Source organism: Sinohyriopsis cumingii, chromosome 19 (assembly GCF_028554795.1).
Source record: "Sinohyriopsis cumingii isolate HCF-2022 chromosome 19, ASM2855479v2, whole genome shotgun sequence".
In the NCBI taxonomy this organism is placed as follows: Eukaryota; Metazoa; Mollusca; class Bivalvia; order Unionida; family Unionidae; genus Sinohyriopsis; species Sinohyriopsis cumingii.
The window spans coordinates 68,764,199-68,908,377 of record NC_142979.1 but is presented as its reverse complement, the minus strand read 5'-3'; the positions used below and the strand labels follow the sequence as shown (position 1 = coordinate 68,908,377).

Sequence of the window (144,179 nt, the reverse complement as noted above, 5' to 3'; positions counted from 1 at the left end):
CACCTTGAAACCTATTGGCAACATCATAGTTTCTACCAGCATCTCTTTTGACCATCTGAATGTTTAAAGAAGAATTGTAAATTTTAAAAATATGTTGCTTCACATACATGCATCTCAAGGATAAATGAACGTTGGTTCATAGCATAGAGTATATGACGGTTCTTCCGAGTTCCAGTGATTTGCTCTTTCATCCATCCGTGCTGATTAGCACAAGAAAATATATTCCAGTGTATCAAAATATATGAAACTTTCAAGACATGTTGTTTCATGTGAAAGAAGATTATCATGTTCATTTAAGCGTAATTCCAATAATTGTTTATGCAAGTTTTGTTGTAGTTTAAAGCTGGGACATGTGGCTTACGGCTAGGACTAACGTATTAAATCATCATCTTTGGGTGACAAATATAGAAGTATGGAAAGTGTATCTAGTTTGAAACAATGTCATAATGGCATGCTGGCATGTGTAGGTCACGTGTATTATTATTATTATTATTATTATTATTAGAGTGGTTTCAACCCGTGAATTAAACATTTCGCGAGATGCCGCATCAATGAGTTGCCTTTCGTAAACCCAAATATCGATATATAATCTTCGCGACATTTCAAATGAGTGTGTGAAGTGAGCGAAGGGAGAGGTGGTAGCAAAAATAAAAATAGCGAGGAATATAATAAGTGTATCTTTTCATTTTGTGCACGCCCATATGCGTATGAAGAGTGAAAGAGGTAGAGAGAATATAACAGTAAGATTGAATTTAAGATAAAAGTAAGTGGATATTTTATGCTTGTGGTCAAGTGTGTGTGTGTGTGTGTGTGTGGTTTGGCTTTTTAACTTAGCTGCAACAATTTTGCAGCATATTGCTACGATGTCTGCGGTGTGGCACCACAGACATGCAGCATGATGTCCTACCCAGTCACAGTATCCTAATACCAGACCTACCATTACTAAAACTTACATTTTAATGCAAGGCAGCTGATAGTACCATTTTATAAACTTTTGCTATGACTCAGCCGAGGGTAGAACCCGCTACCTCCCTCAACCGAGGCGGACGCTCTAATCTCCAGGCTACCGGAGCAGTCATGAAAAAGTGTGTGTGCGTGTGTGGGGTGTGTATCTAGCACTAGGTCGTCATGCGGCAGACATATATCATGATGTCCTACCCATTCACATTTTCCTGACACCAGGCCGACCAGTCCTAACACTAAGCTCTTAATGCTGAGCGCCTAGCGAGGCAGCTGTTGGTACCATTTTTAAAAGTCTTTGGTATGACTCGGCCGGGGTTCGAACCCTCGACCTCACGCATCCGAGGCGGACGCTCTAACCACTAGGCCACCGGACCGGTGTCCTAAAGCAGATTAGGTAATAACGTAGTTTGACTTGTTCAGTTTACAACAGTTATAAAATGGTGGTATGTTTAGGTCAAACCTGCATCATTTGTATCTTGTTTACGGTAAATGAAAATAACTATAAAGACCAAGTGCGTGTCATCAGTATTTTATTTTAAACCAGAACATTAAACTTTGAAATATTTACCATCTAACTTGTTCTTTTCTATACATTTCTTTGGTATAAAAATCAGTTTAAAGGACTCTATTTATAGATGACTGCAGGTGTGCATTAATCCACTATATCACTTCACATTTTAAACATATATATGGTACGTGATCTTGTATGATATGTGTATAGTATCTTGCAATTTCGGGAGAACTTGATCATAGTTTTACTCTATGTCCTATTTTCAGTGTCGTTGTTTTCCACATTAAAATTCTGACAGCTGAGGTATCTGCCAGTTTGCTGCATTGTGCTGATACTTCATCTTTGTATATTTGTAAAGAATATTAAAGATATCCTTCAGTCTTCTTCCCTGTTTCTGACAACATGCTAATAGGCTAAATACAGTTATCTCAGTACACATATATACTGATGTAAGATCGGGGAAATACTGGTATCCGTAAAAATTAGTCATATCACAAAGAAAGAAAAGGGGTCATTGACTTTCGTCTTTAGATATCTTGTTCAGGGTCACCAACTTTTGTGCCACTGTTCCCGGTAGGCTGAAACACGGGTATTGAAGGAATCAAAGGCATAATGTCATCTTAACATCAGCTATGAGAGTGCTATCAACACCTTGGTTTAATCAACGGGACTTTTAAAAACTCAGTACTTTCAGTATCTTATGAATATCTGATGGATCATAGCAAACTATGAGTTTATAAGAATCCTGCAAACGTTTGTTGTTCAGAGCTCATGTAGAATCTTTGACAATGTGCTCTCGCCTTTCAACATTCAGATTTGTTCATAAACAGCACGTGTAATATGATCACCCATTTTATTAAACTATTGGGTGTCAATTATCCTCAGTCAATTAAAATACAGGCAGCTTCCATTTTCCATATGGTACATTATTAGAGGATTTCAAGAAAAGAAGCTAGTGAGCCATGTTAAGTTTTTCCCGATTAGGTATTTCCTCTTCAAGGTTCAGTGACGCTACTCGGTTTGGAAGACTAGAACAGAACAGAACAAAGCACTATATTGCCAGCAACTTGCCTTTCTCCATGTGATGACTTAAAGCAATTGACTTTCAATGTAATATGATTAGCACTTGGAATACACCAGCATTTTAACAGGCGTCCTATATAAATCAAGTGTTAGTTCTCAGACGTTCGTTTTCATTCTGAGTGTCAATTTTCATGCGAAGTAACTGACAAGTTCTTTGCGAATGTTTTTATAAGGATTCTCGTGATTACCTCCCTTTATACTTCACGAGATCATCAAAAATAACAACAGAACCGCAACGACCCAGTTCTACCACAAAGCATGGTCCTATCTGGTATGAAATAGGTGACACACTTCGAGCCCTTAATCCAAGAGAGTTGTTGCAGTAGTTAACGCATGCCTCAGGGAGACTGCTGAGTTCAATATCAAGTATAACAAACAAGGTTCACAATGATATTTTGTCAATACATGATCCGCAACAGGTGAATGTATAGTGTTATTTTCACTGTCCCTTGTCTGACTTTAGAAATTCTGATAAGCGAGTTAATAAAAAAAATAGCTTTCTGCCACTTTGTTGCATTGTGGCAATTCTTCATCTTCATAGATCTGCACAGAACATTAAAGACCTCCGTTAATATTTTGCCCTGTTTCAGACAGTATGCCAGCAGGTTACGAGCTGTAGTCGCTCTTGCCGAATACATTAAACTTGAAGAATGGAAATCAGACGACCAAGGAACATCAGCCATACGAGCTAGAAAGTTATCCAATGACTGAAGTGTACTGTTACATATCTGAATCATGTTGATCAGAGCTATCAATGTGTGTGCCGCTCGCACCTCTATGTGAAAAGACTGAAGCTGAAGAAAATAAAGATATAACCTTGGCAAAATGTGAGCTATAGGAATCCAATGTGATAGAAGTCAGTCAACACCCCGTTCTGATCCCGTGGAACGGAACAGTTGAAAATCAGCACTTTCGGTATGCTATGAATATCTGATGGACCTTGAAACACTTCGAGAGCAAAATAATACTGAACAAGTTTTGCTACTGAGACGTCGCCATGCACAGTCCTTGAAAATGTGCTCTCGTTTCCATCAGCAAAATGTTAGTAAGATTGGCATCCATGTGATTAAGCACCTATTCCATCTTGTCTAAATTATTCTGAGCCAAGTAAAATGTAACCAGCTTCAAATTTCCACATGCTACATCAGAAGACGATCCAAAGAGAAGAAGCTCGTTAGCCAGAACAAGTTTTTCATGATTGGGTATTTCCTGTGCTAGGCACTGTGACGCTATTTTGTTTCCAAGACTAGAAAAGTACAATGACCGTACTATGTTGGAAGCCTCTTGCCTTGTTCCGTGTGATAACTTTTTAAAAAAAAATCGAAGTTAGTTATATTATGATTAGAAACCCCAATACAAACAAATTCTACCACGCGTGCGAAATGCTCAAATGTTATTATCAAGGTCTTCCGATTTGGATCGTCAAGTCACATAGGAAGTGACTGACACACCCTAAGAACGTTTTCACCAATGTTTTCATTCGGAATCCTTCTGATATATCTCACTTTCTTCCTCAGTAGATCATGCAATATACCAGCAAAATGTCGTTGAACAGGACCCAGGTTTCTACCAAGGAACATATTTTCTTCGGGTATGAAATAATTGTGACAATTATTTGCATTCAACCCAAGAAAGTAGCTGTCTTAGGTACAAGTTAATGCAAAGCATCAAATTATATGGATGCCAGAGAGAAGCCGGTGTGTTCTTTATCAAGTAAAAGATACACATTTTACAATGATAACTAGTTAGTAAATGTTCCTTAACATCCACATTTATAAAAACATTCTTTATAAATGTTAGCATGATATAGCATCTGTACTGAGTAGAATTGAATTTCATCATCAGGAGTTTTCCCCCAGAAGAGAAAGAGTCCCCATTATAGATGCTCTTCAGAACTTAACTTACTATCCACTGGAACCAACAAAAACCTTGTTTGCTCAATTACGTCGATCATTCATCTTGTTGGCCAATTGTGCCTTCTGCTTCTAGAAGAAAACCACTGAGAAGCCTGCTCAGGCCAACAATGACAGTGCGGGGCGAATACAGCGTCCACAGATACTCCCATGTTGTTTACCGTAATGGCGGGACCATGATACTCATCTTCCGCAAGGAAGTTTCTACCTGGGGTACTATTACAAAGCACAGAACGGCGTTTACTATCCAGGCGAAATAATTTATCCTGATGATTTACAAGAATTGGCGCATCTCTCTGTACACGTTGTTGTACCTTCATATACCCTCCAGGGGTGTCTTCGTCAGCCACCATAAGAACAGCCTCCTCAGTTTCAGGACCGGCTCCCGGAAATGGAGGTCCCGTAAAATTATATATGGTGTTTAGAATATATACTTCATCAATATCTGACAGTAACTCATTATTTGTGGTAGCTTTGGGCTGACTTCCCAAAAGAAACACATTTTAAAACGTGTGCTACCCACGATTATCACAAACAGTCTTTCCAATTCGTCTATCTGTAACCAAATGTTGATTCTCCACCATCTCAGATCATCTCCAAGTCCTGATTGATTAAGAACTTCCGTCAACCGGATGGACACATCGACATGATATTCAGGGATGGTCATCTTTACACAGATCTGTATCAGTGTAAAAAATTTTCGCACCATTATGTAAGTATGCTGCTAATTAGTGGATATAGTAAGGGTAGATAGAAATTTCGACTAATAATAATAATAATAGCAGTAAATAAGGAACTAATTTGGACCGTCCCATATACAGCGAAACCTACTTCAGATGACCTCTCCTTTGTGGAAATGACATTGTTTTCGTTTTGTTGCAAAAATACAATTTTCTGCGTTACTAAGAGTGTTAAATTTTGAAATGTAATAAACCCTAAAGTTGAATGCATTAAGCATTAAAATTTTATCACATTTAAGCCAGAAAAATCTTTGTGAAGGGTCACTTCGACCTTTCTTTCCCCACCCCCGTGTCAGTGTTAAAACTTGAAAGGCTAGCATTTATGACTCAGTGAGATTTGACCAGGGCATTGCAAAGCTGTCCTGAGAAAGTAAACATTTGGGCTACTGCCATAACCGCTTGATAGAAACCATGTCAAATTATCATTTTCAAAGGGAAATTGATATGCACCGGAGAACAAAGATTCTAGGATATCTAAATCTGACGAAAGAAATGATGATAATGGGATAATTTAGGAACCGCTGCTTACGATTGGGCAGAGTAAATTGTTATAGAGACTTATTACATGATGCATATTCCATCTATAACAGTGTTTGTGTAATCATGAAACATGTCCGACCATAAAGGCGAGAAACAAAAACTTCGCATTTCTTGAACCACGGAACCACGTCAGAAAATGTCAACGTTCAAATTTGTACAGGCTCGAACTTTTGCATCACTGATGATGAAGCCTTGGTATTTGTTTCAGTCTGAATGTACTAATATGAAGTAGCAGTGAGCAGTGTCTGTCGTGCTGCTACTGCTAGCAGATATCGCATACACAAGTCTATAAAAAAAAGTCTAAAACAGTGACTACTATAAGGCCCTTGGTTGGCAATAGGGCTCAAACAAGCTCACACTGAACAAGCCCACGAAAAAATTCATGTTTTCAAGAAAAGGGACCAGAGTTAAAATTTACGTTTATATATACATGCATTCTATAGAAGAAGAATATACCTTCCATAAAAGAATAAAACACTGACAACCACCAGATGGATTATGGAGGTGAGAAGAGCCCGCACTTGTGTTCACTGCATATACCCATTTAAAAAAAAAACAGGCTTTTGAGAAAAAGATATGAATGTCAAGAGTCTGAAAGTTTATGTATAATATAACAGACCCGTTAGAACGGCTTATATTACTTCTTTCAATGTCTAACCCATTGAGAAATAATGTGTGGGTTAAGGAGGAGTCACGGTAAATAACACGGTGATTATAGCTTTTCTTAAAGGCCTAAGGCACTAACAACAGCCAAATGCATTTTGGACGAGTCAGGGGATCTAATCAGCTGACCCTGTGCATGGAAACATAAATCCGGAAACACAAAATACTGATCATAACACACGAGTGATAGAAAGTACATGGGTCTACATCAATTCCCCCTGTGCGTTTCCATGGAAGAAATCAGGCTTGCAAGAAAAGGACATAAATAAAAAAAGTCGGGATTTCTGTGCACAATATAGTGAATTCCGTATGCAGACTATATGAAATTCTTAAAAACCTAAAACACCCCCATCACCATATGAGCCAAGCAGGAGATACTGGTCAATATCAACCCATACTGCTCATCCCCACTGGATAAATCAGGCTTTTCGCGAAAGAGAGATTAGTTACAAATCTGACTTCGTCGTTTAATAAACCCTGTAAAACGGAATAAACAACGCCCTTGATGGAAAACAAATTTCTAACAACCATCATATCTGTTATGAATGGGTTAGGGGCCCAAACAAACTCATACTGCGGATGAGTATGCAAAAATTTGTTGTTATTTTCTCAAGGACCAAATTATGTTCATTCTTGTAACTCGGACTATTGAAAAATAGCATAATCGACTCCAAAATACTACCATTTAAAAAGTGCTCAAAAGCCTAAAACACTGACAACCACCATAATGGTCATGAAAAATTAAAGGACCAAAACAATTCACACTGCACATTCTAATGGGAACAATCAGATTTTATATTAAAAAGAGATTGATACCAAGCGTGGGGTGTTAAATACGTAGATTCAATAGTACAGAAAACTTATTGTCATTCAAAGTCTAAACAATAATTCCTACAGTATACGGAATTTAGAGGACAGGAACAAACACAAACTTATACTGCGTGCCCATGGATAAATGAGGATTTCGAGAAGAAAAAGGTCGATATAAAAATATGGGTTTATACCGTAACGCAACATACAATCTAATAGAACAGACAATGTCAGATCTTTACAATAATAAACACCGAGTTACTGACATAAGTAACATAGGTCACAAACGGAATAAGAGCGTACAAAAGCTAATTATACGCATGCCTATACCCAAAATCAGGCATTCCAGAAAGATATGAATATTAAATCACTCACCTAATGCATACAGTGTATATAAAGATTTTCAAAGGCAAAAAATATGACCGTCACTATGGTTCTGCTATGCAGCTATTAAGTGCTTATGCATGCGGGACAAGTGTATGATGAAGATGTGTGCATTTGCATTACTCATACTTCTGTGCAAATTGCATGTACCTAGAAATTAATTTCTTTTCATGCGTGGTACTGAGGAAACGACACGTCTAAAGCATACAGCTGGTCGAAATGATAACTGAGTATTTACTAGTCCAGTACATTAACCTAATAATAGAACTTACTTTTCCATAGTGGGAAACGCTAGTCTCGGAAAGTGTAAAACATCAATTATGAAAAATCTTTCCAATTTACTTCCGAAATTAAAAAAGTAAAAGTTATCAACTTGAGCTAGCAATATTTTGAGAGATGGACAAGCAAGGTACGGCCAGGCTGAACATTCTCTAACTGTAATCATACCTATCAATCATACACTGAAAGGAATGGAATAAAAAGTAACAGCAGAGAGGGTGAACCCACCTCAATAAATCCGAGAAAAGAAGTTTATACAGCTTACCTTAACGGAGGAAGGTTCCATTTTGAAAAATAAAGCTTGGGCCACCTCAATGCTGGGCAAAAAAATCCATACAGCCTACCTTAGCGGAGGAGAGGTCGCACCCCTCATTGCTGCTATCCAAATAATTTATCAAGATATATACGATATCGTGATCGGGGGTCATGTAAGTTTATTGTTATAAATCCTTGCGGGGTTGACTGAGCCTGACTAAATAAATTTCTAAACTTAATTATATCCATATCACCGCTACACCAAGTCTGATGAATATTTAGCAGAGTATGTGTATCAACTCCGTTAAATACAACTAAAATATTACAGTTGTCTCTGACCACTTTAGGTATTTGTGTATACCGTTGGGTAACATAAATCACGTCCGTGTTTTTCTACCTGCCTCGAGAAAATATCCGAGCTGGATTTGTCTGTTTGTCTAGCATTACATCGTCATATACAACTAAATTATTAATAAATTCATCGAAGTCATCTACGGATGCAGCTTCATTAATATCAGTAATAAATTCAAAAACGTCTTCGTCTAACAACTTTGCATTTTCATTAAAGCCTTTAAGTACATCGTAACATCTCTGATCATCAACTGACAGAGCAACTAAATACAATTTATCCCATTTGATCCACCTCATTATTAAATTAAGTAACAGTTGTGTTTTGCCAGACCCGAATGGGCCAATTATAATCACTCGGATAGAATTTGGTAGCGCTGGATGATGCTTGACCGGCTCTTGCTTTCGTGTCACTGAAAAATCAATTACATCCATGATGTAGAAATATAATAAATAATATAGATTTATTTTGTGCGAAACGCAGGGCGCGTACCCCCACAAGTGGACTAACAACTATAACAACAAAAAACAAAAGACAAATAGTTACAGGTAAGTGTGAACGATGTGGTACAAAAAAATTTAAATTTATTCCTAATCCAAACAGTATTTTAAAAAAGGAGTTGATATTTCCGCGCAGTTCGCAAAGTTACCAGGAACACTATGGGCTAAGTACCCAGGAGAAAAACACCTTCTAGGATATAATTACTGTGGTACTGGTACCAGACTTGATATCAGACTCGATAACCAAGATCAGCCAAGGTCTGGTGAGTATCCAGTAAACGCTATTGATAAAGCGTGTCACGCTTATGATGTAGCTTATAAAGGTAAAGATCTTCAGCAGCGACATATCGCAGATGTAAAATTAATTTATCCGCTAAATTCCATAAAAATAAATCTTTCAAAGAATCATTAGCTAATTGGTTAGTAAGATCTGCAATGAAGGGTAAGCTAGCAGTAGGAGCCGGTAATTAATCAACCGATTATTATTATAATGGAGTCCATTTATTATAGTCAAAGAGGATATTGGAAGGGTAGAGCAACCATTAGTAACCTCGCTGACGCAGCAAATGTTACACCTGTTGCTGCTGAAAAATGGTTAGCACGACAGGCAATATGGAAAATTATCTACCAACACCTAAAATTAGTCAGCATGCACATGTTGATGTCAGCGTTCCAATTAAGTTCTTCAGGAGGATATTTTGTTTTTACCACATGATACTATTAAAACTGGAAGACGTCGATTAACATACAAATACGCATTGACTGTCGTTGACGTTGCAAGTAGATACAAGGAAGCGGAACCATTATCAACAGCAACTGAAGTAGCTTCTGCGTTTGAACTAATTTATCGACGTGGTGGTCTACGATGGCCACACTGCTACAAGTTGATCCTGGCAAAGAATTTCAGGGGGCAGTATCATCGTTGATGAAGCAACATAACGTCAAAATCAGACGAGGACATACTGCAATTCATCGTGATCAGGCAATTGTTGAACAATTTAATCGAACACTTGCTGAGCGATTATTTGGATATCAATACGCAAAGGAAATAATTCAAGACAAAAGATCTCGTGAGTGGGTTGCAAGATTACCAAGTATGATAGCTGCATTAAATAATTAAATTACTCGAACAACTGACATGAAACCCATCAGTGCAACTACAAAATAACATATACCAAAAACAACGACATGACTTTTCAAAACAACCAGTGCTGGGTAATGTGACTGTCAGGTATTTATATGAGTCCGGTAAACTTGAAGGTGGTAAAAAAGAGCAACTGATCCTGTCTGGAGTATTACGACACATACAATTTCCAGCGTGGTAAGATCTACGGGTAGACACGCAATCTACAGATTAGATTCAACTGCTCCTCGACATGGATTTACACGTGAACAATTACAAATAATTCCTGAAGACACACAATTACCACCGCGATCACTTAACTAGCACATCTACGTCGATTACACTCAAGACAGGTCAGCATCATATTTTCGCGTGTATGACCAAGACTACTATCTTTTCTATCCAAGGTAAATTGTCTTGGATCACTATTTGAATATCGCCACAACATTACTGTATTACGACTTGCACAATGATTATTCCGCTGCTGTTTTAGCGCTATGACAAATTCAACATCGAGATCAAAGTCTCGTTTGACAATCGACAATCCAAACACGCGTATCAGAGATGGTTAACCCTTGAGATGAATGAATTGTCATTGCGTATCCCAGTGTCCACGGGGATTTATCCCCGTTCAGTGTATCCTCAACAACACTGACATCAACTGCGACAACATCATTTAATACGAGATTCTGTTTCTCAGTCTGTCCTGGTATATCAACGTCGATATTCTGTCGTCGTGTATCAGCTGGTCTATAACATAATGGTACACGTAGATCTGAAAACTTTTCTTTATGAAACTGAAATGACCGCTGTTGAAGTGTATCACGAACTATGTTTCTACTTACCTCTATTAAATCGTTTGGTCTCCACACTTGCAGAAAGCCGTTCAAAGAAGTTTCTAAAATCATTTTACGCATTATTTCACACTGAATTTTATTCGGTTGTAGTCTGATTAATTTTTTAAACTCCCTTAATTCTACATCAAGAGATCTATGATCATCAGTTATCTCCTCGTAATAATACAAAAATTCTTTAGCCACCCGTGCGGAGATAACCCGACAAACGGCGGTGGTTGACCATGATCGCTGTACATTATCACAGCTGTATTTTTTAATAATAGCCAATCGAGAAACATTTTTAATTTATCTAAAGACATTGTACATATCTCATCCCACATGGTGATCTTTGGAATATATTTCTCTCCCATTCGATCAGGAGTTCATGCGTCTCCCTTCCATCGAAAAAAAGCTATGATATGATCGTACTTCTCATTCTCTCATTTCTCTTGCGAGTCTGTGTGTAGGTGTTAAAACAACCATAATTCGATCACTCGAGATGTTTTCCCAGAACCACCCGGTCCATTTAGATAAACAGTCTTGTGTCGGGATGCTGGATCAAACACGGATGCCGCAGACGGTAATTCTGATCTCTGATTATGTTTGCAATAAATATCTTTGATTTCGACATCTGCAGATTCAGAATAATTATATAACATTTCTTGTTTTATTTTCCATTTACCCCACGATGCATCATAAGCAGTAAATTGAGTCAGTAATTCTGCGCATTTTTTTCGATACAGAATGAATCCGTTGCAACTCTGACTGCAGTGGTAGGGAATCTATTTATCATCGATAATAAATTTATAGAAACATAAGAAAGCGTTGAGGATCTTAAATGAGTAAACTAAGGTGACTCACCATCGATATAACCAACAATTATACCTAACCGTGTTCCGTTAGACAAGTAAGCGTTTTCTCGACTTACAAATATATATATATCTCTTTGTTGCATCGGCGATTATAAAATCATATTCAACATCGTCCATAATTAATTGTGTATAATGTCGTTTATGATCATATGCCCCGCCTTGAGTAAATTTACCGATTATTCTTCTACCAAGATCTTTTGCAATTTTATTTTCATCACGAGGTGGTAACCAAACTACTTTCTGAGGACGGTATGATATAATTGCCTCACTTACACTCAAACATATTAATATTTTACAATCAAGCATATATCGTAATAAAACTATTGATGCCCAACGTTTTTCTCAAAAGTGTCTACCAAACCAAACATACCAGATTGAATGAAGACCGCAGGCAAACTCGAAGGACTCGATACGGGCGAATCCAGTTAAAAAAAATCGGGTAGTGGTACATTTATTGATACTCTTGTCATCTCGTGTGTGGGGTGTCCAAATCTTTTAAAATATCCAAAACACTCTCCGTAACCAAGAAAATGTCCCGGATAACACGCGACCATATCCACGGAAATAACATCGTTGTGGTTATACTTGGTATTCCACAATCCACCGTGTCCGTATTCACAGCAACTTAATTTCACGTCTTCGAGAAATTCAACTCTTGTTGGTTTCCACGAAGTTTTCTCTCTTGCAAAGTGAGCAACAACTGACGGAACGGTGAAATAATTAATTAGTAATTGTTCAGTATTCTCTGTTGAAAATTTCTGCGCAAGATGTTTCGTTTCTTCATGAAGAGATTCTTTACGATATATTTCGCCCTTAGATCGTACAAATTGATCATATTTTTCATCATCTGAACTCTTAAATATCCATACTGATACAGGATCGTTTTTACTTATTTCGTGAACAAAATCAAACATATTTCCCCTCCCAGAGTTCTCTGGGAGTAAAATCTTGCAGTCCGATCTCGTGAAAATATTGTTACTGCGCTAGTCCACGAGTGTGCATTATGATCAACGATATTTATCGGAGCTCCTCCTTCTTTTATAATGTTTCGAATCGTATAAAATCTCTTCTGTTATCGTTGCTATTTTTATTGGGAATTTAATGTTTTCTCTAACTTACCGACATCATTTATTGTAGCTCCGGTCTCCTTGACCCAGCCCGTTTGTTTATTTTTTCACATCGCTGATCCGTTAACCCATTTCCACGTATCGCGTTTGTAAAATGTTCGATTACTCGTTCGGCTACACAATTTAGTCTTGACAATCTCACTGGCGCAAGATCATTAATGTTGGGGTCATCATGTCTTAGCAGTATCCTTGATGGCACCGGCGGAAAGATCAAGTCGTATTCCAGTTTTGGATTGTTTGTTTTTATTAAGATGTTTAACCTGACGCTCTGTCAACGACAACTTGTTTTCACCGCCTGTAATCTGACTGTGCTTTAGCGTTATTGTGGTTCCTGTTTTTTTATTGATGCGGATTGTAGCTTTTTAATCTGACCAGGAGTCAGACTGATATTAACGTGATGGTATGATGGCATTTATAAAATACTCGTATTTTTAAATCACCGCGCGGTTACATGTTTTCCACTGGTACATCAATGACTCTCATTTGACCACCAACACCTTCAAGCAACATTGCCTTGTCGCTAAGTATAACCGCAATTGCTCTGTAATCTGTAAAGTGGATATCAACAACAGATTGTCTGAATAAATCAAGATGCTCCAGCGAAAAGTAATAGATCGGATGTAGAGTTCTAAAATTAAACTGCGATATTTGCAAACCAGTGTATATGTTTTGATCACGTCCCAAAAATGACATTAATCGTTGATACACACGGGTTATATGATTTTGTTCATAGTTTAGTAGTATATTTTCCGCCGGTTGTCCGTTTACCCGCAAAGAAACCTCGGTAATAGGGTTTCTGGTAACTGTTTAACAGTAACAGTAAAACAGCTGTTTTTCGTCCAAAATCAAAAAACAGTAAACAGCTGTTTTTTTTCTAACTGTTTTACTGTTTCTAACGAAAATTTTTAAACAAAAATATACTACAACTGAAACTCCAACGTTCTGTGGTCGTGGCCGGCTTCACCGGCATTTGAGCGTTTTTGGAATAACAATGGAGAGGGATTTGGTGGGATCTACTCAGGACGGCGCTGCAGTAAATAAGAAATACATTAGCCACATCGATGTCATCGGACAGTTCTGCTTAAACCATGGTCTGCACCTTGGAGTATGTGACACATTGTACAAAGAGAGTACTGAGATGGACGATTTAAACCTGGATAGAGACGATATCGATGAAATGGACAATTTTGAAGACGGTACGGACTTGGAAGTGATCAGCGATGATACATTAGAAGGAGACGTCAATTACCACGATCTGCTCAAGAAATCACGCAAGCTTGTGAAATTCATCAAAAAATCAACTGTTCGAAATAGTGTCTTTCAATCCAAAGTAAAAGCTGAGTTCGGACGCGAGATTGAACTGCATCTTGACGTGAAGACGCGCTGAAACTCCATCCCAACAATGTTAGAGCCGCTAGTAAAGACAGAAGTCGCCATCCGCGAGACACTAACCTAATTCAAGGCGCTGGAAATAATTGAGACATTGGATTTTGACTCTCTCAAAACTCTTCTGAAGACAATGGAACCTGTGAAACTTGCTGTTGAGAATCTAAGTCGAGAAGACGCGACGTTGATGAGTGCTGACACAATTTTAGAATTCATGTTCAACAAGTTCTCTAACCTGAATAATGACATTAGTACCAAGCTCATGGAAAATTTGAAGTGTCGCGTTGAAGAGCTATTGAACAATGATGTCATGAACCTCCTGCGCAGTCTCAAAGTTCCATCTGTCGCCCCGTCAAAAACTACGCTAAATTTCGCAGGAAATCTAGCGTCTCGTCTATTTGAAGTCAACGATGTAGAAGATGTCGTCGAACAGTCGTCAAATGATGCTGAAAGTGTGCACTTGTCTCTTCAAGATGAATTGAATTTGTTGCTTCAAAAAGATGGAACTTATCACGAAAGATATATAATAAAACGACGTTCATCACAAAAATAAGCTATTGACTGTAAAATTAGTGAAAATATGGAAAAAAACAGTAAAAACAGCTGTTAACAGCTGTTTTCTGAAAATTGAAAACAGTAAACAGCTGTTTTTCAAAAATGACTGTTTTTCAGAAACCCTACTCGGTAACACCAAGTCTGTCAAATATCACATGGCTATGAGTTTGAGAGTTCAATCGTGCAGTCTCTTGAAGCGCAAAAAAGATATGTCGCGGTGCAGAAACGCCTTGTTGTGATGCTATATGCCACGTAAATTGTCCGTTAACGTTAGTTTGCTTGCTATCCGTGGTTGTTGTATTCCATGACAGCAGTGATTTACCGCCTTGATTCATAAAAGTCAGTAGCTGTTCTTCTGCGGTGATCGTTGGAGTTATTACCGGCATCCACGATGTGAGTTTTGTCAGTACTACTACTTTACCAGCATCACCAATAGGTCCCCAGATACAGTCGTCATCGGTAGCTTTTCTCACGAGAGTAACGGTGTGTTTAGCTCCAAAGATAACTTTTTTGACACTTCTGCAAAATCCAAAGATACGTGATAGTAGAAACCGCATGAAAAAGCTCTACGGGCTCCCTCCAACATTGTTCGACGCGTTAAAAGTCTTAACTTGTATTCTAGATTAGCACCATGAACCAACGGCGTCACATCAGCGACAGCGTTCCCGGCAAAATTTCTTGGTCGTCTTATGTTATACTGTATGTCTCTTGGGTGATAAGTAGTGTCCTTGGCGAACATCATCGAAGGACCGCTGATTTTGTAAAGTCATCAGAGTATCTTGCCAAACCTATTATTGTTGTGGCAACGTAGACATCTTTCTGAATTGTCTCGATGCTTTTTCCATCAATCGACTATGTAGCGCTGTCGAACAATGCCATGATGACGGTGTTAACGAAACCAACTCTAACACCATCCGCGTATGCAGTATTATCTGTTTCTATAATCTCACCTTCAATCTCAATAAAAGCCTCAGGGGGTAAAAAAAAATACACACTTGTATCATGGACGTGCAAATCAATCTTTCCAGGCTGATCTGGCAGTCGTGCGTGATAATAACTAAATTGATAATAGCGTGTTGACACATCCATGAGAAATGGTGCGCTCATGTCAAATATGGTGCTGGATATGCGTTTATTATAACTATGTTGATCTAAATCATGATCATGTAAACCTGCCACACGTACGGGAAACTCCGCTTTCTGCTATCAAACTTGAAGCAATATTTTTTTTCTGCTTCACTTGTCTGCTGATCTATTAGCGGTGCTAGTTTCTGATTTACGGCTCGATGTTACGTATTAGTCGTGCTATTCTGTCTTTGATCGTCGAGAACGCTTTACCAGCAACGTCGCAGATTGCACCAGAAGCTTTTTCACGAATAACGTCGATGACTCTCATTGACAATTGTTTTGCAATTGGCACCGCTTTTGGAGCCATTCTTGTAAATAATCCCTGAACAACATCACCGAATCAATCTCCGTAATACTCGCTGTAAACGGGTAATCTTGAACCTACTACTCTGACCATTACTGGTCTATATTGTTGATAATCGTGTACGATCATCTTATTTGTTATTCATTTTTCTAATCACTATGACAACTAGTCACTGTGGTAACTATCAACGCGTTCGTCAATAAGTTCCCGGTAAATAGAAATATCCATGATACCGCCTTGAAATAATCGCCGACAAATATCATCTGCTTCACTGATTAGTTCCGGAGAATTATTGCCGGCTCGTTTTCCTCCTATGAGGACTTCTAGTCTTTCTACGTCGGAGATAATATTGTTAGGACAAGTAACAAGACCACTTCCTGTAGTAAAGCCGCTACCAGTAGCACCGGTGCCAGGTGCATCGTAAAATTCTTCCTCCTCAATACGAGGTGGAGCGAATGAATTTTTTTTTTTTTTTGGATGATAAAAGATCTCCTGGTAACGGACGTTTTTTGATCTCTTCAACTTCTTTCTCAAATTGTGTGAATTTAGCCTTGTGTTTACTAGTGATTATTTGTATATTTTCAAATGCTCGAAATACAAAAGGAAACCATTTTTCTTCTGAAACATCAGCGCTGTTTGGATCTAATAAGTTATCACGAACTTTATATCCGTAAGCGGCAATCCCCGTAGAATTCTCCTGAAGTTGTCTATAACCCTCTTGGATAAACTGAGCTGGTGGTTTTGAAGGTGGTTTTGATTTTGGTGTAACAAGTTTCTTTACATCATTGACTTCCTTGCTGACTTTATCAATACTATCAAATATGTGTTTATTTCTTCACCGACGGGCGGAGGTTGAGCTGCACTATTTCATCCAGAAGTTCTCGTAAAATCTTTTTTGGTTTTTTAGTCCTCGCCGCTATTTTTTCAGTCTGCGCAGCAGTTTGTTTTACTGATGGAAGAAGACCTTCAGTAGCCGTTGCGACTCTTTCAGTAAATATTGTGATAGGCTTAAATAATTGTTCTGTACCTTCTGCGAATTCAACTTGGGATTCTTGACGCGCTTGCAGTTTTTGCTTAACAGCATCTCTTAGTGGAATATATTTCTTAATTGCTTCTAGTCGTTCTCGAGCTAATCTAGCTGTGTAAGATTCCTGCGCTGGTGGCATTACTTGTTATAATTTTATATAATTTAAGCAACAACGAGAACGAGAGGTGCGACCTCTCCGTTCAGGTAGGCCGTATAGACTTTTTTGCCCAGCATTGAGATGGCCCAAGCTTTATTTTTCAAATTGGAACCTTCCTCCGTTATAGACTTATTTTCTCGGATTTATTGAGGTGGGTTCACCCTCTCTGCTGCTAAAGTTCTTTGTACAATATCTAAGATACACAAGGTCATTTTGAACAAAAAGGACCAGCCGTGCGGAAATTGTAAGATATTCATTTTCTTTAAAAATTAGACCCTGTGCATACTAGATAGGAACCATAATACAAATTTGCATGCTTATGCAGCTGCTTTTGTCTTATTCATAGCATCCAGTATTGTTTTCTTAGAAGAATGGTGCATTAACATCGATACTGTAGGCAAGTATACTAATTATGTTCAGTCATCTCTTCTTTTACAATGTGCTTCGTGCAAGTATTGTGTGTGAAATGTGTTTAATTGTGTGAGAATTGAATATATTTTAGAACATTAAAGTCAAAGGAACTTAATTTAAAAACTTATAGCAAACTTGTTAACTTTTGACCATTCAACTATGCAAACCGGATATATTCCACCGTCTCACCTCTCCCACCAGCCAGCCCCGTTTAAACTGCAACATTTATCAACGACAGCTTAGAAATCATTATGAGATGTTTCCTGCACCTGTTTTTCATCATATCACTGGTTGCCAGGAAAAGGTTGCTCGGGAAGACCTTGGTAATATATGAATTTTGTTCTGATGCATAAATGCATGCTAATTATTCCTCAAAACTGCTTACTTGCTTGCGACTTAACATTTTCAGCCAAACAAATAAATTTAAATCGTACAATATAATATATAGTTCATCCCTGTGGTTCTGCTTCATAGTTATTAAATAAAGAGTGGCAGGTATAGAGTAAAATGTGTCCATTTGAAACGAGCGTACTGAAAATAATGTTGGCATACATCTACGCTACTTTCATATTCTGTAATTAAAATCGTGTATATGTTGTATTAAGGAAACATTGCACTGTCTACAGTTGACAGCTAATCAAAATGACTGATGCTATGTGTAAGAGAAATAAACTTGGGCTTATCCAAAAATACATTAACTTTTTACCAGTTATTAAAAAGTACAAAATATAGGAAGAATTATTTTTAAAATGGTAGCGAGTATGTTTTTTCCTTACAATTTACATATGTATTCTAGAAAGAAAAATACACCAAGCTTAACAACTTGTTTGAAATGCCCTTATTAAATAAAGCAACGCTGTGTACTCTCCGATCCAAACTACGCTGATCGATCATACTCTCAACTAAAATGGAATTTAACGTTCTTTACACAATGTATAAGATATACAATGTCATTTTTAATATCCTGGAGTACCAATTAGGAAAATCTGACAAATTCCTTTTCCTTAAAAAAAACAAAAACAAATCCACGTACAAAGCACACAACTGTAGAGTGGAGCTTGTATGGGTCATAAACGGTATAAAGTCCACAGCAGCTCACTCTGTGCATGCCCAGTTCAACATCTCCAAAATGGCGTTCATATACCGACAATTGCATGTGCCATGTAGAGCAATGTTAAAAATGGGAATTTTCATCGGTGTAAATAAGTTACTATTGGATGTTTGATGCTACATATCGATCACACAGTAGCTAGATACTTTTTAATGCTATTAACTATTAATCAATGGGGAATTTTCGGACAACATCAGCGTGGACGTAATGCTAATTTATATATATATATATATATATATATATATATATATATATATATATATATATATATATATATATATATATAATCAATTCTCCTTGATGTTTGCCGAAACAGCATTTGCTGCTTCTAAAGAAGATTCCATATATATTTTTATAAAGTAAAGAAAAAAGATCTATGATATAAAACTGCATGAATAAAAAAGCATCAAAATAAACACTTTCGTTAGCTGGCATATTGCTAAATAAATCAAGAATCCTTCAAGACGTTCCTACCGTTTTCCTTCATTCTTTACCTAAAGAAGGAAAACTAACGTGGTTCTGATAGTATAATATGGCCTCATAGCAGGCAAGAAACAGAGAATATTCCAATGAAGTTTTTTTAAATCCACCAACCTCATAGAAAAGAAAATATAATCTGACGCGTGATAAGCTTGGGGATATCGCCAACTCTTCTTAATGAAATACAGAAAACAATGGACGCTGAATATATTAAAGCAGAAATTGTTTTACTTTTATTTGCTCACATAAAAAAATCTTTGTCTTTGATCATGTGCAGTCGTTGACATGTAATAGTTTGGAGGTGAAATGTTTGGAACAAAAGCACGCGGTCTGCAAACTATTATCTTCATAGGCCATGTAAAATATCGACTTATATCTTCCATTATTTTTACTGTCGTAAGTACAATTTTAACTTATTCAATATCTTAACTTCTTGTTTAATGTATAATTTTGTAACGTTTTTAATATGATGCATTGTGTGTTATTATTAGATATTTATGTATTGGTGTAGTTCTTAGATTTTGGATTCCTACCATTTAAAGGCGTATTGCGACATCTTAGTGTATTGTCTTGTATTTAGCTTCGAATAACACTTGTCATTTTTTTCCTTTACGAGCTTTTAAAATGTGCTTGCTGGTGAAAATGGTGCTTTCTGTGTATATGCGTATGCGAATGAACATTTGTAATGTAGGTCTCTTGGTTGCAATGTGATCAAAGGCGCACGCCCTTACAGATTACATATAAATCCTCGGTCTCCGTGAGTTCGAGTCTCGTTTCATCCAACGTGGATATATGGGAAAGCTGACCACTAGCTTGTCGTGGGTCGATGGTTCTTCCCTGGTTCTTCTTTACCCAAAATATACCGGCCGCCATGAAATGATCAGAAATCATATGCAAATTAATGGCTTCAAACTCCACAAAATCAAAGCAATCATTTATAACATATAATGTACATGTGTTGTGTTGGTGATTTTGCGAGTATGACTGTGTTGATGACTTACCATTGCAGTGCTGGGTTAATCATTGTTTCAAGATAAGGCGAATGTAGTCAAACGGTCATTCGATAATATCTCTCAATGTGATCACTTGGGTTGATCGTCGTATGCATGCTGTATGTAAGCTAGACATGTACCTGGATATTTATACTCACACACAGGAATCTCTCTCTCTCTCTCTCTCCAATATACATATTAGCACCACATTATTAATTCACTGCATTAATACTTCTTTTGATGAATGAAAATTATTCAAGATTTACTATGTTTGAATTCTGCTGCAGTAAGGTTTACAACTTGTTGCTTGCAACATGTTAAATGTAAAATCTGCAAGGAGAACACTTGCTTGATTTTACATGTCGGTATCATCATACTTATTTGAATAGGGGGCCTCGGCCGGTTGTCTTCCCCTTCGATAATTTTAGATGGCGCTACAGACAAGTCGGTCCCTCATCTGGAACGTTTTTGATTTTATCCAGCTCGCGGGTCTATTGTGCAGCGTACGTGACATTTGAATAACAAAAATTATTACTCCATACCTGAAACGACATGCCTAGTGCCACACTTTTCATAGTAGGGTAGGCATATCCTAAAAATAGAGAACGTCAGAATGCGTGGATACGCCCCATAAGGTATGACAGATCAGGATTTAAAAAGTTGTCACCACGAAGGAAATCTAGCTACGTTTGCAAGCAACATTTTACAGAAGACGATCATGAAACTGTAACCTATCGTGGTAGTGTTATTTATTTGTTTAAATGATCAAAGATTTTATCGCGGTATTTGAATTCTAACAACAGTTACAATCATGTACATGATGTAGTGACCATAAATAATAATAATAATAAGAAGAAGAAGAAGAAGAAGATGATGATGATGATGATGATGATGAAAAAGAAGAAGAAGAAAAAGAAGTCAAAAACAAACATCAACACGTGCAATTTTGACAAAAATACCGGGATTTTTTTGCAATAATAATAATAATAATAAATTGTACTTGGTGTAAACTTCAATATCAACGTGATGGTGGGTGTTTTGGTACAAGTGTTACAAAACAATACAAGAATGCAATTGAAATCATCCACGTCAGTATCTATAATTTAAAGCTATTTCTGGTTTTTACGATGCATGTATACGTAAAACATACCTCAGACTGGAAGATAAATCGACAGTCATGTTATTTACAATACTTTGCACACAAAAGAGCGTTGACATTCCAAGATATAAAATACACGATACACGAAATTTTATTTAATGATTGTAGAAAATAAATCATACAAACACTCTATTCTACCGACATATATAGTCATTTGAACAAATTTAAACACCACATTCATACTGATCAATTTGACCATCCTTTTTAATTGAAATGTTTATACTATAGGTAACTCGCTTTTTCATTTCCGCACGACAAGCACTTTTCAGAAAGTCATGAGTATCGGTTTAACATAGATGAAGTAAACCGAAAATGAAAGGGACCTACTTGACGAAAGCGCCAACTTTAATATCAAGGGGAAGTAACCAACCGATGTCCCCCATTAAATTGATACATTGAATTGATAAAAATGGCATTAAATTTGGTTTCAAGTCGGTGAGGACAACACTCGCGACATCTTAGAGAATTAGTAAATTATGAAACAAGAAAATCAATAAATTGTGTTTTAGTAGATTTCTAGATTAATCAGGGATTGCTGAACTGAATTTAGAATGTCAAGTCGGTGAGTACAACACTCAATGACTAATTTGCCGGCTTGTATGAATAGTGTTTATAACTCGCGTGTATTAATATAAAGAATCATACTTCAACTTAATCCAATATCAATGTCACGTAAAAGAATATCGTCAACTAGAATTTTCTTTATCAGCTAAACGTGAAATGGAATGTTTCAATTCATCGATAGAGAGGGTGGAGAGAATTTTAACACTGTGCTCAAGACTGCTCACAACGTGTAAATCTGTAAACATACTTTAAAGATACGTACAGTTTCCCCTACCAAGAATAAAGAAAACAAGAAAAACAAAAATCTGTATAAACAATACTATATATTGGGTTACAAAGTTTCATCTGCAAAAGCTATGTTTTAAAATATTTAAAAAAGATCAGTGATTAAATTCTCTTAGGAAAACTTGGTTCTCATCATTAGCACGCCTTTGGTAAAACGTCGTTCTTTTCGCAAGCATTTTTGACTGAAGCAAACGCATCGACCTTAAATTTATACTAATGGCGAACAGGTTCTTAGATGTTCTTTCTATAGATACTAGAAACGATAAGACAAACAGTAGGTTTAAGTCACAACAAGGAGAAAGAGGTCGCTGACAAATGCACTGAAAGATGCCGTGATTGGAAAATTGTGCAAAATTAAACCGCGAGAATATAAAAGATAAGGAGGGAACAAATAGCAATAGAGAATGATTCAAGTTAAGGGCTAAACGAACGAGTGCGCGGTCACTACAACGCAAAAGTATAATATCACAAGCTATAGATTTTATTATCAGATAAAAGCCACATATTTTGTGGAGAGAGAGAGAAAGAGAGAGAGAGAGACTAATACAGCAACACAAGAATACATACAAATCAGTATTGGACAAGCAGTTTTTCTATTTTCCCACATTATTATTCATTTCAGCAATTAAGTTAACTTCGTATTTAGGCCACGGTTGGGACTTGTATCGATACGACGGTCTACGATTCAAATGACTTTGTGTAATATGAATGATATCTTTGCCTAACAGAATCTGAATTTATTACATGTGAATGTCCTATTATCAAACTTCCTCTTTTGAAAAGATTCCTTTTTTTTCTTTTTAATAGATTAATGATGATTGATTCTTTATTTTTCATTTGACTCATAAAGTCAGAACTTTTTTTCCAGTATGTACCTTAGGGTGGTTGTCGGTGTGTTAAGCTATGCATGCATTTATTTATAATGAGCCTGCCTTGATATTGACCTATTTTTACTCAGGGAACCTGAATTTTCACATGGGCGTGCGCAGTGTGATATGGTGTTGAACCCTGTCCCCTCCATGACCTATATGGTGGTTTGCAGTATTTCTACTCTTTTATCAAAGTTATGCTGTGCGTTATGTGGGAAATGTTATATTAGTTTCCGAAACCCAGCCTTTTTTGCATTTATGCACTTTTTGCAAAATCTTATTTTTCCCATTGACGTTTGTTGTCGCGTACGTTAGTGAGGACCTCAGTCAAAATATTGTAGTTTTTTTTAGTGTTTTCGGTTTTTAAGGACTCTATACAGTGTTCCATTTGGTCGATCATGTTGTGTTTATAAAGAGCGCGTCTTTTCACAATTATCTCATTTTTCTCGATAAGAATGCTATAGCCATTGGCTTGAACAGTTACCAGCTGCGTTGGACACCAATGCGTCGTCCATCCATATGGTGTTTATCGGTGCTTCAGGCTCGAAAGACTTTATGAAGCCTGTTCCATCAGTCTTTTGCATTACGTTTATTAAGCATGATTTTTGACATTCATCTGCTCTTCTCCAAAGCGTGATATATAACACCCAGATTTTCAAATTCTCTTTACCTCAAATACACAAATTTTCCCTTGCTGAGTAAGTGTTGTTGTAAGACTGATACATTGGTGGTAGTCAGTGCTTTAGGCTTTTAAAGAATTATTGTAATATTTTGGCATTCATGTCTTTTTCACATAACCTGGTGAGGGATAAACAGCTATACCTAAGTGGAATCAGATCACAATTACTTCCGGTTCAGTACCCACGGATGTAGTTCCAGTCTATTTTAAAGCATATTTTCCTCTCTCCAACAAAAAGATAATATCTGGAGAAAAAAACTACGTGCGCATAAATTATGAGAGGACTGGGTAATCACGTGCATGTCTCTGAATGGTTATAAAAACAGTTTTTCACAGACTTAATTCTTGTTTGTGGGCAACTCTTAGTCCGCCCCAGCATATAAAGCTGGTTAGAACTTAAGAGATGCCCCATCCAAACATTCTGAATGCCCTAAGGCGTTATTGCATGATGTTAACGAGTTAGTAATATCGTGGAGGTTCTTTACAGGTTTCCGACTTGGTCAAGCTTGTGGTCATGGGGTCAAAGTTCGGTACCCGCATCCCTTCAGATAGCTATTTGTTGATAGGGTTTCCTTCCCTTATTCCATCCAGTTAGATTTGAAGAGTGCCCTCTACACTGAGGTCAATTGAGTTGGTTGTTTGGTATTTCTTTTTTGAAGATTTAAATCTATTTGTAATAAATTTAAGTTGGGGTTTTATGGCTGCCCTTACCACTATTATTCATGTGTGCATGAGTGTTGTCTCTATCCTCTCTCCTTCTCTTTTTATGAGTGTCCTTTACTGATCTTTCTTTTCTTGTTGTTTTTTAATAGTTTCATATTGGCGCCATCTTCATGGATATATTCCTACATTCATAGTTGGTGTCCTCTAACTCCTCATCGAAATTTAGCTTCTTGAAGTTCTTTCTATGGATGTCTGTTACTTCTGCGTTTTCCTTCTTCCGTCTTTTCTTCTCTAGTCCATCTCCGTTCGTTCAACTTTCCTCCTTTTTGCTTCTTTCTTTTTCAATATAATCGTAAATTTCCGTCTTGCTTTTATTATTTGTCTTCTAGATTTGTCTTCTAGATTTATTCTATTTGCCCGCTGTCATCGCCCATTCCTTAATAAGTTGTTTGCTTTTGTTGATGCTGTTGTTGCTGTTGCTGTTTATTCTGTTGTCGTTGCGTCCTTGGGTTGAACTGCGTTCTTTTGTTTCTCTGCTTTCTTCTCCTTGCCCGCTATCATAGCCACCTCCTTAACTGGTTTTTGTTTTTTGTTGTCCGTTTCTTGTTGTTGTTGTTGTTGCTGATGCTTTTGATTCCCTGTCATCGTTGCGTCACTGGGTTGAACTGCGTCCTTTTGGTTTTATGATTCCTTCTCCTTGCCCGTTGTTATCACCACCTCTTCCACTGGTTGTTGTTTGCTGTTGTTTCATGTTGCTGTTGTTGCTATTGCCTTTGTTGCTTTTGCTGTTGATACCCTGATCTCGTTGCGTCCTTGGTTGAAATGCGTCCTTTCGTTTCTCTGCCTCCTTCTCTGGGCCGGCTGTCACGCCATCTCCTTAGATGGTTGTTGTTTGTTGTTTGTTGTTTGTTGCTTGTTGTAGATATTGATTCCCTGTCGTCGTTGCGTCATTGGGTTGAAATGCGTACTTTTGTTTCTCTCTCTGTTCCGGCTCCTTTACATTCTGTTTGAGAGAGATCATTAACTCGCTGATGTGGGTGTATCCTCTGCTCTCTTCCGTTTTTCTCTTTTCTTTTGGTATTTGGTATTTGGCATTTATTCGGCGTATGTCCTGTTTTCCCAAAGTGTTTGCATTTTCTGTAATGTGTGAGTTTTGGATTTTTAACGTAGCTTTAAAAGAAATTCAGTCATATCGCTACGATGTCTGCAGTGTGGCAGTTTAGTGTGATGTCTAGCACTAGGGCATCATGCCGCAGACATATATCATGATGTCACACCTAGTCACATTATCATGACACCAGGCCGATCAGTCCTAACACTGACCGCTTAATGTGTGTGTGTGTGTGTGTGATTAGATTTTTAACGTACCTTTAACAATTGTTCAGTCATATCGCTACGATGTCTACAGTGTGACAGTTTATAGTGATGTCTAGCACTGGGGCATGGGGCATCATGCCGCAGACATGAAGCATGATGTCCCACCCAGTCACATTATCTTGACTGAGCGCCAAGCAAGGCAGCTGTTAGTACCATTTTGAAGTCTTTGGTATGACTAGGTCGGGGTTCGAACCCGCGACCCCCCGCATCCGAGGCGGACGCTCTACCACTAGGCCACCTGAGCGGTCAACCGCTTAATGCTGAGCGCCAAGCGAGGCAGCATTTTCTATAATGAATACATCCACTGTACCATGTCTCGACTATCTTGACTACAAAGCCATGAATAAAGAAGACTTATAATTTTCCGTATCTCTTCATTTTCAATTTCCTACATCCTTACACCGTTCTTTCTTTGACTTAGGGGGTGGATACTCACTCTCGCATTCGTGACATTGGCCTTGAACTTATTTTCAAAGTTTTCCACTGTAGCTTTTATGGTTAACGTGTAAGGAAAGGCTGATATGTGTATTTTTTTTTTTTTTTTTTTTTTGTCTTTGTCTTAATTTTCCTCAAAATGGGTGATGGTACCTTGATGTTGACAACTTCTGTCTCAATTTTTGTAAATCAAAAAATGTTTTGTCCTTGTTAACTTCATATATATATATATATATATATATATATATATATATATATATATATATATATATATATATATATATAGTCTTTGTCAGAATTGTGTATTAACCATATATAAATATATGGCCGTGATCTCTTACTGCTTCAAATAGGCCATAATGCAGCACGAACGTTGGATCTAGTCTTGAAATTCTTTGCATTACACAATAGATGTAGTCCTGTTGACATTTCAGATTTGAGCCCACATGTGAAGAAAGCCATTTCTTCCCTTAGTGACAGACTACACCGTCCGCATTTCACCCTAGATTTACTTTTACTGCCATCTTACATCAGGTTCTAGAAACCTTTAGGGATGTAAAAGCACATAAAACTTATTCAATTCATTCGTTGATTTATAATTTTTAGCCTGATTGGCACCAATGGGTCCCTAACACTATCAAATCACTAGCGTTTTAATGCAAACAGAAGCTCCCGATGCAGACATCCCAACAGACTGCTCGCTGTTCATTTCTGGTTTCTAGAGTAGTCAATTCGAGTAAAAACTGTGTCGTCTGCGTCCAATATTTACAAGGTCTAGTTTTAATATTTTTAAAACAAATTAAACAAAGAAATTGAAGGAACTCTTGCGTACACGTGTTCAAAGAGGCGTAGATCCAAAATTTACGGAATTGTTGAGATTTTCACAAACAGTGAACTATATCACATTTGTTGCTTAAAATCAGACTGGCACAAGCAAATATGGCAACCCTGTTGCTAAAGTAACCCCCGCTTGGTTAGAAACGCCAGTAAGTTGACAGGGGACTCCCTAACAACAATCAGGTTAGAATTTATAAATCGATAAATGAAATGACTTAGTCTTGTGCATTTTATATCCTTAATGCCTTCTATTTTTAAAATCAGTAGTGGATGTACAAACAAACGGGATGGACTGAGAATACTAAAGTAGTGAATTTTTCAATGGGCGTGTTCATTTAGAACAAATCACATTTTACAGAACTTCTATCTACAGTAGACAGGACACGAACAGTAACAATAGGAATTAATGTTGTGTTTTTTTCAAGTTGACTTTCACAAATATAATTAAATTTGACATTTATTTTGTGCTGCACGTATCTATTTTATAACAGTGAAAAAAGAGTACTGGGCTTTATAACACTTTATTTGTTTAAGCTTTACGCCGAGTCTAAAATTAAATAAACCTAAACATTTAGTCTTTGCATTTTACAGTGTCTTCTATTACTGACCATCCAAAATAATCTTTTAATAATTAAATAAACCAAAATGTAACTTATGCTATCGTAAGATAAATAAACTAAAATGTAGTGTACGGTAAGGTAAGAAAGTTGCAACTATCTTGTATTTTAATGAAAATCGACATTGCTTAGAAAAATAAATATATACATACGAAAGTTAATATTCACATCCTGTGCGGACGAGCATGGATCGGCTGTCGTGGTACGTCTCCCATTTCCTCGATATTAAGTATTCTTTCATGTGTTGATATGAAGGAAGTCAGAATGAATCAAATACTCAAATAACGAACGCACACATGCACAGACTGTACCATCCACACCGCAACCGCCTGAGCTGTATACCTGACACTTTATCCAGACCGTATTTTCGTCTTTACATTGGTTATTTAACGGCAGGTATTTCTCTTTGCAGGTTATGCCTGTATGGTACTATTTATCGATGCTCATAACTGTCGTGTGTGAGCGACCAGACGTCAGCCATCAACATTGGAGAGCCTGCCACAGGAAGGGGGGGGGGTGTAACCTCGTGCGCCACGTGCAGTCCATGTCAAACCCACTACGTTAATGAGCAGGGGGCATGGCTGATCCCACATGGCAATGTGATTTAAGCGAAACAAACCCTTTCTCCACCATAACCACCAACACCACCAAAGTCGAGGAATTCAAACGAGAGTCTATATCATCAGGAAAAATACCGATGCAGCGGGCGACAGTTCAAGAGAGTGGCAGGCCAGAGAAAAGCATCACTTACCCTCGTGGAAATCTCTCTGACCACCAAGGGAGGCAGCCATTTTGCGAACTTTTGGCTGCTTCGGTGGGGCGCCACCCTTGGATTAAAGAGAGGGAAACCAGCTGGCATACCAGATTTCCTGGACGTGCGAACTGAGACCGATGGCGTGCAACAACCTGGGAAAGAATACCGTTCCAGTGTATCTTGCCATTTTCCTGGGACTGCAGCACATGGACCTTTGGAGTAGAACAACCTGCTTGATATATCAGCCTGGAAAAGAAGCTTAGTTTAACGTTCCAGCTGCGGACTGATCAAAATTGCCTGACTGTATGGGGTCATTTTTCGGTTTATTCGAAAAACCCTTTTGATAAAACTCTTTAAAATCCTAATTTGATAAATTCGATGCCACCACCATTAAATATGCAACTATACTTTGAGAAATATTGCGTGATACCAAGTTAAAATGAGTTAAATACACTCATGGATTGGCATAATTGGTTGGAAATTTATGTACACTTTTTACTCAAAATTCAAACTTGAATGTGAATAGTAAAAGAGATTTGGCAACTTTATGGACTGACGTAATTAAATATGTGGCTAACACATTATCGATTGTTAGGGATTGCCCACTTGTTACAACTGGGAACAATCTGATGTTTTTAATATTTTTCTTCTGTTGCTTCAGTGCCGTTCAGTATATCATTGATATATCCAAGAAACAAAAGCGGTATATATAACACGGCCTAATATTACGCCACGCTGGATAGAGGGTGTTTCAAAACAAAACCTATGCACTGAGCTTATGGTATAAGTGTAAATCTTCCTAATCCATAGCTGTATTGTTCCTGATACTCCTAAGCCACCGAGCTATACAGGAAAGAGCGCTTTCATTGCAACAACAAAGGGTACAAATTCCTACTTTTTGAGCCCTAAATTTGTATAAATCATTTTATAAGATTAAGTGAAGATGTCTAAGAACACAACCCTTTCAGAAACCCCATATTTGCTGAACTAAGTTCTACAAATAGTTGACAGTCTAATGAAACATGTCCTGGATTTGTTCATGGACTTTGTGTCAATTTTTGAACGATTGTTTGTCACGTAGAATTGTTTACAATAAAAGTATGTTTAGTCATTTCCATTACACGAGGAACTTTTAGTTTTAAGCTTAACTAACTTCTAAATATGTATAGATGCCTTTTTCGTAGACTTTATTGCCGTATTTTTCAAAATATTAATTCTTCTACTCTTTGTTTCATTTCATAGAGTAGATTCAAGTGTATCAAGATGAAAATACATTTTAAACGCAGAAATTGTTTACTGTTTGTTTTGCCTTGTAAGGATCAATTGTCATCTCATGAAGAGTATACCGAGCTCGAAATGTTGGAGTAAAATTAGTACCCAAGCCGTTAAAATGTCTTGTCTTAAAGCTTACTATATTTCTAGTAAGAAATGCAAGATGTATTCATCAAATTATAATTAAATAGTGTCACGTATACTCCAACCAAATAGAGACAAGAGCTATTCGCTGGTTCTCTCCTTGCATAATTGGTTACTTACTTCTCCATAGGATGACTCTGATGAAATGTAGCAGGAATATAACCCGTACAACGAGTCAGAGCATATATTGTTTAGTATGGTCAGCACATAGAAATATCAACCAATATGATCAACGTATGGAAGTATCAGCATATGTGATAAATTTATTATTCGCCAACAAGTATGATGGTACATTAGATTGTCACACATATAATGACGTTGATTTTAGGATCAAAACCATCGTATGGTCCTCTCATAACAGCCTGCCGAAAGATCTTTAAAGCAGTAACTAAACCCATCAACATCAGTCACTATACCTTGGGACCCTCTAATTGCCTCAGTTTGGGAAATAAACGGCTATGGTCAGTTTCAATGCATGTTTCCATCTGAAGAAATCTAAGAAATAATCTAACTTGTTTCTTTGTGTCTGGTCTAGAAGAGTCTCTGATTGTTTCAGTGTTGTCAGGGTGGAGTTTTATCTGCCATCCCCACTTACTAGAAGTCCCAAGCATTCAAGTTAGAATATACAATACTTCACTTGGTGGATCTCGCAGTGTGATTGGCCTATCACAGTTTGTCGAACGAGTTGATTAATACAGTAGTCTGATATTCCCAGGTATGCATACACACCATAATATCATCAGCAAACCTATCTACATTTTCCGTGCATTTTAACAATTCGCTGATATAAACCTGCCGTTGACTCTAGGGCAATCAGCATTGTACAGTACCCTTTGGTTCGATCTAGTTTCAAAATATGGTGATGCCCTGCGAGTTTCGAAACAAATCCTTGGAATCTGTTCGGCATCGAAAACAAGATTTACTGAACTGACAAACGTCTATTTAAAACGCACAAAAACGGTTCGTTTCATTTTCTTTCGGACTTGTGCAATGCAAGACAAAAACGACGTGAGTTTGAAGGTTCAGTCCCCACCTGGTCCAGCATTTTACACACATCCTGGATGAGTGTCTCTCGTGCATGAAAGTGTATAAGGTAATATTTAATTCTAATTGGCTCTAATATGCTAAAATTTATTTTATGCTTTATTAACCCTGTTTGACCTGGTCTGTCTGTAAATACTTGTGAACACCAATTAAAATATCTGCACGTGTTCGGCTGACCTTCAGATAGCTCTGAATACATGTTGAACGTATCCTGGTGGGACACCGTAAAACAAATTTCTGTACTGGAGTCTTCTGTTAGTTCACCGCCATAGTTCTCTTTATTGTCTGCAGTACATGTTATGGTCAACACCTTTTACGGTATCGTTTCGTCAGAGCTCTCTACGTATTGTTTTAACATATTTGCTTGAAATAGTCTCAACCTTCCTTCCATTTCAATTCAGTTATCCCTTGACCTGTTTGACTTAACAGAGCCATTGCATTTGGACGAATTGTTATACCGTATAACATTTCGAACGATAAAAATCGCAGGCTTTCGTGCGAGCTTCTTATTACTCGGGTAAGATTTATATAAATATCGGTCCCAATCTCGCAGTCTCTACGTGCATACTCGAAATAGCATTTATATTTAACGTCACGTTATGTTTCGATCACGCCGTTACATATAAGATCACACGGTATTGTGCTCCACTGTTAGACTAATTACCTGTTTATTGTCTTCCTAGACCTCATTTTGAGTACCTCCCCAAGCTTCGGCAAAATAGAACAGATTTTTCCCTTGGACGTTTGTTCATGAAACATTTGAACTTCCAGCTATAATTTGTGGACAAATGGTCTCTGAGCAAGTAGTATATCAAATTCTCAAACTTTTTAGAACTATCATTGAAAACAATTCCCAATTCAAATGACGAACTGGTTGAATGTTCTTCTTTCGTGTTTACTGTATCTACATTTCTTCCTTAACCCCTGCTCACTTAACTTAAATAATCTCTTAATGGGCCATTATATAATGCGTCATTGGCGGGAGACGCGAACGCACATCCAGCGTCTTGCTCTTTAGTATCGCACTGAGATGAAACGACCAGTCTTCCTTTCTCCACGTCTGGATAGTAGCATATCGTTAAGATCTATGCAAATAACGGTCTATATTATTTTTATCGTCTTCAGATGGGGTAATTTGGGGCTCCGGGCACCTGCCCGAGTTAAATCCTGTTTTTTCAACCTAAACAAATCGTTAGCAGAACAGACGGTTTGATATGTCAGAACTGTTTGACACCCAGAGTGCAATTACTGATTAATATACCTTGTATGTACGAAGCTTTCCGTAGTCAACAGCTGCCATGCAGAAAATAAGTTAATGCCAAACTTATCGTAACAGAAAATGTTGTCCATTTTGACAGGGCATAACATTTTTTAAAACAACAAAGAATATTCTTTTCTGTAATATCAAATCAGAGGAATCATAATGAGTTGATAAAAATCAATTTATATTTTCCTAGCCTTTTTTCTTTTGAAATAATTGTGAATAATCAGCTCCAGAAATTATTTTTGTTGTCCCGTACAAGCCAGAATTTACCTCAGACAGTCAGTACTTCCTGAATGAAAGCCAGTAGGATCCCCTTTCAAGCATGGTTCATAATCCTCTTGATAACCATTACAATTGAAATTTTCTAATATTTATATTCCTACGGATAATAATCGATTGCAATATAAATATCCAGTCAATAATACGAAATGTTTACCATTGAATAAACGTATTTACGCATACCTCTTGCTGTACTGTAATAAAGGTACTTATGTGAAGGCTAGTATGTATACAGCATGCAGAAAGCTATGTTGTCATGAGCTAAGCACAAATAATTAGATATGTTAGTTATGACATTTGGTTGTAAGGTGTGGCACCAACAGAGATGCATCCATTTATCAAGCTTTATAACTATAAAGTTAACAAATACTACACATGAAATCAGCTTTAAAGACACAATCTGAACAAAGTTACAGAAGCGTAAAATACAGGCCAAAGAGAGTTATTATTTAAGCAAGGTAAATAATTTATCAAGATGCTTCCCTCCATCAAGTTTCATAAGTCTAGGTAGGAAAAGACAAGCCCAAACCCAAGTGCACATAAGATAAGCACAGCAATTTAACCAAAGCCAATAAAAAGATAAAATATAGGTCACAGTGATCTTAAGGGTAAGGTATTAACAGAATCTATGTCGGGGTTTGCACCGAGACAAGGAAATCCCAGTCAAGGGATTACATTATTTGTCTCCCCTCGAGGCTTGCCGATGGGGAGACATATAATGTAACCCGCGAGTCGGTGCAAACCCCAACGTAGATTCTCACTCAGTAATTTCCTTTAAAGTATAAAAGAACTTCTCACTTTTGCAATATAGTTCGCGCAAAAATGTACACCGTTTTTATGCGTGAGCCAAAAAATAACAACATAAAACATTGCATAGTATTGAGGTATTATCACATTTAATATATTGATGTTATATGAAATTAACAATAAATACTTAATATTTATTACACGAAAATGTTTCAGTTTCATCGGTTCCAGTTTTGAAAATTATATTGTAAAGAATTAAACTATACTGGACCCATACCTATATTGTAATGTATAGGCTATTATTATAACGAAAAGTTATATGTCTCATTAGTGTCTGTGCTTGGGTTAGTCACGGGTAATTATAGATCCGAGTCACTGTCGTATATAACTCTCCTTCTCTTTGGAGGTGGTGAAACTGTTTGTGACATACTTGTATTGTAGTTAATATTGATTGTAAAATTACCACCTTGTATGAAAGACCCTCGAAATAGCCGAGTTAAGCTTTTGGGCACCAAGTGGTGCACGAAAAAACCATTGCTCATTTGGCCCAGGTGCATGCATGTAAGATGCAGGGGCAAGGTAAAATGGATGGTCAAGGATATAAAAATCACTTGAACGTTTGTTCATAAAACATTTGTGGATTATTACCGGATATCTATCTGGAAATAGAGGGATAGCGTACATCCTTGGCTTTTCATTTCTCGTGTTTTTATGTCCTCCCCTGTCCTCGTCTTCGTCGGCCTCTCGTTAAACTCTAAATATTATAGTTTAAGTTCTCAATCTTGCTTTAATGATATGTCTCCCCACTTTGTGTTTGTGTGTTCTTCTCCCCTTCCCCGTACCCCAAAGTGCAAAGTATTATTAAACCATAAAGTGTTCAGTAAACTTGACGGTTTGCTGGGGCCCAAAAGCGAGTATTCACACAGATTTTTTAATGTCATCATCAGTTACGGCATCAGCAATTTTGGGTTTGTTTCCTTTTCCTTTCTTCTTCAAATCATTCTGTTTACTCTTTAGGGCCTCTCTTGCTTGATAAAATTCAGGGCCATAAACCAAGCTGCAAGTGTATCTGTTTCATCTCAGATATCGTTCAGAACTTCCCATCATACCTATAATAAATAATAATTAATTATAAAAAGCCATGTACCTAGGGTAAAATCTATCTCTCTTTCTCTCTTTTATCATTTGTCATCCATGTTGGGGAAGGCCTAAATTGCTTTATCAGTCAAGTTCTTTAATTTATAAGGTAATTTACCTATTAAAACTATGAATAAAATTATTGTTCATTGCATAATATTTTTGGGTAATTCGTATTCATTCTTGCACTCATTCAAAACTTCATTTATGTTTCAAACAAATTGATAGTACAGCAGTTGCGATATGTATCATTTTATTTGCTTATACATTATTCTTTAAATTTAATTGTGTGTTATCAGTCAATATGTAATCCCATTTTTACCTCTCAATGTTGTCGGCTCGTATTCATTTCCATCATTCTGACAAATTGAAAGGAAAAATCTTGAAAGAATGCTGTTCAGGGCAGGTGCCGGCACCTCATGTATAGGGCGTGTCTCATTGTTTTTCTCAAGATATTCTTCTAGTAGTTTTATGTGTCCAATGTCTTGCGTTTGGTATTTTTATTTTCATGCTCTGAAACAAAATTTGTGTCGTATTGTTCGCCCACTTCTATAAATCTTCTCTCTTTGACCGTTTCAGTGGGGTTTTTTTATTTTCACTCCTGATTTTGTTATTTTCTCCGACAAAGTTGGTTCGGTTCAGAGACACATTTATTTCATTTGTTTCCCAGTCATCAAAAAGAAAGGAAAGATCATCTGACTCATGCTGTGGTGAATTTTCTGAAATTACTAGTTCATGTTTACATAATTTGTGAAACTTCCATCGTCCAAAAGGCGTACTGTGTACATAGAATAGGTACCCAGTGGGTGGTAAACGGGAGGCCTCCCGCGTCTACCCAGAGTCCCAGTGTGGATTTCGAGCCGGCAGGTCAACTGTAGACATGATCTTCTCACTACGTCAGCTGCAGGAGAAGTGTCGCGAGCAGCAGATGCCCCTCGACATTGCCTTCATAGACCTGACGAAGGCGTTTGACCTGGTTAGTCGGAGTGGACTCTTCAGACTCCTGCAGAAGATCGGCTGCCCCCCACGTCTGCTTGCTGTCATCATGTCGTTCCACGAGAACATGCACAGCACAGTGTGCTTCAATGGCGCAACATCTGAAGCATTCCCAGTCATCAGCGGAGTCAAACAAGGCTGTGTCCTTGCACCGACGCTCTTTGCCATCTTCTTCTCCATGCTACTCCAGTACGCATTCAAGGACTGCAGCGAAGGAGTGTACATCCATACCAGGGCTGACGGCAAGCTGTTCAACATCTCCCGTCTCCGTGCTAAGACTAAAGTCACAGAGGTACTCATCCGTGAATTGCTCTTCGCCGACGATGCAGCCTTGACATCACACACGGAAGATGGACTTCAGCAGCTGGTATGCCGCCTCTCCCATGCATGTAAGGAATTTTGACTGACCATCAGTTTGAAGACGCAGACTCCCCTCCCTCTGTCACCATTGATGGGTACAACTTGGAAGTTGTCGAGAACTTCACATACCTCGGGTCTAACATCTCCAGCTCACTCTCCATTGATTCTGAGGTGAACGGCAGGATTGCCAAGGCAGCAGCAGTGATGGCCAGACTTAACCAGAGGGTCTGGAACAACCCCAACCTCACAGAGAAGACCAAACTGCGTGTCTACCAAGCCTGCGTGCTCAGCTCACTTCTCTACAGCAGTGAAACATGGACCACCTATGCAAGACACGAGAGGAAACTCAACAGCTTCCACCTGAGATGTCTGCGGCGCATTCTGCACATCCAGTGGCAGGACAAAATACCCAACACAGAGGTTCTAGAACACGCCAACATGAACAGCATGTTCTCCATTCTCAGCGACAGGCGCCTTCGCTGGCTTGGCCATGTCAAGAGAATGGACCCAGGCCGCATTCCCAAGGACCTGTTATATGGGGAGTTAGCAGAAGGTGCACGACCAACTGGACGACCACATTTGCGCTACAAAGATGCCTGCAAGAAGGATATGAAGACGGCAAACATCAATGTCAACGACAGGGAGAGCTGTGCAAACAACCGTTGCAGCTGGCGTCTAGCTGTCAGGCAGGGAGTACAAAACGCAGAGGAAGAGAGAAAAATAAAACAAGCTGAAAAGAGAGCTAGAAAGAAGGACAAAAAAGCTTACTTTGGAGTTACGCCATCGTCTCCCGTAGACGGACGGATGCCAAGAAGATGGTGGTAAACATTTTTGCTCTCCTACCTTTAAGAGTCAATATGTTTCCAAGCTTGTAGTCCATTTTCTTTTTGTCTTGTCTTTATAGTTTTCTTTCTAATCTTCTTTTTGTTAGTTATTTTTTTCTCTCCTCCCAAAAAATTATTTTGTTAAATGTCCTAAAGTATTAGCGTTTGTTTGATCGGAAAATAACTCCATCAGGCCAAGCATAAGACAACAATGGTTGCATCCCTTGATAAAGTAGTTTAGCGCGCGCGGACACGATGACTGAGACGATGTGTCTGAGATAACTAGACTGAGATACGAAAAGTAAGGTTCGCAAAACAGCTAGATTTATCTGTCGCAAGGGTGAGAAAAACATTGAAACCAATCAAATGAGTGAATAGTATGCAACGCGCAATCTGACAGTTTTAATATCAACAATTTGTTCTAGACCCGGTAATGAAATGTAGCAGGTTATACTCCTACCCAGCTAACACACGACGTTTTTGCTAGGTTATTGTAAGATTGTGAATTGGTTCGATGTAGAAATAATGCAGAGGCACGGTTGCTACGTTACATATACGAACTCGTAATTGTCCTCCAAACTCAAAAGCATACCAAACTCATAAATAAAACGGATAAGAAGTTAGTATTCTAGATTACAAACAAAGGATGTTATCTATACCTGAATAATATATTACGTTTTTACAACGTTGTACCTATGGTATTATCAACATTCAAATATGAGGTGGAGCGATCCTTGTTTCGAAGTTTTCTTAATGTTATTTCAACAAACAAAAAAGAGTAATTGATTGAAGGTTGCAACATGTGTCGGAAAAATATTTTATTTGTCAGCATGCATGTTTACAATCACGAGGTGTAATATTTGCCTTGCAATACTACTAACCGACTGTAGCTAAAATGCACTGTTTGGAAACGTCAAGTGTACTACATTGATCAATTAATTTATAATTCGCATAGAGACCTAGAGAAATCAACATTTTCATTGTGATAGAGAGGGTATGTTTTGGTTGATTCACACATGCAAACACCTTGCTAGTGGTGTCATTTTCAAACAAGGAAAGATATCTGCCAAAGTACTCTGAACGTAGAATAATATAACTTCTTGGTTTGTTTTGTATGGCCTTTATCTGAATCGTACATATATTTTTGTAGCGATGTGAATACGCTATAGGGATAAGGCCAAAAGGGACATTTTTGAAAATAAAATCGGTGATGGAGTGGAGTGAGATAATGCCCATCATCAGTTAATATTGCACGAGTGATTGTGCTATATGATATAGCACTTAAAGTTTATTTTAGTTTTATTTGTTTATTTTGAGATTTGGAATAAATAGAAAGTTGCATGTTAGGTGTATTATTATAAATACAACGATATTTCTGATGGTCAATAACTTACCTTAGAATTTAGGATTAAGGATCATCAAATCACAAAACGTTTAGCATGTATGATTAAAAAACAACTCAGCGTGTGTCAGGTTTCAGATCATGAAGTTAATATACATGGAACTACGTTATTCAAATTAGATTTTTAATAACATGTGTGAAGACATGATTTTTAGAGATAAATACTATTATAATCATTTTTCATCGCTAGATCAATGTCTACTGAGAGAGAGAGAGAGAGAGAGAGAGAGAGAGAGAGAGAGAGAGAGAGATTTGGATTTTTAATGTAGCTTTAACAATTTTTAAGTCATATCGCTAGGATGTCTGCAGTGTGGCAGTTTATAGGGATGTCCAGTACTGGGGCATCATGCCGCAGTCATGTAGCATGATGTCCCACCGAATTGCATTATCCTGACACCAGGCCATCCAGTCCTAACACTAACCTCTTAATGCTGAGCGCCAAGCGAGGAAACTGTTAGTACCATTTTTGTAAGCCTTTGGTATGACTCGGCCGGGAAGCGAACCCACGACCTCCCGCATCCGAGGGGGACGTTCTAACCACTAGGCCACCGGAGAGAGAGAGAGAGAGAGAGAGAGAGAGAGAGAGAGAGAGAACAAAAGAAAGTATATTTATTTTAACCATTCTTAACATCTTACTATAAGATTCAACATTCAGTCATTACAAGCTAGATCAAGTAACTATTTTCATTACTCATTTAATAGAATTTACATAATGTTGTCATGTTAAATGATTATTTTCTCTTCTTATCAATATTCTAATAAGACCAATAGACAGATGAGACAACAAAGTTTACATTAAAAATTTGCTGCATTAAGATGTTTGAAATTACTCTAATTAATAGATGTGTATAACTACTACTTTTGTTCGTTTATGATATACCCAACAATAAATAAATTAGGTCATACCTCCATCACTGCACACGTTTGAGTTATTAGATACTGAAATTATTCACATGTTATTGAATGGCAGTCGGATAGGTGGGGAAAATTGGTCCTAATGGTCCATCAAGCTGTCAATGTCTTGTAAATCACGTGCTTTCTCACATTTTTGCCTGCGACATTATTGGTCGGTGATCCATGCATATCGGCGCGTGTTAGAGTTTGTGTGACATATTCGATGCGTTAACATTTGAGTACACTCATTCTCTGTGTCTAGTTCATGTAAGGCCTCATAATGTTTGTCTTCAATTTTATTTTGCAAGGTAACGTGATTCCATATTTGGTCTATGATATACAGTTGTCCAAAGCGTCCATATTTATTGTCAATTCTTATGTGCGTCCTTAGTATTTTATAGTTCAGGCTATACTATAAATATATCCTTGTTGTACAAAGCTCCAAAGTCGTTATGTTTTTGTCAACAGTTATGTGCGTCTTTAGTTGAATTGATAGTTCTAACTATATGTGTAGACATGTCCTAGTTGTTCATGATGAACCAATGTCCACAGTCTCCATGATTTTATTAACTATTGTGTACGTTCTAAGTTTGCATTGATAACTCATTCTGTGTAAAACATTTTGTTCTCCATGATGTCCGATTGTTCACATTCCCCGTTGTTTTGGACAGTAGTATGAAACTGCCAGGATGCTACCTTACTGTGTGAAGGAACAATTAATAATTACCAAATGATGTTACTTTAGGAAGGGATAATTCTGATGCAGTCATCCTTTGACTATGGAAAGAGCCAAGGACCTTTCTGGACTTAAAACCCTCAACCACATTTACGTCTGAAAGCACAAATAATCCAAGTCTGAAATATCCATGAACAGTTCAGGCTCCAAGTCTGAAATATCCATGAACAGTTCAGGCTCCAAGTCTGAAATATCCGTGAACAGTTCAGGCTCCAAGTCTGAAATATCCGTGAACAGTTCAGGCTCCAAGTCTGAAATATCCATGAACAGTTCAGGCTCCAAGTCTGAAATATCCATGAACAGTTCAGGCTCCAAGTCTGAAATATCCATGAACAGTTCAGGCCCCAAGTCTGGAATATCCGTGAATAGTTCAGGCTCCAAGTCTGAAATATCCATGAACAGTTCAGGCTCCAAGTCTGAAATATCCATGAACAGTTCAGGCTCCAAGTCTGAAATATTCATGAACAGTTCAGGCTTCAAGTCTGAAATATCCATGAACAGTTCAGGCTCCAAGTCTGAAATATCCATAAACAGTTCAGGCTCCGATGGTTATTGCTTTCAGATTCATGTGCGTTTCGTTTGTAATGTTTGTCTTTATGTTTCATGCAAGATAATATGAATGCTAATTGTCCATCCTGTCCCATTGTTTGTTTCCATGTTTTGGAAATAGTTATGTGTGTCGTTAGTTTGAATTGATAGTACATGCCCTATGTACCAACGTGTATGTCCGTGCTTACATTGTAAACGTTCATATCCTTTAAAATTAATCTTACAATACGGTCCTCGATATGTTACCGTTTACTCTAAGTTTACTGCCAGAAACTGTATCTATATTCACTCCAGGAGAGCTAGAATAAATGTCTTCTTTACGAACCTGTCTTAGCCGAGTCCTCGATGTGCACCAATTAAAATAATGTGTTTGTATGTCTGTGTGTACGTGTGTGTTTGTTTTCTTTGAAGCTCTCAGTCATGTAAGTATAAAATTGACGTTCATAAATGCATGCAAATACTAATGAAACGTTCATTCTTTTTCACTCGAATTTAGAGACACTGCTACAATTTGTTGTCCTTTGTCACTTAAATTTCAAGACAATGCTACAATTTGTTGTCCTTTGTCACTTGAATTTCAAGACACTGCTACAATTTGTTGTCCTTTGTCACTTGAATTTCAAGACACTGCTGCGATTTGTTATCTCTTTTTTCACTCAAATTCAAAGACGCTACTACGATTTGTTGTTTATTTTCACTTGAATTTAAAGACACTGCTACGATTTATTCTTCATTTTCATTTCATTTTTCATCCGTCCTTAAAATAAGCCTTTCGCGCATTTTATTCTATATGCAATTGAATTTTTCCGTCAATTAATTTAGCTTTTATACTTTTAAGTGTGCAATTTTAACGGACATCTACAACTCCAAAAATACGTAGAAACGCACAGACACATATATAAAACAATTGAAGAAAACCTATTATGTCTTATATCTTATTCATAAGTGGAGAGGGACAATAGTGTGTGTGATTTCTATTTTTAACTTTACCATTTTTCAGTCATATCACTACGATGTCTGCAGTCTGGCAGTGTCTAGCACTGGGGTATCATGCCGCAGACATATAAAATGATGTCCTACCCAGTCACATTATCCTGATTCCAGGCCGACCAGTCCTAACACTAACCCCTTAATGATGAGCGCCAAGCGAGGCACCTGATAGTGCCATTTTATAAGTCCTTGGTATGACTCGACCGGGGATCGAACCCACGACCTCTCGTATCCGAGGCGGACGCTCTAACCACTAGGCCACCGGAGCGGTCCGGTTAGTATTATATGTGCATCGGATAACGTGGTAGTTTCACAAGTTTTATCCCTTCCAAACAAACGGTTCAGTCGAGTTGTGTTTTTTTTTTTTTTTTTTGCTTAGCTTTTACTGACTCTCTTTTCTCGTTCTCGAGTATAAAAGCTCTAATTTACGAGTCATTGTACAGCCTTGTCATTTTATTAGTTGTAGTTGACAATCAAAGACATTCATATTAATAGTCGCGAAGTTAATTAGACCGTTTCATAATCTGCCCACAGTCTCGCCCACGCTCATTTTCATAAGAGAATATATTTGAATTTTAAAAAAAACAAAAAAACAAACAAACATGAAATTTTACAGACTCATTATGTTACGTAAATCAGGAAAACAAGTGTTGAGTTGGCAGTTGGACGAAGCCGGGTTCGGAACATATTTAGCGCAGACATTGAAGCGATTTCTTAAATGAGATGTTTATTTATTATATATCTATTTGTTATGTAACTGAACGATAAACGAATCTGATACTATACTCGTGCACATAAATGGATATAACTGTATGATGCGCACCGAGTTCAACGACCGATAAAACAAAATTGTACTAATCAGAACATGCACCTTTCACGAGGAATTCAACCGGAATTAACGTATTGAACTTGTAAACAAATATGAATGCTATATGGACCTATCAATATGGGTTATCAATGTATAGCATTTATAAATAAATATTATCGATATATGGCTCTCTCATTGAGAATAATCGAATTACAACTATTATTCACAAATATTAACATTGTATCTTTTATCCACAAGTAAAATGCGTGCATGATTAATTTTCACTCTTACAATGAGATTTTTATAATATTTTCACCCATTTTGTGATATATGATTCAAAATTGGAACATAAATGTATCTCGTTGCGTTTAGTCGCCGATCACAGTGTATTTGCGGTTCCAGGACACACGGTACTAATTATACGGAAGAACTGTGAACCAGTCTAGAAATGGGTGAAGAAATAATACAGTATTTACTGGTTTGGTGGTCCATAATTGGTTAATAATGAAAATTAAAATTTTAGGAAAAATATCTTTTGAGACCTTATCCTATATGTAATGTAAAAAAAATATTGACAAATTTCTACTGATGCAATTTTAGCATTTTTACAGGCCTGACTCAGGAGTACTCAATACTGAAAGTAGCACCTGATTCATTTGGTGCAGAATCAATAACACGTGTTTCTTGCACATGTATGTAAACAAATTGCCGCGGGTCATATGTTGTTCTCCACACATAAGCTTGCACCAAGGTTAGATGTGCACGAAAAATTATAGGTGTCATTATCAGCACCCATAAATTTTAAGTTATTGAATTTTGAATATGATAGTGTTTCCATATATTTACCATTGGAGTGGAATTAGTACCGTGAGTCCTCCAAAGCTCTGTTCGAATGGTGAAGGACCAACCACACACGGCTCGCTCACTCCGAGATCTCTTGAGGGCCTCTTTATTTCCTGCAGACCGTTGGTCCTGATGCTTTGGTCTTTCACTGCAGTAAATTAGTATCGGTTCTATTGTGACCAGCTATACAGATTGCTTTATTCCTGTTTTCACATATTAAAATAGGTAACAAATCCTAAAAAGTATATAAAACTCTATTTTTCATACAGGCATTCAAACGTTTTTTCTCCCATAAAAATGTACGCATAATTGAAATTATGTGTAAAGGTGCGTTAATCTGAATATATACAATGACAAAGCAACCATTTCAAAGTGCAAAACTTTTACTAATAATACAAAGTAAGTATCTACATGTATATACAAGCGGGCTTCCGACAGAACAGATCGTGTACGGACCAAACAGCTACTCTTCGCATCATAGTCGAGCAATCGTTGGAGTGGAATTCTTTACTCTATATCAACTTTGTCGATTATGAGAGGGAATTCAACAACATGGACCGAGAGACACTCTGGAAACTTCTTCGCTACTACGGCATCCCAAACGAGCTGGTGAACCTGATCAAGAACACTTACAACGGAATATCCTGCAGAGTCATTCATGCAGGACAGCACACAGACTGCTTGCTGCCGTCGTTTCTCTTCCTTCTCGCCATCGACTGGATTAGGGCGGAGAAATGGGATCCAGTGGACATTGTGGAGTCAACTTGAGGACCTGGACTTTACCGATGACCTAGCACTCTTGTCCCATAGTCAGCATCAAATGCAATACAAGACCGACGTAATGGCAGCCACATCAGCACAGGTTGGCCTCAACGTCCGCAAAGACAAGACCAAGATCCTCAAGATCAATTATGCCAGTAACAACCCAGTCACACTGCAGGGAAGTCCCTTGCAAGAGGTGGAGTCCTTCACGTTCCTGGGCAGCATTATCATGTATGTATGTATGTATGTATGCATGCATGCATGCATGCATGCATGCATGCATGCATGTATGTATGTATGTATGTATGTATGTATGTATGTATGTATGTATGTATGTATGTATGTAATAAGGTACTGGCTACATTCTCAATCATTCGTTCCTTCCTTAGCTCACTTATTAAATGCCATTGATTCTGGATCTATTTAGTTCATATAGCCATTATTATCATTATAAATTAATATGTATGTTTGAGTTTACATATATTCTCAGGTCGCTATTCGTGTAAGTTTTCAAATATACCCCGGTGGCCGAGTTGTCAACAGCACTCGGTTTTACCGATCGATGCCGTCTCACTCTATCCGCCTGGGTTTGTGTCTCAGGCTCAGCCAGTGTGGTTATGTGTGAAAGCTTGCCAGTAGGGTCCATTAGGTCGGTGGTTCTTGCCTGGTTTTCCTGTGTTCTTCCACAACCAAGAATACCGGCCGCCATTTACAGCCTATGATGAGATGACAAATCGCGTTAAACCCAAAGCGATAAAACATACACTATGAAGGCTCGTAAATCTAAATCCTTAGCTGATTTTATCAAATAAAATAACGAATTAAATGTCTCAATGTTTTAAAGATGCCTGTCGTACAAACGTTTACTAAAAATTGAAAATGAAACGTTACTCTTTTAAACAGAGTGGGGATAAGATGCTTCCCGATAAGGTCACTAGCAGACGATATTCTGCCCATTTTACCTGGACGATGGACAACCTGGCAGTTTCTCCTATATGTGATCACCAAATTTTACGATTTTTAACAAGGCACACTGAAGCAAAGTCAACTTATAAATCATAAATGTAGATACTAACAAAAAGCCAAATTTGTGTTCTATTTATTCGTGTAATGTACGTAAAAGAATTTTGAGATTCAATGAATTTATTTCAACTTCCAAACACCATATAAAGTCAACGGTAAATCTGCCAGTTGACCACAAATATGGCGGCTGATGACGTCATTCGGGAACTATCAGAAAATAAGCCCCCTTAGACCAAGCCCCTCAGGACAAAATCCCCCGAGGACAGAAGCCACGTAGAGCACCCGCCGAAGACAGAAGCCCCCTGACTGAGGTATAACAAAATACCCCTATGGCAGAAGCCACCTTGGGGTAGGGTAAACGCCCCTTGTTATTTGATATTTACTGTATTTTCATTTTTATAGAACTAGTTATGTATTTGATTGAGAGTTTATTTATTTATTTATTTTATATTTATTGTAACCATGTTTACTGTGTTATGCAATGGTCTCCCTTGAACCCTTTCGTAAAGTTTTATAGTGTGCAATGTATTGTTATCTTTGTAAGGACTACAAAACAATTTAACAGAAGTATTTTATACATTTTTTTCCCCATAAAAAACATGCATTTTTTTTTATAAATATCAAACAATGATCAAATTTACTAAACACATCTGTGTATCTCTCACCAAGCTGCAAATCATTGCAACTCAGTTTCCTGGTACTTTTAAAATGGAAGTAGCTTCCCACTGTTGTGATTTTTCGCATTCGTTGATATAAAACAGATTTTGAAGTGCAATAAATAGCTTACCAATGTTGTGTCTGATGCATTCTTTGATATAAAAACATCTTTTGAAGTGCACGTCATGAATATAAACCCATATGGTTTGTGCGCAGATTTGCCATCATTTTTATAAGGAAATAACTTCTCATTGATGTGATTGTTGCGTTTTTTGACATAAAACAGTTGATTTTAAGAAATCTGGAGGATGGGTTTTATTGGAACAATGAATTGCAGTTTATAGTTCATTACATTTTTATCTCAAACAAAGACAATTACCTACTTCAGCCTGAATTACTGCAGTTGTAAACAGTTAACTGTTTAATCATGTCTTAGTGTAGAATTATATTATTAAAAATATTATGAAACAAAGTACTTTAAGAAATAAATTTTAATAATAAAATAAAAACATTTCTAAAGCTTTCATGCTAACATCAAAGTATCTAGATCGGCCAATGCGCTGTGCGACGGTAGATCTGGGTCTATGCAGTTTTCAGGTGGCTGATTTATTCATCAAACTTGTCTTGCAGCATAAATAACACCTTTTTAATATGACATTGTCTGGTTTTGTGTGCCTTTGTTATGCTTTGTAGAAAACATACATATCATAATATCTAGAGTTTTGGGCAAAGTTTTATTTTCTTAAAATTTTATTAGACAAATTTCCCCTGTGGACTGCAGGCTCTGCAGATTGCTGATGTATACGTTGTTAAATGGCTCAGCACGCACTATACACGATAATAATAATAATAATTAAAAATATCGAGCATGCAATACTAGATTTTATTTGTAACAATTTAATGACTGCAAAATTATTTAAAATATTTTCTCATTTTAATTAAAAACTCAAAGTGATTGCGTGTTACATTGTTGTGATTCATAGCAAATAATTAAAACAATTAAAACCATAATACATTCTTTATTTCAAGAAATGTTAAGCGGGGGGATCTTTTGCCTTCCCCATTTGTGGCTTTTATCTCTAAGAGGCCTCTATCCTACCCCCCTCTAAGTGCGCATTTATCCTTGGGGGTTTTTGTCCGCTCCAATTTTAACACATGACGCAATTTTTACTTGTTCACATTGTAACTGGTTTCATTGCTACAATAGATAATGACTTGGACAGAGGGCATATACCCGCAGGCTATCCCTAGGTAAATCTCATCCTAACAAAGGAAATTAGTTTGACATCTAGGTATTCCAATGTTTTATCCAACACAGTGCAAAATTATGTAACTAATCACGCCAGGCGATAGTTTCTGTCCATCCAAGCCGTAATAAGCAAGTATATAGGGAACCGTCAAGTTATGTTGATTGACAAGTGGGAATGGACTACGTCTTATAATTCATTGTTGCCGCTCTCGGTAAATTGCATACCACTGGTGATTATGTCATAATGCAACCGAGAAGGTCAAAGGGTCAGCTTTGAATCTACGACTTCAACATTTGTTTCTGGTTTATGGCATTTGCTGGTTTGCCACCCTTGGTTTAAGACACGCAGTGTCTTCGAAAAAAAAATTAAAAAAATGGCAGAGTTCGCAACTGGAACGTGGAATCTAGTAGAAGCAGAAAACTTCGATGCGTACATGAAAGCGTTAGGTAAGTAGATATATCCGATAATATTTATACAAAACACACACGCGGGTTACTATCAACACCGAAACACAATGAAAAACCGAAATACACATGTATTTACATGTCGTCTGTGTATATATCGGTGTACACACATGAATTATGATTTGTTTTTGTTTGAATAGTAATACTGAGCAAAATAAAATATGATTCGAGCGATTTTGATACGAATTATTTATTTTTCTCCTAGTTACAGCTTTCGGTAATCGGTCGTACTTTTTTGGAAAGGTATCACAAACGGAGGTGTTATTGGCCGTCCAATTAGTACGTACGCATGGAGGGGGATTAACCCAAATGCATACGCTTGCGTATGGGGGGGGGTCTACTGATAATGTACGTACGCTGGGGGGGGGGGCAATCATAGTGTGTCTAATACGTAAACTATTCAACTGGGTTCAGTCGGCGTTCGAATATTTATTAGCGGACACTAGACAAACTTTTTAAAGTTACGCAGCTTATTTCTGAATAGCAGAGAACTCAAGTTTTCCATTTGATCAACTCCGCTTCTGTACTTAACGAAAAATAAGTGTTATCTGTCCCTTTCGCTCTGCTCTTCAAATCATTAGATGCATTTTATTTGGAAAAATAAGAGAGGATGTAAGCATGATGTGATGTCTGCAGTTTTATATATAAAATGGTTCCAACGTAATAACCTAAGTCATCCTGAGATGACTTTATGGCATTTACTTCTATAACCCGAAATCGACTGAATTGGCGCTGACCGTCAATAAGCCAAAGGGTAATGTTATTATCTCTCTAAATGAACAATGTAATCTGATTTTTCATTGAGATTTGCTAACCATTGACAAATGATACTTGAACTCAATAAAAAGCATCATTGATGCCTCCTCAAGAAATGCGGTCGCTACCGAGTTCATCATCATGGCTAATGCGCATATTTCGGATGGTTTCTGAAAGATCACTTGTACTACATCATTAGTTTATTTCTTCTTTTTTGTCAATGTTCGTAATTATATTATTTCTCATAAATAACAAACTATTTCAAGTTGAACGAGAAGTTTAAAAAATATTTCACTACTAAATTATGGATGCAAAATAAACAAGATTACGTTATTTTGCAATATATAATAACACCATGATCACGCGTACTAGACCCAAATTCACTAACGAGGCACAAATCAATGTCCCTGACACATTAACTCATTATATGTTTCTTTCTTTAATGCATACATTTTTGCTATATCAATATACGTCTATCATTCCAAAAAATTCAATGTAAACAATAAATAAAATTTGGATTTGAAAATATTGCAACCTAAATGGTGTATATCAATATCTACGTTACTGTCGCCAGTGTACTTACGAGATATTACTAAAATAAGAGGCCAAGATTAAATTCCATGGAAAATATTTAAATCAACTGTTACAATGAACGGTCTGCTCTTTGATGGATGGAGATAAAACCTATGAGGGGAAAATGGAGAACGACGTGTGTGGCGTGGAAAATTTTGTGCAAATAATTTCGCATTTAATTTGTGCTTCTTCAGGAACGAAATGTTTTAAAAGAAACGGGTAACGTCTTTTATTTTAAAACAACAATTACATCATTACGTAAGAGTAAAAAAAAAATAAAAGAGACAAACAGTCATACATATAATTATATTGTTCTAAAGAATAAACAATTTATAAATTAAAAAAGAAAATTATACAATTTTATATAGTGCATTGGTATTAAGGCCATTAGGATGCAAAGTATGTAACTTATGAATCCAAAAAGTTTCTTTTTTGAGTCTATTCATGTCACCATGCACAATATCTATTGGCATGAAAGACAATTCGCTTAGAGAGTGATTGCTGGTGTTAAACTGTGTTGAAATATTAGATGAAAACTGCGGATCTCTATAATTTTATATATGAATGCGATGATTATTCATATTAGTAGTTTCTCTTATGTTTGCACATCGAGAGCACCTGTGTATGTTACATTTAGATGACGAAAATGTTTTTGTTTTTTCTTTTCTGTCTGTTTAGTATTAATTTTAAAAAAATCTTGGAAATTCTTGGGTCTTTATTAAGCGATAATTGATTTATTTTTGTAAAGTGCTTTTACGCTGGTTTTATTTGATAAATTTAGGAACTATAAAATTTATTCATTATACGACGTAGATTAGATAATGAAGGATTCGATTGTATTGTGAAAGGAATTACATCTCTATTTTACATTCTGCTGTGTTTAAAGCCTCATGTTGAGTAAGATTACGGGCTTCATTCAGCGCAGAATCAATTATATGTGTAGGATAATTTCTATTTTGTAAATATGTTTGTAATTTATTCAACGAATTTTGTAATTGACAATCATCTGAAATAATGCGTCGGTATCTTTTCGACTGGCTATATGGTATACCGTTTTTACATGACATGGGATGACATGAAGAATATTCCACATATTTGTGGATATCAGTTTCCTTGTTATGAATATTTGTAGAGATAGTGTTATCAATATTTTATATCACATTTACATCTAAAAGTAGAACATGCGTACTAGATGTAGTATAAGTAAATTTAATTGTCGGATGAAAATGATTTAGGCGATCAATAAATTTTTTCAGTTCTTCGGTTGACTGCTTCCAGATATAAATATGTCATCGAAAAATCTGAACCAAAGAGATGGATTAAACTTTTCGTTTTGAAGAAAATCCTTTTCAAATTTACCCATGAAAGGGAAGAATATGAAGGAGCCATATTAATGCTCATTACCGTACCCATTATTTGTATGTAATTCGTATTATTAAATTGAAAATAATTATTTTCCAAGATATGTTTTATTATTATACGAATATCTTCACAAGATAGTGTGCTATTATTAGGATTGTTATCAAGAAAATATTTACACGCTTCAATACCAACTGCATGCGGAAAGTTGGTATATAGTGATGTTACATCTAATAATACCAGGATTGAAATTAACAGATAGCTGTGGAATAGACTTCAACTTTTTAATGAAAGTTATTGTATCTTTAATATATGATTTCATTATGCGTTTTGGGTAATATGTAGAATTGAGGTGTACGCATGTTAAGAGGGAAAGTATCAAATTCCTCATAAACAGATTTTTTTTTTTTAGCCATCTCATCAATGCATGTTGAAATTTTTTATTTAATTTCTATCGACAATATGTTTGTAGTAGTTTTCATCATTTAATTGACGTTCAACTTCTTTAACACAATCTTCTTGATTCATAATAATAATAGTGTTTGACTAATCATTCTTTTTAATCACTATACTTTCGTCATTCATTAGATTATATAAAGACTTAATTTCGTCTTAGAAATATTAATATGATAGTGCTTTTTATGATTACCAGTTAATGTCTCTTTTGTGATCGCGTATAAATAAAAATCTAAATATGAATCACGTAAAAGATGTTTTAATTCTGTTATGAAAAGGTTATCTGGGTTTTGTGTCGACTTCTTCAGACGAAGTGGGGCGACTTCTCCAACCACTCTGGGACGACTTCTCCAGATACGTTGGGGCTAGTACTCTGCATATCCTTATTTCTTTGATACAGCCAGACATTCAACGTTAATATTATTAATCCTTGATCATTTCTGCGTGAATTAAATATAGACAGTTCTATAGAATTGGGGGGAAACTTCAAAGATACGTACGCGGGGGAGGGGTCAAGCTTTGCCAGATGTTTGCGTACGTACTAAATGGATGGCCCGTTATGATACAGTCTGATTGTTTCGGAAGTCAGGTAATCTTCACAATGGACGGTTTAAGTCGGTTTAATTCTAATCTTTCAAAAGTTAAAGTAAATATATAATATAATGTCGGACTACGATTCTCTTGTTATCTTATCTATCGAATCAAGTACGACCGAGCGACACCATTATATGAATTCAGCGATAAATAGGGAAAAAAGTATATTAAAATTACATAAATAGTATTTTATTTAGCTTTATATTATTCTTTTTAAAAAATCATAATTCCTGTGTACATCGAAATATACACTCAGAACATGTAAATATATGTGTATTTCGGTTTTTCAATTTATTTCGGTACGCTTGTATGTCATTTTTAACTCCAACCAACACGCACCCTTACCTGTCGACAAATAATGCGCCGCCTGATCAGGATATATCTTTTTACTCTTCCTGCTGCTTTCTCCTAGCAAACTGCACAGGTCCGGGTTTGCCAGAGTATTATGCGATGGCAGATCTGCGTTAATACAGTTGTCATTTGGTTGATTTATTCATCGAACTAGTCTTACACCGACATTGGCTTCGAGTGCCTTTGTTATGCTTCGTAGAATATAGACATTCTTTTTGGCAAAATATTGATACATCGTTAGGAATATACACGTAGGTATATATTGAAAAATTTACATTTTCTTTCGATAATCGGTCAAATTAGCAGTTTATAAAAGAATTACAAACATTTTAAATGTGACTTTGTCAGACTTTACTATTACTTTATCATTATTTTAATTTGAATTCGAACTGTGTGGCCCAATATTTAGTTGGCATACTTATGTCGAAAACTAGTTTCTCGGTTTGGTTAATTTAATTATCAATATTAATTATAATATAAATTCACTTTCTAATTGTCTTTGTGTGACTCCGTCAGGCTGTACGTGGCTTGGCCCGGCTTGTTTGTGGCTTTGTCAGGCTTAGCATGACCCTGAACAAAGGACGGAAACACAGCGTCGTGAGAGAACAACGCCACCTATAGGATTCGGTAAAGTAATTATATCCTGGTAGAGTTATGCATATGCAAAGAAGTTCTGAATGAAATATGTTAAGAAAATTGTGTGTCGGGATAAATAAGAATCATAATAATGTGATTGTTTGGGTTTATGTTAGTGCAATACTTGTGTTAGGTGCGAAATTGATGACTGGGCCTGGCTGTAACTTTTGGTAAGACAAGAAGGTTAGTTAGAGTTTATCATATAGGCCAAAATCTACATGAAATTTTAATTGTAGCATCCATTATCTATCCTTGCGTGCGCGTTTTATGTCTCCCCAACCCAGGTTAGATTCAATCGGTGATATCGCGAGGGACTCGAACGAATATTCGAGTTGTAGTGTTTTCCGATTTTCACGTTGATTTTGTTGCGAATGTGTCTTTTATGATTCATTCGATATCTAATTGTTTCGCCAACAAATGTCAAATTAGATGGCATTGATCTTGCATGTCATAAGATAAATTGTATTATTGACTCGACATCCTAACTTCTGATTCTCATATATATTAGGATGGAATTTTTAGTAAATTGTGTTACAAACTCTTCTAGCGGTCTTTGGGACAAACAAATGTTCACAGAAATAGTTCTTTGGTGCAATTATACGACACTGAGTGATCTAGTAGGTAAAATGTGAAAATACTTAGGACATGTGGATTCTCTGCGTGTTTTCCGTAATTTCGAAGTTATTTTTACCCCGATAATTGTATAATCCAATGGTTATAGTTTTTAGGTACACATGTGGTACAATGTAGGAATATATTGTTTAGGTCCCATATTTTCCTTATGGTAAATGGGGAATGTTAATAGTCCGTATTTACAAATATTTCTGAATTAATGTGAAGCAAGCTCCAGATAACCTCCAAATTAAACAATTTGTTTTAAGAATTTGTAATCATAATTTCTCCTCTTCCATTTCGGTTTTTTCTAACCCTTTATTAACCAAGCCGAAGGTTCATGCATCAAGTCATTATAAGGTAAGTCCACAATGATGACAACACGATTTAGTGACGCCCCAATGGTACGGAGGGGGATTACCGCCATAATTCTATGCTTGTATTTTCTATTTTTCCTTGATGCATTATTGTAAATGACTTCTTGCAAGTGCTACTTTCTTAATTCTATCCATGCATATTGTATTCTTCATTGGTGCAAACTGTACGTGGCAGTTTGCAAATGCTACTTTCCTTCTGCACTATTGTAAATGGCTGCTTGCAAGTGCTACATTCGTAATTCCATCCATGTATATTGTATTCTTCATTGATGCAAACTGTAAAGGACTAGTTGCAAGTGCTTAGATCTACTTTCCTTCTGCGTCATTCTATCTCGCTTTTTGCCAAACGCTGAATTCATTCCGTAGTTTGTCGAATGGCAAATGCTATATCAGTTATTACAAGTTTTTAATATTCTATTTATAAACTTGCTATATCGCAAATTACATCGTTCCAGCTGTTGATTTTGTTCTGCATTTTACAAATTTTGCCTCGCAACACCGTAACTTCAAACTGTTCTTCTATAGTCCATGCTTTATGAAAAAACGTATCTTGTAAAATCGTGATTATAATGAGGCATCAGGCATGTTGCAAGTTAGCATCAAGGAAGTTGGCATGAAATAATGCCTCATTATGACAACAGATGGCGCTGTGAAATGTCAATTTCTTTCAAAACGACTACTCCCTGACTCTAGCGACATGAGCTTATACCATTTTATGGTATTGTTTGGCGTCAAATTTAAAATATCATTCGAGTTATTTTGCTGCGGGTAATGGCATATTACAGTCAGCTGGTTTCCCAGAGTATTAACGCTCAGAAAGGAGGTGGCCTGTAAGAAGCATAGAACAAAGTAAACTTATCTAATTGTATACAATTAGATATATCTACACAATGTTCTATATTCGCTGACCCTTCACACCCACTTTTGATTGGGACATTTTGTAAAAGTTATGTGTAATTTACCGCAACCGGTATCATAGGGTATAGCCGAATACAAATAAAATTTAAACGATATTACATCTTGTCATACCTGCATGAACTACAAGTTGCTGAGTCATCTTTCCGATTGTTCTCAAAACAAATATATTGAGAATTATATGGCCTAAATTTTTGTGGACGTTTATTTCTGGATTTTGGACACATGTGTTTTAGTTTTCCGATATTATTCGTATTTTTTTAATTGAAAGGAAAATATTAAATATATTTTGCCCAATTATATATATATATATATATATATATATATATATATATATATATATATATATATATATATATATATATATATATATATATATAATGGCTTTTAAAGTATTGGCATAAAACCAATTTGATATACCAATACTATTGGTATATCAAATTGTGATCCACCCATGGTGCAATAATATGCATATATATATATATATATATATATACATTCTTGGAACTGTGCACTGTCAGTTCTATTCTGATAGATCAATGATGAATTTCCACTCATTAATCATTAATGACGTATGATAATAATGACAAAAAGTAATAATAATACCCATTTTCCAAATGAATTTAACATGGTACACAATTTTATCGCAATCCTTTCTTTTTCTTTCCCCCTCCCCTCATGCATAAGGAACATAATGTGCAGAAATTTGGAGTGAGAGAGAAGAATTTGGGCTGGATGAAAACCTTGAAACTAAACTTGCACCAAATAACTTACAAGAATATGGTTCAGCATGTGTATACATCCTTTGTAATCTATCCACAGTGTTTATATAATCAATGATACAAAGTTGCAATAGCCTCATTATATAAGAAAATAAATTCATAGAATATGGATCTATTTTCTATATCTAAACATAAAGAACATTTCCAATTATGAGATGCTTTTTTCCACAGATTTCAAACTGGAAACTAAATTTTTTATCATTTAAAATCATATGCATCCATTTATCTGCCTTGGAACAATGAATAAAGTAAATTCCATAATTTAAATGACTTAATCGCTCAGAAGACAGTCATAAGCAAATTTCTTCACAGAATAATAAAAACCACTAACCAGTTTCTGACTACAGTTATAAGTGGTCTTAGAAGAAAGTAACAGTTACTTTATAAGCATGAAATACATTTAATCTAAGTTATAGACCCCAAGTACTATTCATCAGATAAGATAAAAAAAACTGGGTCTCAGAAATTGAAGCCACACACGTACCAGTTCATTACTTTGTGAAAAATGGGGTCATTATGAGAAAATGGAGATGTATATGCTGGTGATGAGTGGTCATTGAGCAATCAAATTGTTGTTCCAAAGTCGGATAGACAGGAAATTCAGTCTAGACCATGAAACTCCTTAGCTGTCATTGTCAATAAGACTTGCCACAAGAACTTGAACCATTTTATTGGCTGAAAATTGAAAGTGATGTTTATAAATGCCATAGATCTTGTCACACTTGTTAAATGGTAGGACGCCCCAATCAGAAGCTATCTAAGGCACATCTGCAACCTATTCCTGCATTTGACCATTTGATGAACCATTTAGCAGAAAAATGGTAAACTGTCGGTTTCTTACCTGATATCAAGTCAGGCAACCAATACTTGTTCACCATAATGGGTGCATCCACAAGATTTCCAAAGGCTATTCCTTTAAAGAATGATAAAGCAAAAACTATTCTAAAACTTTGAAGAATTTTGTTAACATTTGTTTGCCTCCCCAAATCTGTCCAATCTGATCAAGGGTCAGATTTGATGTTTGGATATTTCCGACAACTTATGCATGAATTTGACATCCAACAGTTTAATTTTTCTGCCTATCAGAAAGTCAAAGGGATATGGAACGATTTCATCAAATTTTGAAGAACGGTACTCAGTCATATTACTTTAATAAAGAAAGGGATTGGGATGATGGTCTTCATTTTCTGTTATCTGCTGCTAGTCATTCAGTTTAAGAATCATTGGGTTTTAGATCTTTTGAACTAGTATTTGAACATACTGTCCATGGACCAGTTATTAAAATAGAAACTTCTTTCAAATGAAGATTCCAAGATTAATCTTTTTGACTATCTTTCTTATTTGAAATTTAAGTTATTAAACACTTGTTAAGTAGCAAGAACTAATTTTCACTTTACTCAATCAAAAATGAAATTTAGGTGTGACAAAATTACACAGGGAACTTTAAGCCTGCTGTTAAAGTTCTGGCTGTCTTACCAATACCTCAATATCATCTTCAGGCTAAGTATTATGGTCCTTATACCAGGGTTCCTGCAGTCATGAAAATCCTGGAAAGTTTGTAAATTACAGAAAAGCACTTAAAGGGCCTTGAAAAGTTTTGAAATTTTTATAAGTCATTCAAACTTTTGGAAAAGTCATGGAATTTGGTTATTTTGCATTATCCGTCACATTTATTTGCAGACAAAAAAGTTTTACCAACCTAACTTCTTCAATGGATTTTGTTAGAGTAGGTTCCCCATAAACTTAAGTTACACTACATCCAGGGTATTTTACCAATGTGGGGGTGTAGTGGTTGTCTAGGGGTGGGGTTCTTCTTATAGACTTTAACGAATTATGAGAAGTTCCCCTGGTCCTTATTCAGAAGGTTAATTCTGGACACTATATTATTTATTGACTAAATATATTTATGGCTACGAGCCCCCAGTCAGCAATGCCGACAGTTAAATTAAAAGAAATACAAAGATGAAATTTAAACAATAACAATTTAATAAATGAAATTTAAAAGAATTTAAAGTAATCAATGTCTCTCTTTCACCCAATGATCCCTTTGATCATCATTTGAGTTCACAGTGTGAGGAGATTTTTCCCTTCTTGAGTGCTACTCATCTAAATCTCTTCGTTCCCTTGTCTTTCTCTCCTTTCGTGATCTCCACTTCCGCTTCCTCTTCTATTATCCTTGTTCCTTGCCGTTATCTTGACTTCCGGTTCCTCTTCTAGTATCCGGAACCCTTGACGATATCCCTTGAGGTCACCCGAAATTCACTCGGTATCTCTCACCGTCACCCGAAATTCTCTGAACTTCTCTCGTCCCCCGAAATTCTCTGAAATTCTTTCGTCCCCCGAAAGCTTCCTGATCGAAGCTATTTCATGAATTTCCTAAATTCCGCCAATTTTTACGAATGGCTAACGGAGTGTGTGTCACTGCGACTCTTAAACACCAACTGACGAATTTCAGGCTTGTACAAGTCTTATTCCAGCTTCTCGAATCAAGTCCCACCTACAACGCATCCCGATTGGATGGCGACGGACTCTGGTCATTTGATCGAACTGTCAATCATAAAAATGTCAGTCTGTGTGTCCCCATGTACTGTCCAGCCTACCATTGTCGGCTTCCGGCTCTTTGAAGTTGTCTACGTCACGTGTTCCCATGTACAAAGATTCCCGCCAGATTTCCACTCAAGAGCTCAAACAAAGACTGGGTTACGTAAGAGGATTAGCCAACTTAGGCACTTGGAAAAACAAAGCTTACCTGGCTCCACTTACAGACTTATAAATACATGTATAATACAAGGGGTTGGGGTAAAACATCACATCCCCCCACGCTTGAGAATAAAATCAGGATTTTATTCACTCAAACTAAAAAAGCAAAAGTGTTACACGATATAAAGAACAAAATCAGCAAAATGAACTAAATGCTAAACTGAGTATGAACACGAAAATATAACAAATGATCTATATCATTTCGGCGCTTCTACTCATGAAATCTGCGCCTACGTTTTCAGATCCTTTCACGTATCTGATCTGCATCTGGTACTGCTGTAAAAACAGCGACCATCGCATCAATCGACCATTGGACAACTTTGCCTGCGCCAGATAGGCGAGTGGTTGGTGGTCGGTCTCCAATATGAACTTACGTCCATATAGGTATCGCTCGAACCGTGATATGCCGAACACGATTCCGAGACATTCCCTCTCCGATACTGAGTAATTCTTCTCGGCAGCAGACAACTTCCGGCTGCCGTATGCGACAGGAAAAAGCGTCTTGTCATGCTCCTGGAGCAGTACTGCTCCCAGTCCCGTGTCGCATGCATCGGTGCGCAGAACGAATTCTTTATCCAAGTCCGGTAGACGAACAACTGCGTCGGATGTAAGTCTATCCTTTAGCGTTTGGAATGCGTGCTCACACGCATCTGTCCAAACGAACTTACTCGGGGTCCGTTTCTTGGTTAGGTCAGACAACGGGCCCGCAATCGCGCTGAAATTAGCGACATACCTCCGGTAATATCCGGCCAGTCCCAGGAATGACCTCACTTCCGTTTTCGTGGTGGGGCGTGCGGCGTTTCTCAACTGCTCCACCTTCGACTTCTCTGGAGACAGCGTGCCTTGGCTCAGGGTATGTCCTAAATAGTCTAATGTCCTGAAACCAAGGTGACATTTGGAAGGGCGGGCTGTCAAGCCCTCCTGACGTAGCCGCTCCAAAACGTCAGCTAACAGAGCGAGGTGTTCACCCCATGTCTCTGTAGCTAACAAGAGGTCATCCATGAAGTTGTGGACACCCCTATCGCGCAAGGGCTCCAACAACTTCCGCATCATTCTGGTAAAGACGCTGGGCGCGTTTTGTACCCCGAACGGCATCACCAACCATTGGTATGTCCCGTCGGGAGTAGCAAAAGCAAGCTTCGGTCGGTCTTCTTTCCTTACCGGAATTTGCCAATACCCCTTGGACAAATCCAGTTTGGAAAAATATTTCGCTTTCGAGACCGAAGCGAAGATATGTTCGGGGTCAGGTAGCATTTCAACTTGAAATTCTGTCACCTGATTCAGCTTCCGGTAGTCGACGCAGAACCGATGGGTGCCGTCCTTCTTCTGCACTAAGACTACTGGTGAGCTGTACGGAGAGTCGGCAGGTTCGATTACTCCCAGAGCAATCATCTGCTCGATTTCTTCCCTTACAACTTGTCGTTTCGCGTGGGGCAAGGGGTAGGGTTTACGCTGAACTGGTCGGTCGTCCACCATCTTTAACCCGAACTCGACAAGCGTCGTCCTCCCGGGTTTTTCTGTTAGCACGTCGGAATATCCGGCCAGCAAGGTCTCTATCTCGTTCCGCTGCCCTTCAGTTAACATGGGGTCACACTCCACGTCCGACGGAGTCTCGGCCCTCGTTAATGGACAGCTCGGGACAGTGTTAGCACCTTCCGTATCGCCTTCGATATCCTCGGTGACTATCGCTGCGACAACAAAATCGCTGGCGGTCTCCCTTTCCCGGTACCTCTTGAGCAAATTGGCATGGTACAATTTCTCTTTCGTCGGTAGCTGTATCCGGTAGGTTTGACCTCCGACCTTCTTGGTGACGACGTATGGACCCCTCCAGGAAACTTGCAACTTGTTGTGTTCCTGGGGCAACAACAACAACACTTTGTCCCCTACCTCAAACTGACGTGGTTTTGCGCGCTTATTGTAATTTTTCGCCTGTTGCGCCCTAGCTCGTTTGAGATTTTCTTGCGCGAGAGAACAAACCTCTTCCAGTTTGTTGCGCAAGTCCGCGACGTACTGGTAGGTAGTGCGTACTTCCTCTACAGCGTGGTCGTCTGTCCACAGCTGTCTCAGTACGGCGATTGGGCCGCGTACGGTTCTCCCGTACACGAGTTCAAAGGGAGAGAACCCCAAACTCGCTTGCGGTACTTCCCGGTATGCAAAAAGCATGGCCGGAATATACCGGTCCCAATCCTTGGGGCGGCCTTCGCACAATTTCTTGAGCGTGTTTTTCAAGGTCCCATTAAACCGTTCGACCAATCCGTTACATTGGGGGTGATACGGTGTAGTCGTGAGGTGTTTAATCGACATGAGACGATTCACCTCCGCCATCACACGACTCATAAATTGTGTTCCTTGATCGGTCAAGATCTCGTCGGGCACTCCGACTCTTGACCAGATCGCAAACAGAGCTTCCGCGACGGTTTCCGTGTCAATGTTACGCAACGCAACGGCCTCCGGATAGCGTGTAGCATAATCGACAACCGTTAAAATATATCGATTTCCGTGCGCAGACGCGGGTTTTATCGGTCCGATTAAATCCATGGCAACACGTCTAAATGGTTCATCGATAAGGGGCGTACTCCCCAAAGGGATGGGTCGCTGATCCGTTTTCGGTGCCATTCTCTGGCATTTGTCACAGGAGAGACAGAACCGTTTTACGTCTCCCTGGACCCCTGGCCAGTAAAACTCTTTTACAAGACGGTCACGCGTCTTAGCAATTCCCATGTGTCCACCCATGAGACTCTCGTGTGCAAGTTTCAGTACTTCGCAACGCTTTTCCTTTGGCACGACGACTTGCTTGAAGTGTTCGTTGTGTTTCCTGGCGTGGCGATACAAGATTCCCTTCTTGTAGACAAACTTCACCGCGCCGTTCGGAGTTTCCCTTTCTGTTCCCGCTTCTGCGTGTTTGTGCAACTGCGCCAGAGTTGCGTCCTCCTGTTGCAGCTTCCTTAACTCCGCTGGAATAACATTACTAACCGGTGTCGATGTAACTTGGATTGGCTTTTGTTTCGGCTGTCGACTCATGGCCCTGGTTTCAACAGCACTCACTGGCATAGGTGTGCAGGTTTCGGGGTTCGGCTGGGGTAACACATAACGGCAACCCAATATGACGTCATGTGATAGCCCCTCCAAGCAAGCAGCTTCAATTTTCCCCTTCACGTATGGTGAATCGAGGTCAATGACAGCTACTGGTAATGAGTCACGCGCGCAGTTCGCGTACTGAACTTCTATTACCTCCCCTGTATAGTCCTCCGGCTTGACATATTTCTTGTCGACAAGCGCGGGGACGCTGCACCCAGTGTCATACAAGATGGTGGCGCCTTCACCATTGACAGTTGCGGCCGCAAGGTTGGCTGGGTTGCGACTCGCTTCCGGCACACATTCCTTCTTAGCTACGACATTCACCTGGGTCTGCCTGCCCTTGGGACAGTCCCTGGCAAAATGCCCCAGGCGCTTGCAATTAAAACATGTCGGCGGCCCTCGCCGACTTGCAAGTCCTGGTTTCGTGGGTGAGGCCTGTCCAGGTCGATAGGCGGCAGCCCTACCTGTAGGTGCCCCTCCGACCTTCCCGTCGCCCTGACGGTTACGGACAGCCGGCTCAACCTCCCCCATACGACGCGACTCAGAGGGTCGGGGTCGGTCAGCAACCCCGGAACCTCCACTCTTCGAGTGCGCCTGCTCGTATCGCTCCGCCATGTTAGCGATCTCTTCGAGCGTCCGGTGTTCTCTTTCTGCTAAGAAAACTGTCAACTCGCGACGGTAAGTACCCAGGACATGTTCCTTGAGTATTACCTCGCGTAGCCCTTCGTACGTGCGTTCGACTTCGGCCATTTTCATCCACTTCTCAAATAAACCTCGAACACGGTTGTGGAATTGAGAGTGGGTCTCTGTTACCTTTTTCACCGAGTCCCGGAAAAGTTTCCGGTAAGTCTCGGCGGTCAGCCGATAATGGCAGAGAAGCGCCTTCTTGAGGGCAGTGTAGTCATCAGCCTCTTCTGCAGTTAAGCCGTGGTAGACTTCCCGAGCTGCACCTTGCAAAAAGGCTGAGACATTAATGGCCCAGTGCTGTTCAGGGACCTGATGAGCGCGTGCGAGTTTCTCAAACTGGACGAGAAAATCGTCAATAGCCTCCTCCCTATCATTGAAGCGTGACATGTTGATCTGGACTATCCGGTGGTCGATGAAAGGTCGGCCGGTTGTTCCAGAGCTTGTACTGGCGTCGTCCCGTCCGTTGGTCCTAGCTTCAACTCTGACCTTTTCCATCTCCAGAGTGTGAGCGAGTCTGGCTAGCTCCAGCTCTTTCTGGGCGTCTCGGTCCGCTGCTTCTCGGTCCGCGGCTATCTTGGCTTGATCCGCTGCGATCTTGGCTAACTCTTGGTCCGCTGCTATCTTGGCTAGTTCTCTCTGGGCTTCTCTTTCCGCTGCTTTTTCGGCCTTCCATTCCTTGATCCTTTCTTCTATAAAGGTTGCCAGGCGATCTCCCTCGTATCCAAGATCTTCCGACCCCATGGCGCGGTATTCCTTTATCATTTGTCGTTCGGTAGCCATTATACTAATGTAAAGTGATACCTTGTCTCAAAATTCAAACAGTATACAGATATTTGTAATACCAGTTTAAATACTTACCTGTCGACAACAACTAGTTTCGTTCAGGTAAGATATTTGTTCGATATCTGCTTCACACGTACTGCTATGAATGGAAGATCTACAAAGCCTGCACATATGACAATAAAATACAAGATGAGAAAATCACAAAATTTCAGATACAAAGAATGGAAAATATCTCACACTGTTCACTAATACTTCTACCAATAACTTTAAGTCCCAAAATAATATATATGTCTAATTCATATCCCGGACGAAGCGCCCACTGTGGGGGTGTAGTGGTTGTCTAGGGGTGGGGTTCTTCTTATAGACTTTAACGAATTATGAGAAGTTCCCCTGGTCCTTATTCAGAAGGTTAATTCTGGACACTATATTATTTATTGACTAAATATATTTATGGCTACGAGCCCCCAGTCAGCAATGCCGACAGTTAAATTAAAAGAAATACAAAGATGAAATTTAAACAATAACAATTTAATAAATGAAATTTAAAAGAATTTAAAGTAATCAATGTCTCTCTTTCACCCAATGATCCCTTTGATCATCATTTGAGTTCACAGTGTGAGGAGATTTTTCCCTTCTTGAGTGCTACTCATCTAAATCTCTTCGTTCCCTTGTCTTTCTCTCCTTTCGTGATCTCCACTTCCGCTTCCTCTTCTATTATCCTTGTTCCTTGCCGTTATCTTGACTTCCGGTTCCTCTTCTAGTATCCGGAACCCTTGACGATATCCCTTGAGGTCACCCGAAATTCACTCGGTATCTCTCACCGTCACCCGAAATTCTCTGAACTTCTCTCGTCCCCCGAAATTCTCTGAAATTCTTTCGTCCCCCGAAAGCTTCCTGATCGAAGCTATTTCATGAATTTCCTAAATTCCGCCAATTTTTACGAATGGCTAACGGAGTGTGTGTCACTGCGACTCTTAAACACCAACTGACGAATTTCAGGCTTGTACAAGTCTTATTCCAGCTTCTCGAATCAAGTCCCACCTACAACGCATCCCGATTGGATGGCGACGGACTCTGGTCATATGATCGAACTGTCAATCATAAAAATGTCAGTCTGTGTGTCCCCATGTACTGTCCAGCCTACCATTGTCGGCTTCCGGCTCTTTGAAGTTGTCTACGTCACGTGTTCCCATGTACAAAGATTCCCGCCAGATTTCCACTCAAGAGCTCAAACAAAGACTGGGTTACGTAAGAGGATTAGCCAACTTAGGCACTTGGAAAAACAAAGCTTACCTGGCTCCACTTACAGACTTATAAATACATGTATAATACAAGGGGTTGGGGTAAAACATCACAACCAACATTCAAAATCATTGTATTCATGGCATTTAAAAGAGATTGATCTATCTGATTGGATGAAGTATGTCCAAAAGCCAACTGTAAAATGTTTTTGTGTTAAATTTACATGTTAGGTCAGTATTAGAGGTGATAAGTTTGCATAAAAGGTACTCTTTAAATTGGTCTTGTAAAATTGTGGAAAAGTCACGGAATTATGTATTTTTTAAAGATTGCAGGAACCCTGTTTTCCAAAGTATGAAGTGATGTGATGTGATTTTTATTTTTAACATAGCGTTAACAATTTTTCAGTCCTATCGCTACGATGTCTGCAATGTGGCAGTTTAAAGTGATGTCTAGCACTGGGGCATCATGCCACAGACATGTAACATGATGTCCCACCCAGTCACATTATCCTGACACCAGGCCGACCAGTCCTAACACTAACCTCTTAATGCTGAACGCCAAGCGAGGCAGCTGTTAGTACCATTTTTTAAGTCTCTGGTATGACTCGGCCGGGGATCGAACCCACGACCTCCTGCATCCAAGGCGGACGCTCTAACCACTAGGCCACTGGAGCGTCCAAAGTATGAAGTGCTGTCCTTTGGAACAAAAAAAAAAAATCTGGCAACATTCCAGTGTTTAATGAAGGTTAATATCTGTTCTAGATAATTAGAATGCACACATCAATGATGTCATTATCTACAACGCCTGGGAAGATCACTTGGAAACCATTCAGAATTTTTTTTATTAACTCTGTGAAGCAAATCTGACAATTTATGTACAAGTGAGTTTTGCCAGGTTTATTTCACATTTTTAGGACATATTATGGGATAAGGTTAAGTTAAATATATAGAAGTTATGGTCAAGGTCATCATAGTTCCCAGTGCCCATTAAAAGAAACTTATGTGATTTTTGGGTATGGATGGTTATTGTCAGAAATTTTGCTATGTTTTTCCATAATTGACAAGCCTAGGTCAAGTTTGTTAAGAAATTTAAGTTTCATTTGTCTGGAATTTGTTTGGAAAAATTAAAAGCAATGCTTAAAAGTGCACCAGTTCTTTCAGCATCAGTTATTTAAAAAGTCTCTTGATGCAAGTGATGTAGGGGTTGGAGGAGTATTGATCCAAGAAGATAAAAATGTAGATCATCAAGTACGGCTATTAAAAAAAGTGAACAATCATCAGAGAAATTGTTCCACAACTGAAAAGGAATGTTTGTCTTTGACGTTGTCTTTGCAACATTCTGAAGTGTATATTAGTATATTTCTTTCTCTGGTTGTTGTATTCAGTGATCAGTTCCCTCAATTTCATTAAACAAAAAATGAAACGTAGAGGTTGTGGAGGTTGAGATAATACTACAAGAATACAGCAATGATATTTGACGTCAGGGAAAAAGATAATAAGGATTGAACTCTATGTGAATAGAAGTAATATATTGCTTTATTCTGTGTAATTCATACAACATTTAGTTTTAACTACTATAATATCAGATGCATATTTGAGTTTGATGTAAAATAAAGCATTATTGTGTACGATGATACATGTTCTTCCAACAACAATCATCTGCCCACATGTCAAATATTCTTCTTTCTGTGTATCTACCTGCAAATGAAAAATAAGAAAGTTTAAGAACAATTATCATAAATTCACTTTTACAGATATTAATTTGTGTGCTTTAAAAAAAATGGACACTTTTATGAGTACTCAACTCAGTGAATGTGTTATGGTGTTTTTGAAACAATCAAAGCTTATATAACAGCATGAAATAAGAGAATTCACAGCAAATGCACAAAATACACATGACAAACTTACATGTACATATTTAACTAAACAATACTGATTTCATCACATGATTTTTAGATGTTTCTGTTAATGAATCCTCCCCCCAATTTAAGAAATTAATAATATGAGCAATTTCTAGTATTATAGTTTTCAGTTTTGATAATACATGATGAAATTTGTATTTACAGTAACAAAGTTGCAGTATAATACAACTACTGATGTAAAAGATACACATCTTTCAAACACCAGAACACTATTCATAATGATGCAACTACATATCTGCTTAAGCATATCAGTGTACAAGCTTTGGATATGAAAGAAATATTATACCAAAGTTTCGTCTGAATGCAGTAAATGATATTGATAACATAATTTAAAAACTATGACAAAATTTTAATACTGTTGACAATGCTATTGCCACTGGATGTGACTACCCTGCCGCAGTTGTGCAGGTGAGGTAGTTAAAATTTTATGAAGGAAATCTGAGAGCAATGTTAATGCACTGCAGTGTTATGCATTTTTAAATATAAACAACAAACCTGTGCGTCCTGGCAATTTGTCAACGCTGATAAATCAAGGTCTCTTTGAATGGGTCATATATAGCACACAGCTTGCCCCAGGTTGCTTTCATCCTCCAGATAAGCACTGGTGTATCCACCATGTGGCATCCGAATCCTTTCTAAGAACACGGCTGCTAATGCCTGACCTCAGTAATTCAAATCCCCCTCCAGATTTTAATCTGGGAAAGCTTTCTTCAAGTTTGGTCCTGTAATATGCGGGGTCACTGTCCTTAAAAATGTATCTTTTTATCTCCTAGACCAACATCATAAAGGCGCTTTTGTTCATCTCTGCTGGGAACATTGTCCTGAAGAAAAGATGGAAAATAATCTGCTAGCGTTTGTGAAAGCACATAAAAAACCAGACCCTCACTACCACCCAAAATAAAGTCCAATGTGGCATCAGCAGCAAAGATGAGAACAGTAAAGATCAGCAATATCCTTGACGTTTAGTACCCACCAACCCCAATTAGTTACAAAATTACTACATGTCAATAGTGAGTAAATCTGTCCTGTCTATCATTCCATTACAGATGAAACTTATGATGTGACACTGAAACCACCTTCTGACAATGTCATGCCAATATTAGGAGTTTCACCATATTAAGCTTCTATCACAGAATAATACAGGCATGGCAATATGCACGTTTTTGTGTTTACAGTCACAATATATCTTGGTGTGTCCAAAAATATTCTCTATATTTTCACTTAATGTTGCTACTACAGTAATGTTGCTATAACACGGTAGTTGGGAGCCATAAAACCTGACCGCGTTTTATGCAACGAAGTCAGTTAGCTGAAGAAAATGTACCCCCCCCCCAAAAAAAAAATGGGGGGAGGGATGTTTAAAAATTGTGGCCGGTAAAATACATGCTTCATCGGCACAGTTACCATCTTCAATTGATACATATTAAATGAGAAATACACCTGTGGTGAAAACAGAAGACATAATATAATAGTTTATTTAGAGAACCATGAATTGGTACATATACATGAATCCCGTTTATATATAAATGTCTAATGTATAGCATGAATAGTCAAGACCGTGCAAACCTCATCATATACACTGAATCCACAAAACATGTGATTTCATCGAAAATATGCACACACAGCTTTAAAATATTCATTAATTTTGTAACAGGTCATATTGGTCTGAATTCAGTGGAAAAACATAGCACAATCACGTAACGAATGACGAAGCACATTTACTCTAAAGTACGTTCCAAGTCTGTAAAAGTTAGTTTGCGTTTTAAGCCACTGTTGGCATAAACTTTTTCCCTAAAAAAAGGAAACTTTTACAGCACAGTTAACGTGTTCCAGTCATGTTGGAAAATGCAAAAATCCATCAGATTCAATCACTTTTATTTAACCTTGGTACTGACTTCCTTTGAAGAGAAGTTCTTTGCTAATATTGAAAGACTGTAGTCGGCTTTCTTTGATGAAGGGTGCATGCGCTATTGAAGTCACTACTAAAGGATAGCTTTGGAAAACCAAATGAATGCATAGCTGCCAACCTTCCAGGCTCACAATTAGTGAAAATAGGGATAAAAAGTCGTGAATGCGTGAAAAATACCATGACAATAACTCCATCCGCTCTGACTACTCCGACCGTCAATACTACACTATATCAAGTTCACAAAATAAAAATAAAACACTACATATATGCAGAAATATTTATTTATCAAGACATGATACTGTGGCAGACTTGAACTTCCTCAACTGCTTGATCGTAAATCAGTTCAGACTTCTCGCCGGCTGGTTGATCTTGGTGACTAAAATTACTGACAAATTTTCTACAGCTAAAGAGGCCCTAAAGTCTTATTCTTCCTCACAAGAGAAAATACACTTTCGCTTGCACTGTTACTGTGAGGAATGCACAGGAGCTGCAGCACTTTTGGTCCTTCCACAGGAAAATGTGGAATCGATTTTCGAGTCCGGCAACATTTGTAATAACAAATGTTTAGCATGGTCTCCAGCTGATAAAGGTAGATTGTGTTTGACAAGAAACTCACATATAATGCTTCAGCGTTGGTAGCCTGCATTTCTTCCGCCGGAGCTGAAATCTGCGAATTCTTAATTTTCACAACTTCTACGTGTTTTTTTTTGCAACCGACGTGCTTCCTCACATCGTCTCTGCGATGGCGCACTGAGTACAAAAAGCATGATGAATATCAATGTTTAATGTTAGAATGCACGGCCAATTTTTTATATATTCCAAATTAAACTTCACTTTTTGAGTAATAGAGTTCTTTTCTCTTAGTGGTGAAGACGTTTTCAAAATCGTACATGCGATGCTGAACCGTAACTCAAATCAGTGTTGGTGACGCATGCGCGGAGCAAAATTCCGGTTAGGCCCCACTTTCTCTCAAAAGCATTTGTAAAACTACTCTTATACATACAGATTAAAATAGGCTAAAATGCTTGCTACCGGGCCAACTGTACTAATCGGCTGTAGATCTACTAATATCGCGACCAGCCGTACAGGACCGTTTTGGCAACTGCGAATATCACGACTAGCGCTTAACGGGAAATCGGTTACTTTATTAAAGATTTAAAATAATTGAGGACTGGAGAATTCGTGAATTTTTGGCTTGTGGCGTGAATCTGAATCGCTGAAAAAGTCATGAAATTCACACCAAATGCGTGACGGTTGGCAGCTATGTGAATGCCCCATTTCTTATTGTGGTGGCAACATCAAATAATTCAGACTGGTATTTTTTTCCATTTGCTGAGCACGTTTTCATAACAGTTGGTGCTTCAAAGGTAATCTGTTTCCTTCGAAATTTCAGCAAACTATTTTATCTGGGTACATTTTTAAAAAGGAATTGGCCGTCATTTAGACTATTCAAGTTACTCTCCCTCCATGCCTACTGAATAAACCAATAAGATGTATTTTTTTTCCCTTTGTGGTAGCAGCATTTCATCTTAGAATTAGTGTAATTAGTCAGGAAACCAGACTAACTTTACTGCAGCACCCTAGATGCTTTAAACTGCAACTATTTGTTCATGCGAAGCGTCTGCATGATCAAACTGTAGATTGTAGAATTTTTTAAAAATGGCTTCCAGATAGTGATGCATGTTGAAGACAAAAGTGAAAATATGCTTCTAGAAAAGTGTTAATCAACACAGAAGAATAAAAAGGAGTATTCATATTCTTGTGTATAAAAGCTGAAAAGGACTCTATTATGTACACTGGACATCTTTTGAGTATGTCTTGTGGCAGGAGGTATCATTGCCGTCATCATGTGAAATGAAAAGAATTTCCAAGAATGATGTAAAGTTGTGAGATAGCAAAAAGCCAATGAGCTGCATAGGGTTTGGAACTAGAGTTTGTGCAACTGTACTGGTGGTAAATAAAGTCTACGCCCACTTTACAAACTTTTCATTTGAATATAATGTTCATTGTCGATATGTCGAACTGATGACATTTTCCAGCTTTGCAATAGCAGTTATTAATAATTTGTTATACCTTACTAAAAACTAGTCAAACTTGTGGTAAAAAAATCAACTGCCTTTCTGAGATGGACTCATCAGGGTTGGCAGGTCTGTGAAAGACAAACTTAATGAGTCGGAAAAAGAACATAGGTCATAACAATAAGATATTCTCATGCTATATTCTTCCTGGTATTGGATGTATCAACAACGGCTCATTGGTTAGCATGCAGAACTCATGACCGAAAGGGTTTAGGTTAGAATCCTTCCAATGGACCAGCCTAAGTCAGCTACTGTGGTGTGTCCTTGGGTAAGGCACTTTACTCCAATTGCCTTTACATTAAATAACAAAACTGTGTTGCTGTGCTGACAAACACCAAACCAAACCAAACTGGATGGGACTGCTCCAGTGGCCTAACTGGTTAGAATGTCTGCCTCTGATGCAGTAGGTCACAGGTTCAAACCCTGGATGAGTCATACCAAAAACCTAATTTGTTTTTTCACTAACAGCTGCTTCACTAAGTGCTCAGCATTAAGAGGATATTGTTAGGACGGGTCATCCTGGTGTAAGGATAATGTGACTGGGTGGGACATCATGCTTCTTGTCTGCAGCATGATACCCCAGTGTTAGACATCACTATGAACTGCCACACTGCAGACATCATAGTGATATGACTGAAAATAATTTAAAACTATGTTAAAAATCCAAATCACACATACGTGCACGCACACACACTGGATAATTATACCTAGTTAAGTGTCATACAGAGCTGCTATGAACTGTTGCCAAAAATATTAAGGGACATTCAGAATTTGTGTTTCCATATAAACAAAAGGAGTTTGTTCAAAGTGAAAAAATCTATGATTTAAAAGAAAGCTGGGTTTTTCTTTATACCTCAGATGTGCTTGCTAACAAGCTGTGGGTCCAATATGACATGGGTTCCATGGCCCTGCCTTTACTGCTTCCCCATCTTGGATTGGGGAACCTTCCAGCAGTTCTGGGATGGCTGTATGGAGCAAATATATTGTGTAAATTTTCGTTAATCTCTGAAATATGTCTTGATGTTGAGCCACCTGTGGTACTTGCTGCACATAGGACTGTGGTGGCTGAAGACAGGGTATCGGCAGCCTTCCGCTGCAAGCTGCTGATTGCTCATCTAAAACTAAAACAACAATAAACTGGATATATTATTAGTAAAAAAGGAAAACAAAATAATGGCCAAAAAATAACTATTTGCTTTTAGGTGAAAACTTGAATGCAAGAAACCCTATCAAAAATCATCAACAACAATTTATTGTACTAATTAGACTGCATAATGTTTGATTTACTTGTAAACATTAATTGTATCACAGCTTTAGAATATGGTCTACTTGCAAATGAAATAGAGGTAATGAACTGATTGAATTATTGATATGTGATTATATTACACCAATGCATGAAATATTAGACAGTACCTTAAAATGAGGGCTGAAAAGTTAATTAAGTCTGTTTAGTTTAGTTAATCTTGTTCATTACATTTTAAAAACTAAAGGTGAAACAAGGTGCAATATACTGAAGGTGCAGTGATCAAAAAGGCTGAATATACAAAGGTATCTAAAGCATGACAAGTAGGATACATTGATCTTAGTTTGGTGTGGCCAAGTCACTTTTAATATGTAATGCATCCCAAGAATGCACTCCAGGATATTAAGTGTAACACAAGTTGATAAATGAATTAATCAATACTATGTGAGCAAAATGATTAATATCTTGCTCCATTGCTGGAGTTTCTTTAACATTACTGTATTATCATTTTAATTACTGAACATTATTATGTTTCAGGAGAACCCTTCAGACACAGCACTAGATTCAACTTTCAGGATGAAATGCAAGAAAGATTTTTTGTAAAGATCAGACATTATGAAAAAACACCTGACACAAAATCAGACCAGCAGATGGTTCCATGATTTATTTCAAATAAAATTGGCGAATACCGCATGAGTTGGCAAACTTAACTGGCCAAATTTCAACTCGGGTTCAGATATATATCTGGTATTTTTGTAATGGTCAAACATCAGAAATTACAAATTATAATCCTTTTCATGGTTTCTGCCAATATTAAGTGCAAAAAATTTATTTTATCACCTACAAAAAATTAGATTCTTCAAAACAACAGCACTTTTGTACAGCGAATACAATGAATATGAATCAGGTAATAAAATGTTTCATTTACAAATTTATTTGGTACATAGGAGGTTCTGTATGGAGCTATTACTGAAGTAAAAGGATTACAAACACACTTCTCTCTTTTCAAAACAGAAGACTGCATGAGATAAACATGCATAAAACATTCAAATGAACCATATAACAAAAACACCAAACAAATAATTAATATCCTTCCCATGATATCACTGGTTTCCAAGTTTTCAGTATTTTACTGCCAAGCACCACCTATCACATGTTTATCACCATACACTGGATGACCATAAGTTACTTGTTCTGCATCATCAGCTGGATCTATGAACATCAGTGTTTCCAATAATGGTCATATCCCATGTTCTCAAATAATATCTATATCTTTTTAAAATCTATATAACTGTAAACAATCTGTTAGCCAGTTGTCATCTTTAATATCCTGTGATGAGTCAGATGACACGATTATTATATTTGTCAAGAAACAATAGATTGAATCTAAACATAAGAGTCAAAATGTAAAGTATGTTATGTTGTTTTCTGCAAGTTCTGATAGCTTTTTCAACTGACAGGTGTTGACTTTAAAACTTTGTGTTACTTTATCTCTTAGCACATTAAATGTGCATTTAAAACTTATCACTGGTATACTTTTGTTCAAAAATAAAACCATTTCTTAAGCATTATTGACAACCGATTTAAATAATGCACATTCTCAAAACCAAATTTATACATAAATCATCAATAAATCTACATGAAGAAATCAAAAGAAGAATGCTCTGGTCACAAAATCTTATCAGAGCAAAATACAACAGTAACAGTGTAGGAGGTGACACCATCTGTGAAAGAAACCAGGCTACAAAAAATTCAAGGAGCAAATTTCTGACAACAACATTAGAGTCAAGTCTTCAATTCATTTTGGACATAATTATTAGGTAAAAAAAACAAAAGTGTACTTCCAGTTGCCTGACTGTCCCAGTTTTTTTGTTGCTGACCATAGCACTTTTTTCCCCAGGGTAAAATCAAAGTTCCCAAAATATATTTGACCATTTAATTGAGCTGGTTTTGCCCAGTATTTGTAGTGCTTGTGTGTGTGTGTGTTTTAAAAATATAACAAATACATACTGCCCTAATTTTAAACCAGTGCAATAAGTAACACACATTTCCTTTTTTTTTATAAATGCTAAACTTAAATATTGTTAAATGTTTAGGTCAATATTTACAGGCATCATCAATATCTGAAAAAAGAATTCAAGAGATGTTCACATAAATAATATACTCATTAATATTATCAATATTATCACTCTGCTGGGTTTTCTTAAAATACTTCCTCAACTTTCATGTGAATTTTAAGCAACATATATATCAGAATCCCAACATTAGGATACATATATGCCATCACAGATATTTACCTGTATTAATGAGGTATCAGAGTAACTCTTCTTCACAACCTGGAATCTACATGGTGTCTGTTTAACAACCTTTTCCCACAATCATCTTTTTGAAACTGGAAATTAAATGCAATTAAATAATAATCAAAGAACAGTAAATAGACATATATAATACCTTTAAGTGTCTTTAATTACTTGTTTGCTGAATGCTGATATTAAGACCTGTAATACTTTAGTACTCTGGGCTAAACACTTCATATAAGTTCATGAACATTTGGCCTCTTGTTTCCAAGTCTGACTAAAGACCCCAAGACAAAGACTAACCCAAAACACCACTAAACTGTCCGAAAACACTCTCACCTACCCAAGGTACATGTTATACAATTATAGTGAATCGAACAAAAAAAAATGATAGTGATCACTAAAATTCTGAATTATATAGTTAACGAGTAAGATCAGGAGTTTTTTCCCCCCCATGTTTTTAATCACCAAATGAAAGAATCCATGACTATCCCAAAACACCCTCAACTACCCAGGATACATGTAGGCAATTAAATAAAATCAAACCAAGAAAAAGGACAGTGATCAATATAATTATCAAGTAAGATCAATTGTGTTTTTCCCCCGTGTTGATAATTATTGAAGGAAAGACCTCAAGACATCGCAAAACTATCCCAAAACGCTATAAGACTGTCCCAAAACACTCATCTACCTAGGATACATGTATACAATCACAATAACTTAATGAAATATGCAAGTGTTGGTGCATTCTCTATCTCTTTCTGATCATAGATAATTCTAATTAAACCACTTTTAAATGACAAAGAGCAACACACTTAGTAAGTCAGAATCGTGTGTCACTACATTAATATTTCAAGAATTCTTTTAAAGGTTTTGTTTTTATAATCTTTAATGTGACAAAATGCAGTACGCTGAATAATTAGAACCTAATAGTTCTATATTTAGTTCTAAAATTCTTTACGGACAAAATTCAAAATTCATAACATCACAAGAAATGTTCAGTTGTTATTAAGGCAAAAGGAACAGCATGCAAATCAAGACAGTGACAGCATCTATTGGACAAAAGGACAAAAATGCACTGATTGCTTTTTGCAGGACTTTAAATGGGAAATGGTAAATGTATATACATGTAACAGTAATACTAAATGACATCAAGAAGGAAAGGAAACAATGACAAAAAGTAATATATATGTGTGTATCTAATAAAAAAAGAAAAAAATCCCTCCAAATATCAATAAAAATGGGCCATGGAAAGTGTACCTCCTTGTGGTGTGGCCTGGATACATACTGATAAAGAAAATAAAATGAGTGTTCAATTACTGTACAGTGCATTTGGTATTTATATATCCATACATAACAGGATGCTTTTACTCAATGCTTAGAATCAGAAGCACAATAACTCTTTCATTGCTGTGGGTGACTAGGTAATTGGCTTCAACATTTCTTATATTTTTAATTTTCAATTTTGGAGCATTTAAGATTAAACGATTATCTGTTCAAATGAAATAATTTCAACATTAAAACATAATTTGAAGTGTCCTGGGGTGTTTTCAAGAGTGTTTGGTTCATCTTGGGGTGATTACTGACTCCCCTCATTCCCCTTACAAGCTGTTTATTTAGGCAGTGAGCTGCTGTACAGAGGCTCATTAAAAAGACATTTATATGTATCCATCAATGAATAGAGGGCTGGGGTGTGTGCTTCAATCTTTATTTTATGTGTACTGATGTTAATCTGAAATGTTATTTTCTCCAGAGCATATGTGCAATAGTATCACAGGAAAAGACTGACTTCTGTGAGGTGCATCGGGGGGCCCAGTGGTCTAAAGCACTCTCCATTACAGATCACAGACATCTCACATCTGTCTGCGTCGGGTAGCATTGGTATGTGAGAAAGCTTGCCAGTACCTACTTGTGGGTTGGTGGTTCTTTCTGGGGTTTGCATTAACTTTTAATACTGGCCGCCATGTATAGCCTATTGTGTGTTGAAAAGTTGCATTAAACCCCACAACAACAACTGTGAGGTGTATCAAAATGGGTGACGTACTACACGATCTTTATGACCAGGGCTGGTCTTATGAAAGCTCATGAAGAAAAGAAGGAATATATTTGTCATTTCTGAACCGTACTTTTCTAAAATAACTATTATTTCCAAATTAATGAGATATCAATATGAAAGAAGTATATTTATGAACACGGGAAAGCCAATGCTTAAGTGCGTCAAAACTGGGGAGTCTATGATATGACAATACAGTACTGTAGTGTATGGTGGTCCAACTGCAGGCCCGCGGGAATCTTTTGTGTGGCCCACGCTCATAAAAAAGAAGTTATATAATTACAGGATATATAAACATGTATGGCTCGCTAGCTTTACATTTTTGGGTTCATTTGGCCAGCGGGGTTGAAGATAAACCTGGTCTAAGGCCACCTAGTCCTACAGGTAAGTCATCGCACATGTTGATTTTGTTTAGGTTAGCCCAAAACATAAATATCAGCGTCAGGTGTTACCTGTAGGACTAATGTTGGACTAAAGACCACCGTGATGTTCTGATGGCGTTTTTGTTTTCTTAAGGTGCTATAAATCACTTACAGCTTCGAAAAAGCACATGGTTTTAGAGAACGGTTAAAACTTCGTCGCTAACTTACACTTAAAAAAAGACGGGACTGAAAGAATTACAAGTTGTTTTCTTCCACACGTAGATCTATGAAGTTCCTCATATGCTGCTGGCACACAAAATTAGTGCCGTAAAGCAATCTAACTTCCCGTGAGGAGCACTCATTATTTTCATTGAGTAAAAACAACTTGGAAATTTAGAGCGCCACCTGTTGTCATAATGCCATGCTAATACTGTTGTATCCCATTATGACAACAGATGGCGACACGAGTTGAACAAGAAAGACGATACTGACAAAATTAGATTGTTGCAAGGCCAAATTTAAATGAAATCAGGAGTTAGAATGGTGTAAATTGTAATATGGCAAGTTTATAAACAGAATATAAAACTTGTAATAACTGACACAGCATTTGCCATTCGACAAATTAGAGAACGAATTCAGCGTTTAGCAAAAAGCAAGATACAATGACGCAGATGGAAAGTAGATCTAAGCATTTGCAACTATCCCTTTACAGTTTGCATCAATGAAGAATACAATATACATGGATGGAATTACGAATGTAGCACTTGCAAGCAGTCATTTACAATAATGCAGAAGGAAAGTAACATTTGCAAACTGCCACATACAATTTGCATCAGTGAAGAATACAATATACATGGATAGAATTATGAAAGTAGCACTTGCAAGAAGTCATTTACAATAATGCATCAAGGAAAAATAGAAAATACAAGCATAGAATTATGGCGGTAATTCTCCTCCATACAATGGGACATAGCTGAGATGTTTCACGTTAATTCTGGATCGTCTTTTTTCAGTGGATAATAACGCGTCGACAGATACGTACCATCTACTAGTATGATAGTATCCCGCATTCAGTAAAGGGCAACCTGGCATGGTGACTAGGGTCATTTTCGGGTCTCCTAGCTCACGGAATCAAATGTTTATCATCTAAGCTGGATCGAATGTATTCTTATTTTTGAGGCTCTGAGTGCCCGAGTTGTCTCAGGATCTCGATCGTTGCCATCTCACCTCTGTCCGCGTGGGTTCGAATTTCAGGCTCGATTATTATTAGTAGTTGTAGTAGTATATATTTATGGATGTGACCTGTTTCATATGCAACTTTCAATGACCAATAAACAGCTTCATTTTTGTAAATAAAGATGAAACGTTATCTAGATATAGGTGTCGAAAGTTATCTAAAATCATAAGCTGTAACTGTCTGTTATATTCATCTTGGAGACGACCAAAACTGAGCAATGGCTACTACTACCAGTATTGTTTACTAACAAAAGTAGTAGTTGTGGTTTTAGGGTTTTATAAGGGATACTATAAATTAGTCATGCACTAGAGCCCGTCTTTGATAATCCCTTTCAGATTTTATTATGTACTACTACCAGCTTGGCTTAAAACAACAATACTAATAAATACGGCTACATTTTTTTTATTTGTTTGTTTAAATCTTCAGGTGTTGGTCTAGTGATGCGCAAGCTCGGAAACATTGCCAAGCCCGTCACTGAAATCAGCGTTGATGGTGACCAGTGGACTGTAAAAACATTAACACCCATCAAGTCAACAGAAGTTACATTCAAACCGGGAACGGAGTTCGATGAAGTCACTCTAGATGGTAGGAAAGTAAAGGTAGGAATAGAGAAATTAAATTAAATATAAAATTAAGTAACTTTTCTCATATTTTCATAGCTGCCAATTTCACGTTTGGCGTGAATTTCACGTAAAACATGTAAAACATTGATTCACGGATTCACGCCGCATGCAAAAAAACATCACGAATTCCCCAATTCTCAATTATTTTAAATTTTCCCGTTAAGTGCTAGTCGTGATATCGGCAGTTGCCGAAACGGTCCGGTTCTGCTAGTCGCTTTATTAGTAGAACTATAGCCGATTCCTACAGTTGGACAGGTAGCAAGCATTTTAGCGTATTTTAATCTATAGATAGAAGAGTAGTTTTACAAATGCCTTTGAAAGAAACCGGGGCCTAACCGGAATTTTTCTCCGTGTATGCGCGGCCAAAACTGATTTGAATAACGTTAGGCATCGCATCTTGAAAACGTTTCGACCACCAAAGAAAAAGAAATATATTGCACAAAAAGAGAAGTTTAGTTTGAAATATACCAAAAATTGGTCGTGCATTCAGCCATCAAATACCGATATACATCATGCTTTTTGCACACACTGTGCCACAAATTTTAGCATTGGGCATGGTAGCATGGACGATGTGTAGCTACGATGTCGTAGACTCAACTTGATTTGTTTTGGTTGAAGCTACGAACTGATCCCATATCATGTAATGGAGAAGAAAAAAAAATCATTACTAAAGTCAGAAAAAACAAATAGTGCAGAAATCTACTATATAAGTATAATCATGTTGTGAAAGAAGTTTGGCTTATTTTGAATTTATTAAGCCCTTACACATAAAATAAATTAGTATGGTTACACTAACCTCACCGTGTTCGCCATGACGGATAACGTGAGACTCTCGTCGTGACCCCTTTTCTAAATAAGGCTTGCCAGACCATATCTGGATATTCTACGCTATGTTATTAATTGTTGAATGACATAACGCGCGAAGACGAGAATGGATACTTGCATTAATTGCAAAAACCTGTTTTTGTTGAGAAAGGGCAAATTCGATGACTTTCCAAATCCAGTGGGTAGCAAGACAAATACACCCTTTTTATCAATCAAGTTGTGAATAATGGCTTCATGGTGGAATTTCAAAGTTACCGATAAACCGTATTTACTTTTTAAAGCTCAGGATTTCTGACTCCAACCGCGCCATATTTTTTTGTTACTACGATTTGTTTACGTTTCCAATTAAGGCCTCAATCTTCTTATATGGCACACAAACAAACGAGGCTGAGATCGGAAGTAGTCATTACCTAAACTAATATGGCGGACCATCTAAACGTAAATATCGGATAAGAAAGGTAAACGAGATTTAACAATTATTTCTGCAATGATTTTCGATAGTTCCGGTATTAAATAAGAGGACTACTCTTATTTCATTATATGCAAGGAACATGTTCAAATTGTTGATGTTAAGCTAAAAAAGCACCGGATGTGAATCACATCCGGCGTGCTCCGTTGACACGCATGGGCTCATGTTAATTACCCCGTGCACGAGGTAGGAGTAGGCGTACTAATATTAGTACTAGGACGATGTGAGGAAGAATACTGGTAGCTAAAAGCATATAGAGGTTGGGAAACTACATGAAGACGGCTTTTTCGAGTGTTGGAATTTTTTAGATTGAAAGATTAGAATATGTCGTAATTTGCCGTTCAGTTTCCGCGCATGCGCCGACACCACTAATGTTCACCGTTCGACATTTCATCTTTTGGATTAATATCATTTCGTAATTAGGTTACACTGCAGTTAAACTGTTTTCTGCTCCATGGTAAAAGATTTTTATTCCACAAAAAGTCAAGTATAGATTGGAGTACGCCAAAATATGGCCTAACATTCAGCCATCAAACATCGATTAACATTATGCTTTTCGCACAGTAGTGTGCCGCGAATTTTACAGTTGGGAATGTGCACAAGGGCTGATATTGTTGCCTACAATTTCTCTGGGAATGTGCACGAGGGCTGATATTGTTGCCTACAATTTCTCTGGGAATGTGCACAAGGGCTGATATTGTTGCCTACAATTTCCCTGTCATACATGTACCATGTATTAATATTATTATATAGTACATGTTTGAAGATAAATTGTAGGCAACGATATAAGCCCTTGTGGGCAAGTGGCAGAACGATGTGAAAAAGCTCACTGCTATAGCACCCCCAGCATATTTCAGTTTTGGAGTACTTTAAGCCACCTACTCAAGTCCTGCATACTACCAGTGCTGAAGTATTGTTTGTGAGCTTTCTTGTTGAACATAACCTGTCTTTCTCAATTGAAGATCAGCAACAGTGACAGCGAACGATTATTTCCTATTGTGATGAAAAATAAGACAAACTTTAAGTGCCTCCTGAGGTGCTGAAAATTTGCAACAATTTTAGTCACCAAGATTAACCAGCAGGCTAGAAGCCTGAACTGTTTTGGAAACAAATTTACCATGGCCTGATTGAGGTAGTTCAAGACTGCCACAACTTCATATCATGACAAATAGCGTGAAGTTTGTGTATATCAGTAAATTTGGCTGCAAATAAAGAAGTATATGTAATCAGTGTAAATAACGTTTTATTTTTATTTTGGGATTTTCATATAATGCAGTACTGACCATTGAAGTGCAATGAGTTAGTGTCATGATATAATTTTTCATTAACTGTGTTCAAGATTCATTAATTTTTGTCCCACATTTCAGTAAGTGCGAGTCGGGAGGGTTGGCAGCTCTGTATTTTCATACAGAGACAATATTTCCTAAACGTCTATCGTACAGTTCCTTCTTATGTTTCTTTCTGGTTTTTATTTCACATAAGTATTTCGTCTACCACCGCTCGAAACTATCCAGAAGGAGCTGACAATATCATGTATAACTTTTATTCACTGAAAAGATACTTCTAAACTGCATTATTGTTGCATATGTCACGTAACATAATGTGAATACAAGATCGGCGCTACTTGACCTTAATACGGCAGGACTGAATACTTTCGAATTTAATCTGGCACATCATTAATTTTATTCATGGAATTTTATATATTTAATTATGAATAAAGAATCTGTAAGTTTCAGAACCAGTTTTATAGAATTTAAGCTAAAACTAAAGTATGTAATCTGAGTCAGACTAAATGATATTAATTTACTTATAAAAGGAGAGATCGTTAAATATACAGTAAGCCTATGGTCTTCTGCAAACCAGAACAGGACTCCACCTCCGCACCCCACCCTACGTTACTCTTACATTGGGGTGATGCTGCATGCCACATATGCTTCAGGAATTTTAATTTTGGACGCACCAGCACTAATCGTGCCTCGCCCAGCTAGTAACCGCCACCAGTAATGTCAGGCAAAAAGGCGGAGAACAATTTGATGGTATACCTGGAGGCCGACATGAAATGTTGTGATAAAACATTTGACATATTTTTTCATCTCCAGTAACTCAACTAACGATAGATTCGGTGTAAATGTTTCAATAAAAAGCAGGTGGGAACTTATATTACTCGATATAATTGAACAACATGATAGAGATGATAGCGCATTCATTACAATTTATGAAATCATTCGCTAGACTCAAATGGAGAATAAGAGTTAAGATAATCTTCTGAGGTAAATCAAATTAATTTAAACTTCAGTGATTGGCATATTTATGAAAAGCGATATGTTCAAAATATTTGTTAATTCTCCGTTACTTTCAGACCACTGTCACTCTCGAGGGCCGAAAACTTACTTGCTATCAGAAAGGAGACCCAGATTCTATTCTTGTCAGGGAATTCAATGGCAATGAAATGATCTTGGTGAGTAGAAGTACTAAATAATATTTCTTGGGTACTAATACTTAGAATTACTAGGTAAAATTACTAGAATCAGTAATGTTCAGTCGAATAATGTCTTCAGTAGTTTTGTAACATGGAGATGATTATATCCGAAACAGCGAGTCTCGCCAACGACCCTTGTTTTAATGTTCACACAATTCCGAAATGACTCTTACGCGAAATCAAAATAGTGTTATTATTATATGATTTCTGAGAGAGATGTTTCTTAAATGGTTGACATAATGCCGCGTGATTGCTATTCTGTACTGGTCAATTGAGCATAGCCAGCAAGTCAGCTACGTATGTATATAACCGTTGCTCTGATTGGATGCATGCGAAAACATAACAATAAAACAAACTTAGATAACATTAAAATTAACTGAACCTTTGAAAGTTGCTCTTCTCAAATTTAGCCTGATGTTCGTCCGCCCCAAACTTACCAGTTATAAATGTATTACTACAATTACCTTTGAGTCTCTTTCGGAGAGTCGAGGTTATTCGACTCACATCGAAAAGATACGACATCGACTATCTGCTGTTAACTGCATTGTGACCACCTCGGAAACAAGGATTTACTGAGAACACGCGCATATATGGAGTTATTTTTTAAACTGTAATTTCTCGGTCAATACCACAACTGATCCAAATAGAAGTAGCTGAGATAGGCCATATGTATTCGGGTTTCCTTTTCTGCAGAGACATTTCTGACGAACAAAAGAGGTATGATCTTTCTGCTAATTACTGCTCCGATATACATTTGTTGCATACTTTTGTCATGCAGAAATATCCAACGATGTTCCGATTGGGTCATAATAATATCCTCGATCTGCCATGGTTCGTGCCCTAAACGTAAATTGTAACGCTTATCTTTAAATATTGAGTGAAAAAATTATACTTACCATAGAAAATGTTTAACTATCTCTGGTTTTAAGCTCGCCAGATTCTTTGCCAGCTACCGTTTTTACAACTGTCAAGATTTGTCTATTTCCGGAAGTACGACCATGGCTCGTGCCCCTTAAATAGATGCCACATGACCTAAGATTGGAATGTGAAAATTAGGCCAATATGTATAATTCGATCGTTTGCCATGTCCTGCGTTGTTAATATTTGCATCTGGAATGTCTTTCATTTCTTTTACACGCATATGAACTGCAATTAATAAATGATAACAAAATATCAAAGAAGGCAAACTAAAATGCATGTTTAATTTCAAACGTTCGATAAAATTACCATATTTACACACGTGGTGAATTTTTATAATATTTTTCTCAATGTTATTGAATAAGAGTTTTACTCTTTTTTTAATATTTGTAGTGAAAAATATCTTTTGAATAGTTGTCCATTTGATTCATTTTTCCAAAGATGGTACAAGAAGTGCATGTGATAATAACCACGTCTCTGCAGTCATAAAAAAAATCTCTATCGTGGATGTCTCGCTAATAAAAAGGTCCAGTAAACCAGCGTGTGAACAGCGTGTTTGACTTAAACAACTAATGCGCGCTCAAGGGCCACAAACTTTAGGCACAAATGGCATTAGTTAAATTGGACATTTCTGTTGTGCTTTCTATTATTTGAGCAGCAGAGAGGGTGAACAGACCACTTAACGCGTCACGTACGTTTTTAGACAAAAAAATATAGTGACCCTTCATAGAGGTCAATACCACGTCTACGATTATTGTTTGTCCCAAACAGAATTGTAGACAGGACCCTCTCTGCTGCTCAATAATCCTGGGAATCTTCATCTGAATCCTGGGAATCTTTTGTTCGTTTCAAGTAATATTCAAGTTCTGATGGTGGGTTTTCTATTTTTGGATTTATGTTCTTTCTTTTTCTGTAATATATCATTAAACTTCGATATCGATCTCCACCGCAGTTTTTACAAATCTGATATAATCCTCTAACGCCGTTGTTACATCCAACACATCTTCGTGAACCAGCATGAGGATTTTTCTTTAAAATATAATTATGTCTCCTGCAATATTCTCCACGGCACCTTTTGTTGCATTTATCTGTTGTTCCTTGAATTAACCACGCACAGTTGTTCATTATATTAATGATATCTGTTTAATTAAATTTACACCCCTTCTGCTGATATCAATTAAAAAATTGTTATATTAAAAATAATGGTATATCCAGAATCTCATACTGCAAGAATAGAACGAGAACGATTAGAAGCAATTAAAAAATTTCTTCCTGTCAGAGACTCATTTAGAAAAAATCTACAAGCGCAGCAAGAAGCACAAGTTGAGTACGAAGAAGAAACTAAAAAACTGTTTAAACCCGTCACTGCAGCTACTGAACAAGTTACAGCTGTCATCAAAGAAGATCTTCTTCCGGTATCAAAACAAACAGCAGAACAAACCGAAAAAATAGCAAGAAGAACTAAACAAACAAAGAAGATTTTACGAGATCTTCCAACTGATATAGCTGCGAGCAGCAGAGGGGGTGAACAGACCTTTGCCTGAAAAGCGTCGAAACGTCGAAAATAAACCTTCCTACGAACGATCAAAAAATAAAAAGCGTCGACAGATTTAAAAAAGCGTCGACACTTTACTGAGAAAAATCTCTGGAATTTTTCTAATTAATATTACTCCATTGTCGTTGGTGATTTTTTTTAGGTTATTATGCATGCTGTTTACGCAATTACGCCTTCACTGAGGTCATCACCCCCTCTGCTGCTATTAATTTATGTAAATTTACCACCATACCAAGTTTGATGAATATTTCTCAACACGTTCTCGCTGTCGTTTCTCCTCATCTGTTTCATTTTTATGTTTCATCTTTATTTGTTCTATGTTTCAAGTAATATTCAAGTTCTGATGGTGGTTTTTCTATTTTTGGATTTATGTTCTTTCTTTTTCTGTAATATATCATTAAACTTCTGTATCGATCTCCACCGCAATTTTTGCAAATCTGATATAATCCTCTAACGCCGTTGTTACATCCAACACATCTTCGTGGACCAGCATGAGGATTTTTCTTTATAATATAATTATGTTTTTTGCAATATTCTCCACGACATTTTTTATCACATTTATTAGTGGTTCCTTGACGCAGCCACGCACAATTGTTCATTATATTAATGATATCTTTTTAATTCAGTTTAATTTTATCATCACCCCTTCTGCTGCTATAATAATTGAATCATTATGTTATAATAAAATGGTACATCCGGAATCTCATACTGCAAGAATAGCTCGAGAACGATTAGAAGCAATCAAAAAATTTCTTCGTGTTAGAGATTCATTTAGAAAAAATCTACAAGCGCAGCAAGAAGCACAAATTGAGTACGAAGAAGACACTAAAAAACTGTTTAAACCCGTTACTGCAGCTACTGAGAAAGTTACAACAGTCATCAAGGAAGATCTTCTTCCGGTATCAAAACAAACAGCAGAACAAACCGAAAAAATAGCAGCGAGAACTAAAAAAACAAAGAAGATTTTACGAGATCTTCCACCTGACATAGCCAGGGAAATAGCTGCAGCTCAACCTCCACCTGTCGGTGAAGAAATACTTGAAGGTATTGGAAAACTTCGTACTGAAGTCGCCGACGTGAGAAAAAAACATGCATCTGAATCCAAACCAGCAGAAGATTGCAAGATTTAACGAAGGAACTGTTGAAGATATTAGAAATACTGAAAAAGAAAAATTACCTGAAATGATATTATCTGGTATATTTAATAAATCTAGTATTTTAAAAACTGGTCATGAAAGAGTAAATGATGATAATTTTATTAAATGGATATATCGCGTATATTACAACAAAAAACAAGCTAGAGGTCCAGAATACGAAAGTCTTCATGAAGAAGTAAAAAGACTTTATAAAGAGAGAATGAAACAACTAAAACAGAAACAACTCTCTCAGTATCAACTTCATCCACCTCTGCAACAGATGGAACAACAACAGTCTTCTTTGCCGAAACTTAAAGAGAAGTATCTTAAAAGAGTAAAAAGATCCTTATCTAAAGACACAGAGACAACAGAGGAAAGAGATCCTGACGATGATCCTCCTGGCGCTGTAGGAAGTGGTTTTTAGACTGCATCAGGAGAAAATAATTTTGTTTGTCCTGATAATATCCTCAATGACGTGTCACGGTTAGAAGTTCTTATAGGGGGGAAACGTGCGGGAAATAATTCACCAGAAATAACCAATGAAGCAGCTGATATTTGTCGGCAATTATTTCAAGGTGGTATCATGGATATTGGCGTTTACCGAGAGCTTATTGATGAGCTCGTTGATGATTAGTCACCGCGATTAGATAAATGGTAAATAAAATAAGATGATCATACACAATAATCATCGTAAATCCGTATCGGTCAGAGCGGTGAACTCACGATTACCAATCTACAGAGCTATTTACGGAGATGGACTTGGTGATGTTGTGCGGGGATTATTTACAAGGATAGCTCCAAAAGCAGCACCTATTGCAAAACAATTATCGATGAAAGCTATCGATATTGTTCGTGATAAAGCTCCTGGAGCAATTGTCAATGTTGCTGGTAAGGCGTTTTCGGCAGTCAAAGAAAGACTAGCACGATTATTGCGACGAAAACAACAACCACCAGTAAAACTGGCAAGTACTGAAATTATGCCAGCAGATGTCAGCAGAATAATAAATCAGGCTGCAAATCAAAACGATATCTGAAGAAGCAGAAAAAAATATAACAGCAAATTTAATAGCAGGAAGCGGGCTTCGTCGTCGACGATGATCATCATTTGGAAAAATGGTAATTATAATAAAAATGTTCAGGCGCGAATCAGACCCAGCATTTGATATGGAGGCACCTGTCCTTAAGTATGAATCTATACGTGATTATCAGTTTTATTCTTATGACGCAATACAACCAAATCAGCGGGGGAGAATCGAATTACAGGTTCATGATACAAGTAGATATTTCTTGCCCGCTGAGGCATTTATTGAAGTAGAAGGTAGACTTGTAACGAATGTTGTAGCTAATACGCCATATGCTGCTAATTTACGTGTTGGTTTTGTCAACAACGCTGATCATGTTCAGTATACCAAAATACGAACACCACGAAACACTGCATCTGATCCACAACCAGTTGATTTTGAACACGCAGACAGACCAGCTGATGTTTTTGATATTATAGGAAGCGTTAATGCGACTTACAACCTAGGATTTGCAACACGCCGAGCAGCGCTGTTAGGAAATGATAGAAATTTTTCGTGTGCAATTCCATTATCTCACATCTTTGGATTTTGCAGAAATGTTAGAAAGGTCATCTTTGGAGCTAAACACACAATTGTGCTAATAAGAAAAGGTGATGATAATGATGCAATCTGGCGAGGTGCTGGTGTTGCTAATGGTAAAGTGAATATATCAAAACTTTCACTGTGGATGCCAGTAATGACTCCATCTATCACTGAGGAACAAAAATTACTTTCTTTTATGGATCAAGGCGGTAAATCATTGCTATCATGGTTAACAGTAACCTCAGATGCTATTCAAAGTAATGTTAATGGTTTATTTACATGGCATATAGCATCACAACAGGGTGTTTCTTCACCACGACATATTTTTATTGCGCTGCAAAATAATGACCGGACGAATAATCAAGAACATTCACATATGATATTTGACAATCTTGGAGTTAATGAAGTTTTCTTACGGATAAATGGACATCAAGAACCAGCCGAGGATATATTGTTAAATTTTGATCAAAATCATGTAGCGCGCATATCATCGTTTAATGTCATTCATGGGACGTGATCAAAATATAGATACTGGTTTGCAAATATCACAATTAGATTTTACAAGTCTATATCCGATTTATTATTTTTCGCTGGAGCATCTTGATTTATCCAAACAATCTGTCGTTGATATACACTTTCGAGCTCGTGTTACTAACCCACCAGGTGCTGGTGCCTTCTACAGAGCAATCGCGGTCATACTTAGCGATAAAGCCATGTTACTTGAAGGTGGTAGTGGTCGAATGAGGGTCGTTGATGCACCGGTGGAAAATCTTTAATCGTGTTATTTAGAAAAATATATTTTATATAAAAATGTCGTATGGTCATGTTAATGTTACTCTGACTCCTGGTCAGGTCAAAAAACTTCAATCAAAAACCACCAACAAATGTGGAACTAAAATATCACTAAAACGAGATCAAATTGGTGGTGGTCCAAACAAATTATCGTTGACAAATAATCAGATTAAACATTTCAATAAAGCCCTGGAATCAAAAACTGGAGTTCAATTTCATCTTTCCCCGAGCGCCATCAAAGACATGGTTAAAACCGGTGGTATATTTCCACTTCTTGCGGCTATTCCAGCGTTAATAGCTGCTGCTGCTCCAGCCGTAGCAAAAGCAGCCGCGTTAGGTGCCGTTGGAACAGCTGCTGGAAAGGCTCTAAAGAAAGCAACAGGGCAAGGATACAAAAAAAGGGACGCGGCTTAAGATTGCCAGGATCTCGTTGGGGAAAGGGTCTGAGGCTTCCACGTTAGACGCTCCAGCATCAAATTTTGATTTACTTGATGCTGCTAAACGATTAAAAATAAAAAACTTCAGAGGTGTTTTCATGCGAGATCAATTACCAAAACAACCAAACAAACTCGAAACAGGTATTAGTAATCTCGATGAACGTTCTGGACCTGGTACTCATTGGGTATCATACGCGGTTGATCCACGTGGAATCGTTTATTTTGATTCATACGGGTTAGCTCCATCAGTTGAATTTATCAAGTATGTTGCACCACTCCACGCAGCAACCAGAGTTTGGTATTCAACGTTACCCACACAAGCAATGACAGATCCGCCAATATGCGGCCGTGAAGTAATTAATGTACTTAACGCTATATCAAAATCATCCAAACCACCACATAAAGTCGTGCATGATTATACAAGCAACCGCTTCGTTGCGCGTAAAGCGTTTTAAACAGCAGATCTTATATAATGGTTGATATTTATGGAAGATCTTCTTCACGCGTTAAGAGAAAATCCGGCGATGTTGATTTGTCAAAGTACGCGACTAAGGATGACCTCGCTGACGTTATGAACCTGGCTGGAGTTGACCCAGATGAGGTTGTTATTTTTCAAGATCGACATGGTAAACTAAAAACGAGCAATATCAAATGGAATGATATAATTCGACGAGTACTTGGTGCAGTTACGGATAATATTCCTGTGTTTACTGACAGCGGCAAGATCAGGGATTCAAGTATGTCTCTTAAAACCATCAGAGATGAAATTGCAAAAAGTGTTGCTAATCGCGTAAAAAATACCGGTGACATAATGACAGGTGAACTTAGCATGAACGGAAATAAAATAGTAGTTTTAAGAGATCCAACATCCGACGAAGATGCAGCAACAAAAAAAATACGTCGACACCGTAGACGGTAAATTATCCACGTTACGGGCAGAGTATGATGTTCACGCAGGCGCTTTTGGAAGATTTCGAAGAAATTTTCAAAAAACCGATGATGCCGTACATAAATTCTTCGGCACTCCGCACGCCATTGACATGAAACTCGTTGATATCAAAACTAACCTAGACACGATTAAACAAACACAGCAAGACATCGTAGCGGGGATTCCTGAGATCGTCAATAAAACCAGTCTGACTAAAATCCCAGCCGGAATAACTCCCGGACATATCACAAACATCGTATACACAGTATCATCGGGATTTGCAACATGGTCGCAGCAAAATAATACAATCAAATATACCGCAACAGTCACTGGCGTGTACAGGTTGTCCGTGTTCAGTGCTGCGCGATTTGAGATCTTCACAACGTATCCATGGCGTCATTCCACCGACAGGTTTTCCGGGGTTGCATCTGTTATATTAAATAACGGAACTGAAGAAATATTTATTCTGGAAGCAGCTGATAAGAAATTAACCGCAACATCTTACTGATGGTGTTTGGAATTTGTAGCTGAAACACCTCAATTGGTTACTGCATAAAAATATATGGACGGTGCACAATACAGGTACAATCAAGCGCGTGAATGGCAGGCGGCGCTAAAAGATCAAATCGAACAATATACAGTAAAAGTAAAAAAATATCGACGACGATTAGTTATCGTCGACGTGATTGTTTATTCAGTATCCGCTGTTGTTGCTGGAGCTGGAATAATATTATCCACGGTGACAATGATGGCACCAGTAGCTGTGACTATTTCTGTTTGTGCAGCAACAACTATTGCAGGTGTGCTTAATATCATCGCAAAAAAATATGTACTTGCACGAACGAAAAATTATCCTATTACATAATAAAATTACACACAGCGACGGTAGCATACTCGAAATTATCCTCGTTGTTATCAGCAAGTCTCAGTGATGGAATTATATCTGATTTCGATTTTTCAATGGTAACTAAAATATACGACGAAGGTATCGGTATTAAAGATACAAGTATTAATAATGACGGAATTACTCCAGCAGATCGTGACTAACACAACCCCACACAAGACAACGATGATCTCGGTAAGCTCGATTAATCCTGAATTTAATATCAATTTTCCAACTGCAATTCACGCTAATGAAATTGCACTAGCGCAATTACGGGTATATTACAGCTGGCCAAATATCAAATCAAAATCATTTAATGGTACACCAGCAAATAATTCGCTCGTATTTTCTAATAAAAACAAACCCGATGGAACACCTGACTGGGTTGTTGTTGGAATACCCACTGGTAGTTATGAGATCGAGGAGATCAATGATGAATTTCAACGTAGAATAAAATCAATAACAGGAAAGGAAGCAAAAATATCGATTAATATTCATGAGCCGACGCTGTCCTCGACGGTAGAGATATATTCTCCTGATTATGCCGTTGATATTTATCAATCTTCAATCAGATCCGTACTAGGTTGGCCTGATGTTTCCCCGGTACATGAAGGACCACCAGAACCAAAATTAATTAAATTTCTTACTGACGAAGCCAGGTTTATAACAACTCCAGAATACCGAGATTCGTATCCATGGGGGTGGGGGGGTGGGTAATTATTACATTTTTAAAGGGGGTAAAAACTATCCTTTACCGCCGTTTTCTATCTATGATATTGATGTAAAAGCTTCAACTAATATCGTTTTTGAAAGACATTTCAGATTTCGTGCTAACACAATTAGAACTGAGTACATAACTACATTAACGACACTAGCACAGTTGTTTAAAAACTATATCCTGGAGTATCCTAATGACGATCTAAGACATCAGATCATTGCAACGATACAACATTTAAATCAAATTGTATTAGATCTTAAATATTTTAATCGGACCATTATTGAGATAATAAATACTCATGATTATATAGATATAGGAAAAAATATCAAACAAGTATACATTGATCATTATAAAATAACTGAAGCTGAATTATTAGATTTTACGCTACCAGGATTTGAAACCGGCGAATTGATAAGATTACTCAACGATATTATCACGAAAAGTTTTTCTGAAATACTCGATGCGTGGAGAAAACTAGCCCCATCTCCAACTGTTCTTAGATATAATAATGATCCACTCGGCGGTGGAAGACACGTATCTCCGGGAATCGTTAATATAACATCGACAATCGCGGTTAATCTAGTTTGTGACGTAATAGAAGGCAGTTATCAAATAGATCTTGGAAAATCAAATCAAGCTCAACAAGGATATATTTTATATACATTTACACCACAAGTTCCCCCTGGGGATTTGATCGTGCAAGTACCAACCAATCCTGTTTATTTACGCACGCATAATCAGTATTTGTCACGAATAAATTTCAAACTCACAGACCACCTTAATCGCTTAATTGACCTACGTAGAGAAGAGCTTGTGATAAATTTATATGTAAAGTCTTAGATCTTTGATCAAGAATCTTCGATTCTAAATTAATCCAATAAATATTATATAATGTACCAGCACGTGAGGGTTTTTATACATGACAAAGAAGCACTTGAAAACGCCATCAGAACATGGTTTTCACAAAACACAGAACAATTTAACGTTAATTTAGTTATTGATGAATACGGAAGCGAGGATTTCTTATTAACACAAGAACAGTTAGATGAACTCCGTCTAGAACATATTATCGAGATCATTTGTGACAGAGATCAGATTCCAAATTATGCACACTCCTGTATTAAAGTCGATCAACTTAAACAAATAATAAATAAATAAAAATATTGGTGCAAAAAATATCTGATGAGGTAATTGTGTTGAAAAATTCATCTTTTTTGAATATTTTATTTTTTTTCTTCTGAAAATTTTATCATTTCACATAAATCTGAGTCATCAACTAACACATCAAATTCAGAATAAATAATAAATCTAAGTACCAACTAACCCATCAGAGTTATAAATTTGATCATTTTACATAAATAAGAATCTTCGATTCTAAGTACCAACTAACCCATCAGAATTACAAATTTGATTGATTTGCATAAATCTAAGTACCAACTAACCCATCAGAATTATAAATAAATAATAATAATTCAGAAATAAATAATAATTCAGAAATAAATAATAATAATTCAGAAATAAATAATAATAATTCAGAAATAAATCTAATTACCAACTAGCCCATCAGAGTTATAAATTTGATCATTTTACATAAATAAGAATCTTCGATTCTAAGTACCAACTAGCCCATCAGAGTTATAAATATATAATAAATCTGAGTACCAACTAGTGTGACTCAGACAGGGATGGTCCTGGCTTTTAAAAAGCTGTCGCCAAAAAAATCGCCAACCTCAATATTTGGTCGCCAATTTTCAAAAAGTGTCGCCAGATCAAGTAGTGTACATTTTTTCAAGTGTTAATTTAGTCTATTAATGTAACAGGCAATGAAAATTACAAAAGATGTGTAGTTAATACTCTAATTACAACAAGCATTAACAAAATGTTACACAGTGTTACATGAAGATCCGTCGCGATTTTAGGGCTGCCCACTTGTTGAATGCAGTTTCAAAGTCTAATTTTTCACACCTGTACATGCTGATTCTCATTAAATTCTCGAGAGATGAGATGCAGAGTTTATTTCTGATGTCAGTTTTTATGAGGTTCATCTTACTGAATCCACGTTCACAGTCTACAGTGCTGACAGGTGACACCAGTAGTCTCTCAGCAGCCCCCCTCCCCTTATGGCTAGCTTCACAAAGCTTGTAGTGAATTGCTTCCTAATTCCCAAGAATGATCACTGAATGCTGTATAAATTTTCTCGACAAGCAAAATATGATCTCCATTCCCACGAATGAAACTTACATGAGTCAACACCTGGCAATATTAGACCGTATATATAAGCATAAATTCACACCCAAGTTAGGGATTCTTTCACTCCTGTATTTTGAGAAATAAATAATTGTTATTAATTATGCAAAACTGTTTTTTTTTTGCTATTTCTTGTTGCGGAGTTTAAGTCTCTGCAGCCGTAACATGGATTGATGGCAAAAGGAAAAGATCAATGAGTAAAATGCTGCACTGGCGACAGATATAATTGTGACAGATTTTTTTCCATTTGCTTTGTATTTATACGCAGTAGTCGGTACTTCAAAGGTTATGAGTTTTCTATGAAGGTTCAGCAAAACTGTTATATTGGTATATGTAAAAAAAACAAAAACAACAGAAGGATTAGCCATTCAGTTAATTGTATCTGTTCTATTCGCGTCTTCAGAAGTCGGTCAGTTTTAGGTATAGTTCGGTAGCATGACTGACAGTGTCACAGCATACAGTACTCAGCCCCGATGTCAGCATAGCAGATTATGATGTAACCAATACACTGTAAAGATGGGGTTGTTAATACGAACAAAGGATCGTTTGTGTAACAGATTGATTTCAATGCATTGCTTAGTCAAGTTTGTGGCTTCCTTTCGTTCTCCCTTTTAATGTATCCAGTCCAAATCCATGATTGTATGTACAAATTAAATAACCAAAAAGTCTGTCGCCAAAAAAATCGCCAGATGGGATATTTTTGTCGCCAATAAGGAAAAAAAAATCGCAATTTGCGACATTGGCGAAGCCCAGGACGATCCTTTAAGTCCATCAATTTCAGAAATAAATAATAGTTCAAAATAAATAATAATAAATAATAAATCTGAGTCATCAACTAACACATCAAATTCAGAATAAATAATAAATCTGAGTACCAACTAACCCATCAAAATTACAAATTTGATTGATTTGCATAAATCTGAGTACCAACTAACCCATCAAAGTTATAAATTTGATTGATTTGCATAAATCTGAGTACCAACTAACCCATCAGAGTTATACATTTGATCATTTTACGCAAATAAATAATAATTCAGAATAAATAAATAATAATTCAGAATAAGTAAATAATAATTCAGAAATAAATAATAATTCAGAATAAGTAAATAATAATTCAGAAATAAATAATAATTCAGAAATAAATAATAATTCAGAAATAAATAATAATTCAGAAAAAATATTAAATCTAAGTACCAGCTAACCCATCAAAATTACAAATTTGATTGATTTGCATGAATCTAAGTACCAACTAACCCATCAAAATTACAAATTTGATTGATTTGCATGAATCTAAGTACCAACTAACCCATCAAAATTACAAATTTGATCATTTCACATAAATCTAAGTACCAACCAACCCATCAGAATTACAAATTTGATTGATTTGCATAAATCTAAGTACCAACTAACCCATCAGAATTACAAAATAAATATAATTTTAGAAAAAAATATAATTTCAGAAAAAATATAATTTCAGAAATAAATATAATTTCAGAAATAAATATAATTTCAGAAAAAATATAATTTCAGAAATAAATATAATTTCAGAAAAAATATAATTTCAGAAAAAATATAATTTCAGAAATAAATATAATCTCAGAAATAAATATAATCTCAGAAATAAATAATTTCAGAAATAAATATAATCTCAGAAATAAATATAATCTCAGAAATAAATATAATCTGCACGTGGTCAGAGCGAGTTATTTTCACCAGAATTATTACTTTGGACGGGGTTGCTCGCTAACATAATTTTTCTCAATAGTCTTATGCGAGTATTAATTGTTTTCTTTTCCTCGTACTCGTGGGATAACAACGATCTAATTCTTTCTACGGCGGCAGAGAGAGGAATGAATTCCTTCACCTGATTATCTTCTACGGTAGCTAGCGACTGAAACATTGCCGCCTGAATCCGTTTCATGAGCTTGTATTCAGATGATAGTGTGTGTATTCCTTGGTTTTTACGTTCTTGTAAAATCTCAAAATCAGAAACTATTTTTTCAGGATTTAGTTCATTAGATATATTAACTCCGTTTTCCTCTAGTATTTTGATAGCAACAATTACATCATTGATATTTTCATGGTTCATTATTTAGTATATAAATCTTTAAAATAAAAAAAAATTATCCCTAGAACCCCTATCGAGTCTTTAGCGAGTTCGTCGGGATGTTTCAAGGACAACAATGAATGAAGAGCTCCTATCGAGTGTATTAGCGAGCTCAGATTATGCATTGGACGGCACAAACATATAACTTAATTAAGGAAATGAATATATACAATGATGAATATATAATGAAATGGATATATACAATGAATGAAGGACGGTACAAACATATACGCTCAGCAAAATCCCACCCACAATAATTAATCCAGTGAGTGATACGAAAATATGTATCAACCACCAGTCAATATGATGGTTGAATTTTGCTGAGCGGGGGGTTTTTGCGGTTCCCCCATTATTATAAAAATCGCAATTATGCGCACCACCGACAAATTGTCAGCCATGGGGATTCGATCCTGGACCGCGAGCATCACAGTCCAATACCATACTGATTGAGCTATCGAACCTTGTTACGAACATATGTTTCGGAAGTTAATATATAGCTAAGGAACCAATACAATTCTGAGTTCAAGAAATACGTTTTCACCAAACAAGTTAATTTATAAAAGCTGGATTATTTACTATACCACGCCATCTAACTGTTAGATGTTTTCATCCTTCCTATAATATAACTGTTAGATTTTTTCAGTCCTCTCTGTAACTGTTCAATGGAGAAATATATTTACGAGATTTCCCACTCGTAAATCCGTGTCATAGTCAAGGGAGTATTTAGTTGCTAATATTACTCGAACCACACATACGCATAAATACACACGTACACAATCTCGCATTATATTTCTGCACTGAACAAGGAAAATGCAACTGATTTTTAATTCCAAATACTATATGCACGTATTTCTGTAATCGAGTAAATGCACGCAGGATCCCTGTGCTGTACTGTAGATCTAAAATTAACCCCACGATCGATACAGACTAGACGCTGGATTCTGCACTCAGTAAGCTGGAATATACATGATGTATTCAACGTGCTGCGCTGTTCTAAATATTTCACGAAAAGAACAGAAAAATACACGAACTGTATATTTTTGTAAGTTAGAAATCATAAACGGGTAGGCATCACAGACCTTGGATGTTGTATATGATTACCTCCCTTCATGAATCAAAAAATAAGTAGTATAATAATGATAATTTCTGACCCCCCAAAAAATAGATCTAATTCGAAGTAGATGATAATTATTGATACTGAAAGGTGATTTTCTGTTTATATTTTTTCGAGAAAGCAGATCTGGTTATATTTTCTGCTACTTTTTGTACTGAAGACGGATTAATATCAAAGTATTTCGCAGCAGAACACATCGAACGAAATATAATTTCTTCGCCAGTTTCTCTGTTCGCAGAATTTACCACCCTTCTAGAAACTGTCTTACATCTTCCAGTATTCCCACGTGCACAGTTTTCGCTATATGTAATAGCCTGAAGGTTGGATAAATTATTGTTTTGAGTATCCCCGTCAGCATGATCGATCACAAGACCGTTTTTGATTACTCCAAAGAAACATTCGTAGATGAAACGATGACAATGATAATGTTTTCTCTTCCCAACAGTAAACATTAGATAACCAGCATTAGTAATATAACCAACCGGTTTTTTTTAACTTACAGTGTCTAATGACACCGTTAATATTTGATTCATAGTTTGTTATGACAGGATGTGGGACAAATTTCTTTTGCTCCATTATAATAATATTATTTGTTTAAATCATTGTTTGTCTGAAATCTTGATATATAATCCTCCACGGATTTTATAGCATTTTCACTATTATTATTTTTTTGTCATAATATCTTTTAAGCTCTCTGTATCGTTTACCACCGCACTTTCCACATAATTCTGTTTTTCCTCGCACTCCAGCACCACATCGCAGACATGGTATTGGTCCTAAGCTTCCACGGTTAACGCACTGCATGTGTTGTCCGCAAAATTCCTTTTTGCAAGATTTATTACAACGAGCTAGTGAACCCACCATGAGCCATTTGCATTGAGACATTGTATACATATATTCTTTATTTAAATATTTGTTTGAAATATATGAACGAATTCGATAGATTATCCCGAATAAAACCCTTAAGTGGAAATAGATTTAATCTTGACAGAATATCTCCTGGCCTACCGATGAAATATTTGGTTGATCCGAAAAACAGAGGTTTGATTAATAAAATTCACGACGCCAAGAAAGAATTTCACACAGATGGTGCATCTCATGTCTGGTCAACGTTCAAGATTATACGCAACAAAAATATCATTAACGCTATGTTGAACGACAAACGAGCAGCAACTATCATTAACTATCTTGATAATCGCAAGTATCTTTTCAGAATAAAATTCGTCGTGTTGACAGAAACAGATGATTGGATTATCCGTGACAAATATGATCCTGTCCACGGTAATAAAAAAACTGTCGTACTAAGTAGAAATTCCAAACCAGGTCTATTGACTGACATTGACAAACCGTATTATGAACGAGCATATCCTGTGACCGCGGTTATTTATGGAATCTATGTGATAAATGAAAAACCCAGCGTTGATAAACTATCACCGATGAAACTTTCAAAAATAAATTGTGTGGCTGAACGAGTAACAGAACATTTTACAAACGCGGCCCGTGGAAACGGTCTAACGGATAAAAGGCGTAAAATAATAAAGACGTGGGGAGATATGGTTAAAGATACCGGTGCGTCTATCAAAGATGTAGCTGGGTTAGGAAAAATATTAAAATTTCCAATAACCGTAGCGACGATAACGGGAGATTTTGTATGAATCAAAATATAAATCAAAAGGAGCCTCAATTACAATTATTGATCATAACGCACACGCGTGGACTAACGCAGTAACAGTGTTTCCACGAAATCGAACTGTTAAATGTTATCCCCCAGATAATTCTGGGGGAGGTATGTTTGATTTTATTAACGAAATAAGTAAAAACGATCCTGTGTCAGTATGGTTATTTCAGAGTTCTAACGACGAATCAGGTATGAAATTTGATCAGTTTATGAGACCAAATGGCGTTATTTATCGAACAAATCCTCTTCACGAAAAAATGAAAAATCTTGCACTGCAATATACTGATGACGCTGACGAATTATTGAGCAGCTGCTTTACTGTTCCGTCAGTTGCGGCTCATTTTGCTAGAAAGAAAAATTCGTGGAAACCAACTCGGTTTGATTTTCTCAATGACATAGTATCTAGTTGTGTCGAATATGGACACGGCGGATTGTGGAATACTAAATATGATCACAGAGATGTTATTTCAGTTGATATGGTTGCGTGTTATCCCGGAAGTTTTCTTGAATACGGAGATTGTTCTGTGTATTTTGAGCGATTCGGTCATCCGACGCACGAAATGACGCGAGTATCGATAAATGGACCATTACCGGATTTTGACCTAACTGGATTTGCTCGTATTGAGTCATTCAAAATGTCTAAAGGACTTCATCCAATTTGTTATGTTTGGTTTGGAAAACATTTTTCAGAAAAAATGTGGACACCAATAGTACTATTACGGTATATGTTTGATTATACGATATTAACACGGTTGATTGTAAGTGAAGCAATTATATCATATCGAAAACAAACCGAGGTTTGGTTACCACATTCGGACGAAACCGATTCGAAGGATCTTGGTAGAAAAATAATTGGCAAGTTTACACAAGGAGCAGCATATGATCACAGGCGACATTGTGCAAGATTGATCATGGACGATACTGAGTTAGATTTTATAATCGTTGATACAATGAACAAGAACACGTTTATAAGTCGAGAAACAGTTTTCTTGTCAAATGGAAATAAACTAGGTACAATTGTGAGCTACCTGGACGGTGAGTCACCTCAGTATACTCATTTAAGATCATCGATGCTCGCGTATGTTTCAATAAATCTATTATCGATGATAAATAAGGTTTCTGCGCATGCCGTCAGAGTTGCTACTAATTCGTTTTATATAAATAAAAAACATTCAATACTGTTAGAAGGATTAAACATAGGCACTCATACATCGTGGGGTTCGTGGAGAATAAAAAATGAATATATGCTCGATTATTCCGAATCCGCTGATGTTGCGGTTAAAGATATTTACTGTAATAAATGTCAAACGTTGACAACTTCGTTGTTACCATCGGTATACGATCCAATAACTAGACACAAAAGAGTTTATCTAAATGGACCTGGAGGTTCTGGTAAAACCACTCGAGCTATCGAACTATTTCAGAATTCAGATATGATTGTACTAACACCTACACATAGACTAGCGAGAGAGATGAAACAACGCGGTGTTAATTCCTGTACTTATCACAGCTTTTTCCGATGGAAGGGTGATGCATGGACATCTTTAAGGATGGGAGAGAAATACATTCCAAGGATCATAATATGGGATGAGATATGCACTGTACCACTAGAAACATTAAAAACATTTCTTGATTGGTTGTTAACAAGAAATACTGCCGTGATAATGTGCGGTGATCATGGTCAACCACCACCCGTAGCTGGACCATCTCCACATGATTGGCTGAAAAATTTCGTTGACCACGCTGAAGAAGTATCTGATGATCATAGAGCACTTGATGTAGCGTTGAAGGAATTTAAAAAATTAATCAGACTACAACCGAATAAAATTCAATGTGAAATAATGCGTGAAATAATTTCAGAAACACCCATGAAAGACTTTCTGCAAACGTGCCGACCAAACGATTTGATAGTTGCAAGCAGAAAGATAGTTCGTGATAAACTTCAACGGGAATTGTTTCAGTTACAACGAGAAAAGTTTCCAACGTTGTCAGTTCCGTTATGTTATCGACCAGCAGATACGCGACGGCAAAATATCGACGTTGATATACCAGGAGAGTCAAAGAGGAAACAGAATCTTGTATTGAATGATATTGTTGCAATTGATGTTGATGTTGTTGAAGATGCTCTACGTGCTGATAAATCCCCGTGGACGCTTGGATACGCGATGACGATTCATTCATCTCAGGGATTAACTATTACTGATACAGTTGTTTGGATCGTTGATGATCACATCGAATGGTCGAACTTGGTTTATCTCGCAGTGTCTCGAGTTAGAAAAATATCTCAATTGAGACGAATCGTCATGGACTCGTCAGTGATTAGTGATGATGTTGTTGACGATGATATAATAAGAAAAAAATTATCTGGTTATGAACAGTGTGATAAAAAAAATAAACGCAATTTTGATCTTGATGTTGATTTTATTAATGCGCTGAAACAACAACAGAATAATCATTGCGCAAGTTGTAATTGTATAATGCTATGGCGGTATCTGAAAAATGATCCAAGACAATTTACCGTAGATAGAAAAAATAACAATCTTGGTCATACACGAGAAAATATAATGTTGACCTGTCTTGAATGTAATCGACGTAGAGGCGCCAGCGCCTTGTGTGCTAGTTAAGTGATCGAAATCACCGAAGTGATTTTGGTGGTAATTGTGTGTTATCGGGAATTATCTGTAATTGTTCACGCACAAATCCACGTTGAGGAGCAGCCGAATCCAGTCTGTAGATTGCGGGTCTACCTGAGGAAATGGTCACGGTGGATATCTTATGTGTGGTAACGCTCCAAATAGGATCAGTTGCTCTTTTTTTTTACCGCCTTCAAGTTCACCGGGCTCGTATAAATACCTAACAGTGATATTACCTAATAATGGTTGTGCTGAAAAATCACGTTGTTGTGTATGTATGTGCGCGCTTGTAATTGCATTAATAGGTTTCATGTTGGTCGTTCGAGTAATCTCATTATTTAATGCAGCTATCACATTTGGTAATCTTGCCACCCATTCACGAGATCTCGTATCCTGAATAAATTCCTTCGCGTACTGATATCCAAATAACCGCTCAGCAAGTGTTCGATTAAATCGCTCAACAATTGCCTGATCACGATGAATTGCAGTATGTCCTCGTCGTATTTTGGTATTATGTTGTTTCATCAACGATGATACTGGACCAAGAAATTCCTTGCCAGGATCAACCTGTAGCAGCTGTGGCCATCGTAGACCACCTTGTGATCCACCACCTCGTTGATAAATTCGTTTAAACGCGTCGGCTACTTTAGTTGCTGTTTTAGTCGTTAACGGTTCTGCATCTTTATATCTACTTGCAACATCAACAACAGTTAGCGCGTATTTGTACGTTTTTCTACGTACAGTATCATGTGGTAAAAACAGAATATCAGCTTGATGAACCTCATTAGGAACACTGACACTAAAATGAGCAAATCGAATTTGCTTAGGACGTGGTAGATAAATTTGCCATATTGCTTGCCTGGACAACCACGCTTTAGCAGTAGAATGTTTAACCGCTGCTGCATCAGCGAGTTTACTAATTGCTGCTTTACCCTTCCAGTATCCAACTGGTGAATAATAAATCGATTCCATTTATATATTACCAGCCCCCAGCGCTAATTTACCTTTCATCGCGGATTTTATTAACCAATTAGCTAATTTTTCTTTGATATTATTATTTTTTATAGCATTTAACGCATGAATTAATTTCACATCTGCAATATGCCTGTTTTGTAGATTTTTACTCTTATAAGCTACATCATGAACATGAGAAGCTCGATCAATAGCGTTTATTGGTTCCTCGCCTGGTTTTGGTTGATCCTGATTATCAAGCCTGACATCGAGTCGAGTACCAGGACCGCAATAATTATATCCTGGTAAATGTTTTTCTCCCGAGTATTTAGCCCATGGAGTACCTGGAAACTTTGACATCAAATTTGCAATATCACCACCGCGCCTATTAGGTAAAAACGAAAATTTCTTTCTACCACATATAGAACATTTTCCACCATATGCTATTTTTTTATTTTTTGTTATAACCGTAGCTAAATCAGTAGTTGGAGTTTTAACTTTACAGCGTAAGCAATATAAATCCATAGATATTTAATACAACATGGATATAATTGATTTCTCAGCGACAAGAAAACAAGAACCTGTCAAGCACCATCCTGCGTTACCAAATTCCATCAGAATGATAATAATAGGACCATCTGGAAGTGGAAAGACACAGTTGTTACTTAATCTGATAATGAGATGGTTAAAATGGGATAAATTATATTTGGTAGCCCCGTCAGTTGATGATCAGCGATGTTATAATGTACTTAAGGATTTTAATGAAAACGCTAACGACGTTGTCGAGTTTATAACCGATATTGATGAAGCACCATCAGTTGATTCCATAGACGGACTTATTAATAATTTAGTTGTATACGACGATGTGATGCTGGACAAACAATCAAACCCAGCCAGGATTTTTTCTCGAGGTAGACATAAAAATACCGACGTTATTTATGTTACTCAACGATACACACAAATACCAAAAGTGATCAGAGATAACTGTAATATTTTAGTTGTGTTTAATGGCGTAGACACACATACGTTGCGAAATATTCATCAAACCTGGTGCAGCGGTGACATGGATATAATTAAATTCAGAAATTTCTTTTTACGAGCGCAAGCTACTCCGCATGGGTTTATAACACTAAATTTACACGATCCTAGAACAAGATATCGTATTGGACTTGATAAAATATTTGGATAAATTAATAGCAGCAGAGGGGGTGATGACCTCAGTGAAGGCGTAATTGCGTGAACAGCATGCATAATAAACTAGAAAAAATCACCAACGACAATGGAGTAATATTAATTAGAAAAATTCCAGAGATTTTTCTCAGTAAAGTGTCGACGCTTTTTTAAAATCTGTCGACGCTTTTTATTTTTCGATCGTTCGTAGGAAGGTTTATTTTCGACGTTTCGACGCTTTTCAGGCAAAGGTCTGTTCACCCCCTCTGCTGCTCTGCGGCTCAACCTCCACCTGTTGGTGAGGAAATACTTGAAAGTATTGGAAAACTTCGTACTGAAGTCGCCGACGTGCAAAAAGAACATGCACCTGAACCCGAACTAGTAGAAAAAAACGTAGAATTGATTGCAAAATTCAAAGAAGGAGTTATTAAAGAAATTAGAAATAGTAAAGAAGAACAATTACCCGAAGTAATATTAAATAGTATATTTAATAAATCTAGTATTTTAAAATCCCGTTATGAACAAACAAATGATGATAATCTTATTAAATATATATATCGCGTATATTACAACAAAAAACAAGCTAAAGGTCAAGAATATAAAAATCTTAATAAAGAAATAAAAAAACTTCATAGAGAGAGACTGAAACAACTAGAACAAGAACAACTCTCCCAGTATCAACTTCCTCCACCTCAGCAACAAATAGAACAACAACAATCTTCTTCACCGCTGTCAAAATTTAAAAAGCTATTTAGAACAACACCATCTAAGAAATCAGAAGGAGCAACGGGAAGTGGTCTGGGAGATGATTTTGTTTGTCCTGATAATATCATTAATGAATTTCACGATGATCCTCCCGGCGCCATAAGAAGTGGTTTATCAGGAAGTAATTTTGCTTGTCCTGATAATATTCTTAATGACGTGTCACGGTTAGAAGTTCTCGTAGGATGAAAACGTGCCGGAAATAATTCACCAGAAATAATTAATGAAGCAGCTGATATTTGTCGGCGATTATTTCAAGGTGGTATCATGGATATCGGAGTTTACCGAGAACTTGTCGATGAACTTGTTGATGACTAGTTGTTAAATAAATGGTAAATTAAAAAAGATGATCATACATAATAATCATCGTAAACCTGAGCGGTAAACTCACGATTACCAATCTACAGAGCTACTTACGGAGATGGACTTGGTGATGTTGTGCGGGGATTATTCACAAGGATAGCTCCAAAAGCAGCACCCGTTGCAAAACAATTATCGATGAAAGCTATCGATATTGTTCGTGAAAAAGCTCCTGGAGCAATTGTCAATGTTGCTGGTAAGGCGTTTTCGGCAATCAAAGAAAGACTAGCACGATTATTGCGACGAAAACAACAACCACCAGTGAAACCGGCAAGTACTGAAATTATGCCCGCAGACGTAATTAAAATAATAAATCAGGCTGCAAATAAAAAACTAGCGGAATTATCTGAAGAGGCAGAAAGAAATATAACATCAAATTTGATAGCAGATCAAAGATTCAGTGAATCAGGAAATAATATTTCAAGCATGATATCAGGAAGTGGAGTTTCCAAACCCGGTTTTCGTGTTAGACGAAAATAATTATAAATGTTTAAACGTGAATCCGATGAAGCATTTGATATGGAGGCACCTGTCCTTAAAGATGAATCGGTACGTGATTATCAGTTTTATTCTTATGAGGCACGAATACCAATCAACGTGGAAGAATTGAACTATAAGTTCATGATACAAGTATATACTTTTTACCCGCTGAGGCTTTTCTTGAGGTAGAAGGTACAATTGTAAAAACGGATGATACTAATTACGGAGGTGCAGTAAAAGTTGGTTTTGTCAACAATGGGATTATGGCGTTGTTTGATAGCGCCACTTATATGATCGATGGAACAAATATTGAATCGATTCAGAAAGATGTAGACGTTGCTACAACAATAATAGGATTAGCAAGATATTCTGATGATTATACAAGATCAGCAGGTCCTACAATGATGTTTGTGAAAGATAACTCCAATCACCCTGAAAGCGATCCGTATAATATAAGACGGCCAAGAAATTTTGCCAATAACGCTGACGCTGATGTGTGGCCAGTGGTTCATGGTTCTAGCGAAAATTTCAACTTGGGATTTGCAGCACGTAAAAATATGTTACTAGGAGACAATAGAAGATTTTCATGTGCAATTCCACTATCGCATATTTTTGGATTTTGTAGAAATTTTAGAAAGGTTATTTTTGGAGCTAGACACACGGTTGTTCTTGTGGGAAAAGGTAATGATAACGGTGCTCTGTGGAGACCTGTTGGTGATGCTGGTAAAGTAATATTGTCTAAACTTTCACTATGGATGCCGGTAATGACTCCAGCGTTCGCAGTAGAACAAACATTTATTTCTTTCATGGACACTGGTGGTAAATCCTTATTGTCATGGTTAACAACAAGCACAGATAGTATGCAAAGTAACGTTAACGGTCAGTTCACATGGCATATAGCATCACAACAGGGTGTTTCTGCACCGCGACATATTTTTGTTGCGTTTCAGGAAACTAATCGATTAGGCTCACAAGTTCACTCTCATATGATATTCGATAAACTAGGTATCACAGATATTTCTTTACGGATAAACGGACAACAAGAACCAACAGAAAATATACAACTAAATTATGAACAGAATCGTATAGGACGTGCATATCATCGTTTAATGTCATTCATGGGATGTGATCAAAATGTTGATACTGGATTGCAAATATCACAATATGATTTCAGAACTTTGTATCCGATTTATTATTTTTCACTGGAACATCTTGATCTATCAAAACAATCTGTCGTTGATATACATCTTAAAGCAACATTGAATACAGGTGGTGTTAATTATAGAGTAATCGCGGTCATACTTAGCGATAAAGCCATGTTACTTGAAGGTGGTAGTGGTCGAATGAGAGTCGTTGATGCACCAGTGGAAAATCTCTAATTATTCAGAAAAATATATTTTATATAAAAATGTCGTATGGTCATGTTAATGTTAGTCTGACTCCTGGTCAGGTCAAAACACTTCAATCAAAAACCACCAGCAAATGCGGAACTAAAATGTCACTAAAACGAGATCAGATGGGTGGTGGTCCAAACAAATTATCGTTGACAAATAATCAGATTAAACATTTCAATAAAGCCCTAGAATCAAAAACTGGAGTTCAATTAAGTCTTTCTCCGAGCGCCATCAAAGACATGGTTAAAATAGGTGGCATATTTCCACTTCTCGCGGCTATTCCAGCGTTAATAGCTGCTGCTGCTCCAGCCGTAGCAAAAGCAGCCGCGTTAGGTGCTGTTGGAACCGCTGCTGGAATGGCTCTAAAGAAAGCAACAGGAAATGGATACAAAAAAAAGGGACGCGGTCTAGGATTACCGGGATCTCGCTGGGGAAAAGGTCTAAGGCTTCCACGTTAGGTGTGCCAGCATCAAATTTTGATTTACTTGATGCTGCTAAATGATTAAAAATAAAAGCCTTTAGAGGTGCTTTTATGCGAGATCAATTACCAAAACAACCAAACAAACTCGAAACAGGTATTATTAATCTAGACTCGAATTCAGGACCCGGTACTCATTGGGTATCATACGGGGTTGATCCACGTGGAATCGTTTATTTTGATTCATACGGGTTAGCTCCACCTGTTGAATTCATCAAGTATGTCGCACCACTTCACGGGCAAGTTTGGTATTCAACGCTACCCACACAAACAATGACAGATCCGGCAATTTGCGGCCGTGAGGTAATTAATGTACTCGATGCTATATCAAAATCATCCAAACCACCACATAAAGTCGTGCATGATTATACAAGCAACCGATTCGTTGCGCGTAAGGCGTTTTAAACAGATCTTGGATCTTAAAATATAATGGTTGATATTTACGGAAGAAGATCTTCACGCGTTAAGAGAAAATCCGGCGATGTTGATCCGTCGAAGTATGCCACTAAAGATGAACTTGCTGATATCATGAATCTTGCTGGAGTTGATCCAGATGAGGTCGTTATTTTTCAAGATCGATATGGTAAACTAAAAACGAGCAATATCAGATGGAATGATATAGTTCGACGAGTACTTGGTGCAGTTACGGATAATATTCCCGTGTTTACTGACAGCGGCAAAATCAGAGATTCAAGTGTATCATTTACAACCATCAGAGATGAAATTGCAAGAAACGTTGCTAATCGCGTGAAAAATACCGGTGACACAATGACAGGTGAACTTAGTATGAACGGAAGTAAAATAGTAGTTTTAAGAGATCCAACATCCGACGAAGATGCAGCAACAAAAAAATACGTCGACACCGTAGATGGTAAATTATCCACGCTGCGGGCCGAGTATGACGTTCACGTGGGCGCTTTTGCAAGATTTCGCAGAAACCATCAAAGAACCGCAGAATAATTCTTCGGCACTCCGCACTCCGTTGACATAAATTTCGCTGATATCAAAACTAACCTAGACACGATCAAACAAACACAGTAAGACATCGTAGCGGAGATTCCTGAGATCGTTAATAAAACCAATTTGATTAAAATTCCAGCCGGAATAACTCCCGGACATATCACAAACATCGTATACACGGTGTCATCTGGATTCGCAACATGGTCGCAGCAAAATAAAACTATCAAATATACCGCAACAGTCACTGGCGTGTACAGGCTGTCTGTGTTCAGTGCTGCGCGATTTGAGATATTTACAACGTATCCATGGCGTCATTCAACGGATAGGTTTTCCGGGGTTGTATCTGTTATATTAAATAGCGGAACCGAAGAAATATTTATCCTGGAAGCAGATGATAAGAAATTAACCGCAACATCTTACTGGTGGTGTTTGGAATTTGTAGCTGAAACACCTCAATTGGTTACTGCATAAAAATATATGGACGGTGCACAATACAGATACAATCAAGCGCGTGAATGGCAGGCGGCGCTAAAAGATCAAGTCGAACAATATACAGTAAAAGTAAAAAAATATCGACGACGATTAGTTGTCGTGGACGTGATTGTTTATTCAGTATCCGCTGTTGTTGCTGGAACTGGTGTTATATTATCAGCGGTGACAATGATGGCACCAGTAGCTGTAACTATTTGTATTTCAGCAGCAACAACTATTGCAGGTGTGCTTAATATCATCACAAAAAATATGCACCTGCACGAATGAAAAATTATCCGATTACATGGTAAGATTGCATACAGCGACGGTCGCATCCTCGTTGTTATCAGCGAGTCTCAGTGACGGAATTATATCTGATTTCGAGTTTTCAATGATGACTAAAATATACGACGAAGTCATCGGTATTAAAGATACAAGTACTAATAATGACAGAATTCCTCCAGCAGATTGTGACAAACACAACTCCGTCAAAGATAACGATGATCTCGGTAAGTTCAACTAATCCTGAATTTAGTATTAACTTTCCTACTGCAATTCCAGTAAAAGAAATAGCATTAGCTCAATTACGGGTATATTACAGCTGGCCAAATATCAGATCAAAATCATTTAATGATACACCAGCAAATAATTTACTTGTATTTGCTAACAAGAACAAACCAGATGGTACTCCTGACTGGATAGATGTTGGAATACCCACTGGTAGTTATGAGATCGAACAAATCAATGAGGAATTTCAACGTAGAATAAAATCAATAACAGGAAAAGAAGCAAAAATATCCATTAACGTTCATGAACCGACGCTATCCTCGACGGTTGAGATACACTGTCCTGATTATGCCGTTGATATTTATGAGTCAACGATAAGATCCGTACTAGGTTGGCCAGATGTTCCTCCAGTGTATGAAGGACCACCAGAACCAACTCGGGATGATTTTACATCATCGAAAAGTTTTCATCATAATATTAAAATGAATTATACAAGTTTCTGGTTGAACACAGAAAAACGGGTATGGGATAAACGGGATCAATTTCATGTCGAGCGAACTGGTGAGTACTACTGGCTCTTACACAACGTTGATGGTGGTAATTCATTTTACGATATAAATATCAATAATGTCATTCATATCATAAATTCAGATCACGAAGAACAACTAGACAATTTACGTGATAGTTTTCGGGAATATTTGTCTAATTTGACATCTACGCGTGAAGAAATTATTAAACGAGTAGAAATTTTAAATCATATAGCTGCTACCATTGAATATTTTCATAATAGGATCATAAACATGGTTTTTGAATAATCGGGTTATAATAGAAGTTTTTTCGCAACCAAGTACAAAATATCCGAAGCTGACATTGTAACCTTTAAGTTCCCTGATTATAATCCAGATAGAGAAAATCTGTCAATGATGTTATTGATGAATATTTTCCTAAAATACTCGATGCATGGAGAAAACTAGTACCACATCCAACCGTTCTTAGACATAATAATGATCCACATGGCGGCGGCAGACATGTATCTCCGGGAATCGTTAATATAACCAGCACGATCGTGGTCATTCTGGTTTGTGACGTAGTCGATGGTAGCTATCAAATAGATCTCGGAAAATCAAATCCGGCTCAACAAGGATATTTTTTATATACATTTACACCACAAGTTTCCCCTGGAAGTTTAATCGTGCAAGAACCAACTAATCCTGTGTATCTGCGGTGTCACAATAATATGTTAATACGAATAAATTTTAAGCTCACAGACCACCTTAATCGCTTAATTGACATGCGTGGAGAAAAGCTTGTGATAAATCTGTATGTGAAATCTTAGTTAATCCAGTAAATATTATATAATGTACCAGCACGTGATTGTTTTTATACATGACAAAGAAGCACTTGAAAACGCCATCAGAACAGTGTTTTCACAAGACACAGAGCAATTTAGCGTTAATTTTAGTTATTGATGAATACGGAAGGGAGGATTTCTTATTAACACAAGAACAGTTAGATGAGCTCCGCCGAGAACATATTATCGAGATCATCTGTAACAGAGATCAGATTCTAAAATATACACACTCCTGTATTAAACTCGATCAACTTAAAAAAATAATATTTCAGAATAAATAAAATATTATTGATACAAGGGATGATTAGATCTTTGATCATAGATCTTTGATCTTAATATTTTATTTTATTTTATTTTATCAGAAATATTTTATTTTATTTTATTTTATTTTATTTTATCAGAAATATTTTATTTTATTTCTGAATTTCAGTGAAAAATAAACAAATTTCATGTTTTTGAGGGGTATTTTACCCATCTTGGGTGATTTTGTCTATTAGATCGTCGGGTAAAACCCCAAGCGATTCTCTAATTGTTTTATCGATAAATCGTCAAAAATCAGTAAAATTAGCTCAAAAAATGAGATTTTTCATGCAATTTTTGTTAATTTTTCTGGTAATTTTCGAAAAAAATGAGGAATTTTGACGATTTATCGATAAAACAATTAGAGAACCGCTTGAGGTTTGACCTGACGAAAAACTGTAATTTGACAAATTTTCCTTGACAAATCGACTAAATTATAGCTAAAAAAATAACAAATTTGACTAAAAATATTGAAATATTTCAGAAAATATAATATTTCAGAATAAATATCTAATATTTCTGATAAAATAAAATATTTCAGACAGGGTTGTTTTGGTCGTTACCCGCCGACATAATTTTTCTTAAGTATCTTATGCGGGTACTGATTGTTTTTTTTTTTTGTTTCGTATTCGCTGGATAATCCCAACCTGATCTTTTCTATGCAACAGAAAGAGGAATAAATTCATTTACTTGATCATCGTTCACCATAGCCAGTGACTGAAACATAGCTGCCTGAATCCGCTTTATGAACTTATATTGAGATGATAGAACATACTTATTTTCATTTTTAAGTTCTTCTAACGTTTCAAAATCAGATATTATTTTTTCAGGATTTAGTTCATCATTATATATTAATTCCGTTTTCTTCTAGTTTTTTAATAGCAGAAATAATGTCGTTGATATTTTCATGGTTCATTATATAATATATAAATCTTTAAAATAAAAAAAAATTATCCCTAGAACCCCTATCGAGTCTTTAGCGAGTTCGTCGGGATGTTTAAATGAAGAGCCCCTATCGAGTCTTTAGCGAGCTCAGATTATGGACGATTATGGATGACGAGCCCCTATTCGAGTGTCTTAGCGAGCTCAGATTATGAATGAAGGACGGCACAAACATATATTATGAAATGAACTTCTATTCGAGTTTTTTAGCAAGTTCATTAAGTATGAAATGAAATATATACAATGAATAATTGAATAAAGGACGGCACAAACATATACGCTCAGCAAAATCCCACCCACAATAATCAAGCCCGTGGGTGATACGAAAATATGTTCAACCACCGGTTGATATGGTGATTGAGTTTTGCTGAGCGGGGGGATTTGGCGGAGCCCCCAATTATTATAAAAATCGCAATTATGCGCACACCACCGACCAGTTGTCAGCAATGGGGATTCGATCCTGGACCGCGAGCGTCACAGTCCAATACGATACCGATTGAGCCATCGAATCTTGTTACAAACATATGATTCGAAAGTTAATATATAGCTAATAATCATTGAAAAGGAACTAATTTCGAATATATTTACTCAAAATACAATTCTGAATTCAAGAAATACGTTTTCACCAAACAAGTTAGATTTATAAAGCTGGATTAAGGAATTTCCTATTTATTATACCACGCCATCTATGATAGAACATCCGATCCAGATCATCTAATTGCTAGATTTTTCCATCCTTACTACAAGATAACTGCTAGATTTTTTCATCCTTCCTATGACTATTACGAGATTTTCCATCCTTCCTATGACTATTACGAGATTTTCCATCATCTCTATAACTGTTCAATGGAGAAATATATATTACGATATTTCCCACTCGTAAATCTGTATCATAGTCATGGGAGTATTTAGTTGTTAATATTACTCGATAAAAAAATAACCACACATACGCATAAATACATAATCACACATACGTACACAATCTCGCATTATATTTCTGCACTGAACAAGGAAAATGCAACTGATTTTTAATTCCAAACACTATATACACGTTTTTCTGTAATCGAGTAAATACATGCAGGATCCCTGTGCTGTACTGTAGATCTAAAATTAACCCGCCACGATCGATACTGACTAGACGCTGGATTCTGCACTCAGTAAGCTGGAATATACATGTCGGTTTTCTGTAGTTTAGATGTAATGTCTATGTGTTGCGCTGTTCTAAATGTTTCACGAAAAGAACAGAAAAATACACGAACTGTATATTTTTGTAAGTTAGAAATCATAAATCCTTTCTGTAATGCATACTGTTCAGCTTGCTCCACCAGGCATCACAGACCTTGGATGTTGTATATGATTATGACCATACACCGAGGATCATAAAATTACCTCCTTTTCATGAGTCAAAAATAAGTAGTATAATAATGACAATTTCTGACCCAATAAAAAATAAATATAATTCGAGGTGGTGATGATATTTAACAATACTGAAAGGTGATTTTCTGCTTATATTTTTTTGAGAAAGTGGTTTTATGCATATTTTCTGCTACTTTTTGTACTGAATATGAGTGAATATCAAAGTATTTCGCAGCAGAACATATCGAACGAAATATAATTACTTCGCCAGTTTCTGTGTTTGTAGAATTTACCGTTCCTCTTTCCGATTGTTTTACATCTTCCAGTATTACAACATGCAGAGTTCACGCTTTGCGTGACAACACGAAGGTTGAATAAACTATTATTTTGAGGATCCCCGTCAACATGATCAATAACAAGACCGTCATTGATCACTCCGAAGAAACATTCGTAGATGAAACGATGACAATGATAATGTTTCTTCCCAACAGTAAACATTAGATAACCAGTATTAGTAACAAAACCAACCGGTTTTTTTCACCTACAATTTCTGATGACACCATTACGATCTGATTCATAGTTTATTATGACAGGATGTGGGACAAATATATTTTGCTCCATATATGCAATAATATTATTTGTTTAAATCATTGTTTGTCTGAAATCTTGATTTATAATCCTCCACGGATTTTATAGCGTTTTCACTATTATTATTTTTTTTGTCATAATATCTTTTAAGTTCTCTGAACCATTTTCCACCGCACTTTCCACATAATTCTGTTTTTCCTCGCACTCCAATACCACATCGCAGACACGGTATTGGTCCTAGACTTCCTCGCCGTATATTTTGTAAGTGCATCCAACAAAATTCACCTCTACAGGATTTGTTGCATCGATTTACTGAACCGATCATGAACCATCTGCATTGAGACATTGTATATATATGTAATATTCTTTATTTAAATATTTGTTTTAATTATATGAATGAGTTTGAGAGATTATCCCAAACTAGGCCTGTTAAATATAAATTCAGCCTCGACAGATTATCTCCAGACTTGCCAGTACGAGATTTGGTTGATCCGAAAAATAAAAGTTTGATCAATAAAATTCACGACGCCAAGAAAGAATTTTACACGGATTGTGCATTTCATACATGGTCAACGTTCAAGAGTATACGCAATACTGTCAAGGACGCTACAATGAATGACAAGCGAGCGGCAACTATCATTAACTACATCGCTGAATACGAGGGCAATAAAAAATATTTCTTTAGAGTAAAATTTATTGTACTAACAGAAACAGGTAGTTGGATTATCCGTGACAAATATGATCCTGTCCTTGGTAATAATAAAATCGCCATATTAAGTAAAAATTCCAGACCAGGTCTATTGACGGGTATTGACAAACCGTATTATAAGCGAGCGTATCCTGTAACAGCGGTTATTTACGGAATCTATGAGATAAATAAAAAACCCAACGTTGATAAACTGACACCCATGAAATTTTCAAGGTTAAATTGTGTAGCCGAACGAGTAATAGAACACTTTACAAACGCGATGCGTGGAAACGGATTAACTGATTTAAGACGTGAAAAAATAAACTCGTGGGGCTGATTCAGTTAAGGATACCGGTGCTACAATAAAAGATGTTGCTGAGTTAGGAAAACTATTAAAATTTCCAATAACCGTAGCGACAATAAGGGGAGAAGTACTGTACGAATCAAAATATAAATCGAAAGGAGCTCCAATAAATATTATTGATCATAACGCGCACGCATGAACCAGCGCAGTAACAATATTTCCACGTGATCGAACTATTAGATTTTACCCCCCAGATACGAGTATGCTTGATTTTATCAACGAAATAAGTAAAAACGATCCTGTATCGGTATGGTTATTTAAAAGTAATGAGGAAGGTGGATTTGATCAGTTTGTTAGACCAAACGGTGAAATATATCGAACAGAATTTCTCCACGACGAGATGAAAAATATCGCGGAGAAGTTTTCCAAGTACAAACACTCGGAAAATACTGACAAATTACTAACTAATTGCTTTACCGTTCCATCTGTTGCGCTCATTTCGCTAGAGAAAAAAATTCATGGAAACCAACACGGTTTGATTTAATCGAGGACGTACGCGCAAGTTGCGTTGAATACGGACACGGCGGATTGTGGAATACCAAGTATAATTACAATGATGTCATTTCGGTTGATATGGTTGCATATTATCCGGAAGTTTTCTAGGATACGGAGATTGTTCTGTATACTTTAAAAGATTTGGTCACCCTACAAACGAGATGACGCGAGTGGCAATTAATGGACCATTACCTGATTTTGATCTGACTGGATTCGCTTGTGTTGAATCATTCGAGCTTAACGAAAATCTTCACAAGATTTGTTATGTTTGGTTTGGCAGACATTTTTGTGAAAAACGTTGGGCACCTATAGTTTTATTACAATATATGCTAGATTGTGCGGTACTGACATCGTTGGTGGTTAGTGAGGCAATTATATCATACCATGCGCAGACCGAAGTTTGGTTGCCCATGTCAGATTCTATCAGTGCTGATGAAGTTATTAGCGAGTTTAAGGAAAAATGTCCTGGTGTTTCCGAAGATGATATTATCAAAGAAGCTCCTAAAATTCTCGAGATTAAACTCAAAACCGCAAAAGATCTCGGTAGAAAAATTATAGGTAAATTTACTCAAGGTGGTGCATATGATCATAAAAGACATCACACACGATTAATTCTAGATGATGCCGAGTACGATTTTATAATCGCTGATACAACAGCGAGAAATATATTTTATAATCGAAAAAGTGTTTATTTATCCGACGGAACAAAATTGGGTACGATCGTTAGTTACATAAATGACGTATCCCCACAGTATGCTCATCTAAGATCTTCCATGTTGGCTTATGTTTCTATAAATTTATTATCGATGATTAATAGATTTCCTGAGACCGCAGTCAGAGTCGCAACAGATTCGTTTTATATTTCGAGTAAATATTTAGAGTCTGTTATGAAATTTACAAGTAATGATGAACGATGCAGTTCATGGAGAATAAAAAAGGAAATATTACACAATTATACAGAATCAGCAGATGTTCCAATGAGAGATTTTTATCGCAAGGGTAGTAAAATATCAGAAATGTCGAAAGCGCCATCCTTGAGTGATCCAATAACTAGATATAAGACAGTATATCTCAATGGACCTGGTGGATGCGGCAAAACGACTCGAGCAATTAATGTTTTTAGAAATTCAGATATGATCGTGCTGACACCCACACACAGACTTGCACGGGAGATGAAACAACGGCAAGTACAATCGTGCACGTATCATAGTTTCTTTCGGTGGCGCGGAGATACATGGACTCCTGAGCGAATGGGAGAAAAATATATACCTAAAATAATTATTTGGGACGAGATATGCACGGTGTCATTGGATACATTAAAAATGTTTCTTGATTGGTTGTTGACGAAAAATACCGCTATAATAATGTTTGTCGATCATGGTCAACCGCCGCCTTTTGTTGGACCATCTCCACATGATTGGTTAAAAATTTCGTTGATTATTACGAAGAAACAGATGATGATCATAGAGCTCTCGATGCAAATTTAAAGAAATTAAAAAAATTAATCAGATTACAATCAAACAAAATTCAGTGTGAAATAAAACGCGGAGTAATCTCAGAGACCTCAATGAGTGATTTTTTAAATTTATGGAAACCCAACGATTTGATAGTAGCAAGCAGAAAAATAATCAGAGACGATTTACAACAGCAGTTATTTCAGCTGCATAAAGAAAAATATTCAGAATTGCCTGTTCCGTTGTGTTATAGACCATCAGATACACGAAAACAGAATATTAATGTTGATATTCCAGGGCAGACTGAAAAACAGAATCTCGTATTAAATGATACTGTCGCTGTTGATATCAGTGTGGTCGAAGATGCATTACGCGCTGACAGATCTCCATGGGTGTTGGGATACGCTATGACGATCCACTCGTCTCAGGGATTAACTATTTCTGATACACGAGTCTGGATTGTAGACGATCGCATCGAGTGGTCAAATTTAGTTTATTTAGCGGTATCGAGGGTCAGAAAAATATCTCATTTACGTAGAATTATAATTCCTGAAATCGTTGATAAATTTAACATCATCGATGATGATATAATAAGAAAAAAATTAATCGGATACAAACAATCTGATAAAAAAAATAAACGTGACTTTGATCTTGATGTTGAATTTATTATTGAGTTAAAACAGCAGCAGAATAATCATTGCGCAAGTTGCAATTTTATAATGCTGTGGAGGTATTCGAGTAATGATTCAAGACAATTTACCGTAGATAGAAAAGATAATAGTCGCGGTCATACACGAGAAAATACCATGTTGACCTGTCTTGAGTGTAATCGACGTCGGAGGGCTGGCACTAGTACTAGTTAAGTGATCGCGGTGGTAGTTGTGTATCCTAGGGGATTATTTGTAGTTGTTCACGTACAAATCCACGTTGAGGAGCAGCCGAATCTAATCTGTAGATTGCAGGTCTACCTGAGGATCTTGTCACGGTGAATATTTTGTGTGTGGTAACACTCCAAATAGGATCAGTCGCTCTCGCGCTACCACCTTCAAGTTCACCCGGTTCATATAAATATCTAACGGTAACATCACCCAATATTTTTTGTTTTTCAGTATCTTTTCGCTGTTTTGGTATATTTTTTTTGTAATTGCATTAATGGGTTTCATGTTGGTTGTTCGTGTAATCTCATTATTTAATGCAGCTATCACGCTTGGTAATCTTGCAACCCATTCGCGAGATCTTTTATTTTGAATAAATTCCTTAGCGTATTGATATCCAAATAACCGCTCAGCAAGTGTTCAATTAAATCGCTCAACAATTGCCTGATCACGGCGAATTGCAGCATTATCTCGTCGTATTTTGGTATTATGTTGTTTCATCAACGATGATACTGGATCAAGAAATTCCTTACCAGGATCAACCTGTAGTAGCTGTGGCCATCGCAGACCACCTCGTTGATAAATTCGTTCAAACGCATCGGCTACTTCAGATGATGTTTTCGTTGATAGCGGCTCTGCCTCTTTATATCTACTTGCAACATCAACTACAGTTAACGCGTACTTGTACGTTTTTCCACGCACAGTATCATGTGGTAAAAACAGAATATCTGCTTGATGAACTTCATTAGGAACTCTAACATCGAAATACGCGTACTGAATTCGTTTCGGTGGTGGTAGATAAATTTGCCATATTGCCTGTTTGGATAACCACGCTTTAGCAGTAGAATGTTTAACCGCTGCTGCATCAGCGAGTTTACCAATTGCTGCTTTGCCTCTCCAATATCCTCTTGGTGAATAATAAATTAATTCCATTATATATTACCAGACCCAAACGCTAATTTACCTTTCATCGCAGATCTTACTAACCAATTAGCTAATGATTCTCTGATATTTTTATTTTTTATGGAATTTAACGCGTGAATTAATTTCACATCTGCAATATATCTGTCTTGTAGATTTTTACTTTTATAAGCTACATCATGAACATGACAAGCTCGATCAATAGCGTTTACTGGTTCCTCGCCTGGTTTTGGTTGATCTTGATTATCAAGTCTGATATCGAGTCGAGTACCAGGACCGCAATAATTATATCCTGGTAGATGTTTTTCTCCTGGGTATTTAGCCCATGGAGCACCTGGAAACTTTGACATCAAATTAGCAACATCACCACCGCGCTTATTAGGTAAAAACGAAAATTTCTTTCTACCACATACAGCACATTTTCCACCGTACGCTATTTTTTTATTTTTTGTTATAATCGTAGCTAAATCTGTAGTTGGAGTTTTAACTCTACAGCGTAAACAATATAAATTCATGTTTTAATATATATGGATATAATTGATTTCTCAGCGACAAGAAAACGAGAACCTGTTAAGCATCATCCTGCGCTACCGAATTCCATCAGAATGATTATCATAGGACCATCTGGATCGGGTAAGACGCAGTTATTACTTAATCTGATAATGAGATGGTTGAAATGGGATCAATTATATTTAGTAGCACCATCCGTTGATGATCAACGATGTTATGAAGTATTAAAAGATTTTAACGAAAATGCAAGATTACTGGACGAAGATAATGATGTCATAGAGTTTATAACAGATATTGATGAAGCACCGTCCGTTGATGTTTTAGACGGATTTATTAATAATTTAGTTGTGTATGATGATGTAATGCTGGATAAACAATCAAATCCAGCCAGAATATTTTCTCGTGGTAGACATAAAAATACAGATGTGATCTATGTTACTCAACGATATACACAAATACCAAAAGTGATCAGGGACAATTGTAATATTTTAGTTGTGTTTAATGGCGTAGACACACACACGCTGAGAAATATTCATCAAACTTGGTGCAGCGGTGACATGGATATAATTAAATTCAAAAATTTCTTTTCACGAGCGCAAGCCACTCCGCATGGATTTATAACAATAAATTTGCACGATCCTAGAACAAGATATCGTGTAGGTCTTGATAAAATATTTGGATAAATTAATAAATTTAATTAAACAGATATCATTAATATAATGAACAACTGTGCGTGGTTAATTCAAGGAACAACAAATAAATGCAACAAAAGGTGCCGTGGAGAATATTGCAGGAAACATAATTATATTTTAAAGAAAAATCCTCATGCTGGTTCACGAAGTTGTGTTGGATGTAACAACGGCGTTAGAGGATTATATCAGATTTGTAAAAGTTGCGGTGGAGATCGATATCGAAGTTTAATGATATATTACAGAAAAAGAAAGAACATAAATCCAAAAAATAGAAAAACCACCATCAGAACTTGAATATTACTTGAGGACCAAAACAAAAGATTCCCAGGATTCAGATGAAGATTCCCAGGATTATTGAGCAGCAGAGAGGGTCCTGTCTACAATTCTGTTTGGGACAAACAATAATCGTAGACGTGGTATTGACCTCTATGAAGGGTCACTATTTTTTTTTTGTCTTAAAAACGTACGTGACGCGTTAAGTGGTATGTTCACCCTCTCTGCTGCTATTTGAATTGTAGTACGTATTGAAATTTTATGTCGTCAAATATTTCTTAATCAGTATTTACTGTCGCTGTCAACTTAAGGTATCGATTTAATTAATGATATCGGGATCTCAAAACAAGCGCGTGAGGTCGTGAGAAACATGGCACACGAATCAAGGACGGTCGATGATAATCGGAACAACGCTCAAACGTTTCCGTCAAGCCGCGAAATAATCTAGTAGTTGTACGAATACGCATCGGTTTGCATGGCTTGGTCATTCGCCTCGGGAGGAACGCACGACATATGTTACGATTAAAAAGGTCGATAAGGTTATGATTATGAGTTTGTCACCGTACGCTGCCCTACTGTGTCATGTGAACAAAGTAGTTTAGAATATAGACCTCTTTGGCGGTGAATTACACATAAGGCTTCTCTCGACTTTACGGAAAGGACAGAGTGTTCCGATTGCCATATTTGGTAGCTTTTGTATACGGACAACGGGGCGAACCCAGTATCATCATATGACCCTGTGTATTAGCAGCATGGTACCATGCCTCCTTCATTACTTTACAAACTCAGTGAAGAAGGTAGGATACCACACGACAAATGCAGAATAAATGCCATACAATATGGGGGATAGACCGTAGTAGTCTCGTTCAGACTAAGAGAAAGTGATTTTGTTTTGCTTCTGGCACCTTGCACCTGACCATGCGTTAGCCGTATTAGCATACAAGTTTAGTTTAAAAGTCTTGCGCTAAATCGAAAAATGTAAAAATGTATAGACCTTATATCGATGAAGAAAAGTTTATTGAACATGTAAACACATCCTAATGGCGTCCGCTTCGCAAAGCTCTAAATAATGTTGATAATAATACCACTGTAAGTGAAGTAATACATGCGTCAGTGTCAGATGACTGGCGATTCAAAAACATAGTTGAAATCCTTTAATGCTGTAGCCATAGTCAGAGACAGATCAGGTCATGTGTTGGTGGGGATTTTTTGTGTGGGGGTGGGTGGGTCCAAAATTACAAAAGGGCCCAAAGTAAAAGTCTGTGTCTGTTTATTCAAAGTGTACATAATACCGAATAATCATGCGGAAGAACGAAACTATGGTCTAATTTCATGTGACGACAAGTGTACGTTAGTATGTATGTGTGTATACGATTGCTTTGGTTTTTTTTTTTTTTTTAGCTTGGTGAGGTTTTATTTTTGTGTGGGGGTGGGTGGGTCCAAAATTACAAAAGGCCCCAAAGTAAAAGTCTGTGTTTGTTTATTCAAAGTGTACATAAAACAGAATAATCATGCGGAAGAACGGAACGATGGTCGAATTTCATGTGACGACAAGTATACGTTAGTGTGTCTTTGTGAGTATGTATGTGTGTGTACGATTGCTTTGGGTTTTTTTATAGCTTGGTGAGGCCGGCCCTCTCTCCCCAGCCTGATCCGGCCGTGATAGTGTCAAGTAAAGAGAGGAGAAATGCCACTTCTAAGTCTGCAGGAATTCTCTCTGCAATAGTATCGCCCAAGGCAAAGTTACATTGAATAAAAGTAATGCCGTTTACTGGAGTACTATTGTATGGTGAGTCGTAAAGTTTGCGATCGGAGAATAAGTAAAGAAAGACATTGGCCTTCAAGATCTTTTATGTCTTTTTAGTGTTCTTTGCTCTTCATTGACATATTTTTCATTTCCAGTCTCAATTACATGATTGTGGAAAACGATCGATAAACAGACACCATGCCATGTACATTTAAAGTTATGCAAGGAGCGTTACTCTCATATCGTGGTATACCGAAAATATATGTTTACGATGGCTTACAGTAGTCCTAATGTTATGATCTTGATGTATATGCTGCGCAAATTGTAAATAAATTCGAAAATGGGATGACGCTTCAATGGCTCTCATTCTGTCACCTGTACCTTCCAACAAGAGAAACTTTTCTGAGAGAATTAAAACAAGTCATACGTAACTACTAATGACCGGGGGTGGCTCCAGGATTGTCGGTGAGGTTGTCACGCACTCATAACCATAAAATTACTTGTCGACCACTTTTCAAACAAAACCAGATTTTACAACGAAAGTAATAAATTGTATACAAGGTAGTTTTTAACTCAACTCCTGTCAAATGCAAAAGCCACTAGAAGACAACATTAACATCCATCATATTTTGATTCGTATTTGCTATCACAGATTCGATCTCTCGCTTCTTGACAAATATGGTAATCATGTATAAGATCAGTGGACATATCAGACGACAAACTGGTTAACCAGTTTCAAGCAGTGGTATCGATTTAAAAAGACATTTATTTTATTTGAGAACATATGGTACTTCAAAAAAGCGACATTAATGGGTGCATTTTTTTAACAATGCACTCGCCAGCAGTTCAGACATTTTCCTGAAATAAAACTGGTAATTCAGAACTAGTTAAGTATGGTCATCTTGTGTCCGCAAGTAAAAGATAGGTGGCGCAATACTCTTGAAAACCTCAGATGCCGCAATACCGAAGAACCCGCGATATCGAAGGAAGCAACCATAATGGAATTTCATAGTTTTAGGTATTCTTTCATAAATTCTCTGGATTCATTCAGTTGCACATATTACTAGAACTCACTGAGCTTTGACTATGCTCAACTTTTGCAATCAAGATGTTGCAACCGTTTCGTGTGTATGCATAACATTTTATAGAGGGATGTGGGTGGCGGAGGTAAAACTTTTGCAACTACGTCAAAACATGCGTGTATTAAAATCTTGTGGGGTGTGTGGTTTTTTTTGAGTGATTCCAGAGCTCTTGAGGGTACAAAATGTAAAATGGTACACATTGAATGAATTTAATTCACGATCACGTTCCTGTACCGCTAAAATGCGAAAATGTATCAACTAAAAATACTAGGTACACGATTCTACATAGAGACATATTAGATACTGTTTAAAATATTTAATAATATTTAAAATGTTTTAAAAATTTATTATTTGCCTTTTTTTGACGTATAAATGGCAAATCAAAAGAAAGTATTGCATTTGACGATGGTCTTTAAATTTTTAATGACTGCTTCTCTAAAGACTGAATTGTATCCGGGCACAACCTTTAATCCATACTTATGTGCATTGTATCAATACAATATTTTTGATACTGCGTTATTAATTTACGTCAAAAACAAATAAGCTCTCAGTTCGCACTTTAAAAAAAGAAAACATGAATACATTTCTAATAATTTAATATATCAAGTGACGTTGTAAATGTATTAGCTCGGGTATATTCATTAGCTTTAATTTTAATTTGTGATTGTCTTATAGGTAGTAAACATTCAATCATTTAAGAAAAATAACTTGTTTAGTTCACATACTTTCTTATTATTTTGTCATAAACCAAGCTTTTTCAAGCAAACAAATATAGTAGCATCATAGTCGCTTAGCATATGTTTTGAATTTCACCGTTCACAAATTGTTGTTTACAGTTTTGTGATATAAAGTTCCGCTTTTCTCTGCTTTTCAGTGGCTTACTGCAAATGGTGTAACATGCAAAAGGATATACAAGAGAAAAGACGACTAAAAACACAGGAGAAGCGAGGACTAAAAACACAAGAATTTTTGCACACAAAATGCGAACTTTTATATTAAAATTCTTAAAACTGAATCTAAAACGCATTATCATTCATCAGTTAGTTCATAATTTTAAAATTCATGGGTAATATTTGATGGACGCCATGCATGGAATCTTTCAGTCCGCCATGAAATGGGAGATCTCAGATGTAACACCCTGTCTTTAAGTCAAGACAAAAATGAATACTAATAATTTCTGAATACATGTACTTTGAACATCCGATAATGTAAAATTTGTAATTATAAGAATATTTTAGGGCTGAATCAAATAGCTAAAACAAAGCCATTTTCACACATTACCGTTGCCAGGAAGTTTAGAAGTGGCTACCCTTTCCGACAAACTTATATTGCATGATAAGGCTTTTTGCGATAATATAGACATCAATTTTAAAGGAATGATATAAAATGACAGACAACAGCAAAAGAGGTTACATTTACTCGTAACCAATCCAACCTCCTTTCGCATATTATTACACGATTTAACCGGTTCCAGCTAGTTTGGCTCGTGCATCTTTACTTTCGCTCACCATAATTACTGAAATTACACTTGATTATTGGTACACTATATTTATTTCATTTTACATATTAAACATTTTTTTTTGTAAAGTAATTTCTGAATCGTTGTGAATGGCCGATTAAAGATAACAATCAGATGAGAGAGAGAGAGAACACGCTCTCTTAAAAAGGGTGTCACTCCTAACGGCGTAGATACGCCTATATCTTGCGAAATGCTGAACAAGAGGTACGGTTCGCTGTAAGAAAGACGAGCAGTGGGGTTCTGGTGAATCCAACTTTATTTAAATAAAATATATAAGAAATTACATTCTAGATATCCAATTACATCTACATAAACTTTACATTGCAGATATAAGAAATACAAATAAAATTATAATATTCCTTAAAGCTTAGCAACTTCATACAATTCTGTAATTTCTGTCTTTTAGAATATAATGCAAATAATTAAATGTCGAATAAATTCACAATAGCCGAAAGTGTAAAAATTCAATATTTGAGAATAATATTGTAGAAAAGTATTTAATGACTTTCAAATAGAATGCCAAATATTATTCTGTATTAAAAAATATTTTATTTCTAAATTATTTATTACTAAGCATTTAGTTTATAGCGAACTCCTCATTTACAATGATCAAAAGTGTAATTAAAAAATAAATATAAATTCTTTACACAATAGTAGTAAGGGGGGCCACCCTAGGGACAATGGGAATTAGCATTACAGAACCCCCTGGGCCACTCTAGGGACAATGGAAATTTAACACGGAGAAAAACCCTGGGCCACTCTAGGGACAATGGGAATTAACATGGGGAATAGAGTTTGGGCTTGTCTAGGGACAAGGGAAATTGAACATGGAGTAAAAAAAACTACTTTAGGGACAAGGGGAATTGAACAGGGGATTTTTTGTTTGTTTTTTTTTTTTTTTTAAAATAAAATTTTTTTTAAAAAAAAAAGTGGTAGGCAATTGAAAAGTCATTCTCTTTTCGAGAAATATGGCTGGCCCTGAAAAGGGCCTTTGGTTTTCTTCTTCTAATTTCTTCTATTTCTCCACCAGCTTCTTATTTTCTGTCCTACACTTTTTCTCTTCTTTTCTTTCTTTCTTTTCTCCTCTCTTCTTTCTTCTCCTCCTCTTCTTTCTTCCTCTTCTCATTTTCTTCTTCTTTTTCAATTTTTTCGTTCCATGCTCTCATCCTTATCCTTTCCTCTTCATCCTCCTTCTCCTCCTTTATTTCTTTCAACAGATCACTGATGATTACCTTCATTTTTCGTAAATTGTTTATCTCCATCTTCACTCGATCGGGACTATAAGAATAGTGATCCTCGTTTAGGTTAACCAACATTTGCTCCATCATTCCTAAATTGTCCAGGACGTTTTGCAATTTTTCCATTTTGTCAAGGTGGTTCGAAGCCATCTTCTTTTTTATTCTTTGCAGAATGGTTTGAACGACGAATACCGTGGGTTCTTATACGAAAAGCGCGGACGTGATGGAAAACATCCCCCAAGACATAAAAATTGATCTTACCTAGATCATGATCAAACAACGCGCGGACGTGAAGGAAAACATCCCCACTTTTCTCATTTCATATAATAAAATCCAAACTATACTCTCCACATACGCTAAGAAACAATAAACAAATCCATAATTTACTATCCACACAATCGTACGTGAGCGCTTACAATCACAAACACAAACACACAAACACATACCCTCACACAATGAAAAAAGAGTTAGTGTTTATATTCACACTACTCTATCTACACACATTGGCAAATTAATAGTTATTTCTTTTCTAGAGTATTGGGTAGCCCTGAAAAGGGCTGTTGGTTTTTTTTTTTTGAACTCCAGATGCATCTATCTAATGGTTGCACCTTCCTGGCCTGGCGCCACACACGCATCTTCTTCCCCAGTCTCCTTTCACCTTTCTTCTTGGGAGTGCAGAGGCAGGATATGTGGCTTCAGAATCCCAATTTTCGGTTTCTGGGATTCTGAAATTTCTTCTTCTCTCCTTTTCCTCCTCCTCTTCTTTGTTTCTTCTCTCCTCCTCTTCTTTTCTTCTTTCCTCCTCCTCCTCCTCCTCCTCTTTCATTCTTGCTTCTTCGACAATGGCCTCCGCGGCCAGTTCATTTAGTATGCGCCTGGCATATTCCAGGTGCATCTGGAGTTCTAACAGTTTCACAGTTCTGGTGTTCATTCTTCTGGTGGTGTTGATCAATCAACAAGGGTAGCTAGACTGCCGAGCGAGTTTCAATTTATACTGAAAGCGCGGACGTGATGGAAAACATCCCCTAAAAACATAAAATTGATCTTACCTAGATCATGACCAAAGAAACAACGTACGGACCTAAAAGAAACACTCACTCACTTTTTTATGCTACCCATCACTATTTTAAAACTTTTTATAAATCACTTCAATAGACTATTTACATACGCAAAGCAATCCAATCTAACCCCAAATATACACCTCAAACACCAAAAAAGACATTATTTTAATCTACTATCCACACCAACGTACTTGAGCACTTACAAACACAAACACACAAACACATACCCTCACATTTTTTAAAAAAGAGTCAGTGTTTATATTCACACTACTCTACCTACACACATTGGCAAATTGATCGTTATTTCTTTTCTAGAGTATTGGGGTAGCCCTGAAAAGGGCTGTTTTTTTGTTTGCTATGGCAATCTTTTTTTAGTTTCTAAGAATGCGATGTCCTCTGAGGATAGACTTTCTGGCGATAGGTCTGCTTCTTCGGAAAGAGAAGAAGAACTCTTTGGTGTCGATACGACAATCGACAAAACCTCTGTCAGGTTCAGGTTACTGCTGCTGCTGCTGTTGTTGCTGCTGCTGTTGCTGCTGTTGCTGCTGTCTCTGAAGTCTGTACTTCTTTGTCCATTCTTCTTTCTCCCTGTTCACTTCTTCTCTGAAGAGCTCTTCTATCAGGTCTTCAGTGACTTTTAACATTCTCACATTCTCTATTTCTTCTGGCTTCGGTATCAGACTGTGTCTGACCCTATGCAAATTCACGTAGGCTTCGTTTAGCTTAGCTAGTTTGGAGCACATCTTCGTAGGAGGATGAGTCGACAATGGATGGTTAGACTGGAAACAACCCCGGTTCTTAAAGTCAAAGCGCGGACGTGAAGGAAAACATCCCCCACACGGTTTTCGAGCCGCAACGTTCAGTGAGTGTCATGAGAGGGATAGTAAGAAATGAAAGAGCATGAATCCAACATTCTTATAGCTAAACAAACCACAAAGGCATTTTTTTCAAAACACAACATTTTTTATTCAATAATCACTGAACACTAAACAACAACTCTAACATTTTTAACAATAATCCAACATGATAACATCAAACATTTTTTCTAATGGCAAATATTTCTTTCTCAATTCACAGTCTACTTTAAACAGGGCTGACAACGTTGTGAATGAAATTGTGATTTCCACTGTTGGAAATCATTAGGCCATTGATGGACACTACGTTTCCTTGCTTGAGACAAAAGATAAGCATAATGGTCACAAAACCATCGATCTACTTTCACATCTTTTATAGAAGAAGAACGAGGATCAAAATGAGTCACTAAATGTTCTAAGGAATAACCTAGGCTGCGATGATGCAGAAAATACACACAGTACTGTCCACACACCAAGGAATCTGTGCCTTGTAATTTCACGTTATTGAATCGGGTAGTCTGAGCATTTCTTCTCATAAAGTCAATGATATCGTCTTCCAAAGGGGGCAATCCGTACGAATCGAAATATTCCACACATCCTTCTTGAGGAAAGTAGACGGCTACCCAGTGGGTTCCTGGGAGATGACTGTCGTCCGTGTTGATCACGTAAGCTTGATGGTCTTTAGGTTTGCGATGAGGGAGTTCATCTTTAGCACAGACGACAGGATTCCAAGAAGCCGTATACGAACTGTGGTTCAAAAGGTAATAAAGTTCCCAGGTATCCATGTTTTGTGTGTGTGCTTTTTTTCTTCTTCACAGGTAACAATAAGTCGTCAATTCGATCCTGACTTTTTGCTTGAAAATGTCTGACGAATAAACGGTTATTCGTTCTGTTTCCTCACTCTGATTCAGGAGAGCTTCGATACGATGGATCTCTTGAGTGGTTAATGGTGGACAAGAATGTTCACGCAAGTCTTTATACCACTGATGCAACACGTCTTTGTTCGAGATGAGACTCCAAGCTTCGTCCAGATACTCGTCCAATTTTTCTTCTTGACTCAACATCAGGCATTTATCGTGTTGAATTTGACTGGGATGATCGTTTTGACATCCATAACAATTTTTCTTGATCAATTCCGTCATTTTTTCCACCAAGTGTTTGGCAAAACAGCAGACTAAATGGGCTTCTTGTTCTGGCCATCTCGATTTCATCATGATCACTTCTTCTTCTTTTTCCACGGTCTCCTCACATTCTATCTTTAAAGTTTCTCCACTAGGTAAAGAGGGATAACAGTCTTCCATGGCTTCTAATAATCTAGAATGACTTCTCTCAAACTGTTGATTACTATGGTATTATCGAATTCTGCATACAGGATGACGTTCACCGTTACATCAGGGTCTCGGTTTGCAAACTGAATTTCCACACGAATCTGGCCGGATTTTATTGGGTGGAAATGTCCCTCGTCGCTGCCTTGGTCTGGAGTGAAATCGAAAGCCCACAAAGCATAGCCTCCTACATAATCGTCGTACGTAATACCATGACTGGTGTTGGTTCCTAACGGTCCGGTGGCTTCGTACAGGGACAAGTACGATCTCAAGTAATTCTTCTTGGTAAAGTCAGGTTCGAAAGGTCGGGTACACAAGGTCTTGCCATCGTGACTGACTTCGATCTTGGACACGCCAAAGTGTTGAAAGTAGAAAGGATTTTTAGCGATAGCTCCGTTGAAGGCTTCATTTTCGACGATACCAACGATCAAACGTTTGGATAGCTGATCTTCGATCATGGATCGCTGTCCCTTGGGAATGGTGAAGGTTTTCACTTCCACGCGTCGTATGGGATACTTGGCGGTCGTTCTGCTCAATGTTTGACTGATGTCGTTACCCACTTTAGGTAACACTTCCACGCGGCGTACGTAGAGTCTGGCTTCTTCGATTTTGGTTTTGTAATTATCGTCAGTATCAGCCAATAAATGGAAAGCGGTACTGCTCCGATTCAGTCTCAGGCGGACATTCACCCCGTTTAGCAAATATTTCTCTTGCAACCACATGTCCAAATGCAAACGATCCATCAGTTCTAAACTTTTGTTGGGTCCCATGATTCTCTTTCTTCGTTCTACAAATCCATCATTGTTGTCTTTCTTTTCATCAGCTTCGAAATTTTCAAACTGGCCTGCTTCGTCAGCTTCCCATAGCACAGAGGCATTGAGATGAGTGTTCTTGGCCTCTATTCCGTACGTCAAGAGATTTTCCAGGTACGCTCGATAAGGGTAAGTATCCATGCTGCTACTGACCAATTTGTTGTTCAAGTACAAGTCCACTCCACTGAACAAGGAATGCATGAAATTGTTGACGGGAGCTACTGGCTCAGTGTCTATATCACCTCCAGTCTTATCTTGAACTTTGACTTTCAAGTACAAGTAACTGCTATTCAGATCGATGTAATCTTCGGGCTGTCCTTTGATTTCAAACTCGATGGGAGCGGAATCGGTCAATGAGGAGACGGGGTGAAATTCCACCCATTGGGATTCTTGCATCGTCATCATGGTGGGGGGCATGGCAAACAGATCCAGTTCCGTCTTGGAACAAGCGCAAGACTCTCGGTGCATCATTTTTTTGTCTCTTTCTCAATAATCGAAAACGTCTAAGTCTCGAACGGTTCTTCTTTTCTTGGCCTTTCTCGCTTGAAGTCTGGTGAAAGGGTGTTTTCTTCGTCGTCTCTTTCTGCCTTGTCCTTGCTGAATGCCTGACTCGGTAGCGTGCAGGGCATTTATAGGTGTGTCTCGTCGGCCTAAAATGTCTTTGCCCGTTTGTAGCAAGACATTTTTGCCTGCCCTCATGAAGGCTTCTTTAGGGTTTTGTTTGTCGATGATGACATTTTGGAGAAATTCTTTGCCTTGCGTCAGTGCCGCATCTTTCAAGGCGTGCAATCCGCGTGTCACCATCGGTTTCAACACCGGGGCCACCGAACGAAAGGCCGATTTTAACATATCTCCTAAACCGTGTCCTCGCTGTCGAGCAACCCCTCGGTACACTGGATACGTGACTTACGAGTCGTGAGAGAACCGTTTTCGAAAATGGAGTTTCACCGTGACTTTTCCTTTGGTGAATGGAATATTTTGTCCCAAATCTCCTTTTATAGTAATGTTGACCGTGTCCAAATACGACTTGCTGACAGGCAAATAGTGAGGATGGACAAATTCGCTGTGAACGCGGTAAGTGTTTCCACCTTCCTCGTCAGCGTTCGCGGCAGAATCCACTTTGAAAGGAATGACACGCAGTAACGGTACGAAGGTGTGTCCCACCACGTTGTACTCCACCACATCGGAATACACGAACATCAAATTCAGTCCTTGGTTCAGTTCTACCGGGCTACGAAATAACTTGCTAAAAGACTCGTTGTCGTAAATGATGGGTAATTCGTTTTTCTTCATCATGGTCATTCTCATGTTCATGTCTCCGCCCAACATGTCAAACAATTCAGGACAAAATAAGAAAGACATGATTTTACCCCCCTCAGGAAATTTCATCAGGAAGCGACGAGCTGTTTTGTGGTATTCCAGGGTGACACTTTTTTTGACACTTTCCAAAGCTTTAAGAAACACGCCATTAAACCTGGTGGCTATGGTGCTGACCAAATGTTGACCACTAAAATAATAGCCTGGGGGAATGAACAAGTGATAGGTGGTGTACTTTTGTGTACGGGTTTTCTTGTCATATTTGACGTTGTCATCCAAGTGGCGTTGTATTTGTTCGTCATGAACTTCCACATCAAATTTATTTTGATTGGGAAGGACATTGAGGACTTGGGTCGGGTGAATGATTTCCAGTAAAGCCACTTCCCAATGGGCTTCGTGATCTAAGGGGATGGCTTGAGGTAATTTGGCCGTGTAACAGCACAACGTGTTGTTGGGAAACACCTCCATGGAACTGTCACTGGGTAAGGTTAAGTAAAATTGGTTTTCGTGACTCATAATTCCAGAGTTCTGTGGGTGTCCTAGGGGTTATTACTGGACGTCAGAGGCGTGTCTCCGCCCAAAATGGGGTTCTGGTTGTGGTTGTTGTTATTGGAGTGGTGACTGGCACTGGCACTGGACACAAGGTTCCCGTGGTTCCCGTTCGAAGAGAATTTCAGGGAGGGATTGGGAAGCAGGTAACCGATGCAACTGCTCGATAAAATGGTCCACAATTGTTTGTCTCCTTGTTGCAAACTCAAATTGGCGATGGCTGCCCCGATGACACAATACACCACGAAGATTTGGCAGAAAAAGACGATTTGCGTTTTAGGCACACGTTCTCCACACCACACCCACAAGGGTTGTTTTTGTAAATCTTGCACAGAAGAACTAGGTGAAGGAGGAGTGGTCGACGTAGCTGCGTCTGTGTGAAAAGGCATGATGGTCACTTCTTTTTATAGTCGATGACTTGCGAAGCGTCGATCCAAGAATCAAAACTGGGTGGAGATCCTTTCCAACGTACTTTGACTTCTTTGACACGTCGTTTGCCCACTTTACGGGTTCTGCGTTCGAGAATGCTTTCGATGTCGTACACGTCGTCTCCTTTTTTGGTGACACGTTGTAACTCGGGCAAATAAAACGTTCCTTTGAGCACTTCTCCGTTCATGTCTTCCAATTTATAGACGGTAGGATGACGGCCATGCACTCGTCCAGTGACGCGAAACAATTCGGTCGTCCAGTTAGGTAAGTAACCTTTGTCGAAAGTGCGTTTGGTTTTGCCAATGCGCACCCAATCTCCTACGGCCAAGTCTCCACTTTTCTTGGGGACAGCCCTCGTCGGGGACGTACCAAACAGGCGCTCAAACACCAGCACTTCGTTGTCGGGAGTCACTTCTTGCGGGGCACGTCCGATGCTTCGATGGTAAGATTGGTTGTACGCTTGCACCAGGTGCGGTAAGATGTCGATGTACTTCAGAATGTGGTGATGCGTAAAATATTTCCACATGCGTTCTTTCAAAGTGCGTTGAAAACGTTCCACGATGCTGGCTTTGGTTTCAGGATTCTCGGTGGTAAAATAATGAATGTCACGTTTCTTTAATTCTTTTTGGAAAGCTTGGTTCAGAAATTCGGTGCCTTTGTCCGTTTGCCATCGAAGAGGGTGACGACCGCTTTGTTTCAACACCCGTTGCATGGCTCGCACTAACTCGCTGCTGGATTTGGAAGTCAAGGGCACGACCCAGGCAAATTTGGAAAAGACGTCGATGACACAAAACAAATATTTGTAGCCACGATTGTAGTTGGCCAAATGAGAGACATCGGCTAAATCGGCTTGCCATTGATGATTGATGCCTTCCACTCGGGTGCGACTTCTGGCAAACTTGCGTCGAATGGGTTTGTGTAAAGTGTAGGTAGCTTGTTCTTGTAACCATCGTTGCACTTGAGGTAAACGGAGACTTTTCAGTCGCATTTTGGCAGCACGATACAATTTTTGAACTCCTGCGTAACCTGCAGGATGCGAGGGATCGTAGTAAATGCTGGCTAAGACTTTTTCCATTTTTTGTGTTTGTGTGTTAATAAGGCACCCACTCTTGGAGGATGCTACTCTTTTTCTCTTGGGGTATTTTCTTGGATTGCAATGCTTTGCGTGTGCGACCGGCAATAGGTGTTGAAGAGGAGGAGGATGTCTGAGCGGGGGATATCGGTTCTTGTTTCACTTCTGTCTTCACTTTCTTTTTCTCTTGTGATGAAGAAGGGGTGGCCATCATCTTTTTAATCCATCCAATTCTGGAGGTAGGTGGTGTTGTTAACTTGCGTACTTTTTCTGGTGGAGTTTGAAACCCTTCTTCTTCTCCTTTTTCTGTCTTGGTCACGGGTAGTGGTGGTACTGGTACTGGTACTGGTGATGGTGCTGGACTTTTCATCAAGGTCTTAAAATCTTTCAGAGTGGGTAGAGCTGTTTCGTCTAAAGCTTTCTGGTGAAAGAGTTGCAGTCGTTGCAAGAGTTGACCGTACTTTTGCGATTTTTCTGTTTCGGACAAATCTTGGCGATCCATTAAGGACTGAAATTCGTGTTGTCACTGGGACATCTCGCTCAAATTGGGATTGGGAGGTAAATGCGGGGTGCGTTGTTCTTGCCACCGATGGTATTCCATCCATCGTTTGTAAGGCACTAAAGCTAGTTTTCGTCCTTCCATGGGGTTGTCAGCGGTTGATTCTGAGATCTTGGGACTTCCAATGGCCTTTTTATCTTGCTCCCACCAGTCCTCCCAACATGGTTCCAAAGACTCCTTTCAGTATGGGGCCTAACAAGAGAGGCAAAATATCTCCACGTTGCACTAACATCTTCTTTTTTTGACGAATGGGAATTTTCTTTTGAACCATTTAGCGAAGAACGTGACGATATTTGCCTAAGCATTGTTTCTGGTGTTTGGACAAAGGGATCGTGCCTTTCAAAACGTTCAAACAACATTCGCACACGGTATCGATGACCTCTTTGGAGGCCGTTTGAATGAGTTTTTTTCGTAGGGGTGAAGAAGCTTTGGACAGGACAGATAACATGTCCCCATGTTTGGCTAAACGTGGTGGCAGTCCTTTCCTTTTCTTTCCTTGGGGTTTTCTGGAGGGTGACATCTTTGAGTCTTCAGGAGCACCAAAAAAACACTGATACCCTACTTGGTCACAGGCCTGTTTTATACTGGAACGCGTCGCCACTGATTGTCTTTACGTCGTATCAGTTTGAGGACAGGCATGACACGTCGTGCAGGGGTACGTAACGGACTAAATCGAGCCAGTTCTTGCTTGGACAAATCCAGTAAACTTTGTAACATGCCCGATCTTTCTTGGACTTTAATTTTGGGAGAAGGTACTTTGTGAGCAGCAGCCACTGCCACTAAATTGGAGGGTCCTGCCACTGGGGAAGTTCTTTTGGGGGTCACCAACGGAGAAGTTCTTGGTGTGATCAACGTCTCCAAGTACTCTTCAGTTCTGGGTGTCATTAACGGAGAAGTGGATAAACGTGAGGCTGCCGGAGACGCAGTCACCGCTGTGGCAGGTCGTGGTTTGTGAGTGTAAGGTTGCGTCCTGGCCGAAGTACCTCTCTTGCGACTAGTTTTCTTCTGTGGACTTTTCTTTTTCTGGGGACTTTTTTTCTGTTTCTTTTTCTGGGGGCTTCTTTTCTTTTTCCGGGGTGGTGTCTGGTAAGAGGAGGGTCCTGCCACTGGAGAAGTTCTCCTTGGGGACCTGGTCTTTTTCTTCTTCTTGGGGCTTCGTTGGACTTTTTTCTTGGGTATAACTTTGTGGGCATTAGGATCCCATCTTAAGAGAGAGCGAATGATGACCCCTCCTAGAGTACTGCTCCCTCCAGGTTTCAAAATGATTTGTTTTTTGGTTTGAGTGTCGATGCGGGGATCGGCCAGTTGGACCAAAGCGACTTTGTTTCGATCGAAAAAGCGTTTGGTTTGATGAGGAATCTGAATGATTCCTTGGAGTATTTGACGTGCCGTCACCGTGAACCATCGTAAGACTTCTTTGAGACTAGCTTCTAAGACACGGGCTCGTGTTTGTGGATTTTTTTCTCGACTGATGCCATACAAGGCACGAATCAATTTGACGGGAAGATGCGACTGAAGGGACGTCATGTTCACACTGTGTGAGACAGACGAAAAAAGGTCTGAGGTTTTTATAGATTTTTTTTATGGGGAGTGAAATGAAGTCGAGGACGGAGACGTGTACAGGACAGGCCCTCCGTCTTGGCACCAGTGGTGAAACAAGTGGGTACGAAATCGCAAATCCTCGGGAGTCGTAGGTTTCAAATCGACGAGTAAATAGGCGTGTGGAGTTTGAGTGGCATCGTCGTACGCCTGAGTCAGCCAAGGCGTTCCTAACTGTTTGGCTAAGACTTGCACTTGCGATTTATCTCGAGGGCTTTTAAACAAGACCACGTAATGCGCATTGAGACTGATGGTGCGATGGGCTTTACTTTGTTGAAACAAATTTTGGGTGATGTAAACGACACTGGCATTACGGTGATGCCCTTTGCGCGTGAACCACAATTTAATTTCTTCGTCTTCTCCTAACATGTCGTCGAAAATGACCAAATGGGTTTGACGGGAGTCAGAGACGATGCTGTCGTCTTCTTTAGGAATGCCTTCCACAAACACGATGGAATCGCCTTGACTTTCTCGCAAGAGGTTGTACGCCGATTGCCACTCTTTGTAACACCACACGATCCGTTGAGGTGGCCGATCGATCAAATGATGTTTATGTTCGATCAAACGTTTGACGAATTCGGTTTTGCCTGAACCGCTAGGTCCAGCAATGAGCATGTTAAAGGGATGGCGAAGATACAAAGCCTCCCAACTGGCACGATCTAAGTGTTCGTCGATGACTTTGACAGTAGAGGAAGAGGGAGCAGAGACAGCAGAGGTAGCCATTGTGTGAGAAATGTCACTTGTGACACGAAAACAAACAATACAAGAGTTTATATACTTTTTCAGAACACGTTTATTGAATGTTTTTTTTTTTTCAAACATGAATACGAAAGACAAAAATACATAAAAGCCAAAGGCTTAAGTACAAGAATAAAAGGCACATGATAACCATTAACGTGGAATAAAAACAAGTGTCTGTACAACAACATGTTTTGGGTAATGTTCTAACCAGTTCTATAGTAGGGGGTAAGGTCACACAAGTGTCCTCCCGAAAGGGTCTTTCAGGCCTGTCCACGACAGTCCCGTCCTGGGTGACGGGTTCTTCTGGCACCGTCACTAACACGGGTTGAAAAGTAACTTTTTTCCTTGAACAACTCTCGTGCATACTGGGCCACTTCTTGGGTCCATGCCTCAAAACCCCATTCTTTCCAGGCACGGACATGTGTCCAATGGGGATGTAAGTCACAAGCTACACACACATCGTCATACACGTCTTGGGTAGCTAAAAGCTGACGAATCTTTTTTTCCTGTTGAGGTCGAGAAGTATCCAGATGAAAACGCAAGGCTTTGAGCAAAAGGAGTTTTTCGTGACCATTTAAGGCCATTGAGGTGGTAAGTACTGATCGTAAAGAGTCCACAAAGAATCGGCTGGTAAACGAAATCCCAGAAAACAAGTCACTAAGACACACACCACTTGTCGACCCAAATTGAATGGATACAGTTCTTGTAATAATCGATGGTAATGATCCACGGTTTGAATATGGTCATTGAGTTCCTTCCACGGAATCTGTTCAATAATATGTGACATAATCCGTGGCATGGCAACTTGATTTTATAGTGTCTTTGTTTCGGAAGCAATAAAGGTAATTTCTAACTAAACATGTTCGTTCTCCAGTATGGAATTTAAATGTTACATACTGTAACTGAAACGTCAGAGTTTGTCTAGATGTTTCGTCTTTTTCTAAGCAGATTCCATGTAACAAATGTTGGTAATCCTTTAACTCGTCTTCCTCAATACGTTGCAGTAAGTGAATCTCGAAGTAACCAAAATTACGAACGTCTAGTCCATCATCATCCCCAAACTGAAAGTGTTCAACAAGGTCTGACCACTGAAAAGATTTCTGACGAATCAGTCCTCTTATACCATTCAGGTACCAGTGGTTAAAGATCTGGTGACGTAATGGATGCAATTGTTCTTTACGTTTGACTTGTATTTTCACCAGTTCTCGGTAAATCCTTTCTCTCAACTCCTCAGGCAAGCCCAAAATGTTCTCTTGTAAAGTATCCATAAGTATATACACTGTTTTTGGAATCGTTGGGTGGTGGCCAATAGCCTCGTTTAACTTTGTGCCTGATGTAATATCCACTCATAATCAGTCTTCTTGTACTTTGGAACAGAGCATACTTTAAAAACGGATGAATCACTTTGAGTTTGCGTTTCACTTGTATTTTGATCAGTTCTCGGTAAATGCGTTCTCTCAACTCTACAGGCAAAGCACGAATGTTCTCTAGCAAAGTATCCATGAATAGGTCATACTAAATCCTCTTTGGTCTGATACAAGAAATGTACTCTTTGCACAAACATGGTTTTACTTCAGTGTCGAATTTAAATCGTTTAGTCACTAATTTGCACATTACAATTCGTTCAGAAGTTCCTCTTTCACTAAGTTGACATTGTGTTCAAGATGTTGGTAATTCGTTAACTCTTCCTCTGGAATTCGATGCAGTAAGTTTACAATGATGTAGGTAGAATCGTCCATAACAAACCAATCCTTTTCAAAACTAGAGGATCGTTGATCAATATCTGTCCGATGGAACACTTTCAATTGAATCAATCCTTGTATAGCCTTCAGGTATCAGTGGTTCAAACACCGGTGACGTAACGGATGCAATTGTTCTTTACGTTTCACTTGTATTTTGACCAGCTCTCGGTAAATGCGTTCTCTCAACTCCACAGGCAAAGCACGAATGTTCTCTTGTAAAGTATCCATGAACAGATTATGGTAAGAAGTTACTTCAATGTCTCGGTCCCACTAAGGGTAAGTAATGACAATTCGGTGACCATCGAGCATGTTCTACGTAGGCCGAATCTTGCGGTTCCCAGTGGTGAAGTGACACACCGCAACTGAAGCACTTGACTTTATCTCCTTCGCCCAAGTAGAAAAATCCGGCTCTGGCTAATTCTTCGGGGGTCGGTCCTCCCAGATACTTAGGCCATTTTCCTTTGAACGATTGAAGCCGATTTTCAAAGTCGCAGTATTCCGACAAACGCACAGGGAACGAATATTCGTCTTTCACAGGTTCGTTTCGATGAGGGTTGGGTGACATGAACAGGAGTTTGCTCAAGGCTGGATGACATCCGTAGGGGGGTAGACGTGAAGGTGAACATTCCCCTTTAAACCCAGTAAAGTGTCCAAGAGGACGAGCGGCATCACTTTCGCATCCCACAGGTTTGACACGCACAGTATCCCTTTCCATGATAGGGGTAGTGACACTAAAGTTCCCATGATGCTTTACGGCATCGCTAAGGTCACAGCGTACAGCATCGTACCCATCGCAAGGCTCACAATCGCATTCCACTTCCGAAGCCTCACACTTGAATTGTGCCTTTCTAAACAACTTGTTCTGTGTTTCTCTGAAAGTATTCATCTTGTTCGCTCGGTCTTGGTAGTCACAATGAACTATCGATCTTGACCATAGCCCCTTTTTATACTAGTCGCAATGCAGTCTCCAGCTTGTACATCTTTCCTTTTTTACGTTTTTTATGTCCTGTTCTGGAAGGTACCGTCTCTAAGGTACCGTCAACATTGTACCGTAGTGTGATGGGTGGAAAGGCCATAGAAAGGTAAGGGCAGTGCGGAGACCATCGAGTATGTTCCAGAATAGCTGAATCTTTATAGATACATAGATCCATTCGTAACTTCAGTCCGCAAGCGAAACACTGTACCTCGTATCCCAATCCTGACTCAGGTCCCAAGTAGACAAATCCTGTTCTAGCTAAAACATGCGAAGAAGGTAATCCTTCCCTATCCGTAGGCCATTTCTGAAACGTGTCCAATCGACGGGCACAATCACAATAGTCAGGTAAGAAGACTGGAAAATGGTAGGGTTTGAACTTGGAGTTCTCATCGGGTTTCTCACTCGATTCTTGCTGTGGCGAAGTCATCTTTCTGGTGGGGTAACTATCCTCTTACAACCAATGTTTTATACCAACGTGTCCATACGGTAAGGTGAAATGATTGGGAAGTCTCACTCGCTTCTGGTACACGATTTGATAGACTTTTTCCAGGGGCCGACTGACGATGTGATGAGTGGGTAAACGTACAATCTTGTTCGGTTGGTAGGTGGTCACTTTAAAGTTTCCATCCTCTCCCGATTGCAAGGCTTCTTTCAATACCCCAAAGTTGACCACTCGACTGGTACGATAATTCAGAGTCAGTCCTTTCACTTTGCACGTCGTGTGCACTTCTCCTTGTTTGTCCCGGTATTCGTAGCCGTAATTTTTGGGACCGCCACTGACGAAACTTAGAATCTTGTCGTCGGGATGCTCGTCTGTCCAGGCTCCTAAACGGTCTTCTTCGATGTTAGGGTGATGTTGACTCGGGTGATGGATGTAAATGCAACTGTCCGTGTCAAAGTACAGGACGCGTTCTTCTAACAGTTCTAAAGCTTCGTACAATTTTAAGCGAGCATGAGCTGTCACGTAAGCCGCAATGATGACATTTCCAAAAGGGTCGTCTTGTACAAAGTCCAAATCTTCTTCGTAATTGACCAAGATCAAATTCTCTCGAACGACGTCCACGTATTTCATGTATTTGGTTTTGTCGTGAATCATCTGGAAGTAGCGGGAAGGTTGTGTCAAATATTCCGTCTTGGGTAAACACTGTCGTTGTGCCATTTTACCCCACAAGCAATTTAACATCACTTTGGCAAACGATCGCCTGCCTTCGTTTTTTTTCGATGTTGTCTAAAGAGATGTCTTCTTGTTCATAGTATTTCTCTTTGAATTGTATTTGGTCTTCGGGAGTGCGACACCAGGAAGGATAGCCGCTAGCTTCTTGTTTCAGTTTCAAAAAGGCATCCACGTAGTCGGCGAAAATGCCTTTCTGACTGGGGTCACCCTTGTGGTATTGTTGTGTCTTAGGAAAGTGGCAAATTTCGTACACTTCTAACAGTTGGTATCCCATGTCCAGAGCTTTGAACAATTCTACGCTGACCCAGGTTCCCGTCAAGGCACGTTCTTCCTGGGTGTGCTGACAAGGTTGGTCTTGGTTGCACGTTTCGGCACAAGTACGGCACAAGGGAAACATCAGTTTGCCTTGACAATGGTGAGGTAAGACGGGATGGTACAAGTCCGTGGGAGGCAAAACTTTACACTTGATCAAGCCTTCGTATTGTCGAATGTTTTTCGGGTCGATGTGTTCCGTTAGCAATTGCGGGTGCCCTACAGGAAAGTGACAATATTTGCACACGTAAGGATACAGCGAACACACGTCCAAGTATTTGATTTCTTCTCCTTTCTCTTCGTCGGCTTGGTACAGCAAACAGGTGGCATTGGTCCTTCCTCCGTACAAACTATCCCTCGGGTTCAGCGGGTCCATGAACTGGTAACTTTCCACGAGGCGTTTAAATTCGGGATCGGTTTTCATACGGTGATCGTACTCGTGTTCCCACATTTCCACCACTTGGTATCCTTGCTGTTCTAACTTTAGGCGTCGCTGACAAGTGTCCTGGTACAAGTCTTCCATGGTTCGTTGCAAAAACTGATTTTTAGTGTCACGGTCAGGGTAGCAGACGGGACATCCGTGAAATAAGCAACCGTTAAACTCGTACACGATCTTGGGGTTTTCTATGTCCCAGCCATCGACCGAATACGTTCCGATGGTCTTTTCGCCCCCTCCGTTGCGGGCATGCTGAATCCACTTGTCTTCCTTGTCGCACAAGTAATGTAACCAACGTAGGGCTTTGACCGAGTATTGACGTTTGACAAAGTGGGTCGTTTGAGGGCTGATGACAGCCACGGTGTTTTCAGGCATGAATCGTTGTCGATACACTAAGGAACACGCTTTGGCAATGGTGCAAGCTTCTTTCAAAGGATCGACCCCTCCGTGTTCCATGAACAGTTCTCGAAATTTTCCACAGCAACGCCGTAAAATGTCCACGTCGGAACGACAATACTTTAGCATTTCTTCCTGAAAGTCGAAAGGGTCCGAGGCGTGAGCCTGGTACCAAGCGTAGAAAGCTTCTCGTTGTTCGGTACGCATGTTGTCGGGGTCGTAATAGTGAGCCTCAGGCAAATGGGGTAGAACGGCGTGTTGATTGGCATCCGTATTGAAAAAGTGTGGAAAGTACCCTTTAGCCATTTCTGTCATTCCAAACGTTTTAGGCATTCGACTCAAAGGCATGGCCAAATAGCTCATCGAATCTTTAAACTGTACTTGTCCCACTTGCATGAAAATGATTTTGGCTCCGTTCAAAGTCACTTTAGGACGCTCGGTGCCTTGTTCCGTATAGTATCTGAGAAGAAACTGTCCATCGTATCCGGAGAAATTGTGAGCCATCACCGTGGCATGACGATGACAATCTCCGTAACGTTCAATGTCCTCTTGGCTCCACGTCTTGTCGATGGGGTCTAAGACCCATTGGGCAAAATCGGCTAACGTGTTCGGTCCCCGAAAGATTTTTTCACGCCCTCCGGGAATCTTGCTGCAGTGAGGGCAATGACTGAAAATAGGTTCTTGAATGCACTTCTCGCACGCTCGATGAGCCACGCAGAAATTAGGAATGTGAATGCCGGTCTCTTGCATGCATTCGAAATCGAAAAAGATGAAATTGCCTTTCTTCTTTTGACCGTCCTCTTTCTCTGGTGGGGGTTGGTATTTTTGCACGTAGCATTGGTGTTCCAAGTCCACGATGTGGTGACAAATGTGACATTTTTTCTTTCCTCGACATACGTGTGCCTTGGCCTTATTGGTAAGTATGCCTTGTCCACACGTAGGGCACAATCTCAGCAGCTGACAAGCACATTTCTGCTGTGAACCTTGTGTCTTCAAATGTTGTTGGTAACAGGTAGGGCTGACAAACGTGCGCAGACAAGTTGAACAAGGCACTGGTCCTTCGCTCAGACAGGGTGAAGAGGCCAAACATCCTGGGCATTTCAATCCACAATGTTTGTGTTGCTCTCGATTATTAAAACCATAATCACATTTCTCACAGTAATATCTGTATCCCAGGAATCCGGTGATAGTGGTAATGGTATCGAAATGGTCATCGTGATAATAAACATGAATGTATTTTCCGTCCTTAAAATCTTGGCCTCGAAACAACAGAGGCCCACGCATTTCTTGAGGGTGCACTTTCAAGGTGTATCGTGGAGCTAGGGCATCTTGCAATTTTTGCATCTCAGGAATGCCACAGGGTGTGTCTTTGGACAGGCCGGCTTGTTGCAACAGGAGTTCTGCTTCGTTTCGTTGTTTGGCTCGGTTCGATTTTCGAATGTTCTCCCAGGTTCTTTTCCATTCTACCGTGTCGTTCTTGTTGGCATAGGTTCGTCCCACCACGATGGCACGGGCTAAACACATCTGGTCTTGAGGGTTGTTAATTCGGACGAGACTTGTTTTGGTGTTGCGAAGGTCGTCCACCAATAACATCTTTTTGCGTCCAGTCCCTTGAGGAGGAGAGACGTGGGTCATGTCCAGTGTGGCTTTTCCATCGGTGATGTCAAACTGATCATTAGATTGTTGTACGTGTTGAATCTTGTCCATGACTTTGGAAGCGGTCAATTCTGCAGGGGTGCTAAAACCGATTCAAACAGGGGATTTCAAACCGTCGTGTTGTATGGAAAGTCTCAAGCGATCGTCTTCTTTGGGTTGACATTGTCGCTTGAGTGCAGTGAGCAGAGAATCCCACACCCCAGTGATAAACACTTCTGTTTTCTCTAACGGCACTTCAGCCTTGAAATCTTTAAACTTCACCGTGTATTTGTAAGCCGTGGTTCTAAATTTTCTAGAGGAGCGCTTTTCCGTCTCTCGAATGGAATAGTATTTTTCAGGGTTGACTAAGGGTGGCGAACTTGGTTTAGAGGTTTCAAATTCTGGTTCACTCATGTCCTCTTCAAAATCACTGGCATGAATTTGTGCCAAGATTTCAGCCCTGGTACGAGGCGATAGATCACGTTTCTGCCTCTTACTTTCTTCTTCTTCTTTCTTCTCGAATGAATAGGATCCTTTCATCTTGAGTGCAAAACGTCAAATGACTCAAGTTTAAACACCATAGACTAATTTATAGTCATGGCAAACCAGCGTATATAAAAGGGTGTGTGTCTTGTCCTTTCACTATTCATTTCACTCTCAAGCCGAACACAACGATGGAAGAGACTAACCAAATCGAACGTTTCGTCAGAGCTTTGCGAGGGGTCATTAGAAAATTATCTTCAGACCAGCCGAAGGACTACTCTCCTTCCTTTCGAGATAAAAGTCAAGATATTTGCTATATCTGTCAGAAGAAAGGGCATTGGTCTTCAGAGTGTCCAGACCGTCAAAAAAGAAAAAAAAAAACAGGGGCTAAAAAAGACAAAAGTAAAGATACCTGTTATTATTGTAAAGAAAAAGGACATTGGTCTCCAGATTGCCCCAAAAAGAAACAAGAAGAATCAGAAGAAAAGAGGAATTCTTCACAAGAAGAGAGAGATTCTTCAGAGGAAGAGAGGGATTCTTCTGAGGAAGAAAGAAGACAGGTGAAGAAAAAGAAACAGGAGAAGAAAAGAAGAAGAAGGGAAGAAAGCGTGGAGGAGGAAGAAGAAGAGGAAAAGAGTGTGACGGTGAAAAAATTCAAAAAACAGAGAGACTAAACAAGGAGACAGAAGAAGTCAATGAACTTTTAATTAAAGTGTTATGTTGTGAATTGTGAATTGGATTGTAAAAAATGGAGAAAAGAATAAATTAATGATACAAGGTAAGTGTCTTTGAGTTTTGATTTTAAAATAAGAAGCTACACTCACGCACTCATACACAAACACGTACTATAAGGGTAAAATGGGTGGGTTATTTTTTTGAGTTATTGGCAAAATTGAAGTGCTATCTCTTTTCGAGAAATGTGGGTAGCCCTGAAAAGGGCCTTTTTATTTTGGTGTAGGGGTGAGTTTAAGCAATCAACTTTAACTGCCTTAAGCCTTTGCCACGGCCAAGGCCTACTTCTGGACTGCGTAATGATGATGATGATGATGATGATTGGGTTGAAATCACTAAGGGTGGTACGGTAGGCTTAGTCACAGGGTTAACGTGTTTAGCTCGGGAAGGTCGTATTCTCTTCGGTCGTAATAAAGAAGTCTGATACATTTGTTTCAGACTTCTTAACTCCGCTAAAATGTCCAACAGTACCGTGACCGTTTGATTTTCACCCTCTTGTTTCTTTGCTGCTACTTCTTCTTGCTGTTGTTGCTGTTGTTTTTTTCTTACCTCTTCTTCTTGCTGCTGTTGCTGTAGGAGAAAAGCTTGTTCCGCTTCCTTTTGTCGTTGTATAAATTTCTCCAATTCTTCTTTCTGTCTCTGTCTAAAATTCTCCACTTGCGGTAATGAAGAAGGTAACGAAGGTTCCGGAACAAATTCTTGCGAGGAGAGAAAATCCACAAAATCCCAATTCACCTCTTCTGAAAGTAAGTCCGGGTTCCCTTGGGCAGTCTCCCCTGTTGGTGCACCCCAATGGATCGTTTTCTGAGTTTCCGTCATGTTGAATCACTGTCGCATAGATTGACTGCACACAAGCGCTAGCGAATCTATATAGACTACGTGACGTCACAGACTGCTCTCTTCGGATTGGATGCGGGCTGACTGAATTTTGTAACGCGTGTTCGGATTGGTGAATGAACTCAATCCGTTTCAATCCTACCTCTACCTATAAATAAGCGCAGTTCACTGCATTGATTCACCTGTTCTCGTCGCTTCAAGATGTGGACCGATGTGCAATCTTCTACGCTTGTGTCTTCCATGATGTTCAGGACGGACATGCTCATGTATGTCCGATCCAAGTGGACCGTTGTCCACAGGACAAACACCAGTCTGTGGATACGTAGGATCTACGTCGAAAGACAAGGATGCCTCAAAAGAGTGCTGATTTACGGGCCAACAGTGAGACGCAGCCTAAGGACAAGAAGAAGACCAATGCGGTGCCCTTTATGTTAATGGAAACATTAACATAAACCCAAAGGCCCTTTTCAGGGCCAGCCATATTTCTCGAAAAGAGAATGACTTTTCAATTGCCTACCCCTTTTTGTTAAAAAATTTTTTTTTATTTTTTTTTTAAAAAAAAAAAATCCTCTGTTCAATTCCCCTTGTCCCTAAAGTAGTTTTTTTTACTCCATGTTCAATTTCCCTTGTCCCTAGACAAGCCCAAACTCTATTCCCCATGTTAATTCCCATTGTGCCTAGAGTGGCCCAGGGTTTTTCTCCATGTTAAATTTCCATTGTCCCTAGAGTGGCCCAGGGGGTTCTGTAATGCTAATTCCCATTGTCCCTAGGGTGGCCCCCCTTACTACTCACAATTAAACATTTCAAAACATTATAATAAAAACAGAACAAAGAATATTTAAAAATTGTTGCAAACGTGTCGATCTTAGATTGAACTCTTACAGTAACATTTTAAGCATTAAAAATCCCTATACTCTGTAGAAAATCTTAGAAACACAGACAGTTGCTTACGTGTAAGAAAGACGAGCCGTTGAGTTCTGGCGAATGGAACTAATTTACACAAATCCGCATCTCGCTTTAATCGCGATTTTGGATGTATCCTCGAGACCAAATAAGGACATAGGTTTTGCTGACTTCGCATCTTAGGTTCCACCAGAACTCAAAACCGCTATACCTTTTCCTACTGAATATTCACTGGGTCTGTATGCGTCATTAAATAAAAATCTGCTGCAACAGTTTTTTTTCCATGAAACACGTGCAATTTTACTGATATACTCAACAGAAAAGAATTTGGCTTGCTCAACACACCTTACTAGTCGGTCTACATTTGCTGACCTAGAACATACGAAGAAATGCGTTATGCGATGTGAAAAGATTTTACTATTCCTTCATAAAAGCACAATCTTTATTAAAATAATACACATTTGTATTACAGGAATAAAAAATTGTTCCGATATAATTTACAGTCCTAACAATACCCTCCAGGTCATTTGAGTCGAGTCCTCGAGGCTCGATAAAAAAAGAATTACATTAATAACAAAAAGGAAAGTAAATAGTGAAAGATCGAAAATACAATAATAAATAAATTGTAAGACGTTCAATGAAATTCTACGTGATCTACAACTAGTCTTGTTAGACAATTATAAGAAACTATTATCAACATGTAGTTCTTGCTATGTTTATTTTTCTTTTTGTATGTTATTATGTGTGTGTGTGTGTGTGTGTGTGATTTAGATTTTTAACGTAGCTTTAACAATGTTTCAGTCATATCGCTACGATATCTGCAGTGTGGCAGTTTAAAGTGATGTCTAGCACTGGGGCGTCATGCCGCAGACATGTAGCATGATGTCCCACCCATTCACATTATCCTGACACCAGGC

At 37.9% G+C, this 144,179-nt stretch overlaps 1 protein-coding gene and 1 long non-coding RNA gene across 3 annotated transcripts; one reads left to right on the top strand and one right to left on the bottom strand.

Moving 5' to 3' along the window:
• Positions 1-46,833: 46,833 nt before the first annotated feature.
• On the top strand, positions 46,834-121,556 carry LOC149775901 (sodium/calcium exchanger regulatory protein 1-like). 2 transcript variants are annotated; one of them, XM_089943780.1, is made up of 4 exons: positions 46,834-47,165; positions 76,671-76,843; positions 80,521-80,619; positions 121,436-121,556. In XM_089943780.1, exons 1-4 carry the CDS (start codon positions 47,093-47,095, stop codon positions 121,490-121,492), a joined length of 402 nt encoding a protein of 133 aa, XP_089799906.1. In that variant the 5' UTR covers positions 46,834-47,092; the 3' UTR covers positions 121,493-121,556. The 2 variants fall into 2 exon arrangements, with proteins under 2 accessions (XP_089799906.1, XP_089799905.1); XM_089943779.1 differs by lacking the exon at positions 46,834-47,165 and adding an exon at positions 74,750-75,029.
• On the bottom strand, positions 64,662-75,369 carry LOC149775902 (uncharacterized). Its single transcript, XR_016416536.1, has 5 exons — positions 75,236-75,369; positions 72,593-72,687; positions 69,906-70,173; positions 65,561-65,886; positions 64,662-64,841 (listed from the first exon to the last, which is right to left on the bottom strand). It is a non-coding gene; the product is annotated as an uncharacterized LOC149775902 (long non-coding RNA).
• Positions 121,557-144,179: the final 22,623 nt, after the last annotated feature.

Coding starts and splice junctions, on each gene's coding strand:
- LOC149775901 (XM_089943779.1), top strand. CDS start 74,942: ATGTATGGCTCGCTAGCTTTACATTTTTGGGTTCATTTGGCCAGCGGG. Junction 75,030..76,670: donor AAGGCCACCTAGTCCTACAG/GTAAGTCATCGC, acceptor TTAAATCTTCAG/GTGTTGGTCTAGTGATGCGC. Junction 80,620..121,435: donor ATGGCAATGAAATGATCTTG/GTGAGTAGAAGT, acceptor TCTGCTTTTCAG/TGGCTTACTGCAAATGGTGT.